Source organism: Chanodichthys erythropterus, chromosome 11 (assembly GCF_024489055.1).
Source record: "Chanodichthys erythropterus isolate Z2021 chromosome 11, ASM2448905v1, whole genome shotgun sequence".
Taxonomy (NCBI): domain Eukaryota; kingdom Metazoa; phylum Chordata; class Actinopteri; order Cypriniformes; family Xenocyprididae; genus Chanodichthys; species Chanodichthys erythropterus.
In genome coordinates this window covers 32,722,959-32,867,137 of record NC_090231.1, presented here as the reverse complement: position 1 = coordinate 32,867,137, position 144,179 = coordinate 32,722,959, and positions in this window count along the sequence as shown.

Here is a 144,179-nt window from a genome sequence, read left to right as displayed (position 1 = left end):
TCTCCATCTCTTTCTCTTTTTCAGTCTCATTCTCTCTCACTCTGTGCTTCTGCTGTTTGTTACATGCTGAGTTGGCAGTGTGTGTTGGCACTGCCCTTGGACCCCTTCTGCATAGGCTGCCATTTATTTTGCCAGCTTCACTTTTCAATTTCAAACTGCACTGCGTGTGTGTGCAGTGTAAGCTGTTGCAAGTTTTCCAGAGTAACACATTTTGAAACACATTCACACCAACACACTCACAATGGTCCATATAAACACACAAATGCCCACTCACCTCCTTGGCAGGCATTCAGACAATGAATCACTATAATTATCATTCTATGAATACCTGGAACTCCCAGAATTGGCGCAAACACTCTATTACAAATTAAATAATATTACTGGGGATCTGTGCTACGCACTACAGAGCAAAGGCTATATAGTTATTTAATCAAGTGGAAAATACTTTATAAAAGTGTATAATTTCACAATTACAAAATCATTCCAATAACGTACAGTAGGGAAATTATTAAGAGAAAAGTTGAAATACTAAAGTAGAGAATTTTGAGAATTTTTTTCACACATTTATGAGACAATATTTACTCATGTTTTAAATTGAGCATACTTTATTCTGGGTTGATAATTAATTTTAGGTAGTCAAGTTTTGAGATTCCACAATATATATTTCTAAACTCTGGGTTAACATTCTTATTTGCATATTTATCAAGTTAATTAATAACACCAATTGGACAAATACATATGGAAGCCCGTTTCCGCCAAAAAAAAAAAAAAAAAAAAAAAACCCCTCCATAAAAAAAAGCCACTAAAAAAAAAGAGATGAATTGCGACTTTTTATCTCAGAATTCTGACTTTTTAACTCGCAATTGCGAGTTTATATCTCACAATTGCGAGTCAGAATTCTGAGATATAAAGTCGCAATTGCGAGTTATAAAGTCAGAATTCTGAGTTATAAATTCGCAATTGCGAGTTATAAAGTCAGAATTATGAGATATAAAGTCGCAATTGCGAGTTATAAAGTCAGAATTATGAGTTATAAAGTCGCAATTGCGAGTCATAAAGTCAGAATTCTGAGGTATAAAGTCGCAATTCATCATTTTTTTTTTTTTTTTAGTGGCTTTTATTTTGTTTGTTTTTTTGTTTATTTTGTGGCGAAACGGGCTTCCATAAATACAGCATGCGACTATCAAATAATAAATATTTATTTATATTTATATTTCTCTACTGGAAATCATAAACTGTAGTCAATATCATTAAAATACTGCTCTCGAGAGCACCTCTTACTGTATTTAGATTCAAAGATCTGATATTTTCATGGATGACAATTTGTTTACAAAGATCCTCCAAGGAAGCAGGAAACATGATTTTTCAGGTGTGACACATTGAAGGAATAAAGGGAGAAAATTGTGATTTATACTAAAACTATTTAGAAAAAAATATTTAAAAATCTTAACAGGAAAACTGCAACTTTACCATTATGTATTTTTTATTTGTTTTATTTAATTTATTTTTAGCTTTGGCAGCAGAGCAATGGCCTACAGATGCCTTTGCTGTTGTTCATCCAAACCATTCATCTTGCCTCCTATAAGAAGAATGAGAAACATCACTTCCTCACATGGCCTCATGTTCTCTAGTGAATACCATGACTTCATCAGTTTTGACATGACTGGTCAACAGTTCACAGGCTCTGTGCCATGATGGCAGTGATAAGAACAGATGCCATGGATGTCTATACAAACATTTTGTAATGGCTTTACAAGACATGCCAAATTATTTGCATTTGTGTTCAAACTGCACAGTCACAACCATATGGACAAGCATATGATTCATTTATTTGATTTGTAAGATAAAAAAGCTAAAGAGAATTTTGGTTAATTAGTAGTTTTTTTTTTCAGAATTTTGAAAATTTTGGGATACATACACAAACATGTGCAGGCTTGTTTTTCTTGTTTGCATTACAAAGAAAGAGAACTATTTTTGTATACATGCATTTGGTTTCCTCTCTTCTGGAGCAAAGCATACCATTGCAGAAGTTTACCATATTAGACAGTGTTGCTTAAGTGTCTTTGGCTACCTTTGAGCGATTGCTATTTACTATATAAGAGCTATTGCAGAGACTCCCAGAATATAAGGTATATATATATATATATATATATATATATATATATATATATATATATATATATATGTGTGTGTGTGTGTGTGTGTGTGTGTGTGTGTGTGTATATATGTATATAAACATCCCAATGACCAAAAACAGAGCTTCCAACATTTGCGGTCTGTCATTAGAGGAAATGCTTTTAATTCCTAACATTTCACTTTTATGACATCATGGTGTTCTCCTTAACTCTGAATTATGAACAGTCTGGAAAGAATTGTACCCATTTATTAAAAGGAGGCCTGCTTTTCACAGCATCTGTCAGGCCTTGTGTTGAGTCTGCAGCTTTTTTTTTTCCTGTGACAGAGGTGCAGCATGTAAATATTATGACGGCTGGCTGTCAGGCTATGCCATGGGTGTGTTGGCAGAGCATGGTGTGAATTATGCTGGGAGTGTGTGACGAGGTCAGCCTGATAATGGGGGGTTTACATTCCAGCTGTCTTTGCTGCATCATCCTCCATGTGTCAACCATAAACTTTCTTGGTGCTCAAGACGTGAACAATTAAAGGAATACAGCAGGGTCAGTGCAAGTTACATTTAATCAACAGCATTTGTGACAACACTTACGAAAAAGAAGTATACTTCAAGTTAATTTTATTAAGTATAAGTAATGTTCAAGTACATTTTTAAGTATACTTTATGTGGTAAGTATACTAATGTCAAAGTACTCGTATACTTGTAAGTGTACTATTTCAATACTGCTTGGGACTAAATTGGCCCACTTTTAGTATATAAAAAGTATACGTTTAAGTGTACTATAAGTGTAACAGGAGGAAACTTTGAGTACACAACTAGTTCACAACTGCGTTTCTCATTTGTACTGAATCTGTACTACAAGTGACTTATAAGTATACTAGTTTATTATTTTAATATTTGTAGCACATTTTTCAGTATATGTTCATGGTTTAACAATATCATGCTTACAGTTTACTATTTATATATTATTTTTGCACTTTATGAACACTAATGTCACATGTACAGTATGTCTGTTTTTGCACCATGTTCTGTTTGTCACATGTTCTCCTTTTGTTCTTAGTTTACCGCCACTTACTTGTATGCTTGGTTACTTATTTGATTAGTGTCCTTGTTTCAGGTGTGTCTTGTTTAATATCTCATTAGTTCCCTCGTTAGTTCTTGTATAAGTACTCCTTGGTTTGTTCACTCTTTGTCCTGTCACTGTTTTGTTGTGGATGTGTATTACCTGCCATTTGATTATTAAACCTTTGGAGTTCTTTTGAAAACCTGCTTCTCCTGCTTCCTTCCATCTGTGGTCACATGTGACAACTACTATTCCTATTAAGGTATTATTTTTTTTTTTTATAATACTTGAAATATACCTTTAACTGTTCTTTAACTCTTTCCATTTTCTAAACACTTTATTGTAGCTTCATACATCCTTTTTTTTTTTTTAAATCAACACTTGAATGTGGGTGTTCCATTAAAAAACAACAACAACGTTTTAAACAAAAAGCAAAGAATAGCATTTTTGTCAAAGACTACATCCGGATGGGATTCGGAATAGTGATCAAAATACAGATGGAGTAGATTGAGTCCATCAACACCCCCCAAGCTTCACAGTTGTTTCCTCTTCATGGCTTCAACATTTAATTCAGTAACGTTAGGTAGTTTCAATTTCTGTATAATGTTGATGATCGTGTATAACAGTGAAAACATGGTTAGCCAGGAAATTCACTCTGTGGCGGGGAAAGAAAGAGTAAAGTAGATTTGAAGTATCTTCCTATGTGGACTAGCCTACACAGAAATTCAGATCCTCAGAATTATAAACCTCTATTTTCTTTATATATAAATGTTTTCAAACAATGTAAGTTTATAAGACAGTATGTAAAACTATGTGAAAAAGTAATTAATAGGCTACTCAATCAAGAAATTAAACACAACTATAAGCCAAGTATACTTAAAAATATTTAATTATAATTTTAAGTATATCTTGATCATAAGACTGAGTATACTTACACTTTTCTGTGAGGTCAATTATACTTAAATGCAATTTTAAGTATATTTCTGAGAAGTACATAAAAGTATACTTTCTTATATTTTTGTTTAAAAGAAGTATACTAATAGCACACTTGAATAAACTTCCTTTTTGTAAGGGAATGTTGATTACCACAATAACAACAACAATAATAATATTAATTTCAGCTTGTTATTTCATTTCTTTACAAAAGGGGAAAAAGGTTACAGCAAGGCACTTACTGTCATGAATGAGGCTCCTTCGGCTCGTCCTCCGGACCGCCGGAGGGAGCCATCACCGGAATATTGAACTTCATTGATTCGGACTACATTTCCCATGGGCCCTCATTCCTGGGACTGATTGCACACACACCTGAACTCAATCACTCTCACCCTATATAACACTCTCACATGCACACATACCTCGCGAAGTCTTGATTTGCCGAGGTGATCATTTCTAAGCGTTTTTCCCTGAGTACTGCCTTTTGTTATCGACTGGACTGTTTATCTCTGTTGAACCTTGCCGCCTGCCTTGAACACTGCCTGTTATCTGGACTCTGATTGTAAGCCGCCTGTCTCGATCCCTGCCTGTTCCTCGACTCTGTCTGCTTGCCGCCTGTCTCGACCATTGCCTGTCCCTGTTTATGCTCTTGCCCAAAGTCCCACCTGTTTGTATACCTTTGTTAATAAAAGCTGCAAATGGATCCCCATTCTGTCGACCCATCATTACAGAAGACTTCGCCAACTAACGATCCAGCAGCTCTCATGCAGATTTCTTCTGAACTGAGTGCCCAAGCAAACCAACTAGCGGTGCATCAACACCAGCTCAACCGGCTGACATCTCTCACGGAGGAACTGGTGAGAACGCTTCAAGGCCTCAGATTCACTCCCACCGAAGCAGCCGCACCACACGCTGCAGGCCCCGTGAGTTCCAACGAGCCAGTTACTCCCACAGTTAATCCTCGTCTAGCTCTTCCTGAGAAATTCGATGGCACGGCCGCTAAATGCAAGGGCTTCCTCCTTCAGTGTTCGCTGTTCATTAACCAGCAACCCTCCCTGTATCCCACGGATTCTAGCCGCATCTCGCTGGTCTGTTCTCTATTAACTGGCAAAGCGCTGGATTGGGCCACTGCGGTGTGGAAAGATGACCACTCTACTTTCCCATCCTTTCAGGATTTCTTACGCAACTTCAAAGAGGTGTTCGAACATCCATCTGGAGGGAAAAGTGCCGGAGACCAGCTTCTCTCACTCAGTCAAGGTAAACAAACCGCTGCTGAATATGCTTTGCACTTTCGCACCCTGGCTGCACAAACAAACTGGGTCGAGGATACTTTGAAGCTGTTGTTCCGCAGAGGTTTAACACTGGAGTTGCAAGCTGAGCTCGCTTGTCGAGACGAGGGCAGTTCGCTAAATAAATTCATTGAACTGGCCATCCATGTAGACAATCTGCTGAGAACTCGACGTCCTGTTCATACCTCCACTTCAACCAGTTCAACTCCAGAACCCACGCAGCTTGGGTATACACCCCTACTCCCCGAAGAAAGAGAGAGAAGGAGGCATCTACATCTGTGTGTCTACTGCGGTCAAGCGGGTCACGTCAAGATCAACTGCCCAGTTCGACCTCAAACCTCCAGTGCTAAAGCGGTGAGTTCATTCCAATCTCACAACTGCTTCAAAATTCCCATTCAACTTACCATCAATGATCGATGTCATTCCACTCATGCCCTTCTGGATTCTGGTGCTGCTGGAAACTTTGTCAGATTCCTTTATAAAGGACTATAATATTCCACTAACCGAATGTAAATCCATGTTGACAGTGGAGGCGCTAGATGGGAAGCCCATCGGCGGAGGCAGAGTGGCCCATATCACCACGGAGCTCACGCTGCAGATAGGAATTCTACACTCTGAAAAAATCCGATTCTACGTCATCGGATCACCCAACCATTCCGTTATCCTGGAATTACCCTGGCTACGAATACACAACCCTCACATCTCCTGGAAAGAAGGTCAGATTGTACAGTGGGACGCGCAATGTCACAAGAACTGCCTGAAAACTGTCACTCCTCTCCCGGTTCACAGTACCACACTTCAAGTAACCAGTTCCGAGAACCCTGACATACCGGCTGAATACAGCGACCTGGTAGTGGCTTTTAGCAAGGCCAAATCTACGGAACTGCCTCCTCATCGTCCGGGCGATTGTGCCATCGACCTGCTCCAGGCACCACTCCACCCAAAGGCCGCATTTTCCCGTTGTCACAACCTGAATCAGCGGCCATGAAGAAATACATTGAGGAGGAGCTCGCCAAAGGGTTCATCCGTCCTTCTACCTCACCAGCCGCCTCAGGATTCTTCTTCGTCAAGAAAAAGGACTGTGGTCTAAGGCCCTGCATAGACTATCGAGGTTTGAACGATATAACAGTGAAATTCCTGTACCCATTGCCACTGGTACCTCCTGCCCTAGAACAGCTCAGACAAGCTGCCTACTTCACCAAGCTGGATCTGTGTTGTGCTTACAATTTGACTCGAATCAGGGAAGGAGATGAATGGAAAACTGCCTTCTCCACGGCCACTGGCCACTACGAAACCCTTGTCATGCCGTTCAGCCTGTCCAACAGTCCCTCTGTCTTCCAGTCCTTAATAAATGACGTCTTCCGGGACATGCTCAACCGGTGGGTTATCGTCTACATAGACAATTCTCATTTACTCCAACTCTTATGAAGAACATGTTCAGCACGTCCGGTCGGTACTCCAATGACTAATTCACCATCACCTCTATGCCAAAGCGGAAAAATGTGAATTCCATCGAACCTCTACAACCTTCCTGGGCTATGTGATCAGTCGAGAGGGCGTGGCCATGGATGACAGCAAGGTGAAGGCGGTACTAGAGTGGCCTCAACCTCAAACCTTGAAAGAGCTTCAAAGATTCCTGGGATTCGCCAACTTCTACAGGCGATTAATTCGAAATTTCAGTGGTGTGGCAGCCCCGCTGACGTCAATGACTAAACGGCAATCCTCTCGCCTCGTATGGTCCTCCGAAGCTATACAGGCATTCCAAGAATTAAAAGAACGTTTCACTTCAGCACCCATACTACATCATCCTGACCCTGAACTTCCATTCACGGTGGAAGTTGACGCTTCCAGTACGGGCATAGGGGCGGTACTATCACAACGCCAAGGTGATCCTGGTAAAATGTATCCCTGTGCATTCTATTCACGAAAACTGTCAGCGGCTGAGCGGAACTACGACGTGGGCAACAGGGAATTACTTGCCAAGAAGGCGGCACTTGAAGAATGGCGTCACTGGCTCGAGGGAGCGAAACACCCATTCACCATTCTAACCGACCATTAAAAACCTGGAATATCTACGGTCAGCTAAACGTTTGAATCCTCGGCAAGCTAGGTGGGCTTTATACTCCTCACGCTTCCAATTCACCGTGACTTACAGGCCAGGCTCAAAGAATATCAAAGCAGATGCTCTATCCCAACAGCACGAGGGGGTGGAACAGACAGAGCATGCTGACCGTATAATTCCCGACTCATTATTGCTCACTCCCGTTCAATGGGATGTAATCACTGAAATTACTCAGGCCAATGAACTCAACGCACCTCCACCAACATGTCCCCAGGATCGTCTCTATGTTCCAGCACCATTCCGAGACAGACTTCTGCATCAGGTTTACGATTTCCCCAGCTCTGGTCATCCAGGTGTCACAGCCACTATCCATTTGTTGCAAAATCGGTTCTGGTGGGACTCCATGCTTCCCGACACTGTTCAATTCATTAATAACTGTTCAAACTGTCAAACCTCCAAAGCGTCCCATCAGGCACCTGCGGGTCTGTTACAACCACTACCAATTCCACAGCGCCCTTGGTCCCACATTGCGGTCGACTTTGTCACCGACCTTCCCGAGTCACAAGGACACATCCTTTACCATCCTTACGGTGGTTGACCGCTTCTCCAAAGCATGCAGACTCATTCCTCTAACCAAAATTCCCACAGCATTTGAAACAGCAGAACTCCTGTGTAACTGGGTATTTCGACTGTATGGCCTACCTGAAGATATTGTGTCCGACAGGGGTCCCCAGTTCACGTCTCTGGTTTGGACGGCTTTCTTCAAAACCCTCAATGTAAACGTCAGCTTAACTTCAGGATATCACCCAGAATCCAACGGCCAAACAGAACGCTTGAACCAAGAGTTAATCAGGTTTCTTCGCACAAACTGCCAACACAACCAAGCAGACTGGAGTCTGTTCCTATTCTGGGCAGAATACCCCGTTCCAGTGTATCATGGGTTTCCAAACTCCGCTGTTCCCCTGGTCGGGTGAACCATCTGATCTGCCATCGGTTACAGATTGGTTGCAGAGAAGTGAGGAATCCTGGAACCAAGCTCACCATCATCTTCAGCGAGCTGTACGAAGGCAGGAGACGCAGGCCAACCGACACCGACGTCCCAATACACAGTACGCCGTGGGACAGTGGGTCTGGCTATCTACCAGAGACCTTCGACTTCGACTTCCATGCCGTAAACTCAGTCCCAGGTTTGCAGGGCCCTTTCAAATTGTCAAACAGATCACACCAGTTTCATTTCGTTTAAGACTACCTACTAATTATCGTATTTCTCCCACATTTCATGTTTCGTTGCTGAAACCCTCCGGGGGTCCGAGAGGGGAGCCAGAGGAAGCCGAGGCCCGCAACCCCCCACCCTTGATAATCGAAGGCGAGGAGGCTTACCAAGTACGTGAGCTGCTGGACTCCAGACTCCGGGGTGGCAGGTTACAATACCTAGTCGACTGGGAGGGGTACGGCCCGGAGGAGCGTTCCTGGGTCAGAGCGGATGATATCCTGGACCCCTCACTCACTGAAGAGTTCCATCGGACGCACCCGGAGAAACCGGCCCCTCGACCACGGGGTCGACCCCGGCGTCTACTTCCTCGCGTCGGGAGCCGCTCACAGGGGGGGGGCTCTGTCATGAATGAGGCTCCTTCGGCTCGTCCTCCGGACCGCCGGAGGGAGCCATCACCGGAATATTGAACTTCATTGATTCGGACTACATTTCCCATGGGCCCTCATTCCTGGGACTGATTGCACACACACCTGAACTCAATCACTCTCACCCTATATAACACTCTCACATGCACACATACCTCGCAAAGTCTTGATTTGCCGAGGTGATCATTTCTAAGCGTTTTTCCCTGAGTACTGCCTTTTGTTACCGACTGGACTGTTTATCTCTGTTGAACCTTGCCGCCTGCCTTGAACACTGCCTGTTATCTGGACTCTGATTGTAAGCCGCCTGTCTCGATCCTTGCCCGTTCCTCGACTCTGTCTGCTTGCCGCCTGTCTCGACCATTGCCTGTCCCTGTTTATGCTCTTGCCCAAAGTCCCACCTGTTTGTATACCTTTGTTAATAAAAGCTGCAAATGGATCCCCATTCTGTCGACCCATCATTACACTTACAATGGAAGTGAGTAAAGCCAAGTTTAAGAGCATTTAAAAGCAGAAGTGTGCTTGCAATTGTATAAAAGCACTTGTGTATTATTTGATTTTTACAGTTAAAAATACATTTTACAGTTGTTTTAGGATTTGTGCCGTTATGTTGTTATGGTGGTAAAATTGTAAAGGTGCTAACACTTTAACTGCACACTATGAAGCATTAGTTAAGCATTAAATAGTCAATTCATCACTTATAAAGCATTAATAGACATTAAAAAGCAGTTTATAAATACAACTATAAATGCTTTGTTCTTGATTTATAAGCATATCTATAATGTGTTTAATAATTGTATTTTCATACTTTATTAATGATCAATTACATTATTTACAAACCAGTTATTTAGGAGTTTTAGTGGTTCATAAGATCATTTATGAAGTGTAAGTAAATGATTAATAAACTATTTAAACATACATACATCTTATTATTTAGGCATATTGTCACAGAGACAAACTCCGTGATTCCCTCCTCTGGCCATCAGAGGGCTCATTCACCTGAATATTGACTCTTACACATACACACTACATTTCCCATTAGCCCCGTACCTGACACTGATTACTTTGCTCAGCTGCAGCTCATTCACTAGCCTATATAAACTGTCTCTTCACCATTCCTCCTTGTGAGGTCTTTTATTACTACGGTTTGCATTTCTGAGCGTTTATTCCTGTTTCGCCTGCCTGCCTGTTGTGACCCAGTTTGTTCCCCATCTGCTGCCTGTCTTTTGGACTATTTGCTTTGTTTCTGATCTGTGATTGTTCTTCACCTGCCCTGATCTACTGCCTGTTTGCCCACGATTCTAATTAAAGCTGTTCTCTAATGTTTTAAAGTTAGTACTGAGGCAGTTTTGACACTGTGAAATACTTTATTATATTATTATTGTTATATATATATATATGTTGTATTTTGGCACTCCTGTAATCCAGTGTTGGCACTAGTAACTTTTTATTCAGCAGTGTTTACCCTTTACAGAAATTTATTTTTATATCAGATTGCAAAGGCTTAGTTTCATTTTAGCACAGTTATATTTTCTGGAGGTGTACAGGAATTTTTATTTTCTGTGATATTGCAGAGGATACCTGTCGTAAAGTTTTATTTATTTATTTTGCTTGAAATAAATATTTCTGTGTTCTGTATCCTTTATAAAAGCTTTACGAGGCATAAAAAGTCCTCACTTTAGATGAGTTCACAAAAATAGATAACTGACTACTAAATATTTTATGACTACCTGAATTAATCATGAATTACAGTAGGAATATGTGTTAATAAAGCGTTTATTAACACATCGAGTAACTATTACTATATGTCTAAATAATAAGATGCATAAATGTGCATTTAAATCGTTTATGAATCATTTACTTACACTTTCTAAATGATCTTAGGAACCACTGAAAACTCCTAAATAACTGGTTTGTAAATAATGTAATACATAATTTAGAAATGATAAATTGATCATTGATAAAATATGAAAATACAATTATTAAACATGTTATAGATATGCTTATAAATTCAGAACAAAGCATTTATAGCTGTATTTATTAACTGCTTACTAATGTCTATTAATACTTTATAAGTGATGAACTGACTATTCAACTAATGCTTCGCAGGGTGCAGTTATTGTAAACCAAAAAGGTTTGTGATTTCAGTGTTTCCTATTCAATTCCTTTGTAACCCAAATTAAAAAAAAAATAAAGAAAGAAAATAAAGAAAACTGGAATCAACATTATGCCACATGTTGTTGATTCAGTTTAACTTGTACTGAACCTGGAATTGCAATACATGGCAAACTCATAATTTAGGGGTACACTATGTAACTTTTTTGGGTTTAAAATGTGTTCTTGTCTTACCTTGATTCGCTACGTTAAGCCTTTTTTTAGTGATTATATTTTAGACCTAGTGGGATGGTTTTAGTAGGAGATTGTGTACATACATCAATCGCCCATGTACCTGTCTCTTAAAGGTGCCCTAGAACAATCTTTCACAAGATGTTCGTCATGCATGCTGCATGCATGCTTCGGATCATGTGAGTATAGTATTTATTTGGATGTTTACATTTGATTCTGAATGAGTTGGATAGTGCTCCGTGGCTAACGGGCTAATGCTACACTGTTGGAGAGATTTATAAAGAATGAAGATGTGTTTATGAATTATACAGACTGCATGTCTGTATAATCCCTTTTCTAATGCCTTGAACATGGGCTGGCATATGCAGATATTGGGGGTGTGCATATTAATAATCCCTACAGTTCCATAACAGTCGGTGTTATGTTGAGATTCGCCTGTTCTTCTGAGGTCTTTTAAACAAATGAGATTTACATAAGAAGGAGGAAACAATGGAGTTTGAAACTCAGTGTATGTCTTTTCCATGTACTGAACTCTTGTTATTCAACTATGCCAAGGTAAATTCAATTTTTGATTCTAGGGCACCTTTAATATCCGTAATTAGAAAAACGTTGCTCTGGCTTCTTTGCACGTAGGGTCTGGGAGTGTTATAGGTTAAGTGTCAAAGCTAAATCTCAAACCTCTTAAAATCGGCCGAACAGAGGAGAGTCTGCTGGCAAAAAGAGAACGTGACCGTTCTCGTAATAAAATGAGAATCAAGATTTGCTTGGCTTTTCAGAGCTGGCGAGAACTGAGGTATTGGAAATGTTGTGGAAGTGATGCAGAGATGGTGTTTTATTGAACAGATATGCCATATGTAGCTCTCTAAGTTCATTGTAAAACATTATCTATTGTAAAGGGGCCTTTTAATTATGGTTGTTGTAGCGCTGTGCTTGAATTTATTTTCAAGGAAGTACCGTATCTATTAATGGGTATAGCTACAGTAACATCTTCAGCTGATAGTCAGCTTGAGATCCTTTCCATCTAAACTGTAGTGAATGTTTTATGAGCAGTAGCATAGCCATATTTATCTGCACAGTCACGCAGAGCCGAAGCACAACTAAAACCACCAGAGGGCCAAAAGTTACAGAGTGTACCTTTTAAGTAGTATAAATATTATAAAAGAAATTGTATTATATCCACAATGACAAAACAATAGCCCCTTTTAGTAGTAAACACTCGCTGTGTGAAACGGGCAATTGTGGTCTATAGCCCCTTTCACACAAACTGGGTCCCAATTCAGAGGCTGCATCCTTCGAAGGTTTTAACAATGCTCAGTCCAAACTTTGCGGACTTTGAAGGCGTGGCCTTTGAAGTCCGCAAAGGTCGAACTGAGCGTTTTAAATGGGATGGTCTAGCCTATGGAGGATTGCTCTCGTCTTGTCGCCTAGCAACTGTGATAGCTGCAGTTGACAAGGAATGAAGAGTAAGGATGCTTTCAGAGGAGCTACGAGCGAGGATGCACAGGTGTACCTTATGTGGAAATCTTTCTTGTGGAAAACCTGATGCACATATGAATTCTCCTCCCCCTTTCACATCTGTCAAAATAATTTTAAAGGGCACCTATTGTGCAAAATCCACTTTTACATTAAATGTAAATGTGTTTTGGCAGTGTGTGTACACAACCACCTTACAATGATAAAAATCCACTACTCCTTTTTTTCAATCCCCATTAAACCAAAGCAGTCTCATTAGACATGCCATTTTGATTAATGATGTCGGCTGCTGACTGACAGTCCTGCAGTACCATAGTTTCTGCCCTCAGTGAGTTGTACCCTGTCTGCCATTTTTTTTTTCTGCGTTCGAGCAGCTTTACCGACAACAGTGTCTCATAAACAATCCCAGTCTCCAGAGCGATACTGGTTACAGCAGCAATGACTTTATTACAGTTCATCTGAAAAAAAAGAATTAGGTCTGTGTATATATATATATATATATATATATATATAAACTAGTGTTTTTGTATAATTCGATCGCTATGCATGTTGATGATAATGCAAGGGAGAGAGAGTTCATGGATAAGACTTTAATGTGCTCTTCTTGTACTGTATTTTTTTCAGCTCTTAAGGCCCCGGTACTCTTTTTTTTGTTCTTCGTTTAGGGATAAAACGAAGTTCGAAATGCATGAACATCTGACACCCCCCATACTGCTGAGAGGGATGGTTAGATGAATATGTTAATATGTGCTGTGAACTTTCTTCTCAGTAACAAAATAAACACAACAAAAATGAGAAAACAGCAAGCATTTATTATAGAAAGCATAAGAAAAGCATCTGATCATAACAACATGGGAATGTTAGCACGAGCTCTGCAAAGTAGCACTCCAGTCACGTCACGTCTTCATATAGCACTTTATTCAATAGATTGCTTAAAATCAAGCAGCTTTACAGTATCAAACATGAACAACAGTGTCAGAGCCTAATTTTTTTACAAGCATTTTGTACTATAAAGCGGCTATACAGTGTGTTCATGTTTTCACCAGCGGAGATCTTACCTCAATGAACTCAAACACACAAAATGAGTCAAAGACGTGTCACACCCGAGTGAAGGCGGAGCCTCAGCACACACCTCCTATTATGTTATTGTCACTGACCAATGGTAGTACGAAGGTGTTTTGCAGCTGGAGTGAACTTTTCCTGAAAGTTCGCTTTGGCAAGCCGTTTCGAACTTCCAAAAAGAACACAAAACGAACTTCGTTTTGGCCTGATTTTGTTTGAAATGACATCACATCAGTTCGTTCTTCAAATTTCGTTTGAAGTATACCGGGGACTTTACGGTGATTTTCTGGAATTAAAATGCACGCTTTATCTTTTGTGTGATGTACAATAAACTTCATAAAACTCATCAGTAAAGTTTTGCCCATCATTCGGACAGGGTCCGCTATAACAGGTTTGTACTAATAGTGGATAAAAGCAAGATGACGGCATAATTTATAACCGCAATTAAACTAAACTACCTGTTCTGTCTCCAAGCAGCATATATTCTCAGGCTCTGTATGCATCATTGTCTGACTCTGGTTTGAACTGAACACCATTACTGACAGTTTCTGACATTTTCAGTGCTTGAGAGGGTCCTGTTTATTTGTTGCACAAGCTCTTGAAGCTCCGCCCTCTTCTTGAAAGTAGGACACAAGGAGACGCAAGTAAATTCAGAGGCTGCATCCTTTGAAGGGTGCGGACTTCAAAAGCTACGCCTTCGAAGGCCACAAATGGTGGAACGAGCATTGTTAAATGGGATGGTCTAGCCTACGGAGTATTTTACTTGTCGCCTAGCAACTGTGACAGCTGCCGTTGATGAGTGGCAGTAGTGTTTGTAATGGCCTTTTTTTGAAAGTTATATTAAACTGTCTGAAAATAAAACAGGGTTAACAATCTAAATATGTTCACCATGGTCCATTTCTGTATAGTAAAGAGTATAAACTATATATAATTGCATCTTAGTAAGATTAAAGTTTTTTTTTTTTTTTTTTTCACATTTTTATCATTCCATGTTTGGGTAAGTTGAAACCCAATGCTTACATTTAAAAATTTATTTTTCAAACAAATCCTGTTGTCACCGGCATGCAATGAATTCTGGGGTATGCAAGGCTGCAAAGGATCTATCTGTTGTATTCTTCATTGCATGGGAAACAAAGGACACAGCTGGAGGCCGCATTTGAAGGCTTTATTGTGCTGCTGTAACACAATTGGCCTTTGAAGGATGCAGCCTCTGAATTGGGACGCAGAGTGAGAAACACCCTGCATTCAAAGGAAACTTTGAATTAAGACAGCCTTTGTCTTGCTGCTGTGACGCAATTGGCCTTCAAATGCGGCCTTCGAATACAGCCTTTGAAGGATGCAGCCTCTGAATTGGGACACAGTCTTTAATGATAAATTACCAGTAAATTACTGTTAAGAGATCATGTGTGAACAACACCTTTTCAAAAATAATGGTAAATCAGTTCTAGCAATTTCCCGGTATGGGAATTACTTATATGATGCTGTGTGTGAACAAAGGATGAAGATTACCAGTATGAGCACGAGGTCTAAAGGCACTTATGTAAGAAGTCTGCTTGAAGGGTTCCCTTTTCACAAGATGTAATATAAGTCTCTGGCATCCCCATAATGTGTCTGTGAAGTTTCAGCTCAAAATACCCCATAGATAATTCATTATAGCTTGTCAAATTTGCCCCTATTTGAGTGTGAGCAAAAACATGCTGTTTTTGTGTGTCTTTTTAAATGCAAATGAGCTGCTGCTCCCGGCCCCCTTTCTAGAAGAGGGCAGAGCTTTAATAGTTTGTGCTTTGGATACTCAACAACAACAAAACTGGAGAATCTCATGCAGGGAAATAAAGTCAGAACTGTGGGATATTGTTACATGTCCACTGTTGTTTTCCTTAGTTTGACCAAGTTTTCCCCATTCTGTTGAATTAGTCATTTCATTCACCTGTGCCCCGTTAATTATCTTAAGTTCCCTTTGTTTGTCACATGTATATATACCCTGTGTTTTCCTTCATTCCTTGTCTGTTCTCGTTTATGCGTTGATGTATGCTGTGTAAAGTGTGTTCCTTCCTGTTTTCTGTTATTAAATACTACTCCACATCTATTCTTTCGTCCTTGTGCATCACGTAACAGAAGAACAGACTGAAACAGTTTTTGTGGCGTTTTCTTTTCTTTTTGTTTTTTTCCCCCTAATCTGTCACTATGGACCCTGCAGTAGCCCTACTATGCCTGGAGCAGAGGGACCGCTCTCTGGAATCACACAGCAGGGATTTTTTGGAGTTGGCTTGCCTTACACACTTTCCAAACCACTTGGTCTGCGTGTTTTCCTTCTCCAGCCTAAGCGAGCAGTCCCGGGGATGCCTCCCAGGGAGCGGTCCTCTGAAGGTTTTCGCTGCATTCGTGGAGTGGGTGCTAGTGAGTAACAGCTCATTTTTCACCGCCGGCCCCGTGGAGGATGACTTCGCCACCAGCCCCACTCAACTGCTAGAGGCCAGTCAGCCACCACCGACGAACGATGCAACAGATGTTTCACGTGCCCACCGCAGACCGAGGAGGCCAGCCTGCAGCGATGGATGAGCCAGGACCGAGGACAAGGTCGGACGATACCATCACCCCGGAGCCCGCCTCACAGCAAGGTTCTGACCAGGTGTGTGAGCCGGTAACATAGTGCGGCGCTGAGGGAGTGCTTGGGGAGCTTGAGGGCTGGGAGGAAAGCTCTGCCCATAACACCACTGCTGTGGTTGAGAAGACTGCTATCCCTGGCAAATATTCTGAGGAACTGAGATATTTTTTAGGGTGACTTAACTGACTTTTTTGGAGAGGTGATTCCACATTCCTCTGATTCTCCTGTGTTCCCTGAGTCTCCTGAGAGCTATTTTTCTCCAGTTTCTCCTGACTCTCCAGTGTTCTCTATGTCTCCTATGTCTTCTTAATTCCCTGCATGCCCACCCAGCCTCCCTCTCCCACCTCCTCTTTCACCCAGTTCTTCAGCCATTTCCTCATCCCCACCATCGCTACTGACCTTCAGCTGCTCTACATCTTCCACATGCCAGGTAGAGATGTCTAGCATCTTCAAGCCACCAGCTTCATCTCACTCAGAGGATCCCCTGTCTCCACTTCCAGCCTCTGTGCCCCCTGCTCTACCACAGCCCATCGACGCTTCGGTTCCACCCTGGCTCCTCCCTCCCTCGGCTCCACTGGACACCATCAGCCATACGGCTTCTCCGGGATCCCTCGTCTCTCCGGCTCTGCCTTGGTCAGTCGCCGACCTGCCTGCACCCACGGCTCCATCTGGCTTCGCATTCCCTCCAGCTCCACCTCCATCCTCGGTCCCACCGGCTCAGCCTCTGTCCGCCTCCTCCTCGGATGATCGTCACCATGGCTCCTCCTCGGTCTCCAGGACCATCGGCTGCGCGTGGGCTCGTCAGCTGTTCAGTTCCATCTGGATTTCCGTCTCCAGGGTGTGGTCTGCCACCAAGATGACTCCGCCATGGCTCCTCCCACCTGTGACTCAACCCTTGGGCCTCGTCCTGGCTGGCTTCTGGGGTAACATCTGGCTCATCCTGCTCCTGGCTTTCCCCTGGCTTCTCCCACCCTCCACTCCCCCATGGACTAATTCTTTGGACTCTTTTTGTGTTGCCGTCCCTCTTCTCCTCGCCCTCCTCCAGAGCCCCCGCCCCCCTCCTCAGTTGGACTCTATACGGCGTGAGGACCCGCCTTCCCGGGAGGGGGTGATCTGTTACATGTCCACTGTTGTTTTCCTTAGTTTTACCTAGTTTTCCCCATTCTGTTTAATTAGCCATTTCATTCACCTGTGCCCCTTAATTATCTTAAGTTCCCATTGTTTGTCAAGTGTATATATATCCTGCCTATTTTCTGTTATTAAATACTACTCTGCGTATCCTCCTCTGCCTTGTGCCTTTATACACTCACGTCACACAACAGATATAAACTTGCAATTCTGAGGAAAAAAAAGACAGAATAACGAGTATATCTCACAATTCTGTTTTTCCTTCTAAGAACTGTGAGATACAAACTTGGATTTGTGAGATAAAAAATTAAGAATTCTGAGATATAAACTCAAATTTAACTTTTTTGGTAACACTTTATAATAATGTTCAGTTAACTTATAACTTAAAAATTATTGATGAAATAATCATTTACAAAACATAACTCTACATTCATAAATGATTAATAAGTGATATACTAACATTTTATGAATGTTTTATTAATTCACTTATAAGGCATTTAGAAATTATAAGTTAATGAATGAATAATTTACAAAACATGACTATACGTTCATAAATGATTAATAAGTGCTATGCTAACGATTTACAAATGTGTTGTAAGTTATCTTAAAAAAATGTGTAAATCACGAAATCAATCATACAGAACAGTAGTAGATGGTTGATAAGATATTAGTTGATACATTATTTAACAACTATAAATCATTGAAGTATTTGTCAATTTGTTAATCATGAACAAATTATGAACAAACCATTAGTAAATGATCAGTATTTGATTTATTGATGAAGTTGTAAGCTGGTCTGTGTTCAAAAGCATAAACATGCAGGTATGCTAAAGCACTATTTTTAAGAAGAGTAATTGAAGTGTTTTGAAGTGGATAAACATTTATAAATTACTTACAGTCAGGGGCTTCCAGTGGGTTATGTTAAATCCTTTTAAGATCTAGCTTAGTGATAAAGTGAACCTCTGAACCAGTTTCACCTTCCACTGAAGCTCACATTAGGTACACAGCAGTTAAAGACTCCATGTGCGTCAAAGAAGACAGCTGTCTATACCATCACCAGTCAGCACTTACACTGCAGTACACACTACAAAGTGTTCAACACCTGTTATAGATGATGTGTAAATGCATGAATAAATCATTTTTTCAGCTTTCTGCATCCCCTAATCTAAAGTGAAAACTATTGATCACTTGTAAATATCATTCTTGTAAGTATCATATCATTTGAAGATCTTCCTGTTACATGATCCATCTAATTCATCACTAATTAATCATTTATAAATGTATAGTCATGTTTTGTAAATGATTAATTCATCATCAACTAATAATTTATAAATGACTTAGAAATGAACAACATTATAAAGTGTTACCCTTTTTTATACTTTTATTTCGTGGCTTCCACAGACTGCTACTGCAAAACTTTAATTGTCTGCCACCAGGTAGGCTCTGCCCTCAAAAACGTCATTGCTGTTTGCAAACACAAAATGTGTGCATTTAAGACTTGCTGCTGCTGCATATATAACATGCATGAAATAACCCCATTGCAAACCTATACAGGTGGAGCTGGGGAAGGTTTCTGAAAGCATGCTTCAGACTGCTAACAGCAAACACTACCAGTATTTGAATGTTGAGGCGCAGCTCATTGGCCGCTGATGCAGCATCAAACAATCAGCTGTGCTATGTAGATAATGATGCGATCACTATCAAATTGAGTTAAGGACCTATCAGCCTGCACCATCTAGAGTTTCATGACAGAACTAGATATTTCTGTCATGACAGCTCTTTGAGAGATTGGCATGGTAATGGATATGGCAGTGATAATGTATTTGGCCTTGGTGGAATAGATCTGCTACACTGCTGCTGCTTGATGCTGCCAATACATTCACAGACATGTTGTTGTGAGCATGTAAGACATGCCGCTGCTGCACATACATGAAATAACCCCCCAACAAAGCAAGAGACACGAGAAAAGTGCAGAGACCTCCCCCAATATCTTTTTTTCAGGTAATTTACAGGCTGTACAGCATATGCCTAATAAAGCTGCACAGTTTCGCAACTTTTTCCAGCCACTCTAGTTTTGGAGTTTGGAGCACAGTTGTGCAAGAGCTGAAAAGTCTATTGCTATACATCTGTAAAGCAACAAGCTGCTGCATATTCAGATGTACATATATCTGCACATATGAATGAATATAGGCAGAATGAGATATGACAAAGCACCCCCCTCCAAACAAGCAGATCTACTGCCAAGACATGATTATGTAGGGGTTCCACAAGGGACTGTTCTAGCTCCATTTTTATTTACTTTATATACATCTGATTTTCAGTTTAATTCAGCTAGTTGTCATCTTCGGAAATTTTCTGATGTCACTGCAGTTGTTGGGTGTATAACTGATAATAATGAAGATGAATACAGAGAATTGATTATGAATTATTTTGATTGGTGCTAGGTGAATTGTCTTGAGCTCAATGCAAGTAAAACCAAAGAAATTATAGATTTCCGAAAGAACAGTGTCACAGACACGCCAGGCTCTACCATCACCCAACCATAGCGCACGTCATCACCCAAGTTCTAATCATTCGCACCTGCATCCCATCAGCACAGTCATCAGCTGCAGCACAAAAGGCACACACACTCACACAGTCACTGTCCGGTCTCGTTTGCACATAGTCTTACCTGTATGCTTACCTCAAGGACTCCTTCCAAGATATTTACCTGTCTCCAGCGTGTTCCCAAGTCTCCTTCATTGTTCCTCTTCTCTTGTGAGTTCCTCTGTGTCTGCTCAGCTCCATTACTTCATCTGCCCATGTTATCTGCAAGAGAAAAGACAAGTATCAACCCAGTATCCTTATCTGCCACCTGTCACATCTACCATCACTCACCTGCACTCCGTTTAAGCTCCTGGTTGTTCAATAAACAATATTACCTGCATTTCAGTGTCTCTGTCCCTTTCTGTACTGTAACAAACACACAGTTTGTACTTCCTGTAAATATTGAAAACATCAAATCTTACAAATATCTGTGAGTCTATTTAAATAAGTTGGATTGGTGTGACCACATTAATTTCTTGTATTAAAAGGGCCAGAGTCATATTCACTTGTTGAGACGATTGAGATCTTTTTGGATGTATCGAATTCTGTTAAGGATTTTTTATGATACTGTAGTAGTATCTGTAACTTTTTAGCTGTGGTTTGCTAGGGTGGGGGGATTTCTGTGAAGGACAAAAACAGACTTGACATACTGATTAGGAAGTCAAGCTCAGTTATATGGTGCTCTTTGCCCTCAGTGGATGAAATTGTGCAAACAAGGATGGTATGGAAATTGTCTTCATCATGAAGTGTATATCTCACCCCCTCCATGATGCAGTGCAGGCTATGTGCAGTTCATTTAGTAACAGATTTATCAATCCATGTTGCTCTAAGGAGCGTTATAGGAGGTATTTTCTCCCAACTGCTGTGAGATTGTTTAATCAATTGTGATCATGACTTGTGTTTGCTGGTAGGGTTTTGGGGGCCAGTTTTTCAGTTTTTATTTTTATATTTTATTTTACATAATTTATCTATTGTTTTTATTGTAGTATGTTGTGCTGCTGTGACAAGTGAATTTCACCTCTGGGGATTAATAAAGTAATCGATCAATCAATTATTTAAAAAAAAAAAAAAAAAACAAAGAGCCATGAGACCTCATGTTTTAATATTCATGTGTGCCTGGGCTACCATGCCGAATAGCTTAACCCTTAGGTGCTGTTTGGGGTCTCTTTGTACAGTTGTCAACACTTTCTAGATATACAAATAAAAAAATAAATTTGAATGATATCTGTTTTTATGTAAGTGTGAAAAAAATCACATTCATGCTGTTTGGGGTCCTCAGTGGCTCAGATGAGACTCTTATGTTCGTTCGTACTTCCAATAACAGAACATTTGTAATGTTTTTTTGGCCTTTGTATATCTCCAGCTGCAACAGCGAGGAAACAGAAATTATGGAGTGCTGTGGCTCACACAGGGCGGTATCTATTCTACCAGTCATGGGCGTAAGAGTAGGGGGAAATCATCTCAGGTTATGCATGTAACCATGGCTCCCTGAGAAGGGAACGAGACACTGCGTCGGAGTCTTCGGTGCTGTTGGAACGCCTCTGCATGATTATGTCATGAAGCACGTGTAAAATCAGTCCAATGGTGTGACGGAACATCATAGTGGGTGACATCATCAACCAGAAAACTATAAAGCATACCCAGACCAAACAGTGTTATCTTCTAATAGGCTGAAACAAGACGATCACAGGCATGCAGGAATGACTCGACGCAGCATCTCGTTCCCTTCTCAGGGAACCATGGTTACATGTGTAACCTGAGATGTTCCCTTTCGAGGGAACTCGCACTGCGTCTGAGTCTTCGACGCTGTGGGAATGTTTATACCCACGCCGCCACACTGGTCCCATGAGTGGAGCCCAGATCTAGGTTGTAAAACCTCACAAAGGTATGCAGGGAAGACCACCCCGCAGCATCACATACATCCTGGAGAGAAACTCCTGATAATAATTTGAAGCAGCCATACTCCTAGTCGAAAGGGCTCAGACCACCAAATTTGAAGGATGGCCGTCCAACTCGTACGCAAGAGAAACAGCCTTGACTATCCATTTGCTTATCCTCTGCTTAGAAGCTGGGCACCCTTTCTTGGGTGGCCCAAAACAGACAAAGAGTTGATCAGACTTTCACCACAGGGCAGCTCTGTGGACATAGGTATCTAGGGCCCGAACAGGGCAAAGCAGATTTAGTTTTTCCTTTTCCAGAGTACTGAAAGGAGGAGGAAAGAAGGCCTGCACTGTAATAGTTCTAGCCACATTAGTGGGAAATGGGAACTTTTAGCGGAAGTTCTACCCAGAAGACTCTAATGCACATCATTACTCATTATCTAGGCCAGGGGTTCTCAACCTTTTGCAAGCTGGGCCCCCTCAAAGCTGGTTCATTGCATTTGGGGCCCCAGTGCATGCGAGCATTTCACAAAAACTAAAGGAAAGCTTTAACTGTAGCCTATATTCTGACTAGTTTATTTGTTTATAAATATACAGGGTGCGATTTGTGAAAAAACCAGAGGGGAGGATGTTTTGAATTTTTTTAATTTTTTTTATTTGTTAAAAACCACAGTGCTATATACTATTTTTTGGCAGCTGTTACGGAAACATTTTTTTTTTTTAAATCTTCTGATTTAACCTTGAGATTTGAAGTATTACATATTTGTACCACTAAAATTACATTAATAATTCTTAATTTCTGATAGAAATGCAAAATCAATCGGTAGTTATTAATAGAAGAGACACAAACCTTTACATTCAATAGCGTTTGGCCCCATTTATTTTTGCATTAGAAAAATTTAGATTTCCCTGGTGTACATATGTGCATTTTAAGACGTTTCAAGGCCAACAAATTGGATAACAATAGCTTTAAAACTATGTCAACATATATCGATGCATGCACAGTTTTGAGGCAGCTTTAATCGCATGTTTGGCAATTTCATGACTTCACTTACAACAGAACAACGACCATCATTGCTCGTAGTTTCTTTTGCGCTTTATTTAAGCTATAATAAAGTAATTATGCAGCGCACGCCAGCGCATTTGCGCATGCAATTCTTGAGTGCGCTCCACGACCACAGTATAACGGCTGATTGGTCAGTAGTGTTCATTTTTCTGAGTTTTACAGACATAGCCTGACAAAATCTCATCTAACCGCAATTCACTGTTGTTCAACTGAAGCTCCCTCCCTCGTTTGACTTGAGCCTGGCACTGAGACAAAGTCGGAATGCGTGTCTGAAAAATGTCCAGTTTGTTGTGGTGGTAAAGAGACAGTTCTATATAAACAAAGTGTTTTACTTGGCGATGTTTGAAAAAAAGATTTTTATTTTTGGTATTTTATATGCTCTGTTGGTGGTTTGTGGAGTAGCATTACCCCACCGGGGATAAAATATTTCACCAGAGGGAGGGATACATAGACCAGAAGGGGGGAAATTCCCCCCATCCCCTCCTACAAATCGCAACCTGTGTGTATATATATATATACGCATGTTACGTATGTAACCATAGTTCCCTGAGAACCAGAGATTGAGACTCTGCGTTGATTACGCAATAGGGAACGCCACACGTGACCCGGTGTCTGAAAGCAAAACTATCCAACAACTCCAATCCCTATTGGCTGGCGACAGCCTGTGATGTAATACGGCACGACCCGGAAGTATAAAGGAGCGCCTGGAGAAACAGAAGACATCTATCCTCTTGAGGGACTGTTCTGCAGGCAGGCAGCCCAAAGCATGGCAAAGAAACGCAAAGTCTCATTCCCTGGTTCTCAGGGAACTATGGTTACATACAAAACCTGAGATGTTTCCTTTCGAAAGGGGACTCGCTCTGCGTTGATTACGCAATAGGGAATGATGTACCCACGCTGCCATGCTTGAGGAGAGTGCATGCCAAATAATATGGCTGACAAACGTCAAGCAGTTTCGAATGAAATGCTTAGCAAACTCACCCTCGGGTCATACCAGGCTGTCCGTGACAGCATTCTCTATGGCCTACAGCCCAAGCTGAGCCTACAGAAGGCCTCCCAGAGAGAGAAGGCCTACTAAGTCCGCTCGAGGCATCTGAGACCAACTTTTCCACAGACAAAGTGGTTTCTTTAAGGGAATGAGGCCAGGGAACCGAAGGGAACCCCGTCCAGTCACTAGAGGGGAACGAAGTCTCCCCCAATGCCACCAGGGAGGCTGACCTGGTCTGTCATAGGACAAACTTAGTCTTGGCCAACCCTATCTGAGTACAGAATCTCCATAACACATTCTTCGTTATGGGAACATAATCATGGAGGCCGAAGAGAGGCCTACAGCATGATAGTAGTAATGCGTGAAACAGAAGTACACTCAGAAAGTGGCCTTGAGGGGCCACTCTGAATATCTGTCTTGCCCTTTGGGGCAGACAGGGACTTCGACAGCAGCAAAACGAAGCTGCGAAAATGCCCGCATGACAATCCACCTAACACAATCCAACGAGCAGTGCACTCAGTAAAAGCAACTTTTACTCTTAAAGCAAGAGTACAACATACGTCAACACGCATCAAGGAAGGCCTAAACAGGCCTCTGACCTCGACCGACACGTGGTGCCAGCTCGTGGCAGTGTTCTCAGGCACCAAAACGATAAATAACCGACTCAAAGGAGGTTAAGTTACCATCTGGGCCCCTGGCCAACTGGAAGCATGTATAAAGTTTTATCAGAGAAATATACACCAACATATACCAATATGTTCAAAAGGCGGCCCCTCTGAGCCTAGCAACCTCTTAGACATAAGTCCAGTCTAGGAGCATATAATAGATCCACCCTACAAGCTAGGTGGCTATTACCTCAGCTAGAATACAGATCAGACTCAAGGAGACGGATGTAGTTTAACCTAACCTCAGTAAGGTTTCACCACAGCATACACCCTGAGGGGCCAGCCACTCAAAGTACTCTGTAAAAACACCATAAACTCTCACAGCGAGAGGAGTACATAGCTGCACTCAAAATGCTACACCAGAGGCCAAAAGGAGGCATACCTTAGAAAATACATGGCATCAGCAAGTGGCTGCCATAACCAGACCACCCAAAGGCCATGTATTTTATATAGAAACCTCCTCAGAAGAAATACATAAAATGCTGCCACCCAACGTGAACAGGCCTGATTAGGGCCTATCCGTCAGGGTGGGGCGTGGCCGTTAGGTGGTATGGTTCCCAAAGCATCCTGCCAACAAGTCAACTAAAAACAAAAATAAAAATCTCAAAATATATTGTATAAAATACAATCTCAGCAACAAGTGGCGTTCAGCCTATTGAGAGTAAAAACACAAACTGTGCCAACATGTGAACTAAAAAGGAGGCCTGAAGGGACCTACCGATTCAATCACACATGGCTTCAGCCCATATTGTATTGGATTTACAAGCATCCTGCTGTCACGAGTATGTTCTGTTTACCCCTGTTCTGTCTTGTCTGCATTAGTCCTCATTAGTCATTATGGTTTCTAATTAAGTCTCGTCAGCTGTTCCTGTTTAGTAGTCATTATCTGTGTATTTAAGTTCCTGCCTGTTCTGTGTCCTTTGTCAGTCATGGTTTATTGTAAGATGTTACTGGTATAACCCGTGATGTTCTCCTTTTGGATTAAAGACTGTGTTTTCTGCTATTACCTTCGTCGTGAGTTTTCTAAGATACCAGAAGTGTAACAGAATGACTGACCCTCAAATTGAGTAACGAAGATGGACTTACCAGCGCTGCGTTTTTTCCTCCTCTCGGAGAGCAGGCCGTATTTGGAATACCTGGTCTTGACCCTCCGAAACGACGGCCTTTTTCCCTAAGCCAGTGAGCCCGAGGCGTCTACCGAGGTCGTTTCAAATCCGGAGAACATTAAAGCCCCGGAGTCGATGCAAGCAGGTCAGTCCATCGCAGAGCCAGAAGCAGATATAGACCTGATCGATCTGTGGTCCGCGGATCCAAGTCCCCACCCCCGAATCCTCATCGTCTTTGCCGGTCCTGTCCGGTTATCTGGATGCTCCGGTCACATCCGGAGATCTTCTGTCCATTTTCCCGGCTTGATTTCCTGATCCCGTCTCCATCACTGGTCATGGCCAATCCCCAGGACCCTTTGGTACCACGGGTGTTGTCAAGCTCCTCGGCTCTGTCCCCGCTGCTCACTCCGTGCGGCTCATCCTCTTTGACTTGGGCATCACCTCCACCAGCTTGGCTTGAGACCGAGTCCCCACCTCCACTTTGGGTTTCCAGGCCCATGTCTCCATCTCGACCCGTCAGTGCCAGGCTTCCAGGCCTGCGAAATCACCTAGGTCCGTCAGCCACTACGTTCCGCCGGTGCCTCCACTCACCATGGTTTCGTCACCGCTGATTGGTTCCAGGGTTTTGTCCGCCCCTGCAGTCAGGATCTCACCCTGGCTCCTCCCACGTCAACTTCACCATGGTGCCCGTGGTCTACCCTTTAAGACATGATTACTATATTTGCTAGGATACTCACTAGGACGGGCATGTTGACATAATTTTTTGTATGAATGTGGCCGCCGAAGCGCAAGACTTGAAAGAGACATTACAGCAGACGGCACTCGCAGCTAACAGTTTACAAAGAGTAACTGTTTTGTCCACGCTTCCTGATTATCATTGTTGTAACGTTTTGTGCATCCATCGACTGAAACATACATTATCTGAACTCTGTCTGTTTTTCACGTTGCTATTTTAAACAAACCATATTAACCAATAGATGCGTTGTCATTCGAGATGGACCGCAGTGCAAGTGCGTACCGAACCGTAAGTGGAGAACCGTATGGTTCGATTTTTTACCGAGAACCGTTGCACCCCTAATACATATATATCCGAGTCCTGATCGGGAGGTAAAGTCCGATTCTGATCAAGTCTGAAACCACGTGATCAGGCCCGATCACGAGTAATGTCACGAGTATGTTCTTTTCACCCCTGTTCTGTCTTGTCTGCATTAGTCCTCATTACTCATTATGGTTTCTAATTAAGTCATCAGCTGTTCCCGTTTAGTAGTCATTATCTGTGTATTTAAGTTCCTGCATGTTCTGTGGCCTTTGTCAGTCATGGTTTATTGTAAGATGTTACTGGTGTAACCCGTGATGCTCTCCTTTTGGATTAAAGACTGTGTTTTCTGCTATTACCTTCGTCGTGAGTTTTCTAAGGTACCAGAACTGTAACACCTGCCAGCATGTCAGCTAAAAAGGAGACCTTATGGGGCCTCCAAGTTCAGCAACAAGTGAACGCCCGTTTATCCATATAAGCACACACTGTGCCAACATGTAAACAAAAGGAGGCCTTATTAGGGCCTACCCCAGTAAACACATGGCATCAGCCAGTCCAGGACCATACCAACCAACCGGCCATGCATTCAGTGGAAAACCTTTCACGCATAGTACTGAGAGAAGGAATGCATATTACGCCACATACTCCAAGAGAGGCCTGCTTAAGGCCTACTCAACAGAGGTGGGGCATGGCCGATGGAGGTATATGTTCTCGGATTTCCAGGCATCCTGCCAACAAGTCAACAAAAAAGGAGGCCCAGCGGAGCCTACAATCTCAGCGACAAGTGGCGTTCAGCCTGTGAACTAAACAAGTGGCGTTCAACATGTGAACTAGAAAGGAGGCCTGTTGGGGCCTACCATTCCAGTGACACGTGGCTTCAGCTCGTGAAATTAATGGAACCAAGCTACAGGGAACCAGCTCTAACCCAAGAATAACTGTGGGAAGCTAACTGCAACCTGAGCTAGGCTACACATTCCAACAGGCAATGTACCCTAAATCATATGTGACTAAAGGGACCCAAATAATGACAACATGGTCTAAGGGAGGCCTATATGGCCTACTACCTCAAACAGACATGTAGCAAAAGCCTGTGAGCAAACTATGATCAACTAACAGCACTTGTTAGAAATACAATTGCTAACTAGAAGGAGGCTAATTATTTTACCATAAGAGCCTACAATCAAAGTTATATGCAATATAGCTGTTAACAAGATCACAAAAGGGAGAAGAACCAGCATTTCTCAAAAACTACCCTGAGTATGCAATCCAACAGGTGATGCACTCAGTAACACCAATAAACCTACTAATGGGGAGTATTAGGTCACCAATGTCTCCAATAGCGGCTACATGGAAAAGCCTGCTATTATGAGATGTAGTGATTTTTACTTTGTCCATTCAAGCACACAAAGTAAAATAGGGATTGGTACTCAAGTCACCACTGACATTGTGATTTTAGGATCATAGTCTCTTAGGGTGTGGTTATGAGTACATCAGATGACCACTTTCCCCTCTTTCCTTAGTTCAGGGCACCAGTCAAGGTCTTTTACCTTGGCAGTATGAGAACACTCTCAACAGGGGCTTTTCATTCATCTAGAATTAATGTAAAGTGGTCAGCTGATTTATTTGAAAGATTGGTGATATTGCTAACTTGTAGAACCTCTTCTGTATTATCAGCACAAGGAAGACACAAGTGTAATAAAATAAATGTTATTAACAAAAAGATAAACAAGAATAACTAACACAACTACTAAATGAATACTATGAATGATAAAGGAATAAAGTGCATAAGCTACATAGAATACAAGTGATTATGTTGGGTGTGGCTATGGAAGAGTTACGCTATCTTATGGAAAAATAAACTGTTTCTCTGAAAATAATAAGGTGGAAAACCTTATTATGCACCAAACAAATAAACAAAAGATTATTTGTTATTAACTAACATCAGCCATATTACATCTAATGGAAATTAGGAAATTATATACTGATAATATACAACAATGCCAAGGTCTCTGGAAAGAGGTTTGGTTAAGTGATATTTACGTTACACTTGGTCGAGTCCGGTGACGGTGATGTTTTCCACTGGTTGTGCTGGGTGACAGTGCAGTGGGGAGAGGAGCCAGAATCTGTTTCAACAGTCTTGAACACGAAGCTCTGTGGGATGCTGATCTCCTGGAGCACCAAAGGGTCCTAAAATCTGGAACATGCAGATGAGGCCCTGGTGTAGGTGCAGAAGGTCCTTAACAATCTGGAACACGCAGACGAAGGTACCTTGAAGTGAAGGTTTGTTCTCCTGAGTTTAACCTTGTTGCAGATGTCGTTACTGTCTCGCTGGATGGAAACTCTGTTGATGTCTCTTTTCTCACAAGCTAGAGGCTCAGAACGTGGTCATCTCTGTTGCTGCCTCACAAGCTGTAGGCTCAGATCACGGGATCTGTTTGTTGTCTCTTCTGGATGGACCGGAGGCTCAGAACGGTATATCTGTTATGTCTTCTCCCTTCGCAGGGCAGACTCAGAACGATGTATCTGTTATGTCTCAGCTTCGCAAGCCGGGACTCTATCTGTTAATGTCTTACTCCTTACAGAGTTGCGACCCAGAACCGTGTATCTGTTGTGTCTCACCCGATGGGAGACTCAGAACAAGGAGTGTCTGTTGAAAGGGTACCTTTATCCATTTCCGATGAGGAGGAGATTGCAATTTGGTGCTTCTCCATTCGAGTGCTGTGATTGGCTGCTGGCATCAGAGGGGACACACACAGTGTGGCCCACCCTTCTCTCCCCTGTGGAACTCATTTGCATAAAGCACGAAGTTGGAAGTCTTTACAGTGTCTTTAAAGTTTACCAATGCATTTCTCACTTTCCAAACCACCACCAGAATACCATTAGCAATATTCTAAACAAATAGAGACTAAACATGATGGAAAAAGATTGAACTGTCATTCATTTGTACATTAACAGTTGAATTTGCGTCAGAGGTTGCACTACAAATAGCTGTCACTGAGAATACTTATTTCTGTGAATAAGTATGAAATGGATGTGTAGTTTGCATCAGTTCTAAGGTTTTCAAACATAGTTTTGAATGGATTCGGATGGATCTTTGTGATCTCTCTTTGTTTCACCCATTGCTGCTAAGGTCCCAAGGAATTTTTATGGCAGTCTCTGGCCAACCTTAGGAAGTAGTGTCTAGATGGGTGAAGGACAGTAACTGCCTGTGGACCAATGAGAAGTCTTGTCCTTCCCAGGCTTGGTACAAGAGGTCTTCTTCTTACCCTCTAAGAGAGGTCTGGATGTTGTCCTTCCATCTTTATCTGATGGCGTAGGACAGTTTGTTTGTGTTAGGCCACCAAGATCCAATCAAAATGTAGCAAACCTTTGTCCGCTGTTACGGACAGAGAGGGGCCCAGCCATAAACTGGGCCCTAGAATGTGCTGTTCACTACAGAGAACAGGCGCTAACCTGTGGCAGCATAAGTAAGCTCACATACAATGTAGGGCAAAAGTCTAGAACTTCAAAGCAAATGCAACGCTTTGATGTATATGCTATTTTCAAAGAGGAAAATAATTCTCTCCATACAGATTCTCAAATCTGTTCTGAGCCATAGAAGACGGATGCTAAACACTAGCAATGTCAACTCAAACTTGATTGAAGTGGCTCAGAGGAAAAAAAAACATTTTCCATAGCATAAAAGTTCTAGAAAGTGGGGCCTAGCACACACAGCATGACTTATCTATGCAAAGATAAGGGCCTACCACCTGAGATAACAGCATCAGGATGTCTAAAAACAGTCTACAACCTAGCTGTTAAATTCACCAATTGCACCTTCAAAACAAGGGGATAATGGGCATACAGCCTAACAACTCCCTCGGGAGGAGGCCAGAACTAGGAACTATGACAACATGACAAGGGATAGTATACATAGGGTTATATGTAAATAACACACCTAACCTAGCTCTAGCCTGGCAGCTAAGCTACGGGCCTTCTTACAGGGCCACAAGCCTAGTGAAGCCTGGGCTTCACCTCCAAATCCCATGGATAAGAGAAAGAAAGTGAAGCTCACAAGCAAACGATGTCAGGCAGCCGATTAAGGCCGACCTAAACATTCATATTAACTGAAGTGATAAGTGCTCAAGCTACTCTAGAAAACAGCAGATGAGAAGCTACTCTAAACAACAGGTGGCTAAGAGGCGGCCATTTTGTGGCCTGCACAATATATACTAGCCAGCCTATCAACTTCAGTTTGCCCCAAAAAAATCCCTTACTTTTTCCTGACTACATGCTCAGAAAACTATACAGGAAAATAAGGTCTTATTTTAAACACATAAAATATAGACCCTTTTGCGGCCCAAAGACTCTTAATGCTCCTTTTAAAGTGAAAGGATGGAATCTAAGGTTCCCATTCAGTCAGTCACGTTCAACGTTATGTCGATACTGACTTAATGGGGTCTCGCTAGGTAGCCCAATCACCTCCAAGGATACAAAACAAGCCAATGGGAATTGGCCTGTGAGATTTACATGCCGGGCCCCTCCCCCGGCATCCGGGTATAAATAGGGCCGGCATACTCACCTTCATTCATACTTTTGCTTCGGAGCCGATCGGTTCGGATCTTTCCATCTCCTCTAAGAGTGAATTTCTTGAAAGAGCAAACAGCAATTTTAATTGCTACAGGACCCTTCCTGAAAAACAGCAATTTTAATTGCTACTGACTGTTTGTTCCGGTGGCCTGCTGAAAGTCTCTCCAGCTGTGGGAAAAGGCACGCTCAGCAGAAGTGGGGGTGACAGCGCGCTGCCCACAGGACGGTGCTACTCCCATCCCTGGGTGCTTCAGCTGGTGAGGTTTTCTGAAAGAACAAGCACGGGCGATCAGCGTCTTTTTCAAGATGTCTTTTCGTCCGTGTGTTTCTGGATGCGGTCGTTTCCTGACCTCCTCTTACGGCCACGACCACTGTCTCACGTGTCTGGGTAGACCGCACGCTGAGTCAGCACTCGTGGATGGTACATGTCCTCACTGCGAGGGCATGTCCATGTTGGTGTTGAGATTGCGTCTCTCCTTCTTTAACACAGAAGTGAGAGGCCCCTCTGTCACTACCCCAGCGCCGGCGGCTGTAGCGGCCGCTGGCCCGGTTAGTGCTCTGGGAGATCTGAGGATCACAGTGGGAGCCACTTCGTTGGGTCCGTCCCCACGAACCTCCCACTCCTCCACAACACCATGTGCCTTCGAGCTGCCGCCTGCTGTCGCGGGGCCCTCTTCGGGGGTGCCCCACGTCACTTTCGGCGCTCCGGAAGAGGATTGGATGTCGATCGCTGCATCGGGGAGTGGGTTGAACGGTTCAGAGTCCGACGATGACCCTCCGGGGTGGCTGCTCAGTCAGAGGCGGACTCTGAGCTAACAGCCATGCTTGCCCGGGCCGCCGCGGGCATCGGGCTCGAGTGGAACCCTCCACCGTGTCCCGAGTGCTCGCGGCTGGATGATTGGTTTCTGGGTTCGGGGCGCAACTCCCAGCCGCGTCCCGCCCCAGTGCTTTTCTTCCCGGAGATGCATGAGGAGCTCCAGAAGACCTGGTTGGCACCTCACACTGCCAGACTACGGTCTTCTGCCTCTCCCACTCTCACTACCCTCGATGGTGGAGCCGCCAGGGGGTACGTGGACATTCCACAGGTGGAACGTGCGATTGCGGTGCACTTGTGCCCGCAGTCCGCGGCCACCTTGCGGAATCGTCCGCGTCTCCCGTCCAAAGCGGGTAAGACCACAGCCGCTCTCGCGGCCAAGGCTTACTCCGCTGCTGGGCAGGCGGCTTCTGCCCTGCACGCCATGGCGGGTGAAAGCTCTGAAGGACCTGCACGAGGGTAGTGCTGAACCAGGGTTGCTGCAAGAGCTGCGCGCCGCGACCGACCTCGCCCTCCGGGCACGAACGTTACGGCACGCGCCCTGGGTCAAATGATGTCCACCCTGGTGGTCCAGGAACGGCATCTTTGGTTGGACCTGGCTGAGATGAGGGAGGTCGACAAAGCGCGCTTTCTTGACGCCCCCATCTCCCAGGCCGGCCTCTTCGGCGACACTGTCGAGGACTTCGCTCAGCAGTTCTCGGCAGTGCAAAAGCAGACGGAGGCCATCAAGCACATCTTGCCCAGGTGTGATGAGGCCACCAATCCGCCTCGGGCTGTGCCTTCGTCTACTCCTCGCCGAGGGCGTCCTCCTGCGGCTCCGGCTCCTGTGAGGTCGGAGTCTTCCCATCCTCCTCGAGCCACCCACAGGAAGGCCACGCCCCCCGCCCAGGCTGCCAAACCGCCTTCCAAGAGGAAGAAGAAGGCGAAGAAACGGCCCTGAGACGGGAGACCCGGAGGTTTTGGAGATTGCCTCGGAGACGGTGACTGCACCGCTCCCTGTGTTGTGTTTTCTTTCTGTTCCGCCGCTGGCCGCAAGGTACCCACATTTTCAATAAAAGAGCAATTTCCAAAACCTCTGGGTCATATAAGAAGGTCTGCGCTGCGGGTGAGCGAGCCTTCGCTCCCTCTCTCTCAGCCATTCCTTCCTTCGCCACGCCACCCTGCCCACTCGGAGCCATGTGAGTGGACCCCACTCACAGCCTCGACTTCGGGACGCACTGCCTCCTGAGTTGGGCCACAGTGCTCCATGCTGCCCCCCGTGGGTACTTCTGTTGTCCGAATGGTTCCACTCGTACAGAGCTTGGGGGCGTGGCTACGCCTTCCCAACCCGTCCCGTTGGACAATCAGACTCGGCTATGCGATTCAGTTCGCCGCACATTCAGCCCGTGGTCGGACATTGCTTTTCTACGGGCCGGGGTGCCCCTAGTGCAAGTGTCCAGGCATGTTGTTGTCACAACAGATGCCTCTGCCACCGGCTGGGGTGCCATATGCAGTGGCCAGTCGGCGTCGGGGTCCTGGACGGGACCCCATCGCCATTGGCATATCAACTGCCTCGAGTTGTTGGCAGTACTCCTTGCGCTGCGCCGGTTTCGACCGCTGCTGCAGGGCAAGCATGTACTGGTCCGGACGGACAACACATCGGCGGTAGTGTACATCAACCACCAGAGTGGTCTACGCGATCGTCGCATGTTGCAACTCGCCCGCCATCTCCTTCTGTGGATTCAGCGCCGACTCAGGTCGCTGCGCGCCTCCTACATCCCGGGCGAGCTCAATCGTGTGGCCGACGCGCTCTCACGACAGCTCACGCTCCCGGGGGAATGGAGACTCCACCCCCAGGCGGTCCAGCTGATATGGAGCCGGTTCGGGGAAGCCCAGGTGGACCTGTTCGCTTCTCTGGAATCCGCCCATTGCCAGTTGTTTTATTCGCTGACCGAGGGAACCCTCGGCACAGATGCACTGGCACACAGCTGGCCCCGGGGGCCTACGCAAATATGCGTTTCACCCAGTGAGCCTCCTTGCACAGACATTGTGCAAGGTCAGGGAGGACGAGGAGCAGGTCTTGCTAGTTGCGCCATACTGGCCCAACCGGACCTGGTTCCCGGAACTCATGCTCCTCGCGACAGCCCATCCCTGGCGCATCCCCCTGAGGAAGGACCTCCTCTCTCAGGGGCAGGGCACCATATGGCACCCGCGGCCCGATCTGTGGAACCTCCACGTGTGGTTCCTGGACGGGACGCGGCAGACTTGAGTGGCCTACTGTCCGCGGTAGTCGACACCATCACTTCGGCCAGAGCCCCCTCTACGAGGCGTGTCTATGCCATGAAGTGGAGTCTGTTCGTTGAGTGGTGTTCCTCCCGCCGGGAGGACCCCCGGAAATGCCCGGTCGGTGTTGTGCTTTCCTTCCTTCAAGAAGGTTTGGAACGGAGGCTGTCCCCTTCCACCCTGAAGGTCTATGTGGCCGCCATCGCAGCACATCACGATGTGCTCGAGGGCAAGCCACTAGGAAAGCACGACCTGATCATCAGGTTCCTCAGAGGCGCCAGGAGGTTAAATCCCCCTAGGCCTTGCCTCATTCCCTCCTGGGACCTCTCCGTTGCCCTGAGGGGCTTACGGGGAGCTCCCTTCGAGCCCCTAGAGTCAGTCGAGCTGAAACATCTGTCTCTCAAGATAGTGCTCCTGACCGCACTCGCCTCCTTCAAGAGGGTTGGGGACCTGCAAGCATTTTCAGTCAGCGATTCGTGCCTGGAATTCGGGCCGGACTACTCTCAGGTTATCCTGAGACCCCGGCCTGGATATGTGCCCAAGGTTCCCACCACTCCCTTCAGGGACCAGGTGATGAACCTGCAAGCACTGCCCCCGGAGGAGGCAGACCCAGCCCTTGCGTTGCTGTGTCCCGTTCGTGCTCTGCGCGTTTACGTGGACCGCACACAGAGCTTCAGAAGCTCTGAGCAGCTCTTTGTCTGTTTTGGAGGTCAGCAGAAGGGAAAGGCTGTCTCCAAACAGAGGTTGGCCCACTGGATAGTGGATGCCGTCGCCTTGGCGTACCAGTCCCAAGGCGAGCCATGCCCCCTCGGGTTGCGAGCTCACTCCACTCGGGGTTTTGCTTCTTCCTGGGCGTTGCCGCACGCCGCCTCTGTTGCAGACATTTGCAGAGCTGCAGGCTGGGCAACACCGAACATTCGCGAGGTATTCCGAGTGGAACCGGTGTCCACCTGTGTGCTTTCTACTCGTAGTTAGCCATGGGTGTTCGCTTGCTGTGCCATTTCCCTCGGGAGAGGGAATGCGAGCACTTTTTCCACTCCTCAGTTCAGTTCCTCGTAACGGCGAACCCTGTGGAGTTCCTCCTGCATCTTGCGATGGCCAGACGTGGCGGAGGCGTCCGGCGCTAGGTCCAGTACTCGTGTGTATGCCCAGTTGGTCTGCCCTTGTACTGAGCTAGATGCCCATATGCCGTGATTCCCCTCGGGTAATCCCATATGTGTTTGTCCACGGTAAGGTTTCCCTGACGGTAAACCCGTGTCTTTCCCTGGGCGGCTTCGTTTTGCCCCGTCTCTGATTGCTAGTCGTTCCTCCCGAAAGGTAGGACCTACATCAGAGATCTTCCATATGCGTTACTGTTCTCAGACCAGTTCATATGTGTCTTCCACACGTTACCTCCCTTCGGGCAGGGTGTGGTCTCCATAGCTTTCCCCTCCTCGGGGAGCACTTTCCTGGCGTTTTTGTCGGTCGCGGCGCGCAGCTCTTGCAGCAACCCTGGTTCAGCACTACCCTCGTGCAGGTCCTTCAGAGCTTTCACCCGCCATGGCGTGCAGGGCAGAAGCCGCCTGCCCAGCAGCGGAGTAAGCCTTGGCCGCGAGAGCGGCTGTGGTCTTACCCGCTTTGGACGGGAGACGCGGACGATTCCGCAAGGTGGCCGCGGACTGCGGGCACAAGTGCACCGCAATCGCACGTTCCACCTGTGGAATGTCCACGTACCCCCTGGCGGCTCCACCATCGAGGGTAGTGAGAGTGGGAGAGGCAGAAGACCGTAGTCTGGCAGTGTGAGGTGCCAACCAGGTCTTCTGGAGCTCCTCATGCATCTCCGGGAAGAAAAGAACTGGGGCGGGACGCGGCTGGGAGTTGCTATTGTAACCCCCGTTCCCAGAAGGAGGGAACGGAGACGTTACGTTCCCCTGCCATAGCTGGAGCCACCGCTGAACGGCCAGATACCTATCTCGGCTCCTCAGCAAAAATATGAATGAAGGTGAGTATGCCGGCCCTATTTATACCCGGATGCCGGGGGAGGGGCCCGGCATGTAAATCTCACAGGCCAATTCCCATTGGCTTGTTTTGTATCCTTGGAGGTGATTGGGCTCCCTAGCGAGACCCCATTACGTCAGTATCGACATAACGTCTCCATTCCCTCCTTCTGGGAACGGGGGTTACAATAGTAACCTAGACGTTCTTTTAAGCCTAAAAGATCCTCTTACTATCAAACAGAAACAGCGGGCTGACATAAATAAACACTATTGGCCCAGCCATCAGTCTGACCATAAGAAGCATCTGAGCATGATATATGTTTATATATATATATATATATATATATATATATATACTAGTGTTGTCACGGTAACAAAATTCCAGTAGTCGGTACCGATACCATGAAAATTTTACAGTTCTCGGTACCAATTTCGGTACGACAGCAAAATCTATTGGAACTATTTTACTATTTTATATAGCCTATTTTAAAAACATTAAATATGATTTGGAGTGTTTGTGTGTGTGTATATATAGGCTACCTCAATGAAATAAATTTTGAAATATAAATAAATAAATGCTCAAACATCCATTGTGTACTGTTGAAAAAAAAAACAGCATATGCTGGTATGGTAGGTTTTGAAGCTGTATGCTTGTCAAATGCTGGTCCTAAACTGGTCCTGCTGGTCCAAGCTAGTCCTAAGCTGGTCCTGGACCAGCATAAACCAGCTCAAACCACCATACCGGCTTAAAAACCTACTTTACCAGCATATGCTTGTTTTTTCGACAGAGGTAGGCTACAGACGTGCGTGTTTATTTTAGCTATTCCGTCAGAGAAACACACTACAGCCTGTAAAACTATGAAATAAATATCGGTAAATAATGGTAACCTAAATAATAAGAAAGTTAAATATTATTTCAAAAAGCATTCGTTTTTATTTCAACACAAAGATATATATATATAAATATATACCAAAGTATAGCTAAAGTCCCGTTTATTACTTTGATATAGACTGCTTTGCGCTTTGAGAGGGATGTGGGACACGAGCAGGAAAGAGACCATTTCTCTTTAATAATATCTTCGTTATCTCCTGATGTTACAAACAACTAACACTTGTTGTAAAATGTCTGAAGAGCGAGTTTTATCCTCCGCAGAGGCAAGACATTCAGGCTATGTTTGATTTAGTGCTGCCAGCGAAAGTGAAAGTAAAAATCACTGGTGTGTGTGAAACGCGATATATACAAATAAACTTGACGCGCCTTATAAAGTCTTATAACAAGCGCAAACTCTGTTAAATAGAAATTAATGTGCAAGCAAAAAGGTTTCTGTCCTACAGTGTTTTTTCTACTTTACCACAGTAAAGAATGCGAATAGCCTATATTAGGCCTAAATGCGAACGAAAGAAACGTTTATAATCCCCTGCGTGAGTGAAGATTTAGTAAAAGAAACAATGTTCAGTGGAATAACTAATGGAATATTGTTAACAGAATACGAAGCTTAATAAATGTATGGACTCGCGTCTCTCTCTCATTCGGCATTAACCAAAATGTTTCCATGGCTACGATGTCACATTTAATTGCTAACCTATTATTTCTTCTGTAAACACAGCTTTGTGCTTCACTCGTGTCATATTTACATATGTAAATACTGGCACAGCCCTATCAGTGGGTACCGAATATACCCGGATTCTCAGTACTACCGGTACTACAGAAATGCTGGTATCGTCACATTTTCAAAATTTCAGTACTGACTTGGTACCGAAGTACCGGTACTTTTGACAACACTAATATATACACATGCATATATATATATATATATATATATATATATATATATATATATATATATATATATATATATATATATAACATTTGATTAGAAACTGAATGCGAATTTTGTCATTGGTTTGGAACACACCAGCTTATTCAAAACATTAAGGCTAACATATTCATACTAAAAGCTAAAAAAAACTTAAATTTTGATTTCAGGGGGACTTTAACAGACTGCTAATCTCAACAAATAAAAATACAATAAGGTTCATTAGTTAACATTAATTAATTACATTAGTTAACATGAACTAATAATGAACTGCACTTATACAGCATTTTATTAATCTTTGTTGATGTTAATTTCAACATTTACTAATACATTATTAAAAACTTGTTAACGTTAGTTAATGCACTGTGAACTAGCATGAACAAACAATGAAAAACTGTATTTTCATTAAAGGTGCCCTAGAATCAAAAATTGAATTTATCTTGGCATAGTTGAATAACAAGAGATCAGTACATGGAAAAGAAATACATTGAGTTTCAAACTCCATTGCTTCCTCCTTCTTATGTAAATCTCATTTGTTTAAAAGACCTCTGAAAAACAGGCGAATCTCAACATAACACCGACTGTTGTGTAACAGTCAGGATCATTAATATGTACGCCCCCAATATTTGCATATGCCAGCTCATGTTCAAGGCATTACACAAGGGCTGTCTGGATCTGCACAGCTGAATCATCAGACTAGGTAAGTAAGCAAGGACAATAGCGAAAAATGGCAGATGGAGCAATAATAACTGACATGATCCATGATATCATGATATTTTTAGTGATATTTGTGAACTGTCTTTCTAAATGTTTCGTTAGCATTTTGCTAATGTTCTGTTAAATGTGGTTAAAGTTACCATCGTTTCTTACTGTATTCACAGAGACAAGAGAGCCGTTTCTATTTTCATTTTTAAACACTTGCAGTCTGTATAATGCACAAACACAACTTCATTCTCATTTGATTTAAAGGAGCCGCGTGCTGAATCGGTGCATAGTTAATGATGCCCCAAAATAGGCGGTTAAAAAAATTAATTTAAAAAAATCTATGGGGTATTTTGAGCTGAAACTTCACAGACACATTCAGGGGACACCTTAGACTTATATTACATCTTGTAAAAACTGGTTATAGGGCACCTTTAACTAACATTAACAAAGATTAGTAAATACATTAACAAATGTATTGCTTATGGTTAGTTCATATTAGTTAATACATTAACAAATGTTTAACTAAACTAATGAACCTTATTGTAAAGGTTTTTACAAATAAGGTTCATTAGTTAACATTAGTTAACTACATTAACTTATAATGAACTGCATTTCTACAGCATTCATTAATCTTTGTTAATGTTAACCTCCCACTATTTAAGTTCAGTTCTGTTTGTGTCTCATTGTCGGTTATTGTCTGTTATGTGTGTGTAAAGCTCTTGTTTAGATTTCCCTTTCTTCTTCATCATCGTGTTCATGACTGATCATCTACACAGCGTTTGACAGTTGCTTGTGTGAGCACAGCACATTTGTATGTTTTGCTGGAGAAGTTGTTCTGGTAATTTTACAGTAATTTACCAGGATTGTTGTGCGAAAGGTGCTATTGTGAAAAATATGCAATTAAAAAGTGGAATTTTAACCATAAAAATTATATAAGATGCAGACATAAGGCTTCAGATTGGACCACAAGCTATAGATATTAATGGGAGTAGTTCAGCGTCCAAGATCAGCACTGTCCAGTCACAGGCTGGGGAGGTGGGGTTGGGGGGGTTGTTCTTCATTGAGAATCTGAGCATGAGCAGCAGACATGAAGGTTGTCAACAAATACTCACAAATTTTCAGCATTCCTAGGCCCGGAGTGCTAATACTAAAATCAAGGTCTCAGAGTTTTTTTCTTTATAGATCAGGTGATAATGTATACTGACATTTGGAGGCTCAGCCCAGGACATTAATACGACTAGGAGTGTGGGTATGTGGTGTCATCCATCTGATTCTGAGACACTTCAGCACTAAGGGAAAAGAGGAAGTGAGAGGTGGGGGAGGGGAGGAGAGGGAGGGTGCGAAAGAGGGATGGATGTGAGTTATATTTTTAGTGTTTCATTCATAAAATGCTGTGGTTATTTTTAGATTTTCATTCAGATTATAAATTGAGAAAGCAGCCGTGTCTGCCTGTGTGGAGCAAGCAGGGTGTCATTCTGGAACTAACAAGGCAAAAAATTGAATGTACAGCATTCAATGTTTCCTCCATTTTTTCTACTTTCCTGTTAGCTTGCAAATGAATGCACCACTATAGCAGCTCATTAGCAGAAAATATCATGAGTCATATAACAGTTTTTAATCAGGCGATTTATTTGTATTTTAATGATTTTCAAAACCTCAATTTAGTGACATAATTATTCACATATTCATTGCTCACATGATAATAGAAAAATCTTGGCACATACAATAGATATGTAAATTCTCAAAATATTTTACATCATACAGAACTAGTTCAACTACCAGCAAGACACATTTCAGTGACATTGAATAGTATTTAAAAAACAAAAAGTTGATCATGACATTTAAACCTGAAATGTGTAATATCTGTGCAACTAGCATAACCAAACAGAAGAAAGAAAAAAAAAAAGAAAAAAAAAAGTTTTTGAACAGGTTTCCTAAATAGCCTACTCTCCCATCTGCTATTGGTTGTTAAACATATAGAGCCAGCCCAATCTTATGTCACTGTTTTACACTGTAAAACAATGACAGAGTCTCGCAGGTGAGTGGCACATTTTTATTTCCATTTTTAGGATGTTTGGAAACAAATATAATAAATCATTTTTGATTGACATTCATCGATCAAAAATGAATTTTGTGTCAATTCAAAATATTCCTTCAATAACATTGCAGGTATGAGAAACTTTGCAGCTTCTTCTCAGAGACTGATTTAATATGATGTCATAATCACAGGGATCATCCCAGGCTAATGCTGTTACATTGGAATAAATGTCAGGGGAAAGATTGCATTAGAAGTTCATTTTGACTCTTTAATATCCTGATACAGATGATATAGTGTCCACACTCACATGTGAACTTCTCTTGCACAGTGTCTCAAAGTGGAAGGTTTGAAATTCATCTGTGCACCCACTCAGCTTGTGATTGAACTTGTTTTGGTAAACACGTAGCTGGTCTCGCTCCAGGCCTTGCACAAAATAACGCTATTAACATTTGTGAGAAAGATATATGCCTCATAAATGCCTATTTTTAGAAGTAATGTAGCAGTGCTATAAATGTATGTAATGCTCTTATTTGATTTACTTCATGAAGACCTGATTGTAATCCTACTCAGCTCTTGTGTGGGTGGTCTGTTCCACCTTGCCTCTCAGTTTAACTGACCAGTGAATCATCTCAGCCTTTAATCATATTTCAAGCATGGATTAACTTTTATCACTGCGATTAGGTTAGGAATTTCCTGTGATTCTAAATTTGTCTAATGGTAGCTGTGTTACACACTTCCATTAATCCGTGCATTAAACACTCAGAAAATGTGTGTGGTGAAAATCATGACTGAATGGATGGGTGAGAAGATTATCCATTACAAAACAGCACAGAAATAGGATGTTAGGACACACAGATGGGATGTCAGCACGAACACCAGCTACACCTTTGTTTACCTTTGGAAACAATGCAAGTTATGTTCAGTAAACTGAAATTTTCCACACTGATTGGATCATAAAACATAACGCTTAAATGTCTGGTACAAGAATTTTTCCTCCACACCTGTTTTGACACCTTCTCTTCCCTCTTTTTGTGCACTCATACTCATATCACTATCGAACACAGGCTATGTGCCAAACTGGGCCACGTTTTTAAAATAATGAGATTTATGAAAAGCTGACCCTCAGGCCATGGGTTGTGCTAAGAGCACAGTGAGTGAGTTATATAATGAGAAGAGATTTTTGGAAAGGTATTCTTGCCTTCATATTCTGTGTATTGCTCCTGGAGTTCCTGAAATACTTCATACACTTTAGGGAGGAGTGGTGGTCTGAAAGAGATGCTTGTTTCCATCTCATTGTGTCTAATGTGAGAACACACTTAATGGTGTGTCTATTTCTGTCGTTTAGGGGCTGTGCTTGACGTCAACACATCACGCCTAGCTTTGGAATCATGTCGAGGCTTGTTCTCATTATAATGAGTACGATGCATCTTAATTAACAAGCCCAAATCAAACCTGTTCAGTGGGTCAGAGAGGCAAATTTCCTGCACTGTGTTTGGCTAAACGCTGACAGCAATGAAATGTATATAAGTGTTGCAAGTACAAGTGAAAATGTGATGTGCAATAATAATTTAGCATATTTTTTCTTTATCTCCTTATTCATATATATATATATATATTTATATATATATATTTGAATGTAATAATTATCATGTTTAAAAATAAATATCACATTAAGAATAACTGTGAAACAAATTCAATACAAATTGGTGCTGTACAATGTAACAAACTTGAGTAAAAATAATCACTTAGAATCATTTATATAAATGAAACCAATAGGTAGACTGAAATAACACTATCAATAATAAAGTATTAACAATCTAAACCAGTGGTTCCCAACCTTTTTGACTCAAGGCCCCCCATAGTCCAGCATCCAACATAATATTTGAAGGTCCTCCTTAAGATATTTCTTCTGTAATTATGACAGTGTTTCTTGTTTTCAAACTTAGGAACTGGTAAACTGGTGGTGATGTATATTAGTTGTATATTAATTAGTATGTTAAATTAATCATGATTTATTTTGTAATTCTGGAATAATAATAAATAATAAAAATAAAAATCAAATTTTATATTTTAACTATTTTAACCCAGCCCCCTGGTTTGACTGGTTTCATTTTTTCAGACCACAAAGGCTGTTGTGTGGATGGATCATTCACCTACACTGTCTCCAACACAGGTTGGAATAATGTCATGTCTGCTAAAGCAAAAATCAAACAGGACCGTTGATCTTCACATAGGTTCAGTGCTACCTGAACATTGAATGTGTAAACAGTGTAAACTTTCTGGTGACTCAGTTGTGACACCTAGTGGTAGAAATACACAAACAGGGATGCTCCGGGGGTGGCCTTACAGTATGCTATTATAAATGGCAAATTAATGGAAACAAATTAATGTCAGTTCTGTGAAATCGACATAGAGAAACATAGAGAGGTCAGGAGGAACTTATAGTCTGAGTAAGATGCATGCATCACTTTGTAAAGATTCACACTTTTTGTCTTACCAGAGTTCACATAGGGCAACTTTTCCCCATTTTTCTTTACAATATTAAACCAATATACTTATTAAAGCTATATATATATATATATATATATATATATATATATATATATATATATATATATATATATATATATATATATATATATATATATAAAGTTTCAGTCTATAAAAGTAATACAAATATGTACTTGCCTTAAGAAATATATTAATGTTTGTGAGAGACGGTAAAAGGAAGTCTATGCTAGAATACTTTATATCATTTAATAGACAGTGTTGTTAGCTTGTTTATGGAATTCACACTTAATTTTTATTTATTATTTTTTGTTTCATTATTTTCAAGCCTGCCACTATTTTTTTTCTGAACCTTGAACCGATAAAGGCATATTACCAGAAGTGCAGGCTTTTTCTCAGTGCATGTGAAAAGGCTAATGTTGTCATCTTTTGTGACCCTCCTCGTTAATTACGGTCTACGCCACCTCCTGATTTAAAACGGAGACACCCTCGATTAGATTACTTCCTTGTTAAGAAATGGGTGTTGTGTCTTTTTCAACCAGAAACAAGTTTTCATTCAGCCACTGCAATGTTTTGACCTCTCTGGTCTTCATCAGTCAAAGTAAATATTTTTCTATAAGTTTGCTGCATGTGCCGCAACTGTACCAAACATGGGTTTGATGTGTACACTTTTTTTTTCTCCATCATTTCTCCATATTACAACATGTGTGCCACACCGCATGGACTTTGTTTATATTTTGCACTGTTTCCTGCTCCTTATTAGTTGGCATTGTTATTAATTTGATTTCATCATTATGTTCAGGTGTGTGTCTCTCGTTATCTGATCGTTTCATCTTGTGTTTTTTGGTTTTTGGCTTGTTTTTTTTTTTGTTTTTTTTAAATGTTTTGATGACGCCAGCCCCACTCACAACCCAGTGCACAGCCAAGACCACCCAGACTGCAAGGATTGGCAGCAAGAGCCCACCACCGGCAACCTGAGAGACTCCACCGCAACGTCTAAGCCAGGGCCAACAGAAGCCTCCATCGCCATGGAGTCTGAGCAACACGTGTCTGACCAAGTGTGCAAGCCAGCTGCAACATCCATCGTCGAGGGAGTACTCGTGAAATTCGAGGGCATAGAAGTAAACCCTGCCCACCCTCCCGCCACTGAGAGTAAGATTTTGGTCTCTGGACAAAAGAACTATTTTAATTTTGGAGAAGTTCATTTTTTTGAGCTCTTTATCATCATCTGATTCCGTTGGTTATGTCCGGTTATGTAACTCTCTTGTCCCGCCCAACCTCCCTCTCCCACCACCTCTATATGAAGCCATTGAGACATGGGGAGCTCCTCCGTGCGCTCCACTCCACCTCAATCCGTCACCCTGGCTCCTATGCCTACGCTCGTCCCACCCTCAATGTCAGCAGCGACCATTGGCATTGGGCCTCGCCGGGCTCTCTCTTTACGTCTGCTCCACCTAGGTTGGACATTGCACCACCTTTGCCACAGATTTGCAGGCCGTTCAGTGCTCTCCGGTCATCCACCCCTTCGGCTGCGGATAGCTCCGCCCTCCCTCAGGCTCCACTTCCGCCCTCGGTTGCTTCAGCTCAACCTCTGCCATCCGGATCCCTGCTTCCACCTTGGGGGGGTCATTGCTGCAGCTCCGTCGCGGTCGCCATGGTCATCGGTATCATTTCACTCCATTGGCTCTCAGGCAACACGGTGGGCTCCACCTCCTATGTCGCCATCACCTCCTGTCATCGCCATGATGTTATCTGCCTGTCTTCCTCTATGGCTCCTCCCTCCAGTGACGCCGCCATAAAGCACAGCCCTGATTGTGCACTGGAGTACCATATTCCTGCCCCTGTTGAAGGTCACCCATTGGATCAATCTATCTTTAACACCATCCTGGACTTTTCTGTTCCGCCTCCTTCCAGTCAGCTGCCCTCCTCCAAAACCTCCTCCAGTTTCCTCTACTAGCGTGCCTACCCATTGCCATCCCTTTGCTATCTCCTGGCTCCTTGTCTGTGGTATCACCTCGGCCACCTCTAAAACCTCCCTGACTTCTTCTGTTATGGCGTTAGGACAGGCCTTCCAGGAGGAGGTGTTCTGTCATACTGCATGGCACAGAGTGATAACAAACCGAATATTTAATTGCTACAATAGTAAGTGGAAAATGCTGGTAAAAAACATACATTTACACACAAACTGATCACCAACCACAACTTTCAGACACCATCTTTATTTCTTAGCTCAAAGGACAAAGAATGGAAAAGGATTGTGGAATATCAAAGGCAGCAAGGGATACATCTATGCTGCCTTCAAAAACTGATCAGATGAAGATATCTAAAGACAGGAAGTGAAGCTAACTTTGGATTCGAAAGTACCTTGATGCAGGCAGCATTTGTAAGCTTTCTGATGCAGCCATATACGGCATGTATCCTGTGAATGAAATTGTCCATATCTGAAGATTTAGACTTAAATGAAAGCATCATTTTTGGTAAAACTAGAGCCATAACCTTGGGAAACTATGTGACATCTGTTTCCCAAGTCATAGAGCATGCTGAGTCACATTCACAAAGGATTCTACTTCATCATTCAACTGAAGAAATACGCTTCTGATGTTAATCACAATGTCGAGAACAGCGCAAAAACCCAAACCAATATCACAGGATTTAAATGGTATCTGATTACTTTGAATGAGCATGAGACCTGAACTTCTCCCAGACAATTATTAACTGGTAGTGTGCTGCTGACTGAATCAGGAGTATCATTGCAGATAAAGGTTAGAGGGATTAGCTCTGTTAATAAGCAGTTCTCTCTGGGCAGCAGAGATGTAGCAGATGACATTCTAAGAATTTCATGACAGTAGAAGCTGCTATCGTGAAATATAGGTAATTCTTATATATATGATATATATAAAATATGGTGCCCTAAGTCCTATGTTAAAGTTAAAAGAGCCTGTCATTTTTCAAAGGCATTGCAGCGTTCAATATGGTGGCTGCATGATTGGATGTTTAACCTTAAGACCTGTTCACACTCATACAAATGTTCAGCATTAAAAATGTGCATACGATTTGTCTGTTCAGACCAGTGGATCAAAAAATGCCATTAATTAATCACTGAATTAAAAGGCAAATTCACTCTCTGACAGTAGGTGGCATTTATGGAAAAGCAGAAATACCTTGCATGTACACAAAGTAATGCACAACTTTCTGTTTCTGACACTCGCTTGTCTTTGAGAAGGAAGTCAAATATTGTTTACATGTTTTTTTTTTTTTTGTAATGGCTATGGTCTTTCTTCACATTGCGATGGAACAGAGATTAAACACCTCTCAGGTATAGATGCATTGACAGCTGTTAATTCAAATTCAAATTAAAACATTCAATTTGGTGTGGACAGACCTTGGCAGTTAAAAACCAATTGCCTGTGTGTTTTACTCTATCAAGAGCATGCATATTAGCTTGATTTGAGTCCAAAAAGCACAATTGATGATTCCACTGTTGTCATATTTTATTCTCAATGTGAAATATGTTACTGGAACATAATCTTGATCAACTTGTTTCAGTATTTCAGACTTTCCCCATTCATATGCATGTGTACCATGATTTGAAATTGCAGCCTGGGAGCATTATAAATATGGCTGCCAAGTGAAAAGAACAGCATTTATTTGAAATCAAAGTCTTTGTAACATTATAAATACAAAGTTCTGGCATGAAACACTAGATGGTGCAGGCTGATAGGTCCTTAACTCAATTTGTAGAGATCACATCGTTATTTATATAGCACAGCTGATTTGATGTTGTGGCACCAGCAGCCAATGAGCTTGCTGCTCAAACATTCAAATACTTGGCATTGTTTGCTGTCAGCAGTCTGCAGCTGCCATCTGGTGTCAGGGATTGATGGATGTGAGACACTTGAGCAATTTTTGGACCTCATTCTGTGGCGGTGTGGTTCTGCATATACTGTTGAACCATCAGTTTCATCATCTTAAGACTACAGAGCCAACACCATTACAAGTTCCCTCATCTCTGTCTGTCATGATTTCACCATAAAGTCAGTTCTAGTCAAAGAACCACTAGTTTCTCTAACTATTATTGCTGTCACGCCAGAACCCTCAGCGGTCATGGATGCCACTCCTGAATATCCTAACATTCCCCAGTCCAGGAAAGCAAAATTCCCAGCCTTTCACTGGGCACTGAATGTTGTATCCAAGGGTGTGGGCCTAATATCAAAATTAGCTAATCTTCTTCTCATATACATCAGGTTGGTTTCAAGGAAGCCCTCCACTCATTGGTTCCTCTGTCCAGAGTTCATTCCAGTGACTAAAATCTCTGAGTTTGTTCCAGTGAGAGAAATTCTCCAGTCCATTCCAGTGTGTGAAATTCCAGAGCCTGCCCTTCCTGCCTGCCCAGGTGGAATCGAATAGGTTGTCCTTTCTGTTTATGTAGCTGCTGTTATGTGTGTTTGGGCTACACACATTGGCTCTAGCCCCTGACCACTGTCCAGTGATGTCTCCCACCCCTGACTAAAATCCAGTGATGGCTCCAGCCCCAGAGTTCAGTAACAAGTCTGCTCCAGCCCCAGAGTTCAGTATCGAACCCACACTAGACCCCCCTGAGTCTGCACTGGAGCTCGCTCTAACCTCTGTGCCTGTATCAGAGTCAACTCCAGTCAACGAGTCTGCTCCAAAGCCTGCTCCTTCCAGTGAGTTAACTCCAGAAATAAGTCCAGCCTATGAGTCTGTCCAAGATTTAACTCCTGACCACGAGTCCACTCCTGAGTCTCCTCTAACCTATGAGTCAGCTCAAGAGCCTGCTCATGCTGCAGAGTCCATATATGAGTCCGCTTCCGAGTTCATTAACGAGTTTGCTCCAGAGTTCATTCACAAGTCTGGTCCAGAGTTCATTCACTAGTCCGCTCATAGGTTCAGTCAAGAGTTCTCTCTAGAGCTCAGTCCAGAGTCTGCTTCAGAATCAGCTTGTTTCCCCAAACACAGCCAGGTGCCCGATCATTTCCCCGAACTCAGCCAGAGGTGCACTCCCTTCTCCGAACTCAACCAAAAGCCTGCTTACCGCCCCAAACTCAGATGGGAGCTCACTCAATTCCCCAAACTCTCTCAAAAGAGTACCCGCTCTCATCCCAGAGCTAAACCAGAACTTAGCCCACTCACTTCCCAGAGCACAACCGGGTATCTGTCTCCATCCACAAAGCAAGCCAAGAGACTGCAGCCTTATGTTTGCTGGCACTAGTGATTGGGTGTTGGGTGGCACTGTAGTGATTTTGGATTAGCCTAACATGAGGGCTCCACAAATGTAGTTATTTATGGTCTTAAATATTAATCTTAATATTTTGTATTAATATTAATATTGAGTCAGATGATTCCTTCCAATATTTCGGGGCACCAGTCAGGAATCTCACCTTGACAATAAAGAACAATCATGAAAGATTGTTGACTGAATTAGAATTTTATAAATTGGAGGAAATTTATCATCTGACCAATATGAAGGATTTAGTGAGATTCGAGCAAGCTTGTAGAGCCTCTGATTATCAATACAAGAATGACACAGTTTGCAATAAAATGAATTTATTTACAAAAAGATATACTAGAGTAAAATATTACACTCACTAAATACTATGAAGGAAAATGACTAAACTACTAAGGAAAAATGACTAAACTACTAAGAAGATTGGAATCAAAACAGAAACTACAAACTACAACACAAATGGATGTTAACAAAACTGAATGCCAAGTAGATGAGCAACGGATTGGATGAAGCAATGAATGGGTAATTAGCAGTCTATGAGTGAGTCAATTGTGTTTTTTCTGGATGCTGTTATGAAACAGTAAATAAACATTTACTATGAATACAGATACAATGTCTAATGTATCTATATGTGTACTCTTACCCTAGATAAACAGTCTCTACACAAATAGCAATCTCATTTAGCAACAACCTAATGCCAAGGCCTTTGGGAAAAGGTTTTGGTTAGCTTATATTTACGTTTTACTTGGTCAGGTGATCAGTCCGGGAATGGGAAACGCTGTCCACTGGTATCCTTCCGTGTGCAGTGAGAGACTGGATTGCTTTCCAACAGTTGCAGAGCTGCACTGAGTGCTGGAGGTCTTTGTGTAATCCAGAGAACTGTAGGTCAGATGGTGTTCGGTCCGTAGGATCTTCTGTAGGTTGGAGGTACATGAGTTATGCAGGTCATGAGCCAAAGTCCTCTGCAGAAGCAGCTGGGCTTGCTTGAAGGTCCGTGTGGTGAAAGGTTTACTCGCAAGAGTATCACCTTGGTCGTGCTGTTGTTCTTCCTTCGTCAGTTCAGAAACTCAGAACAAGGGTTTGTTCACTTGGGAAAGCTTTTATTCTTTCCTGTTGGGGAGGGGGATTACTAATCCCCACCTTTCCTGCTGTGGTGATGTGATTGGGTCATAGCATTAAGTGTCTGCCCATCACATCACCTTCCCATCCTTTGGAACTTGTTGTATTGTCCCAAAATACACAGTTAAATAAGACAGTGTCTTTAAGATCTTGAAAATGCTTTATTTCTTTCTCAACGTCCTTGTGACAGTGTTCTGAACTCATAGAGTCCAAACTTGATGTGAATTGGTTGAGGTATTACACTTCTCTCTCAGTGGGTGCAGTTGCATTGGCTTTTATTCCAGGTTAAAAGCCACAGTGGTTTCCACTGTGTGTGCACAGTTTCCTGCATGAGTAAAAGGATATATAGGACAAACAGCCTTACAGTATTCCTGTCCATTTTCCATTTTTGGTGATTTCAAGCCAATATGTTTAGAAAATGTCTTTATTTTTGAGCATTTCTTTGTTCTTGCTGTGCTCTAGCCAAAACGTGTTTGGCAGGCCTAATCCATGGTCATTCACACCTTGGACTCAGGCATGGAGGGATGAGGTGAACAAAGGCAACTCATGATGAGATTAGCCTTTGATCAATGGGCCATTGATGTCATCTTTCCTGTTCTCCACCTTTGGCAGTCCTGATTACAATAGTCATTTAGTATTAATGTCTTTTGTATTAATCAAAGTGGGACAAAGGGATGTCTCTGGTGCCATTACTACAGCACACACCTTTGGGACTCACCCCATGGATTTTTTTTTTTTTTTATGGGTGTGTGTGGGGGGGGTTACACACGGTAACACTTTATAATAACGTTCAGTTATAAGTCATTTATGAATGATTAGTTAATGATTAACAAATCATGAATATACATATAAATGATTGATAAGTGATATACTAATATTTTATGAATGTTTTATAAATTCAGTAATAAGTCATTTATAAATTATTTGTTAATTATGAAAAAAATCATTTACAAAACATGGCTATACGTTCATAAAGGATTAATAAGTGATATGTTAACATTTTATGATTTTTTTTTATTAGTTCAGTTATGAGACACTTATAAGTTATTAGTTAATGATGAACAAATCATTTACAAAACATTACTATATACGTTCATAAATGATTAGCAAGTGTTATGCTAACAATTTACAAATATGTTGTAAGTTATCTTAAATAAATAAATCAAACAGATCATTAGTAGATGGTTTATAAGTTATTAGTCAAGACATTGTTTATCACTTTTAATAACTGAAGTATTTATGACAAAATTGTTTTAGTATCATTATCTCAATAAACAATTGTTAATCATGAAGAAATTAAGAACAAACCATTAGTAAATGCTCAGTATATGATTTATTGATGAAGTTGTAAGCTGGTCTGTGTTCAAAAGCACAAACATGCAGGTATGCTAAAACACTATTTTTAAGAAGAGTAATGTATTTGTTTTGAAGTGGATAAACATTTATAAATGCCTTACAGTCACTCATCAGCACAGACTTGTGTTCTGTGTGGAGTGTGTGGGATCTAGTGATGAAGTGAACCTCTGAACCAGTTTTACCTTCCACTGAAGCTCACATCAGGTGCACAGAGTTAAACACTCTATGTGTGTCAGAGAAGACAGCTGTCTATACCCTCACCAGTCAGCACTTACACTGCACTACACACTAAAAAGTGTTCAACACCTGTTATAGATGATGTGTAAACGCATTAATAAATCATTTACAAAGCTTTCTGCATACCCTATTCTAAAGTGTAAACTATTCTTCACTTGCAAATGAAGAAGAAGAAGAAGAAGTTTTATTTATATAACGCCTTTCCATAGCTCAAGGTCGCTTCACATAGAGCTATACCATACATTAGCACATCCACAAACACAATACAAACACATAAGGGAACAAATACCCACATTATCCAAAATGCATATTGAAAAGATATGTTATAACTGAGTTTTGAAGGCAGACAGAGATGATACATTACGGAGTGCAAATGTGTTACATATCATTTGTAGACCTTTGTTTCCTGTTACAAATTATTTGTATATGTATACAAGTCATTTATAACACTTTCTGCATACCCTATTCTAAAGTGTAAACTATTCATCACTTATAAATGTGTTATATATCATTTGCAGATCTTCTTTATAAATTATGTACAAACTGCAATTTGTAAATTTACCATTTATTTGCCATATGCAAAGTATATCTTTTGGTTATGGGACATAAAAACTGCCCCTACTGTAATGAACAGAGTTAATAACTTCTCGATTTAAGGTTATTTTAAGCAAATGAGAAGCGTGTGAAGTGCAGAAGCTCAAGCGGTTGCCGTGGTAGTATACAGAACAGACAAAACGCTGCGTGTGCTACATTACCAGCGAAATGACAGCAAATTATAATTTTGTGTGAGTAACAGAATGAAATTAAAATTTCACTCTGTGCACCTGATTAATAAACGTAGTCCATTATTTCGTGCATTATCAGTTTATGGTGCGTTTTCATGTTATGGTGAGGAGCTGTTCCATGAAAAACAAGATAAAAATGAAATGATTAAGTGCTGGTTAAACGGTGGCAGAGTGTTGATTTATTTATTTATTTATTTTTAAATAATGTAAATTTTAGGCTTGGGTAAAGTGATGGAGTGGGATGGATCATGTAACAGGAACATCTGCAAATGATGTGTAACACATTTATAAGTGATGAGTAGTTACACTTTAGAATAGGGTAACATTATGCAGAAAGTGTTATAAATGACTTGTATACATATACAAATAATTTGTAACAGGAAAGAAAGGTCTATAAATGATATGTAAAATATTTATAAGTGATGAATAGCCTAGTTTACACTTTAGAATAGGGTATGCAGAAAGTGTTATAAATGACTTGTATACATATACAAATAATTTGTAACAGTTAAGAAAGGTCTATAAATGATATGTAAAATATTTATAAGTGATGAATAGTTTACACTTTAGAATAGGGTATGCAGAAAGTGTTATAAATGACTTGTATACATATACAAATAATTTGTAACAGGAAAAAAAAGGTCTACAAATGATACATAAGACATTTACAAGTGAAGAATAGTTTACACTTTAGAATAGGGTATGCAGAAAGCTTTGTAAATTATTTATTCATGCGTTTACACATCATCTATAACAGGTGTTGAACACTTTTTAGTGTGTAGTGCAGTGTAAGTGCTGACTGGTGAGGGTATAGACAGCTGCACTGTAAAATGTAATTAGTTGAGTTTACTTAGAAAGCTTAATTAAACTGTTGGGTTTACATAAAAAACTTAAGGAAACCGATTGCCTTAAATTTAGCAAGTAAGTTAACTCATCATTTTGAATTGATAAAACTAGCAACACACAGTACAGAGTACTTAGAAATCTTGAGGATTCACTGTAAAATGTAATTAATTGAGTTTACTTAGAAAGGTTAATTAAACTGTTGGGTTTACATAAAAAAAACTTGAGGAAACCGAGGATTGGTAATTCAATTTTACAAATTGAGTACTTAGTTCAGTCATGTTAAAAATCGTATTCACATTATGTGGAAACTGCCTTAAATTACTCAAGCATTTTTTACTTTTTAATAAAGTTTGATGTCACCAACATGGTGGAAAGTGTTTGCTTTAGTTGGGCTCTTGACCTTGACTTTTAACATTAGTGTTTCTCTGGCTGTCGTAACAGCTGTTGTGGTGAAAAAAGCCAAGAGAAATGCTGGGATTGATCTATTGTATCTTTCCTGAGGATATCATTGAATACCCACAGATTTAATCCTGAGGTTTATACTTGATCAAAAGTGTGGTTTGTCATTAAAAACAAATACGTTTTTTTTTTTTTTTGTTTTTTTTTATAATCAATGAAACTATAGCAAGAGACGGAGCACTGTTGAAATCATATTTTTAATATGTTAGTCAAAAAACATTTTGGACTATATAGACACACAGAGACATCAAGAATCAGTCTATACATCTCAACAACGGTGACATGCTTCATGCTGCAATGCATGCTGGGAGCCATGGATGAGTTTTATACTATGATGGCTCGCAGCATGCATTGCATGTCACCATTGTTGAGATTTATACGCTGATTACACTGATGTCTCTGTGTGTCTAAAAGTAGTCCAAAATGTTTTTTGCCAAATATAATATTAAAAATATATGATCTCAACCGTGCTCAGTCTCTTGATCTGGTTTCAGCAATAAAATATTTAATTGTTTATAGTAACAAAGCACACTTTTGATCAAGTATAAACCTCAGGATTATACAGGAAAGATACAATAGATCAATCCCAGCATTTCTCTTGGCTTTTTTCACCACAACAGCTGTGTCTTACAAACACTGAGTTACGACAGCCAGAGAAACACTAATGTTAAAAGTCAAGGTCAAGAGCCCAACTAAAGCAAACACTTTCCACCATGATGGTGACATCAAACTTTATTATTTTCAACAGTATCTCCAGTTTAATAAATACAAATAAATGTATGGTCCATTGTTGCAACTTTGAGTTAAAAATGCATGAGAAATTTAAGGCAGTTTCCACATAATGTGAATAAGATTTTTAACATGACTGAACTAAGTACTCAATTTGTAAAATTGAATTACCAATCCTCGGTTTTCTCAAGTTTTTTATGTAAACCCAACAGTTTTATTAAGCTTTCTAAGTAAACTCAACTAATTACATTTTACAGTGAATCCTAAAGATTTCTAAGTACTCTGTACTGTATGGTTGCTAGTTTTATCAATTCAAAATGATGAGTTAACTTACTTGCTAAATTTAAGGCAATCGGTTTCCTTAAGTTTTTTATGTAAACCCAACCGTTTAATTAAGCTTTCTAAGTAAACTCAAATAATTACATTTTACAGTGTGTCTTCTCTGACACACATAGTGTTTAACTCTGTGCACCTGATGTGAGCTTAAGTGGAAGGTAAAACCGGTTCAGAGGTTGACTTTATCACTAGATCCCACACACAGAACACAAGTCTGTGCTGATGAGTGAAAGGATTTAATATAATGCACTGGAATCACCTGACTGTAAGGCATTTATAAATGTTTATCCACTTCAAAACAAATAAATTACTCTTCTTAATAGTGCTTTAGCATACCTGCATGTTTGTGCTTTTGAACACAGACCAGCTTACAACTTCATCAATAAATCATATACTGATCATTTATTAATGATAATTTACTAATACTCATTAACTAATCACTGATCATTAATTAATAAATTATAAATTACTTATAACTGAATTAATAAAACATTCATAAAATGTTAACCACTTATCAATCATTTATGATCATATAATCATGTTTTGTAAATGATTAGTTCATCATTAACTAATAATTTACAAGTGAGTTATAACTGAACATTATTATAAAGTGTTACCCATTTGCATTGTATCGGTCAATTATATTAAGTCCCTGCCCACTCAGCCTCCCGCAGATGTGAACCAGTCGGCCACATGGGAAAGATCATCATATAGTGTTTTTGTAATAATTGCAGCAGTTGCATAGTGAATTGCAGTGCCACTGTATCATAAAGCTAAGATTTGAGCGTAATTAGTTAGAGACTTACATTCATTCCACAAAGCCCATTTCTTAACGCTGATGCGGAGCATTTTCTAAATGAAGATGAGTCATACTCTGATTCATAGGCTCAGGGGACCATCGTAGTCCAAAGGTAAAGTTGAAATAAATTAATTATTTCTCTCTCTCTCTCTCACTCTGTTTCCCCCCTCACTGTCTCATTAAAAGCAGAGTTGCCACAAATAATAAAATATTCACCATACTTAACTTTTCTTTATGATAATTAAATTTTCATTTTCACTGCGTTGTTTGTATGTTTAACCAGTGTGTGTGAAACGTCAGCCTTGAATGCAAATTCCAGCATCTGCAGAGCTCAAGTTGTTTTCCTCATATAAATCAATATGAGATCCTTGATCATGCACCACTGATAGAGAGAGAGATGTTTGTGTGGCCAAATAGCATTTATCAAAGTGCGGCACTTGTTTGATTCTTCTGGTTATTAATTTCAGTTTTCTATTGCAATATTTAAACATTTTAAACATGCAGCTTCCATGACCTAAAATGATCCTGTCTTACTGACATTTCCTAACCATGCTTGTCAGTGCCGCCTGCAGCTGTATGGCTCTGTACGCACTGTGCGTACCATGAGCACTTCAACTGACCTGAGAAACATTTCAATAGTTATTATGTCCTGTATTTCAGTCAACTGTTTTTCATTGCTTTTAGCAGTCTTCAGATTTAAAAACGTTTAAAATGTGTCTAGAGAGACATTAGGCGTTGCTCTCACTGATAGTTCGAAAATTCTGCATAAAGGAATTGCGAAGTGTGCATAGTGATATAGTGCATATATTAGTCAAAATGCTCCTCTCTCCAGTTATCTTTCTAGCTAACTATGGAATTTATGGTCATTGAATGACTTTTCTGAGGTAAATGTGATGTTACGTGACAATGTTCTCAGTGGCGGCTCGTGGGTTTTAAAATAGAGGAGTCACACTAAATTCTAGTGATCTGGGGATCCCCTGTCGATTATTATTATTAGCCTCTTATTAGCTTAACTGCTTTAAATTGGCTTTTTGCTCATTTAAAGAAAATTACATATTCAGCAAGATAATACAAATATAATTTCACTCATCTATAACTTGAAGCAAACATCCATCCCTCCTTATGTCTCCCCTGTGATGTATCTTTTCTCAACTCTCCTAAGCGCGGAATGTAAAACACTCGATGGTGATTAGCTAATTTTTTTACAAACTGAGGCACAAGACAAGCTTGGCTTCTTCCCCTCCCCTTCACTATTCCTTACATTTGTAATGACATTGGCAGATTCGACACGTTCGTAAAAGAACAGAGGTGCTTTCGATTTCAGTAACATGTAAAGTGGTACAATGGTGAAATTACAAACAAAAAATACACATTCTAAGACATGAAATATAAAGAATAACTGGAAATTTTTTTTAGCATTACATCATCCTTTCCTGATCCATCCTTTCCTCCCATTTTCTCCTCAAAATTTTGGGTAGGCTGTGCCTCCCTTGCCTCCCCTTACGAGAGCCACCACTGATTGTTCTATTGTTTTTGTGTGTTTTTTTTTTTTTTAAATCAGCATCAGATGAAATCCTGCAGCACCCCATGATGCTTGTAATGGGAATGTGATATCAAACATGATATATATGTCTGTAGGTTGTATTAGCATACCAATATCAGATGACTATGCATGGTTGCTGTACATCACCTGCAACCACACTAAGACAATGAGACATTCATCAAAACTTTTCATAGCTCTGACTAATCCTCATCAACGTAATATACCTGCTGCTAATACATTACAGTATGCATAGGGTTTCAGTCCACCATCTGTCCGCACCGCAACTGTGCCATAGAAACAAGCTATAAAAATGTCTGTGTTTTTAGCAAAAGCTCTTATTATGCAGGAGCACTTCAGTGTTTTCAAAAATTGTGATCTTGCGATTAGTCAGCTAATCACACTTCTCTGACATGATAGAAATGTCCTAGTACACACTCAAACGGGTCATGCCCATGGAGGGTTTGTGGAGGGAGTTTTCCACATACTCTCACTGTAATTGAATCTGGTTGTTTTCACAGTAATTTTACTGCATTCTCAACAATTCCCTACTGTATAATCTGAGTACAGTATGTTACTGTAGATTTGGTTGTTTTCACAGCATTATTACTGTATTCTTTTTGTGATTATTTTTTTATTGCAGAATAGAACATGGTCAACATGTGTGACACAACTTAACTATATACCTATATACAAAACCAGGGTTTACATATGTAAAAAATAAAATGAATAACAGTAATAAATAATAATAGATGGATAAAAATAGATAAAATGAGGAGAAGGTGGGGGTGGGGGGTGGGGTGTTGAGTAGATCTAAAGATTCCAACTGCTCCTTCTTCATGGACTTATAGAATGAACAGTACAGCTGCTCTAATGAGATATTATATATTATATGAGATATTATATAGATTTTCCTAATATTTTCTGCCAATGCCAATGCAAGTATTTTTGGTTTGGCTTTATTAATTCTCGCTGTTGTGCATTCAAACAATGCAATATTTTTGAGTTCTCTAAGCCACATTTTAAATGTTGGGAATGTAGATGATCTTTTTGGCTGCAGTTAGAGCAGTGTGAAGGATCCTTCACTGGTTAACATTCAGATTGAGCTCACCATCATCATTCAACAGACAAAGACTGGGATGTTTAAAGATAACCACGTCACACAGCTCTGTCAAGACTTGAAAAACCTTATCCCAAAATTTACCAATATGTTGACACTCATAAAACATGTTTGTAATGGGCCAGTTCCTTTTCCCATATAGTAGTGATAGGGAGTGTGCCACAGCACTGCTTGAGTAATCTGTTATAACTGAATGAAACTGCCCCTCATGCCTGAGAAAAATAATAATCTTCATAAGGTATAGGAGAGGGGAGTATGAAGAAAACTGTAACTCAGGTATTTCTTTTTCTTCCTCAAGTTGCTTCTTGTGGCATCAAATTACATCTGGAGGGAAGGCAGAAGAGATGTATGATTAAAGGAGGTTCAGACTACTCACATCCTTTACTAGGCCTCTACCCTCACGAGTTTGTCTTAGTTAGAACTGGTTCAATGCCTGGGCTGTGGAACATTCAGCACCCTGCTGACCTCCCCTGCTTCTCCTCTACTGTGGCTTCTTTGTTCTCTTTTATGTGGCTGCTGATTGGGCCCAACAGCCTACAGCTGAGGCTCCCTGTCAGAGGACACCTGTGTTGGAGGAGCTATCCCTGGTCCTGAACATCACTGGGTGGCTCTGATGGTGCTTTCTATGGTGCTGAAGGTGACATGCTTCCTTCTGGCCATCATACTGACTAAAATCAGCTTGAAATGCTATCTCATGGAACAAAGGTGAATCTGTAATTTCTGTGCAATTTAAAGGTAGGCCTACACTGTGTTATTTCATCAGTCAATCGTGAAAGTTTGGTGGTTGAAAGCTGCTGGCAATGTTAAATCCAGGAGAGAATACAATTCTAGAGAAAAAGTCAATTTTCATGAGTGCACAGGACAAAGTTTGAGTGCGCACACTCCATGGGCATGGCCACATTAGCGGATAATGGTGATTTGTGAACGACTGATATCTCTCTATTTTCAAACAGATTACACAAACAGAGACTATTTGTTTTTGATTTGACTTATTTAAAACCTAACATTTCAGCATTTCTTTGGACATATGTCTCATGTTTGTGTAATGAGTATTCTCTAAGTTACAGTTCATTTTTTGAGGAGTATCAGAATGGACTTCATTCAGATAGAGATGGCAGATTGGCATGTTAGTTTTCTTTATTTTGCAAAATGCACAACATTTTGTTTTTACTGTGAGTGTACACAAATAAAAGAAGACATTCCACCGTTTTTAATAATTTATAACTCTAATTTGATTGTCCAAAATTTTTTGTTTTTTTGAGTTTTTTTTCGCACAGGTAAGAAAAAAGCAAAAAAAAAAAAACAAGGTGGTATTGCCGGCACAACCGCCGATCCCTTAGTGTTAAATGTAGACAGGGACAGACCAGAAGAAAAACGGGCTTGTAAAACTCCAGCACTAAAGACAGGGCAGTTAACTGGGTCCACATTGTGCACCATAATGTGAATACTCTCCACTTTAAAATATATAGTTTCCACATGGAAGGAGGTCTATAATTGAGGATGGTCTCTACCACCTCGGTGGAGAGACCTGCATTTAGGAACTGATCTCCCTCAAAGGCCAGACTCACAGTTTCCACATTTCTGGCCATCTCTGTACTCTTTCAAGAACTCCCGGGAGCAAAGTGATCAGGGGAAAAGCATACAGGCATAGCCTTAGAAGAGCTGGATGCATGAATGAGAACCATAATGAACAGTGAGTTGTCTCTCGAGAAAAAAACATCCACCTGTTCGAACTTCCTCCAAATTAACCCTACCACCTCGTGGTGGAGTCTCCATTCCCCTGGACCACAGACCCTGCCTCAACAGTATGTCTGCTCACAAATTTAAGTGCCCAGGGATAAACAGTGCCCTGAGAGATAGCAGTTTGCCCTGGGACCACAACAGGATCTGATGCACCAGTTTGCATACCGGGCACAACCTCAGACCCCCCCTTAATGGTTGATATACGAGACCACCGATGTTGTCGATCTCACCAGAACATAGTGGCCTCTATGATCTGGAAGGAAATGCCTTAGGGCTAGCATTACTGTTAACATCTCCAGGCAATTTATGTGCAATGAGAGATGATGTTCCTTCCAAAGGCCATGGGCTATGTGGCCTTCCATGACCCCCAGCCCATGGGGGATGCATCTGTCGAGAAAATCTTCTGATGATAGGATGCTCCTTAACACTCGGAGGTCTGAAAACGCGCCGGCGCGTTTTGCAGGGTTTTTTTCACATTGCAGCAAAACAGACTTAAAATACTCCGTCATTTTTTGTCATAGAGACATAAGTAATATATCAATTGAAACTATAGAATATCTTCTTTTACTTGTATACACTCAGAGTAAAAACACAATGTTGTGCTTTTTGTAAAATAAAGAAAACCTACATGATGCGTGATTTCTCCTCTCCCTCTGAACGAAGTCCAATCTTATAGTTCTCAGAAAATGAACTGTAACTTAGTGAATACTAATCACAGAAAAATTAAACTTATGTCTAAAAAAACGTTAAGATGTCAGGTTTTAAATCATGTAAGTCAAATCGAAAACAAACCTTCTGTGTTTATGTAATCTGTATGAAAAGAGAGCCATGTCAGAAGTCCGTGATTCAGCTCATTATCCGCTAATGCGGCCAGGCCCACGGAGCCAGCGCTATTCAGACGCAAATTCAGAGGCAATACATGCATTCATCGTCTCAATCGTGTATTTATTGTCTTGAAAAGTGTTTATCTGGATGTAAAAGTCATGGTTAGGGAGCTCTAGAAGACATGCAGTTAGTTCCTGTTTTCTTTTCATCTATAGATGAATTTCAGAATAGTTTTTGTTTCTTTAGCGCCCTCCGGCTGCAGTATGAATTGGAAACTCCATTCATGGAATAGCCTCTTCTTCTTTTAGATGAATTTGTGGACTAAAAATGCACAGAGCGCCCTCCGACTTCAAGGATGAATTGAAAACACCAGCGCTCATAGTAATGACAATGAATATTAAATAAATATAACTCCTCTGTATAGAAAATTGACATAAGCATATGAGAATCCAATATTTCTCCAAATGTGCATGCTTTTAAACTAAAAGCCTATATTCAGACTCTTTGCATCACAGAAATACATTATATTTTAAAGTATAATATAAAACCATTACTTTATTCTGTATGTTTCATATATCATAATGAGCTTGAGACATCACAGAAGGTTTTTTTCACAGCATACCTGACTGACGGCATGTCAAAACTTCTCCAGGGCCCAAATCAGCCTCAGACTCCAGAGGGTTAAACTAGACTTTGGGACAGGAACCAAGGTTTCTTCCACATGATCAAGGAATGAAGGTATCTGCATGTAACCTTGATAGTGCAAAATAGGTTGCCCTCTTTGCTCGGACCTGTTTCCTCAGACCTTATTTGAGACACGATTAAAGGGATTGTCAACATCTTGAACCTGTATCTCCTCAGAGACCTGTTTAAGTGGCGAAGATCTAAAGTGGGACACAACCCCCCATCCTTCTTCAGAACTATGAAATACCAGCTGTAGAACCCAGAAATTCTCTCTGCTGGAGGAATACATTCTATGGCCGCCTTAACTAGAAGATTTTACTTCCTGTTCCATTACCTATGCCTGCACTGACTCCACTACTGTGGCTAGAACCCCATTGAATTGCCCTAACTGGATTATGTATCCTTTTTGAACAGTATGCAGGACCCACTGAGATAAATTTGGAATTGCTTTCCAAGCTACCAGAAAATCTACTAAGGGAATCACCAGGCTGACCTTGGGCATGCTAAAAATGTAAAACTCTGGTCTCCTGAAGTGAATTTACGGCAGGAAGAATCCGAGCTGATATTTCTACAGGCTTCTTTATGGAGGAAGAACTATCAGAAAATCTACTAATGAAAATCTGCATTACCGCAACGTTTCTGGGTGGGCAATGAAGTTTGAGTTTGTTGAAAACTGACGTGCCCTGAAGCACCGTGGATGGCAGCAACAAATCCATTTCCTGAGGGTTCTGCGGAGGAGCGGGAGTAATTCATTCACTCACAGGAGGGAGTGCCCTCAGAGGCCTGCGCATCAAGTCAAGACTTCTTTCCCATAGCCTTTTTAGCAAGAAGAACATTCTTCAGATCCGTGTTCTCCTGTTTACACTTCAGCTGAGAGTGCTGCTTCGGCCTACAGGCTCATTGAGGGAAGACTGGAGATGCAACACTCTCTTTTTGCTGCTGCCTGTATGAGGAACTTGACGTACAAAGGCTGTCCTTTAGCAACGGCCCCTTGGGACAGCTGGCAGTGGGGAATGAGTCTCTGGAATGCTGCCCACTGTTTCTTTGGTCTTCGAAACCTGTCGACATCACTGCTCACAGCATCACCGCAGAGGCCAGGGGGTGACAACGAATATATATATATATATATATATATATATATATATATATATATATATATATATATATATATATATATATATATATATATATAATATACTGCTGAATACGGGTTAGACAACACCAAATAAGTCAAAGACAGAAAAGCTGATGCTGTTGTGTTGCCGGGTTCCCTTCCCTTTTTTCCGGCTGACGCCGGCACATGTCATGAGGTGACACAGCACCAATCAAGATTAGTTGTACACGTGTTTCACACACAGTCACGCTGAAGCCGTTCCCCAAAGCGTCAGCTGGGACGCAATGAGAGTTCCCTCGAATGGGAACCTTTATTTTTAAGAGTGTAAGGGACACGCTGCCTCCAGTCTCTGCTATTTCAGAGGAACATGCTGCTCTTTTCCAAAATGTCCTATTCTTTTCTGTCTTACTTTTCCAGTATCAGAGTCTTACTTTTTCAAGTACCAGTATGGAAAAAAATGACATTCAAATATTTCATGTCAGTTTGTGGTTGGGGGATATCAGCATATGGTTTTGTTTTGGAGGGTTATCGCTGCTCTCCCTGCTCTTAGGCTGCATGAGCAGGGAGTTCTTGTCCAGAACAGAACCATCCTGCCAATCCAAACTGTATGCTAATTGTCAATCAACTTTGACTATAGTGGTCCTGCCAGAATTTTTTTCAAGATTCTTTGATAAATAGAAAGTTAAAAAGAACAATGTTTATTTGAAATAGAAATCTTTTGTAACAATGTAAAAACTAGTGTCTTCGGACAAGATGGCCGCTACGCCTGTGTCTTTGGACAAGATGGCCACTACGCCAGAGTCTCCAGCCTTCACGGGTGCCTCGTCAGAGTCTTCAGCTGTCATGGATGCCACATCTGTGTTCCCGGTCATCATGAGTGCTGCATATGAAGACAGTAAGGCTTTTCCTAGGCGTTTGAGACTGGCTTCAAATTTGCAGGACACACCGCTGATGTTGGTGTGAGCAGCTGGTATCTCTACTGTGGTATCAAGGTTAGGAGTCGCAGAGGTGGTCCCACTGACAACCGCATTCCCTGTGATGGCAATGGCCATCTGGTGTGTTTGGGCCATGCACTGCACTTCAATTGAAGAGTCCACTCCAGAGCATGATCCAGCCCACGAATTTACTCCTGAGCCTGCTTCAACCTATGAGTCCAATCCAGAGGCCACCTCAGTCCATGAGTCTACTCCAGAGTTTGCCCCAGTCCCAGAATCCAGCCTTGTGACCTATGAGTTCCCTATCTGCCCTCATATGACCACGGAGGTCATCCCTGAGTTTCCTGCCGGCTTTGATGCGACCGCAGAGGTCGTACATGAACTGCCTGTCCATCTCAACATGATCAGAGAGGTTGTACATGAACTCCCCATCAACCCTGAGATGACCACAGAGACTAACCTGGGAAACACTGTTGTACCAAGTCATGGCCGTGGAGGGTGCTTTGGAGCCCCCTGTCTGTTTTGACATGGTCCCTGAGGCTAATGTTAACCTCTCTGTGCTCTATGTTTCAGTTTCACCTGATCAGCCATGGTCTCCAGTTCCACCTGCTCCACCTTGGTGGTCCTCCGCAACATCTTGGTGGACTTCAGCCCCGTCTGCTCCACCATGGAGGTCTTGAAGCCTGTCTGCTCTGCTGTGGTGGTCATCTACTCTGCTGTGGAGGTCTTCAAGCTCATCTGAGCTGCTGTGGTGGTCATCTGCTCTGCCATGGAGGTCTTCAAGCTTGTCTGCGTTGCTGTGGTGGTTGTCTGCTCAGCTTGGCCGCCTGCCCAGCCTGCTCCACCCTGGCTGCCTGCTTTGCCTCAGTCTTCATGCCTTCTTCCACTTCATGGACCTGGCCCTCCATCCCGCCCCCTCTTTCATTCACTCTTGGCTAGGTCTTGCATGTCTGTATTTGTTGCACTTCTGAGCCTTTGTACTTTATTTTCTCCCAGGTCTTGGTTTCTTTGGTTTCGTTGTATTATCCCTGGATTTTCCCGTTTTCCCTGGACTTTATCTTTGTTTGGATTGCTCACCTGTGTTTTGACTTTTGCCTGGCTTTTGGCAACGATTCTGGATTACCCTCTGATTCATAAATACTGCATTTGAATCCTCAACCATCAAGTCTCGGAGCAGTCATTACCAGCACACTCCAATTGTTAATTTCTTCAGTGCATTGGCACAGGGAGACAATGGGGCTGTAGTCGTTAGGCTATAGGACAAATTGGAATGGGTATCATCTACATAGCTGTGATAGGCAATTTGGTTCTTTCTCATTATTTGGCTCAGTTGCAGCATATACAGATTGAACAAGAGTGGTGCAAGAATTGAACCTTGGCAGTCCACACGTCATGGATGTCCACTCAGACTTATGATCATTTATACTCACATAATAACCATTCCTTCTAAGTATGACCTGAACCATTTACAGACCATCCCAGAAATCCAGACCCAGTTTTCCAGCCTGTCAAGAAGTATGCTGTGATCGACAGTCTCAAATTCAGCAAATGTACCAGCACTGATGTTTTGCCTTTATCAGTATTTAAGCGAATATCTTTTATTATCTTAATGAGCACTTTCTCTATACTATGATGCGGTCGGAAACCAGATTGAAAGTATCCTTTTTAAAATTAAGTATTTATTCAGCTGATTGAAAACAACTTTTTCAATGATCTTGCCTATGAAAGGAAGATTTGAGATTGGTCTGTATAATTTCTCAATATGATGTTATCTAGATTGCTCTTTTCAGGACGGGCTTGACCACTGCAGTTTTCAAGGAGTCCCAGAAAGAAGTGAGGCATTTACCACTTCTAGGAGATCTGCTTCTAAACAGCTAAACACACTTTTTTCAAAAAAGATGTGGCAAGTGTGTCATGACAACAAGTTGATGTTTTAAGGTGCTGTACAGTTTCTTCCAATATTTTACCTTAAATTGTTTCGAAATCAGACATAGTAACTACTTTCTGAGGTTGTGGTCTGATCAAAATTCAGCAGCCAGACTGTTAACAGAAACTAAGAAAAATTATCATATATCTCCTGTCCTTGCCTTATTGCATTGGCTTGAGATAAAATTTTGGGTTGACTTTGTGTACAATGCACTGCACAAAATCAATTTATTTTTATCTTTCCCTCTTTTCTCTGTAAATCAAAAGGTGATCAAACTTTCTCTGTAGTTGCCCCTAACCTATTTTGGATCTTTGGATCAACTACGACTGTGTACAATAATTGTTCTCCTTAAATAAAGTTTGACTTGACTTTTTAAATTTTTGACTTTTGTTTGTCTTTTTTCCTGACAGTGTAGCTGTTGTGATGTGAAGAAGTTAGTAACTAAAAAGCTGACAAATCAAATTACAGAATCCCAGTCAAAGAGTTACATCTGAATTACCCATATAATAATGCAATATGTAATATTTTTGCAGTAAAATACAACTGTTTTGATATACTTATAGACAGAAAACTAATTGTTGTTATATAGCTGAACACATTTAGTATTTTTTCTCCATCATACAATACGTTTTAAAATTAGTTTCATGCCATTCATCAACACAAGCCATCCAGCATTTAATATATTCTAAACTCGATCTAGCTTACTGTAGTGTGTCTCAAACAAGTGTAACATTATAACATAATTTTCAACACACTCAAATGTATCTAATATGATAAACAGAGCTGCGTTACCTCATACTCATGACCAGAATAGCGGAAGCCGGTGACTGTGTCATAATAAAAGTTCCGCTGCTCGCTCCAGCGGCCTCGTTCAGCTCCCACAACACTCAGAGCTGCTCTGCTTCATACTACAGTAATATTAATAATTACATCCATGAACAGGATTTGTTCCAGAGTCCAATCACTATTCTTTTGCACTGTCCATTGAGGTGGAGACCACATGTCCCAAGATTCTGCTCTCAAACTTGGCGTCATCAAGCTACGCCTTTGTTTTGAATAGGCCTCTAGCGACCTCTAGCAGACAGAATTATTACATACTGCACCTTTAAGGCCTGTTATTTTAAACTGAGGGATGTCATAATAGCAGTAATAGATTGTTTGCACATGACATCATTGCTGCATGATGATACTGAAATTAATGTATGATGATACTGAAATGAATATGGATACCTGCTTACCTTTTTTGTTTTTGACTCGGTTAAATATTCACATTCTTCATTGTATCTGTCACAGACACGCCAGGCTCTACCATCACCCAACCACAGCGCACGTCATCATCCGAGTTCTAATCATGCGCACCTGCATCCCATCAGCACAGTCATCAACAGTAGCACAAAAGGCACACGCACTCACAAAGTCACTGTCCGGTCTTGTTTGCACATGGTCTTACCTGTATGCTTACCTCAAGGACTCCTTCCAAGATACTTACCTGTATCCAGCGTGTTCCCAAGTCTCCTTCATTGTTCCTTGTCTCGTGTGCGTTCCTCTGTATCTTCTACAGTCCGTCATCTGCCTGCATTATCTGCAAGAGAAAAGACAAGTATCACTCCAGTTTCTTTATCTGCCACCTGTCACATCTGCCATAACTCACCTGCACTCCGTTTATGCTCCTGGTTGTTCAGTAAACTAATCTACCTGCATTCCAGTGTCTCTGTCCCCTTCTGTACTGTAACAGTATCGTTTGCAGGGAAGAGAAGATATCTTTTATCCCGTTGCATGATCATTTGGTGTTTTCACTTCAGTTTTAGAATTCCATTCACAATGTTGATCTGGTGATACTGTGAGAACAGTGTCACGCGCTGCCGCTTCAGCCTTTCATATGGTAGAAAATGTCCAAATAAAAAGGTGTTCAACAAGCTGACATCCATTTCTTTGTTGGAAGGGTGTGAATGTAATTGTAGTTTTAATGTTGTCTTAGTAAATATTTTCTTTCCCATATGACCACAGAGGAGAATCGAAGGGGCATTCAGCAGACAGACACCCTTTTTTACAGTCTATGACAGACACAGACAAACCAACACACCGACAGACTTTTGTTTTTGTATTTATTTCAACAAATGACAACCAAAATCAAACCAAAAAAAGCTTGTGTACAGTTTTGAAGTGGCTGTGTGCAAGTTATGCTCATTGACAAGATGAGTGAGAGGCATACTCACAAATGTTAGGCCTAATTATTAAACCAAACAAAATACAACACTTTCAAAAACACTCAGCTATTTGATTATTTTATTGAGTGATAGGCAGTGGGTTCAATCAGTGACATTATTAGATTTGCTACAGCATCTCGGTGTGATGTGAGCTCTTGCAATTCTCGATTCAGCATAAATGATCTACAATGGCAACATTTTTCACAATCATGACAGAAAATCAAAAAAACTGCCCTTAATGTAACTAGCAGAAAGGCAGCTTGATATACACAAACCAGACTACAACTCGTGATCTCTATATCTCCTCGTTGTCAGACAAGTCTTTAATTTCAGTAGAAAAATTGCTCCTCTTCATAGGTTCACATCCAAAATATGTTGTAATTTTCTGTTTATACCTTTCTAAACCAGCACAGAATGGACTTTTCTCCATCTCTTCCATTCTAATTTTCACAGCTTGCCCTCCATATTAATTTAATGCGTCAACAAAACCATGTGATTGCAAAAACCTATTCAAATGAATTTAGATTAATTGATTCCACTCAAGACCTATAAGTTATAATGAATAATAAAATATACATCACATTTATGGAATTATTAAATAATATCATGAATTATAACAATTAAAAACACCAGCAACAACATGCCAAGAGCAAAATAAAAGGTGTTCCTACAGAAATGACAGCTGTAAAGCAACAAAGGGAATGAATGGAATCACACAGGGAAACCTCAATATATTTTATCAACAATCTGGCAATCCTCTTAGCGAACATGGGCACATCTGTGAAGTAATCCAATAGCGATTTCCACAGCTACAAGAGGACAGAGGCGGAACGGTGGGCTCAGTGCCCTTTATGACCCATCAGCAGACTGATTACAGTGCGTGACTGAGACTGTGTGAGCCCGCTGTGATAACCTCCACCTGATGTGCCCCACTTATCCTCTGTAGACACCAGACATACACTGCTGGGTAATTTTCTAAAACACACTATAAACTACTGAATCATCTCAGTATGGAAGCACCACTGTTTAAGCTAGGCATCACATGCAAACTGTTGTGAAAAATGTCATCAAGGACTATGAGCGTGCCAAAATAAATGAATGCTTTTAAGTGTTAACGGACATGCTGTTAGCAAAGGCTGTGATAAGGTGAAAGCTGAATGTATATTGAGCTGTCAGGACTCGGGAGATGTTCAGTGTCACAAGACTAAATGTTATCAGGCATACATTATCCATTCATTCACTCACAGATTTAACGTGATAATCAGCAGTTATAGAGGATTACAGTGAATGGAGCTTTCATTGCACTGCAGGGCTATTGAAAATCATAAAAAATGATAGGGATGGTTATATAAATGTTATATAAATATAAATTCAGCTTTGTTTTTGTCCACCCAATGAAAGTTAGTGAGGTCCAATGTTGTTTTTCAAAGTATCTTCAGAAGAAAGAAAGTAATACAGGTTTGGAGTGACATGAGGTTGATATGATGACAGAATTTTCATTCTTGGGTTCAAACTATTTGTGGCAACAAAGTATTTTTTGAACTCTATTTTTTATGATTATCAAATTGTAGGTTGATTTTAAAGATGTTTACATGGCTAGATAATTTCACCTTTATGAGTCTATATTTAAATAAACTATACTGGCATCTATTACAAAGCTCCAGTCCTCAACTGAATTCTCTCTATGAGTTCTGTGCCCTGATTTTGTTCCCTTATTTGAGACTAATTCTAATCTGAATCTTAATTACTGTGTGAATTATTAATTAACTGTGGCCTGGGTGCTGACAGCAAGACTAATATAAGTCAAAAGTCAGTTTCTAAATGTGCTGAAATAATTTCCTGTGGAAAGTAAAACGAGGAGCTGTGTAATCCATAAAAATCCATTCAATGTTACCGTTGAAAGCTTACTGTATACGTAATACTTGCTATTTCTGGTTCCATTTCCAAACATCATTAATGGAGTAACAGCTGAACAGTCATGGGAGGATGAATCATACACCCCCTTTATAATATACATGTGTGATATACCTATCAGTCACAACCAATGTAACCTCCTCAATTTCTCTTACTATTTCATTTCCATTTTTCTGCACACTTTCACAGTCATTATTCCATCACATACAATTTCTTGCTCATCATTACCATTCCATTTTTTTACATACTTACAGTATGTCTGCTCTCTGTTCAACACACCTCCAAGTCTCTCCTACTGTGACACCTCATATAGTTTGCCCTGATGAGAATCCTGCTTTTGTAGATCAGTTTAGATGGTGAACTGAACTGTTAGATGTTTATAGTTGATGTGCTATAAATGTTTTCTGACCTTGATGCTGCTAAAATAGTCAGTTTGTATAACCATCTTAGTCTTGGAAAGTACATAACAGCTTAAAATTAGATTTTTTTAGCTCAGTAATGTAGTTCTTGAGTGGCATAGTGGGTAGCACTGTCACCTCACAGCAAGAAGGTTCCTAGTTCGAGTTCAGGCCGAGTTAGGAGGACTTTCTGCGTGAAGTTTGCATGTTCTTCCTGTGCTCCCAATGCGTGGATTTCCATCGAGTGCTCCGGTTTTGGATACGCTAAATTGCCCATAAGTGTGACTGCACGTGTATGAGTCCCAAGCCTGGAAAAATCATCGACAAGAAAATTCATGGACAGTCTCTTGCTTATGGCGAGACATGGCCCATAGAATTACCAAGAGTCTTAAACGACTGAAATGGTTAATGAATGATGATGAATGTAGTTTTTAGGTATGTTTCATGTGAGTGTAAACATCTCATTAATCTCATTGTTTAAAACAGATAATAAACAAATTCTTAAAGATAATGAAGAAAATTAATACTGTAGGGTTTTCTAAAATAATATACCAAAAATGTGCCATCCTTCATTCCATCATTCCAACCCAGCCAAAGAAAATGCTTTTGACATTTTGAGAAAAGAATTGAGCTAAATTGTTCAATTATTATTTATTCTTGCTTCAAATCTAAGTCCTTGTGCCACTTACGTGTAGATGTATGTGCAGATGGCAAAGCATCAGAAAATGCACAGTATGGACTCATCCTGACTCATTTCTTCACATCACAACAAACAACCCGAGACAAACTGTGCAGGAAGTAAATAAAGCATCAGTGACAGATTTTGTTTAGCTTTTTTATGTTAGGCCTCAAAGCCCTGCTGCTCAGCAAATCAAATGCAGTAGAGTGCCAAGAGCTGCAAGGAGGCTAGGTGACTCTTCTCGGGAGGACATTGGATAAGGAGAGGACTATGGAGCTGAGGAAGGGCTTGCTATAGAAAGCGAATAGCTAATTGATCATCCGGTTGGTAATGGTTTTCATTCCAAAAAGTGAGATGCTAAACCAGAAATGTAACAGTTTTTGCCATCTATCTTTGTGAGCAAGATGTTTATGACACAGCGAGAGTGTTTAAATGCTTCACAAGCTTGGTTTGCCCTGTGTAGTCATTGTCAAATGTTTCTTTGCCAAACAAAGAGGATGGTCCATTTATTTTGTATAAGAAGTCAGTACTTGAGACTCCTCACATTGCAATGAAAATCCATAGTTACTGAGATCCAACAGCAACTATCTGACTGTCTGTTGAACAGATGAACAGAAATATGAAAATATTTGCCACCCACACACTGGCCTGCAAATATTTGATACATTGTCACATAGTTGCAGATAAAATAATAGGATGTTGGGAAATTGAATAACAAAAAAAAAAAAATTAAAAAATCACTTCAGCATGTGCTATGACGAACAACACTTTAAGAGACATATTATAAGAAAAATATGTGGCCCCGGACATGACATGCAAGAAAAAAAATAATAAATTGTGCGCACAATTTACTATTTTGTTCCCTCGATTTATAAATCATGCGCACAATTTAGCCTACTATTTTTTCCTGCATGTCATGTCCAGGGCTCCGTAGAAAAGAAATATTGTGGAAAATTCTTTTGCTGGATCAAAGGGAGAATAAGTGTGTGTTGTTTATTGGCACCCTCAACACCCAAGTATTGATCAAATATTTATGAGGATTTTTATTATTATTATTGTAACCATGCAACTTACTTCATTAAAATCAATTACTGCATTAAAATCAAACATTAAAACGCTTTGGAATGTCTGCATCTAGAGAAAAAAATTGCCTTGTAGCATTTATTTTCTGAGCACAATCAAAAATAATTATATTATTTAATAATTACTTAAAACAATTATTTATGTCTGATGTGAAGTTATATGAACCTTTTTCTTAACCCTGGGGATTAATTTAAATATTGTCTTTACCAAGAAAACCTGGGTTCCCGGCAGTTGAATGGGGAATTTGGTGTTTCTTTTCTTTAAATTAAAACAGTTGTAAATTAGCTTTTCCCTGTACCAATAAATCACTAAGCAATCACAATAAAATTTAAGTAGTTAAAAACCATATTTATATTTTCCCAAAAATGTGTAACTGTGTTAAATGAATTAACTATCCTAAAAGAATAATGAAATACCAGATTACGAATTTGAATTTGAAGAAAGGAATAACAATGATTTGCTTTGTTTTACACTAATAAAATGGCTTTGTGTTTTATGAAAACAACCAAAAGATGAAGCTAAATAAGCAAAGAAAATGTATAGAGAATAGAAAAATATCACAGATAAAGAAGCCATTTTACCCAAAGTTATGCAAATTATTTGTTTACCAGCAAATAAAAGATTTTTAAAAACAATAAAACAATACCGAAATCACAACAAAGAAATCTTTAAATATCTTTTACAAGGGAAAACCCCATAGACTGTATTAAAAAAAAAAAAAAAAATGGACCCTGGACCCTTCCTTCCATTGTAATGTTCGACGATGCGCATTGATATGTTACGCAAAAAGGTCAGTTTGGAGCCTGGGCATGCGCAGAAGGAATCGTCAATGGAGCCCGGAGGCGGAGCCGCAGTATCAAACTTCCGCCCAGACGTCTGCATCATCAAGATCAGATCACCTATTTGTTTTATTATCTATTATTATATTTTTTCTTTTCCTCATTACTTTTTTCATTTGGCTTAAACAACGGCTTAATTACATCTGGCAAAGAGGGATTTACATTTATTTGAATGTTATTAATGTACATTGTTCATTTTCAAATAAATTACTACATTGGGATAGGTCAAAACAACATATCGTAATTGATGTATTTTAAATATATAAATTATACACAATTTAAAATTCTATTTGTAAAATTCTGTTTCTAGAGCAATAATATGTTTGAAACAGCAAATTCTGTAGATAAACTCAATAATATGCCACTAGAAACAACTCTAAAATGTCAAAAACAGTCCTGCCATTTTAAATCAAGTTAAACTAACGTTACAGGAGATCGATTGCTGTAGACTGTGCTCTATAATTAATTAGAGTAGACTATCATTAGTTTTGTCCTGTTAATTATTATTTTATACCCATAAAAATAATTAGTAACTGCCAGATAACTATCACTTGCTTTTTCTCTCATGGCTAACATTAGGCATGTTATCTTATTATATAAAGCCCACATTTAACTTTACCGAAATAAGCTCGGTGATCCGTCAGATCCTGTAGGTTGGTTAGTACAGTTTACTGCTGAACAACTCATTTTGTCGGTGTGAAATAACACAGAAATTGAAAATTAATAGTTAGTTATATATCTTCAATCTTCCCTCGAAGCACTGACAGTCCTCAGAGAAGCTGTCAATCAACTGTCAACAACACGCCCTGTTTCTATAGCATCAAATTGCTAGCTAAAATTAAGCTTATCACAAAAATGCACAGTTTAACATATATCAGTGTGATAACAGCTACCTTAAATAACCAAAACCATCTCTCAGAAAATTTCACTGGAAGTGTAATTTATTTTTTATTTTGACTCAAGTGCCATTCGTTTGCATGGAGAGGGCAGTGTTTATGTATGAGCCTGCAGCTTCACTTTTCAGGATGTATGAGGCACACCAGAGATCCCCAGAAATTCACAACTTATAAGGTCTCTGTCCAGTATGCAAATTTTGTATTAATCAGTAACACAGTCACAAATGTACGTGTACTTTAACGTTGGGGCCCAGTCCGTTGGTGCACATGAAAAGTCCAGTCAAACTGAGTCCAACAATGAAATGCAAGATGAGTTCAGTCCCAAACGATTTCAGTATGAGTCCACCACGAACTTCCTCACAGTAGTCACTGTTCGCGAAAGTGAATGTCTCTAGCCGTTAAGACATCAGCTCACATGGAGTAACTCAAACGATCGCGAACAGTATAACAGTGAAAATAAAAATACTTTAAGCAACAAAGCAAAATAAAATTAGGTTGGTTCGCTTTGCACTTTGGGCCTTATATTATAAAGAATATAACTGGTCTCCAAAATGACGACACATTTTTCACGCAAACAGTTCACATGCAGCCGCTTCTCGCCACATGCCATGCTCCTCCCCTCCTCCTTCTCATGCCATGATGCAACAACAACAAAAAAAACTCAACAGTCATTGGCCAGCAACAAAACACTTGCATTAAACATGAGAACAAAAAGATATAATTATATATTTTGAAATTAAAAACAAAATAATTTTTTAATTTGTGTTATTTTCAAAATAAATCATTCTAGACATTTTAGGGGTTTGGGCCGTTTGGGCTCCATTGAAGTCCACTATATGGAGAAAAATCCTGGAATGTTTTCATCAAAAACCTTAATTTCTTTTCGACTGAAGAAAGAAAGACATGAACATCTTGGATGATGTGGGGGTGAGTAAATTATCAGAAAATTTTCATTTGAAAGTCAACTAATCCTTTAAGAAGACTACTGTTTCTCCTGCATTGCTGATGTTTGTGCCTTCTAAAAGACTATCCTTTTTATTTGATGTCTTGGGCCCCTGTTCTGTCAGAGGGACTGATAATACCACAAGCTCAGCCATAGTAAAAATGCAGTCCAATGCCCTGCTCTTTCAAGCCACTCTCCAGGCTGAACGCTTTATCCAGTGTCTGTTTTAAAAGGCAGCAGAGAGAAAGAGAGTGGCAGAAAGTTGTGCTTGCAGAAAGGAGCGGCATGACTCTTCCTTTGTTGTTGTTTTTTCAACCCAATTTTTCTGCATGGGCAAGATTACAAGTACAACTTCCGTGCGTCATCACCTCAGGTTCATGCCCCTCTGAGCTTTTTCTTGGATGAGATGACGGGCTTCAGAGACGAGAGGCTGCACATGTTTCTTTCCCCTCATCTCTTCTCTTCTTCCTTTTAACACTCCAGTTTGACTGACACCTGCTGACTGGATAGAGAAAAAGCTTCCCTCTTTAGTCACTCTAGAAGGCTTTAGAGGAGTGATGGCTCTGAATGTTGTTGCTGAATGTCAGAGATACTCAAACCACATCTGTTCAAAATGAACAGTGCATATATAATTAACCTTTGGATTCTGTCATTCAGTAATAGGTTTGAATCAGCATGTGTGCTGTATGGTCCACAGGCAGTGCAGCATACACATGGAGCTGTTGGTGATGCTAAGTCTGATCTGTATGGAGAAGTGCTAATTTATGCTCTCAGGATATGTGACAGGCCTAATTGGCATTTTGATCTGACACTTGCCTTGGATGTTTTAACACTTCACTTTGCACTCCACCTCATTCATTCATTAGACAAACACCAACAGCATGGGAGTGCCGAGTGAGGGCAACGGGGAAGGGAATGAGCAAATGAGCTCTGCTTGTGATCTTTGACCTTGGCTCATGACTTCATGCTAAGATCAGTGAGCAGAAAGGCCTTAGTCACACAAGATTCTGCAGGAAGTGAGCCCACATTACTGCTCTTAAAGGGTTAGTTCACCCAAAAATGAAAATTATGTCATTAATGACTCACCCTCATGTCGTTCCAAACCCGTAAGACCTCCGTTCATCTTCAGAACACAGTTTAAGATATTTTAGATTTAGTCCGAGAGCTTCTCCATTGAAAATGTTTGTACGGTATACTGTCCATGTCCAGAAAGGTAATAAAAACGGCATCAAAGTAGTCCATGTGACATCAGTGGGTTAGTTAGAATATGTTGAAGCATCGAAAATAAATTTTGGTCCAAAAATAACAAAAACTACGACTTTATTGAGCATTGTCTTCTCTTCTGGAATCCTTTCCATTGAATTGATTCCATTGAATTGATTCCATTGAATCCTTTCATCTGTCGGCATTGGTAATGCACTTTTACGTCGCCGTGGTTGTTTTTGGCGATTAGGACATCCGCGACATGCACACTTATGCACCATTTTAAAAAATACAGCAATACCAAAATACAAACAATGTAGAATAGCTTTATTACAGCGTGCGTCTCCCTCAGACTGTAAACAAAGCTGTGGTGCACTAGATAACACGTCAGCAGCGTCTTACATCAGCAGCGTCACTGCGGAGTCGTGAACCATACTCCGGAGCAGAAGGGGGCCGTAATGCGCCAAAAAGCTGGATGCCAACCGCCGTAAAACAGGAAAGAAGAAGAAGAAGCGGAGTCGTGAACGCGAATTGAAAAGTCATAGTTTTTGTTATTTTTGGATCAAAATGTATTTTTGATGCTTCAAAAATTTATTTTGCATTTCACATGTCAGAGTTGCTTTGGTGTTGTTAGTAATTGTTTGACTATACAAGATGTATTTATAGAATTGGAAAGGCTGTTTATACTTCATGCCAAATCTAATCATGCAGGCATTGTGTGAGGTATTTATTTTAGTAGTATTCTGTTTCCCAGCCACTTCATTATTAATCTGAATAGTTTAATATGCAGTTTAATATGCAGAGACAACTATAAGTAATCCATCAGTAGGTTGACTTGCCAAAAGTGTGTAAACACTGGTGACATTTGACCCTCCATCTTCCCCAAAAGCTTGAGCTTGGGGTTAGACTAGCTAAAAAAAACAGTGTATATTGGAATTGAATAGTTAGTCTCCAATCCTTTCATCCATTTAAACCCTGCTCCTTTCTTACAATCAACTGCAAACTCATTCAAATCTGCCTCTGTTACCGGTCTCAAAAGGGGACGTATGACATGTAGTAACTATAGGAAATGATGAGATACACAGTTTAGAGTCTGCAGCGTTCTGGCGTTTTCTTAAATCACAAATAAAGTGTACTTATAACACAAAGTATATTTATAACACAAATAAAATAAACTTATAACAAAAATAAAGTATACTTATAACATAAATTAAGTACACTTTAATATCACTAATCAAGCATTTAATTAGTCCCTACACAGGCATATACTTAAAGTGTACTAAGTATACTTGAAGTTGTTCCAAATTAGCACACAATAGTACACTAAATATACCTAAAGTTGTGTTTTTATACAACTTAATTACAATTAAAATATACTTAGTACAAAATTAGTTGTTTCAAAATAGCACACTTTACGTTAATTAATCATTAACACACTTAAAATATACTGATATTTAGTCTGGCTGCAAGTATACTTGGCATATTTTTTTTTCACTAGGGAAGTCCATATAGGTACTGGTTGCCACCAAGGAACTGCATTAACTACCTGGTAAGTCACTGGACTTCTCTGAATCATGTAAGGCTGGACTGCATTTAAATGGCTTTGTCTGTGATTTATTTGACCTAATATGTCATAAGTCAGTATTTCTTTTGGCTTTGCTTGTCTGATCTTCTTAAAGTCTCTTCCTCTCCATCAATGCTCTCACATTGTTCATTTTGCCTTACAGGTAATCCTAGACTTAACGGAGGCAACTGGTCCGAACCTGACAATATCCTCTTCTTCCAGAACCTGCTCTTTGCCTTCTGGTCTGTCTTCCTGTGTGGTAACTGGTTCCAACAATGGTGTTGCAGAAGGGTAAAACTCTCGCAATTGGTCTTAATGGAGATTGAAATCTCTTTTCAATCTGGGACTTTTGTGGTAGTTCTGGGACTTTTTAAGGATAGTACCATTGTTCCTCTTCCGAGCTTTCTTCCTCCTGATCCACACTTGGCTCTGTGTCTTTCTTCTTATTCATTCGTCTTTTCTTTACAGGTACTTTTGAACTGGTGGTAATTGAACCCATGGGTGCTCTCTCAGGAACATTCGGACGCTGTTTGATACAGTTGCAACAAGAAAGGTAAGTCAAAATCAGGGAATGTTAGGATTGGTGGATTGGTAAGCATCTCTATGAATTTTGACACAATGGCCTGATGTTCAGATGTCCATTGAATAGGGGTTCTGGATGGCATTTGTGCTTTGGTCCCCTTCCTCAACTTCTGTTTACCTTGGCTGGTCTTTGCTACTTTCAGAGCAGTCTCTTCCTTGGGGTTCTGAAAGAGCTCATACAGCAGCTTCGCTAACCTTGGGAAATCCTGGATGAAGGATCTGTAGTAACTTAGAAACCCTAATAGAGTTCTAACTTCCCCTACTGTTTTTGGAGCTTTCTTTTTCAATTGCAATACAGCCTCGAGATCCTTCAGGTCAATCTCAGTGCCTTCTCCTGACACCATCCAACCAAGGTATCTGATCTGAGCCTTTTGAAATGTTCACATTTCCTTGGTCAGAGTTTGATGCCATATTCATACATTTGGCAGAGCACTTGCCTAAGGTCTTCGACATGCTCGTGAAAGGTTTTTGAGTAGCAAAGCACATCATCCAGGTATGGAGAACAACATTTCTCTTTGATTCCCTCTAGAACACTCTCAATACACCTCTGGAAGGCTGATGGAGAGTTAGTTAATCCAAAAGGGATATGCTTCCACTCATAGAGTCCCCATGGGGTGCTAAATGCTGACATGTGCCTTGACTCCACGTCCAAAATCCTGATACGCATTACTTTGGTCACGAATGGAGAACCATGTAAAACCTCCTAAACTGGAATTGGAATTGTAGCATTTCTTTCAGATTTATCCAAATTTTAGATTTGTGATGCATCCTATATCTCCATCATCATGAACAAAGACATCAGATTCGTCATATAGCATTTGAAGAATTATCTCCTGCTGTTGTTTTGGAAGGTGTTCTAAATCTACAGGTGGGTGCCACCTAACTGTTTTGTCGACAGGTAACTGACTTCTGTTATCCACTTGGGTCAACTGATTTACATGAACCATACTTTCCTTCTGGTTGTTTTCTTCTCCAGCACCACCACATGGAGTGAGGGGTAGGACTTCAAATACCAGAGTGATGGTACCCATCACTGTCCTTTTGGGGAGGTAAATGTCATGTTGAGTGGAATTCAGGACAGAAATCTTCACAACTTTAGAGGCACAATTTGGCACATCTACCACAGTAGAAATAGTTTTAGGCCATCTTGGGCTGGACATTCTGGGAGTGGTTAAAATGGCATGACTCCTCCTTCAGGCCAACCTCTAATTCTGCACTTGACTTCGCAAAGTTCACCTCTTTTAATCGTGAGTCCTTTCTTCCCTACTTTTACCACACAACTGTCCAACATTTCCACTGAATCTGTTAATTGAACAACAACATTGACAATATCGTTAGCTATACTCTGTCTTACGTTCATAGCTTTACTCAGCAGAATGTTGGCTGTTTGGCTGGTCACTGCTTCCTCTGATCAATTCTTCAATGACATTAAAACCGAGAAGTGGGTTGTCATTACAACAGTCTCTTACCAGCATTGGCTCATGAATGGCAAAGGTTCGATGTCCATTACTTTTGAGTTCAAGGAGTACTTCAATCCATCTAACAAATGGAATTACAGAACCATTGGCAGCACTGATGTGAAGCTAGTTGTCAGAAAGTAAGTCTTCGATAGGCTTGATGGACACATACAGAAGGAACCTTTCTACCCATGACTTTTCTACAATGCTATCTTGAGCCCTTGTGTTCAACAGCATTTCAGTAAGAACCCTATTAAACCAACACGACAGCATATTTTCTGCCAATCAGTTGTGCTGCTCATTGTTTTAATGACTGACATTTTGTCCAACTTTGTCCCGCACCAGTGACCATCTTCCATTTCCCAACTTTGTTCCCTTCTTGAGGCAGCTAACTGCTCTATGTCCAGCCTGGCCATAGCAGAAACAATGGCAGCAGTCCTGATTTCCTTGCTGGATGCAGTCGTCACATCTGCACTTGCTTTCAGGTTTGTCTGGAAATCTAACATTTATTAAGATTTTAATGGCACAGTTTGGTTTTCAACTGTGGCAGTAGGTCTCATCATCTTTTCAAGGTTTTTAGTGAGAGCAGAAACCTGAGCTGTCAGTTCCATTAAAGCAGTGCAATTTGATCAAATTTTGTTGATTTAGAGACCTTCTCTAAGATAAAGTCATCAGTCACTGTTAAGTCAGAGATGTAAGGCTTAATGTCCAATCCGATATTACAGTTTTTCTCGTTTAGCCCGATACAGTGTATAAAGAAACACTCCTTGCGCCAGTATTTTGCCATAGTTAAACTGTAATCCACCAAGTTGTGATGCTGAGAGAACTTTTTGTTTAAACACCATTAGTCTATAGACAAACTGCTGTAGAGTTTCTTTATCTTGCTGCTTAGCATTATTAAGCTCCTGAAACAATTCAGTGCTACTTCATTCTCTCATATGTGACTTCAATAACCGTTTCAGTTTTGCAGCAGTGAGATCATCTTTGTTGGTCAACATGTCTTTAAAGTTACCTGGTTTGATCATTCATAACACTGCACATATGATTTCAGATTCAGAGAATTTTTCTTTCAAACCCTCATCAATTTGTTTGCATACACTGCTGTAACTCATGTCTGAATCAGAATCTGAAATTACACCACCATCTGTTTTGAATTCTCTGTGAGGCAATAAAGCAGAAACATCAGTCAGTCTCACCAACCCAGATACCTGTTCTGTCATTGATGACCCACTGTTATGACCCAAAACTTCTTTGATTTGTTTAGGGACATTAAGAGAATGTAACATTTACAAAAGTCTATAACCAAATTTGGATCTAACCTAATAGTGAAAATTAAAGTGGGCAGGTGGTGAAGAGAAGAACACCACAAGTTCAAACAGAAAAAAGACATTTATTCATTTTAACCCCTAACCAATATAACAAGAAATAGACTTTAAATGTGTCCGAAAACATATATTTACAATTAACAATAAACAAAAAGAAAAACAAGAAAACTTTGAGATAATACAAACTCACCAAATGAAATAATGAAGAGAGCACGAGTGTTACCAAATCAAACAACAAAATAAAACCAAATTTAAAAGAAAAAAGGATTTAAATTTAACCTAGAATATTCAAAATAAAAATCAAAGCAACATCTTCAGCGTGCCACTCGCACGTCCTAACTTAACTGCTCTAACTAAACAAACAAAACTATATGTCACGTGACACCGTTATCCTGCTCTCATCTCAAACTTAACAAACAGGTGAGCAAAGAGCACGGACACACTTCATGCTCAAATCAAATAACAAAACTAAATGCAAGGGGTCGAACAAAGAATAAGGCAAATAAACAGTATGTAGTTGTAGACAAAGGGCTACAAACATTTCAAAGAGGCGTACACACACAAAAACTGCCCAGCTCAGCCCTCTCGAAAATGGATGCGACATCACCTTTTATACTTCGGGTGGGGAGACATCAATGGAGACAGCAGACTAACCCATGATGACTAACAGAAAGGGAAACCAATCAAAATCTAGTGGAAAACACAAACAATGAATATACAAACATAACTTATCGTAACACCCACCATCTTTGTCACATCTTTGTTGTTGTTTGCAGTGTCCATGTGATTTCCTTTCCTTGCTGGATTTTAGTTCATCAATCTTGTCTCTGATGGTAAGCAAACAAGACATACCTTCATCTTCTAGATTTCTCAGCTGATCGCTTTTCATGTAGTCCATGATAAATTCAAAGAGTTCGGGATCATTGCTACCAGTAACATCTGAAACCTACATGTCTCTTTCATCTTCCAGTGACAAAGTGAGGCTATACAGCTGTTCTTCACTAAGCAGATATAGCTGTTTTTGGATATCCCACAGCAACGCACAAAGAGGAGCTGAGGATGCCATCCTGACTGGAACCCAGAAGACTTGCACTCACAAGGTGGATGAAACTCAAAGCATTCCATGTAGCTCAACCCAGAGGGTCACACTCGTCTCCCACGTCAAGATCCTGATCCCGGACGAGCCCCCCCAAAATGTTACCGGCGTCAAACAGGGAAGTAGGAAATGTAGTAACTGTAGAAATTATGAGATACACAGATTAGAGTCTGCAGCGGTCTGGTGCTTTTATTTAATGGCTTTGCCCTTTGACCAGCACGTACATTCCTCATCACTCTAGTGCAACATTCCACCTATAGGCATCTTACAGAACACACTTAAATCCATGTAATATTAGAGTATATTAGTAAAGACTCTTAAATACTTAAAGCTGAAGAAAGAGAGAAAAAAAAAATATTTTAGGTTACCTATTATTACTCAAAACGTTTATCTTTCAAAGTCACATTTCCAGTCTGTCACAACTCCATCCAATTAACAACCAATGGACAGAACCAAGACACCACACTACTTTTTATTTTTTTAAATCCGTTTCACTTAAATGTTTGTCAGAATACAGAAGAAAAGATCTGTTGCTACTTCTGTTTTATTGTGACTTGAAAAAAAATGGTTAACCAAAAAATGAAAATTGCAATCAACATCTAAGCCTCTATGATTGTCTTTCTCCCAAAGAACCCAAAAATATGACCAATCTACTGATTGAAAAAATTCTGTTATTGAAAAATTGTGTTGTGAGAAACAATAAAATAATTAATGAACTATCCTAACAAATTCTATTACCTTCTTGTTTTAGGCAGGGCAGTATCGGGTTCATCTTCCCATGTAGTGTCAAAGTGAATATAGTTGTCAGGGTTCTGTCACTTCAGTCTTGTTTATTTCTTGGTTTTGTGACAGAGCTCTGACACTCCCGTTCTTGTCGTGTTTTTGTGTGAGCGTACGGTCTCGAGTGTTCTCGGGGCTGTGCGCTCTCTTGTCTGCGTGCCTTGTTTCATGTTCGGATCCCGGCACTCGTGTATAGTTTGGTTTCGGTTTCGTGTTGGGATTCGGACACGCGCTCCCAGTCCTGTCTTTATTGTGAGCGCACGGTTTGTGTGTACTTTCATTTGCCGTGCGCTCTTGTCTCATGTTTTGTGTAGCACGCGGTTATTTCCACCTGCCGCGTGCTTTCATGTTTTTGTCTTGTGTTGTGTGAACACGTGGCTTATGAGTTTTCATAGTCACGTGTTCATGTCTCGTCTTGTGTAAGCACATGGCTTGTGATTTGTCTTCATTGGCCATGTGCTTGTGTCTTTGTTTTGTTTGATGTGAGCACATGGCTTGTCATGTGTTTCTTTGTGCCATGTGCTCTCATATCTATTGTCTTGACCCCGCCCACCTTGTTACCTCATTATTGGTTGATTTGCCCCACCTGTCCTCCCTCATTACCTGCCTTCTTTGCTCTCCTATTTATTCTCCTTGTGTTTGCAGTCCTGTGCTGGTTCGTTGTCGTTTATGTCGTATTTTCCCTTGTGTGTCAAGTCAAGTCAAGTCCCAGTCTAGTCAAGTTTTATTCTTGTCTGTTTTCCCCCACGGGGTTGTTTCTGTTGTGTTTTTGTTTTTATTTTTATTATTAATAAAAAGCCCTTCCTTCCCTGCATTATTGAGTCCTCGTCCTTCCATACCTGACAATAGTTGGTATTTGGTACAGGCAAATTTGTGTGGTTTCTTCAGTAAGTCTAGTACTACATGGATCAGTAAATCATTATTTATTGATTTAAAAAAAAAAAAAAAAGGAACATGTTCAGTAAGGACAGCATTCATGCTTAATTTTTAGATTCCCTGGCATGTTCTGACAGCAACATTTAAATGATTTGAAAGTCTGGAAATGTGGCTGCAAAGCTTCCAGTCATTGTACAAGACGTTTCATTTGCACCATTCTCTTATGAGGAACCGTCTGCACTCTATTGTGTCTCTCGTCATAATTAAGTTGTGCTGAAGTGTGCGAGCAAATCACACAGCTGCAATAAATCTGTACCTGATACTCATATGCCATGTATGCAACAGCATCCCTCTCCCCATCTCTCCCTCCTTCACGCCCTGCTGATGACTCATCGGCCAGCCTTATTAAGGACCTGGAGAGACTATGAGCACTTGTGCTCAGTTCTGGACTACACCATGTTAATTATTTTACTGCACATGCCTACATTATGAAAAAGAGGGGGAAAGAGTGAACAAATCCAGTAATTAATTTAATATAAGAAGATATAATATTTTCCATTTTAATCTGAAATGTTTCAAAAGATATATGTGCACATATAGTGCCTGTGTTTGAGGCATTGAAGTGGGAGAATCATTCTTCTGTTCTTCTAACTGCTTAAAAAATTGTGCTTCCAACGTGTACCATGATCCTCTGTCTTCGTTAATATATCCCAAACAAATCATGCTTAAAAATCAAAGTCTGAACTATTGTCATATGTCATGCTTGAATTACATCATGTTTGTTGTTTAACTCACATCATGTATTGCCATGCAGAAAAGTGACCCACAGTTCAGTCTGCTGTGTACTGCCTGTTCTTGTAATCCCAGAATGCCTGACTTAAAAGGGTAAAATAATAAAATATGAAAGAAAAACAGACTTGAATTTTTTTTTTTGAAATACCTGTCATTGTTTATTTATTCAACCTTTCATTCCAAACATTCTTTCACATGGAAAACAAAGATTTTTATTTTTTATTTTATTTATTTATTTTGTGGGGTGGATGAGCGATGCAATGTTTTTCCTATGCAACAAAAAAACAAATAGAAACAAAACATAAAAAGCCAACACTTAATTACGACATGCAGGAACATTGGTGTTTTGTTGTAAATGGCATCAAACCTGGCATGGCACATTTTTAAAATTTGTATTTTTAAAAATAAGTATTGACTTTTATGGTGCTTTTATAGTGTAATATTTTGCATTTGACTTACCACGATGAACTGTATTGAAAAATAACTGAAAAGATTTCTCAATTTCTGTTGCACTTCATAGAAAAAAAAAAAAAAAAGTGGGATAATAATGTCAGAATCTTCTGTTTTAAAGCTTGATGGCATTCAAAATGTAGCTAAAACCCACATTCAAGAACCAATACAGAGGGAACAGACTATTAGCCTACTTAAAATGCACATAATGGCTTTATTAATAATTCCTTGCTATTGCACAAAATGTACACAAATAAATATAAGTAATTAAAAATACAAAAACTACTAAAAAATCTAAACATTAAAATCAACAATGGTTGTATCCCCCAGTTAGAAATTTTGTCCGACCTTTGTCCGATCTGAGACAGCGCCGACACCACGTGACTGCAGCGAATGGCATCAAAGTACAGCAAGTGCGATTCAAGAGCAGTCGGCTGAGTCAGCCAGTGCAGCTTCTCAAGATCGGCTGCACAAGCTTTGATAACAGCATAGCTGTTTCACGATTGGCCAGATTCACTGCATGACATCATGTGTGTTTCATGTTTATTCTAAAAATTCTGATGCTGAAATCTGTATTTTAATAACAAGCTCTTTTCATGTAGTTGAAATGTTATATTGTGTCATGTTTTTCAAAATAAACAAAATTTCTATAGGTAGATGTGGATCAGTTGAGTGTCAGCTGATGTGAACTTGACTGACGCGACCTGCCAGAACTAACGCTACGCTTGATTTTTAACCTGCGTATTATGCTGTTTGCCAAAAATCTGAAATGGTTTGTGATAGAAAGAAAAAGGCATTTCAATCAGTACTAAAGTTTCCTGAAGAGTCCATGATATTTATCAAAATTTGTGTCTGTCCTCATCAGATGTCATTATCAAAAAAATGAGGAGGAAAGAAAAAACACAGAAAGACAGTGTGAAGGATATCACCAACACAGCCATTTCTCTGTAGCAGGAGCTTACGGTTAACTAAGCCAGGCGAAAAAAATGAGGCTCACTGAATATACCACAGTGTTTTATGGCTGTCTGCGTGACCTCCAGTTTGTCACTAAACGTGCAAGGTACTGGAGGGGCTCCCTCTGTCTATTCATCCTTCCATCCCTTCTGTTCTCCCTCTCATCATCCCTTCCAGTCTAATCTCTCAGATTTGGCAGGAGCTTAATGAGGCAGTGGGTGAGTCAGCCACTCTGCTGCTGGAGGTGAGAATTACATTGAGAGAGATAGAAAGAATGAGAGGAATAGGCCGGGAGGTAGAGGAAGATGAGGAGGGATGAGAAAATAGGGGGGACAGAAATATTAATGAGAAATATTAAAAAAGAAAAATGTCAATGGCCAGATAGATAGACTGATATAAGGTTCAGGAAGAAAATGCATCCTACAGTTCTGTAGTATTGCAATACTACACACACAAACTAAATAGCGTGCCACGAGGAGGAGCACAAGACAAGACAAGGACAGAGAAAAGACTATATAAAGAAAATGTATAAAGAAATAGCTGAAATTATTTAAAATATACTGTACTGTAGGTATAACACACTAGGAACACACTAGGAACTGAATATATAACTACGGGGATATACAATATGATACTGGAAATTAAACATTTTTGCTATTTGATTTTGTTGTTGCTATTATTGTATTCTAGGTCATAAAAGAAATGACCTGCCTAACTCAACCCAAGTTGCTGAGTCTTTAGTATGAACGAAATGAATGAAAACTCTTTTTTGTCAACACTTGCCCCATTAATACTAACACTTACTATTCTATATATATATTTAAAAAAACAACAAAAAAAACACCTTACTATGTGTACTGTGCTAGACTAACTGGGCACTTGCATATTGTTGCCCTATTTGTTTGATTGTATGGGGTCAGAAATGTTGAATTATTCCAAATAAATAGATTGACATTCACAAATAAATGTGAAGAGTTTCCCAAAAATTAATCAAATTCACAAGTGAATGGATTAAGATCCACAAATAAATGTAAAGAGATTCACAAAAATTTAACTTTTAATTTAACTTGAAATTTAAAATTTAATTTCAACTAAATAAAATGAAATGAAATAAAATAAAAATTTATAAAAAAATATATATATTTACAAATGTCTTTTATGACACAAACACAACTCTGCCTGGCATTCATTTGTGAATCACTTCTGTGCATTTGTATATCCCTGCACGCATCTGTGAATTTTGAAACACTTATAGCATCAAGAAAAAATAAATTGGTTCACTCCGAGCAGAATCAGTATTTTAATGTTTCTGTTCATGCTTGCCTTCTGTGACATCATTCCGAGAACAGTTTGATTAGACAAAATACCAGTTAATAACTTTTCAGTTAAATGTAGCAGTTTTCTCCTGCAAGTATCACTGTACATTGAAATGCATTCTCATTTCCATGAAGTTTTCGGCCTCCCCACAGGATCGCCCTTTGTATCGGATCAACTCATCCGTCTTCAGCAAGGCAGTTCTTCAGTCAGTGATTACACACTACAATTTTGCACTCTAGTGGTCTCATGCGGTTGAAATGAGACCGCCCTTCTGAGAGCTTTATGCAGAAAGTAGTGAGGATTTCACAAAATCTCACCGCCTGTCAGTCAGATGCAACCGCTCATTCTCTGTCCTCACCAGCTGCCTGTCCTCCAGCACCAGAACCCATGCAAATGGATTCCAATCGTATCACCCCTCAGGAACGAGGTCGTCATCTCACTACAGGAATATGCTTATATTATGGAGTTCCTGGACACTTCATCCTTATGTGTCTTTCACATCCCCCACGTCCTGCTGTGAGTACCATTCAGTTTGAGCCTACAATCTCTAACTTAACTCCCCTAGAAGTGCAATTGCTCACCCCATGTTTTATCGTTTCAGTATGTGCTCTCCTCGACTCAGGCTCCTCGGGCAACTTCATCTCGCCTGCCCTAATGAAACGACTTGGATTACCCCTTCAACAACATGAAGAATTGAAAGTAGAAACCAACAGGGAAACCGCTACGACGTGGGCGTGTCCGGTTCAAATCACGGCCTATCACACTGCAAATTGGATGTTTTCACAGAGTTTTCCTTTCTGGTACTGGAGGGACCCACTGTCGATATTATCCTGGGATGCCCCTGGCTTTCACAGCATCACAGAGAGCCTCCTCTATTCCACCTTTGCGCTTACTACTCCCGGAATCTTACCCCAGCGGAGCGGAATTATGACATCAGTAACAGGGAGTTACTTTCCATCAAGCTTGCATTAGAAGAGGCACTGGCGGGAGGGCACCCAACACCCCTTTACCGTGATTACAGACCATAAGAACCTGGAATATCTTCACAATGCCAAACGACTGAATCCTTGACAGGCTTGCTAGGCCCTCTTCTTCACGCGCTTTCAGTTTACCATCACCTATCAACCTGGAGAGAAGAACGTTAAGGCAGATTCACTCTCATGTATCCATGCTCCAGAAGAACCATCCACATCTGAACCCATACTCCCTCCAGCCATTCTCATCAGTGCCATACAGTGGGACCTTGATGACCAAATCCGCATTGCCACTACAGCCGAACCTGCTCTGCTGCAAGGCCCAGAAGGTAAGATCTATGTGCCAACTACTTGGAGGAAAAACCTTCTGGGCTCCCTTCATGCTTCCCTGGGCTCTGGACATCCAGGCAGCCAGCGAACTCTCTCGCTCCTTCAAGCACGGTACTGGTGGCCTACCATGGCCCGGGATGTCTCCCATTATTTTTGTGGATGCTCAGTCTGTGCCATCTCAAAAACTCCCCGTCAACTACCATCAGGAAAACTTGTACCACTGCCCATTCCCCGTCATCCCTGGTTCTACATCAGAGTTGACTTATCTGTTACCGATCTGCCCAATTCAGATGGATACACCTGCATTCTAGTAGCAGTGGATAGATTTTCCAAAGCATGCAAGTTGATTCCCCTTCGAGAATTACCCACTGCTCTAGAAACAGCTGAAGCCCTCTTCCACCAGCTGTTTCGCACCTTTGGATTACCTGAAGAGATCGTCTCCAATCGTGGGCCCCAATTCACTTCCTGGGTATGGACAGTGTGATGACTGAGACAAATCAGACACAATTATTTGTTAGTTCACCAATAGTTTTAAGCTCACTCTGGGATTTGACTGTCCCCATCACCCCGAGAAGTTATCAGTTAAAAGTTTATTGCACCGAGGAATGTGCTGCCGCATGGAGAGCAGAGAAGAGACACACAAAACGTGCATCTCTCCTGCATTATCCAAACATAACACAGACTCTCTTGCATTAATGTACAGACAGACTGTTTTATAAATAAACATTAACAATCCCAGGAGATTAAATATTATCCATTATTACCATTGCTGTATTACAATCATTGTATTCACGTATGTATGTGGTTTTATGATACATTTAAAGTAACTTCAATTATGCCATGTTTAGTGTCTGTGGGTTCCCAGCGGGAAGATTTGAATGCTCGTGTGTGCGGTATGTCCATACCTGCGCAACACATAAGTATTACAAGAATCGTTAATAATTCTTCTTCAAAGCTCAGCCAGTTTAATCTTGCTCAGTCATAAAAGCCCCAACAAGGGGGAGTGTTGTCACCCAGAAACACAACACCTTCAGTGGCTGCATCAATTTTAAGAGGTTGAACTTTGACCAGAGGTTAAAAACCAGCAAACAGTGCCACTCCCTCTCTTCTTCCTTGCTTCTGGACAACCGAACAGGTCTCCTTGCGGCAGGCCTCTCTAAGCCCGGCCCACAAGGCTGGTAGGCCCCCGGCCTACAACACCCAGCCATGTGCTCATCACCCAACAGACTGGCAACAACTTCAAATGATAACCTCAAGATTTATCCTCAACCTGAAGATCCGACGCTCCTCAGCCTAAGGGCACATTGCAAGTATCGTACCTTTTAATGCTAAACAGCAATTTAGTATTAATTTGTAAGACTTACCTTTGCTATTGCTAAAAGAAACTGATGAGTCCTTTCCAGAGTGTCTTCGACTTTCCTATAGCTCTAGTAACAGTACCTCTTCCGGTTCAACTCTATCATTACTCATTCTGGCCTACATATGTGTGTGACACTTTGTTATGTTATGTTATGTTATGTTATGTTATGTTATGTTATGTTATGTTATGTTATGTTATGTGTTTGTTAGTTAGTTAATAAAGATTGTGCACAATACATGTTTGGTTCTGACTCCATCTGCTAATGAATTGCCTCTTAAGTGATATAGACCCGAACGTATGCTCTAAGTAGCACGGTGCGATAAGAATGTTATTTTTCCATAACCTGGAAATGAACATTTCTTAGAATTATTAAACAATCAACACTAAGTGTTCCCTGGACAACAGGTTATTTGATGGTAATATTAAGATTAATGTAGCTATATCCAGTAAATCTGATTAACCGATTTACATATTCATAATTAATCATAATTAATAAATCATATTGAGTTATGAATAATTATTAATATTTCCCCTTTGAGTTAATTCGCTTCATAGCCTTCTTCAAACTCCTTAATGTCTCTGTTAATCTTTACTCAGGATATCACGCCCAAACCAACGGTCAGACTGAGCAGAAGATACAGGAGATTGGGAGATATCTCCGGGCCTACTGTCACGATAACCATTATGGGACTCAGCTCACATCCACCTTCAGCATGCTGTGCGGAGGCATAAAATGTTCGCAGATGCCCATCAATCGCCTACCCCTGTATACAGGGGCGTAGTTTGCGGGTTTGTAGTAGTTTGTAGTTTGCCAATATTCAAATCCATCAGTTACAACCCCCCCAATATTTCAACATGAAAATCACAGTACATCAAATGAACATATGTAGAATTAATTTATTTTGCAACAATAAATTTGTTTCTAATCAAATATGAATTTGTCATAATAATTTAGACAAAAAAAAAACCCCCCCCCCCCCCCCCCTCCATTGAACCGATTGGTACCGCCCAACCAATGCGCATCGCACTTTCACCAAAACAACGTGAGTGGAGCTCTACTGTTTCAATGAGAGAGTACGGGTAGCGGCAAAAATGAAGAGAACCGCTGCTCAGCCAACTATATTAAACTGCTGGTCAAAGAGGGACGTTAAAATGAATAAGCATGTACTGAGAAGGAGGTATGAAAATATTGTAATAGCTAAGTACACTCTACATATATTTTAGCTAGCTAATCCATTGCAATTTAGCCATAACTATCAGTGTAACTGTAACGTTAACCAGTTAACCAGTCTGTTTTGTTAGTTCATTTTTCAGAAGTGTCTGCAATTATCAATGACAAAATTATTCACATCAGTGTTTGTTTTCTTCCTAAATTAATCTGACTTTTGAACGAATTGGCTGAATGAACGATTTAAGTGACTCACATAATAAAAAAAGCGAATCGCTGCCGCCTACTGGCGGTTTCAATATTTAACATAATTTCTTTCTTTTTAGAATCACTCAGTTATGTTAGAATTTGATGAATGATTATACATAAATTTCATAAAGTTAAGGTGATTAGATAGATAGATAGATAGATAGATAGATAGATAGATAGATAGATAGATAGATAGATAGATAGATAGATAGATAGATAGATAGATAGATAGATAGATAGATAGATTATCCAATAACGCTACACATAAAACAGATTATTATTTTTAATTAAAAAAATAATAACAGGCAGCATACCAATGTTCAACCCCCCCCAATGTTGAAACCAAATCTACGCCCTTGCCTGTATACCATCCTGGAGATAAGGTCTGGCTATCAACCCAGGATCTACGCCTCCGCCAGCCGTGCTGGAAGCTGAGTCCCCGCTATATAGGTCCATTCACCATCGAGAGACAGATAAATGAAGTCAGTCATTTCACCAGAGCCACCCTGACTATCCCACACTCAGAGGCCGTGGCCGACCCCGTCGCCGTAGAAGGGCGTCAGGAGCTGCCCCTGAAGGAGGGGGTACTGTCAGGGAGTCAACTCAGTCATGCACTCAGTCACCACCATCATCAATCACCACATTCACCTGATCACAATCACCTGACAACTGATTCCCTCCACCTGTCAGAAATCAGCTCCAGCCCCATATGTACTGCACTCCACCCGTTCACTCACTGTCTGGTCTCAATTATACATTGTTGTGTTCCTGGATCGTCTTACCTGTGCTACTCACCTGTGGTTTCTGTGCTGTCCTGGCTCTTCTTAGTCCCTGCTCTCCGTTGCTTCTTGACTCGTTGTTTGCTGGATCACCTGGAAAGGAAACAAAGACTACATCAGTATCAGATAAACTGTACCAAGTCTTTCCTATACCAAACCCACTTTCCTGGACTGCTTCCTCTGCTGTGTTGATCTATCGTCTGCTTTCAATAAACCTGCTATATATATATATATATATATATATATATATATATATATATATATATATATATATATATATATTAGTGCTGTCAATCGGTTAAAAAACTTAACTAATAGCACATTTTTCTGTAATTAATTGTGATTAATCGCAATTAAAAACATTGGAGTTACTCTCCAAATTATTGTAAAAAACGACCTAAATTATGTTTTATTACTAAAGTTCAGAAGGAGCTGGTTCAGATAATTAACCTAATTAGCACAAGTGGAGAGCATTCAGTTAATCAACTCAACCAATGACAAGAGGTATAAATACAGCAGACTTACCTCTGTTCATTGACGTTGACACAACCGGTGGGAGTACTCATTGTTCGGGCCAAAATTCAGAGCTCGGAGCCCTCCCCCCAGACAGCTTGCCAAATAAGCATAACTTTTACTTTATTTAATTATATGTAAATGTTAACTCGTGAGTTCATAAATAACAAGACAGTATATTTTAAATATTTGTTTAAAGGTGGGATATGTAGATTTTCAAAAATGCTGTTGGACATTGTTGATATTTGAAATCAACCCAAACAAACCCACCACTCTCTTCATTGCTCCACCTCCAAAACTCACCCTCCAATCCTAACCAACCTGCTCCGAGTTGGTCTTGAACCCCAGCCCGATCGCTGCTGGCAGGAAGGCTTAGCACTAACATTCTCGAGTGGTCGTCAGTGCGCAGTAGTTTACTTGCACACCTCTCATTACCTGGCCTCTGTTACACATGCAATACCAGTGGATGTCTGTTTATCACAGCTGACGTGCAATAAAATGCTTCTCAAAAAATAAAGTGCAGTTGACAAACAACCGACAAGGAAGCACAAAAAATGAATGCACAGTACACAAGAGTAAATACAAATTGCGGGATGTGGTTGGCATGTATCAGGCCTGGCTGGCTACTGAGTTGTTTTTAGGCTGAGGGGGGTTCAGGCTTCGAGGAATATAATGAAGACAAATGTGGGCTGTGATGCTGGACGTTACACTGTCCCTCATAAGCTGGAGCTCGCTCATCATTCGGTCTATGACGACGACTACTCGCTGCTCCTCAGCAGCCGCAGACATTGGAGGGTAGTCAGACAAAGGCTGTGGGGGAGGGGGCAGTCCCTCGTCTTACTCCTCTTCTTCTAAGTCTAACGAGTAATCTGGTAAGGGAAGGGGTGTCATTGGCCATTGCTCCAAAGTCTGATCCCACTGCACTGCTCTTTGCACTGTAGCTGAGGCTTTTGACTCATGCGATTTCCCTCCTAGAATCATAAGGTGAAACTCTACTGCAGGCTTTCTCAACCCTGGTCCTCGAGGGCCACTGTCCTGTAGAGTTTAGCTCCAACCCTAATCAAACACACTTGAACAAGCTAATTAAGCTGTTCAGGATAACTAGAAAGCTACAGGTAGGTGAGTTTGATCAAGGTTGGAGCTAAACTCTGCAGGACAGTGGCCCTCGAGGACCAGGGTTGAGAACCCCTGCTCTACTGCATGCTCAGTGCATGCTTGACTCAGCTCCCTCCTCTGTGTAGGGCATCAGGGTGAGTGGCCATCCTAAGCCTGTGTCAATGAAGCTTTCCTCTGAGCTTGGGGAATAATTATCCTGTGCTCAGGGGTGGGGCTATTCCACTTCATGTGAGGCTGTGAGTTACACTCTTCCCCTCTAGGTATGTGTTGTGCCCAACTAATGTATGTATCTTGTATCTTGTATCTTGCCTTGTATCTTGGGTTGCACTACATCAACATCATAATCTTTCAGATAGGATGGTCGTCTCACCTGATGTTTGGGCCGAGTGGATGAGGCCCACAATGCTTTGCCATTTTGTTGCATACTCCCAGCACAGCTGCAACTCCGGCTCAAAGGACCACAAAATGTAGCGAAGGCTACCCTGAAGATAATAAGGAGTGGTTTCGGATAAGCATAGCAGTATACAAGGTGTCGGTCAGAACATGACAAAAAGGGAAGTGATGAACTTGAACTGGTTTAATATGGCAAGTATGTAAATTTACATCAGAGGGGGGAGCCAACCATTGACATGCACCTTAAACAATGCTTGAATGTGCAACAACGTCCAGGTACAATGAAGGAGGCAACAGCGAGTCAATTGGGCCTCCTGAGGTCGAATCCAGGGGTGTTAACAAGTTCCAAGGAAATAGTAGTTAGTATGAGCACTTGTCAAGCAAGCAATCATGGAGATGCGGGAGCACGTGTGGTCGAATATATGGAGTAATGTCCTTGCTTGAATGAATTTTGCCGAATCTTGATCAGATGGGAGTGTAACATGAATTGTGCTGATATTTGGCGTTGTTTGCTCTCATTAGACACACAGAAGCACAATATACACTCAATATGAGGCTGGTAACCAATGTTATTTGTCTTTTCCAGCACCCGTTTATGTGATAAACTGATATGTGCAGTGGCTGATGCTCTATGCTTAATTGTTTTGCTTGTGAGCTCATGTGCGCGTCATACTTTCATAATAAAGGTCCCCGCATAATGTTTAGAGCTACAGCGCTTCTAATCCTCTCAATCGCCTTTTGCACACTTGGCATGAAATAACTTTTGTCATTCATCATTGGCTCAAATAGGAAGTATAAGACCTATAAAATTGGTACAGTAAAAGATGTTTTAAATTTGGATTTTGTTAGACCATTAGACTGTGTATCAAGCCAAGCCAAAGTATAAGCCTATATTTTATGAGCCTTTGAAAATGCTAGAGAAACAGAGCTTTACATCTCTGTTATGGGAACAACACTATACTGGATACTGACGTGTTATGGAAGCTTCACGTTTTTCAAAATAGAACAGAAAAGCATCAATAAGTAGCTGACTAACAAATAACTGGATGCAACCTCATGATAAACGTGAGTTTGAGTAACAGGTGAAATTACTGTCACACAACAGCCAATAGCGTTTCCCAGTTCTTCAGACAAACAGTTTTAATGATATATATATATAACCATCTATAGAGCATTATAAATAGTATTGGTAACACTTTAAAATAAGGTTCATTAGTTAATGTGTTAACTAACATGAACTAACCATGAGCAATACATTTGTTACTGTATTTACTAATTTTCGTTGACATTAGAACTGAAAATACAGTTGTTTATTGTTCATGTTAGTTCACAGTGCATTAACTAATGTTAGATGTAAGATTTTAATAATGTATTAGTAAATGTTGAAATTAACATTAACAAAGATTAATAAATGTTGTATAAGTGCAGTTCATTATTAGTTCATGTTAACTAATTTAGCTAACTAATGAACCTTATTGTAAAGTGTTACCATAGTATTTAAACATTAAATATATGTATTACGATTCCCTTTGTTAGAAGAGAAGAGGTGGGTTCTTTTTAAACGTGTGACAGGTTGTTGCATTCCAAACAGATCATATCTTGCATTTGATGACACGCACAAGCGATCATTTATTTGTGAATCTTAATCTGTTTATTTGGAATAATGCAACAATTCTAACCCTATAGATTGCTTCTATTGTTCTCCTCATTTGTAAATCACTTTGGATAAAAGCATCTATGATTCAGTGTAAATGTAATATATTTGATCAAAACTACTGGAGTAGATCAAAATGACTTGGCCTGATTGCAACGCTTGACTAAAGTAATTGTACGTAACGTAATCCAGCCTAATAATGCTATTGAATTGTTTCAGCTGTGAAATTATTCCTATATTCACAAAGAGGGACATTGCCTCAGCACTTCCAGTTAAGATGTTATAAGTCTATATATGGTAAATACTTAAAAAATCTAGAGGCAGAAGTGTGACAACAAGCATAAAAATTTGTAAAAATCTTAGTGTGAATATCTAGCACAAATATCTCTTATTTACACATTTGTCTCTGTGAGAGGAAGAGAAATACTGTGTGTGGGTGAGAGAAAGAGAGAGAATATGTGTGTGTGCTCTCATTACATTTTGTTATGGCATGTTGAGCATCGTGAGAACAAGATGAGGTATGTGGTCCAAACCCTGACACGCGCGCCACTGTAAACATTAGTGTGAGGTATTGATGTTGAGCTGAGTGAAAGTGGGAGGCGTGGGCCTGCATTGGTCCATGCTGTCCTTTACTGTTCCTCTTCCTAACTATCACCGACTAAGGAATGCTCAATATGCATAGCACCAAAGTCACTAGCGATGACACCTTTTTCCATGACTGTCTTTGGGCAATGATCTGGCAGCTCAGTGGAACGCAAACACTTTGATTCATGCACTAACTTCCCACAGTTTTTTTTTTTTTTTTAAAGTAATAAAATCCAATGTGTGGCTATTTTTAGTTAAAGAAGGGAATGTGGATAATGTGAGTTGAGCTGCTTTAAGTTAAATCATCAACCTGACATAATGGTTATTTTGCAGACAGAAGAATGCTCTCAGCAGGGGCAGGAGCCTTTTGTCACTGTTTGGAAGGAATGGTGAAGGTCTCCACAAGCTGTCTGGCTTGTTTCTGAAGAGATATGCCAAATAAGTAACTTGGCTTATGGGCAGACTCACCTGCTTTGAAGGTGGAGAACTGAACACATTGAAATGATGTGCAATGAACCAGTGTAGCCTCATAAGGGAAACAATGTTATAGCTTTTTTAAGCACCACCAAAAGGTCACTTTGGTGACATTGATAACACCCCTCTGCAATCGTGACTTTGAATAATTAAAGCAATATATTTCACTATAATTACAATCAGTGTTGGGGGTAAACATTACAAGTAAGGCATGAATAAAGTAACACATTAATTTTAAATTTACATCAAAACTTTTTTTTCAAATAACACAAGCTGCTTTGTTTTCCCATTTATTGACAGTGAATAAGGTGAGAAATTGTGAGTGAGGTGCAGAAGCATTGTGTGCGCTGTGTAAACATGATGGTTATTGTAGTTCTAGACTAAATATGAGCATGCATTAATGCACTTGCACAAAAACAGTATTCCTCAAAATGAATAAAAACAGAGAAATTCAAAAACAATATTACACAAACCTAAAATACATTTTAATCAATACAAATATATTTTATGTTTTTAATCTCACTTTATTAACCAATTATTATTATAGTTATTAACCAATGTCTTTGCTACTGTGCGGACCTTTGATGATCTAATTCAACCATACTGCAAAAATAACTTTAGTTAAAGCAGCTGTCCATATTTTTGCCTCTTTGTCGCCATCTCTGTTTGAAACCTGAAATTGCAGTTGTTTGCGAAATTATTATCTGTACATGCGTTGTATGATATTAGCATGATATTTTTAGTGATATTTGTAAATTGTCTTTCTAAATGTTTCATTAGCATGTTGCTAATGTACTGTTAAATGTGGTTAAAGTTACCATCATTTCTTACTTTATTCATGGAGACGAGCCGTCGCTATTTTCATTTTTAAACATGTGCAGTCTGTATAATGCAACACAACTTCATTCTTTATAAATCTCTCCAACAGTGTAGAATTAGCCGTTAGCCACAGAGCATAGCCTCAAACTCATACAGAATCAAACGTAAACATCAAAATAAATACTTTACTCACATAATTCGAAGCATGCATACAGCATGCATGACGAACATCTTGTAAAGATCCATTTGAGGGTTATATTAGCTGTGTGAACTTTGTAAATGCACTGTAATATAGCTCGTGTGGCAGGGAGCACACCATTTAAAGGGGCGGCGCTGCCAAAATCAGTGTATAGTTAATGATGCCCCTAAATAGGCAGTTAAAAAAATTAATTAAAAAAAAAATCTATGGGGTATTTTGAGCTGAAACTTCACAGACACATTCAGGAGACACCTTAGACTTATATTACATCTTGTGAAAAAGCATTCTTGGGCACCTTTAACATTTTCCAATGCTGTAAAAATGTGTATAATAAATATTAAATTTCAACATTTCTGTCAACGAATATTTGTGTCAGCCTGCGACACACGTTTCAGCGCGGTGCGAGGGTATGCATCGACGTCACTTTCCTGCCGAAAGTGCAGTCCTTCAGCTGGCAAAAAGAGTGGCAAAAGAGCCTGCTGCGTTACTGGATTTAATAGGGGAAACTGAGAAAACGCGAGTAAAACAAACAAATTACACTAAAGGTTGGACTCGAAAGTGTTTCTTAAAAATTGTCAAATAAACCTAATCCATGGATATTGACATGCAGCCAGGAGTCGTGTTTCCTGATCATGTGCCTGATTTGACGCCGGGGAAATACATAAAGCAAATCTGCCTGTGAATATTTTATATAACTACAATATAGGTAGGTTTAAATCCGCGTAATCACTTATATCAATGTGATATATATATATATATATATATATATATATATATATATATATATATATATATATATATCGTCATATTGTCCAGCCCTAAAACATATAGTTTTATAGTATAGTTTTTGTCAGTGTTTATTTTAAAACACACAATTATGCAGAATATAAGTTGGAAAATATTTAATTGATGATTTGTCAACATAATATATAACAATACAATATATATATGGAATGATTTTACCTCAAAGTCCAACAATTTGGCACAAAATGATAAATGCAAATCCATGTTTCTCTGCCTGGAGTCCAGCTGTTTCTGTGAATTGCACCGATCCATTTGCTTCTTTTTTCTGTAGCTTTCAGCAGCTTTTATCAAGTCACACATGTGTCCTCCATCTCCCATTGCACTCTAACTTCTTCTAGGTCAGTTTGCTTTGTTGAAACTTCACATGCGTTTGAAACATTCACAACTCCATTATTGGAGCTCCATAGTTGAGGTCTTCCTCTGTGCCAGTCTCCTGCTTTTTACATTGTTCATGTTGATCGTCTTGGCAGCATTGTAAGTTAGAGGGAAAACGGACCAGATGCTGTGTATGGCATGACAAATCAAACAGTCCTTGGTGTCCATGTTCTCCGCCATGGCAGCAGACAGAGCACAGGCAGTATTCCCGGAGCATTTCCTCAAATGGGTGGTGTTGTATCCTGTCCAGCTTTGCCCTCTGGTGGCAATTCACGAGTTCACACTTACAAATAATCAGCTCCGAGCTCTGTATTTGGCCCGAACCCAGAGTACTTCCCAAAAAATTGCAAACCAATGCAGGACAGCAGCCGGGAACATTACTGATGACCCCCAAAAATTGTAATGTGCAGACTGATTGTGCTGTTTGGAGGGTTAGTTAAAGGACTGGGAGATTTCTTACAACACTGAATGAAGACATTACTGCTGCAGCATTGAAGACGAGTTTAGGCAGAGCTGGGCTCCTGCGGGAGCTGAGGCATCATCACTGCTGCAGCAGTGGAGAAAATTAACCAGAGAAACTGAGCTCTTGCGGGAGCCGAGGCGACATCACTGCTGCGGCAGTGGAGAAATTGGCCAAAAGAACACAGCTTCTGCGGGAACAAAGGGAAAATCACTGCTGCGGCAGTGGAGAGAATAGCCAGAAAATCTGAGCTTCTGCGGGAGCAAAGGGAACATCACTGCTGCGGAAGTGGAGAGAATAGCCAGAAGAACTGAACTTCTGTGGGAGCAGAGGCAACATCACTGCTGCAGCAATGAAATAGAATATTCCTTTTTATTGAAATGATGGTATTTGAGTCTGATATGGTGGGCTTGCGGTTATGAATGAGAGAACAAGTTGGAGTTGAAAACTTAGCTGATAAGTGTTCATTGGACTTCTTTAATGTGGAAGCGATTTGATCGGGTGTAGTTCTTAAAAAGCTTCTGATGACCAGTGACCAAGTGTTTGGAGCTAATACTGGGAAAGGCCTTTTTGGGTAGCTGTGGTTGCTGCTCCTAAGTGGAACAAATGACTGGAAAAGTGGTTTGCAGGGGTGCAGGACTGAATCAAGATGGATTTAAGGTGATTTTGGAACCAAACATGTGACAGGGTGGCTGGAATCATCAGCGAAGAGTGGGTTGGATGGAAATTTGGCCTAAGCATTTCTAAAGTGTAAATAGGCTGAAAGAGTTTGATACGGCTGAATTGGTGCAGGGAGATTAAAATATAGATAAGATGGCTTTTCTCATTTGTCTGTCTTTGTTTAATGAAGTTAGAGATGATGTCGTCGTCTAACTCTGATAAGTCTGTAACTGAACATCTGAGAAAGCCAAAAAAGCCAGTATAAACATTGCGTCAAGAGTGCAGGCTGTATTGATGGAGTAGTCCCCTCGTCGGAGAGCGGAGATGCATTTGGTGAGGATGTCTAGAGTTATGGGTTTCCTGGCATCTTGGCAGGTGGGCTGGGTTTTTTGGATGCCTTTGATAAAAAGGGATGTTTGTGAATGGGCTATTTCAGAGGAGGGTGAGCCAAAAATACGTTTGTGGAAAAATTGGATTCTGTGTAGGTAACCCTTCATAGAGCCAGCTTGGAGGTTATTAATGCTGTTTACATGAGATATTAATAAAGTAATGTTGAGAAGAGAAAAATCTGGAAAATGCAGGCTGAAAGAATGGCTGGGATTGAAGCCACTTGCCAAGGCAGCCTCACGCTGGGGCTGGTCCCTAAAACCTGGGGAGAAACAAGGAGAGTAGAAAAAGAGGAAGCTGGGGAGGAGAATAAGGCGTCTGGGCATGCACTACTAGCAGAGGCAGCCTCACGTTCTATTCGGCCCTTGGAGCCTGGAGAGGAACAAGGAGGGTAAAAAAAGAGGGAAGCTTGTTATCACTTGCGTCACCGGCCTCACGCCGTTCCCTCACGGCTCTCGCCTGCCCTGCTCGTCACACCGGCCTTGCAGGATTATGCGCATCATGAAGTTTACATAGCTGAGCAAAGGTACAGTTCCTTTTTTTTTAGAACAGTTTTGACTGTCTATGCAGTGATGCCTGGAAGTTAGCTGTATTCAAGTTAAAGCCCAGAAATTCAATGGACGTGGCTGGACCCATGGTTTTATCCAAGGCGATTGGAAACATGAGCTCAGTGAAAACTGTGCTAAGAGATTGATTATTAAACTTTGTATATATTCTTATTTTCTCAGAAGAAGACTATATATATATATTACTATGTTATATGTTACAATGTTCAAAGTAGTGAGACCGCAGCTTATTTAAATGCATTAGTAAAATAACGATTGCATGTAAGAATTTTCCTACCAGTCTGTGCTGCTTCTCTTTACCAATAATGAAGCTGTGGGTTGAAGTTGGCGTAACTGTGAAAATTCAGTCAGAGACAGAAAACGAGAAGGATTTAAACCGTGCTCGTGCTGGGTTGAGCTGACGGGGTGGAGAGAGAGCTGGCTGGGACTGAATCTGCGCTGTGGCGCGGCTCTGGCTTGCTGAAGACCTGCTGTGACGGCCTGACATTGGAGGAAGGGCCGTTCCTTTGCGGAAAGAGGCGGTATTGCCCGAGACCCGAGCTTGGTGCTCGACTGCTTTGTTGTCCATTTCTCTATGGCAGGAATGACTGAATGCCTGGGGTAGGGATATACACAGAAGGAGATTGTGGATGTTTAGGCCACAGTGACGAGGGTAGGCCTCTGCATCTTGGCATGCAGGGACCCATTTGTTTGGGCTGATTAGGTAGATATGTTAATTGCTGATTGTTGACAGCTGGCTGAAATGACGAGATGATTAGTCAGATTTTTTTTAATGTTGCTCCTCTCGAATTTTGTTAATAAAACATCATTTAACAGAATCATGGTCAAAGTTATTATTACAAATCCCATTGTGCTGACTGTGCACCACAAAGTTTTAGGGGATTTTTCTCTAACACTGCCTGTCACTGAACTGCTCTCTCCTCTGATCCTTCCTTGGTCACCTTGATCCTTAAATGCGAGTGTGCAAGGCTGCAAGCAGTTTTTGAGATTTGAAGTTTGTTTGCATTACTGTTGCACACAATAGGAATAGGAAAACTCAATGATCACCATTTGCTTGCATTAACTCCGCCCACTCTGCTTTGGATGACTGGGGTTGCTCGTGTTTTTTTTCCACCTTATTTCTCGGCTTATACTTTGCAAGTTACGAAACACACGCACAGTGCTGACTGACTCTCAACACGGCCGGGTGATCTCCGAATCAGATCGGCTCGGGTATACACACAATTTTAAACAGACCCGGGAACCGAAGTAATAGATTATGACCCGACCCGGACCCGTCTGATCATTTAAAATATAGACCCGAACCGGTACGGGTCCCGGGTCAGGTCCCGGGTCCTCGGGTCTCGGGTCCTCTTTGTAGACCTTTACTTCAGACTCCTTATCAGTACCTGCTGGTTGGGCACAAACTGGTGTGCTGGTTTCTCTGAGGGGAGAGGAAGAGTTAGTGAGACATCACCATTAATAGAATTAAATTTTTCGACCAGCTTCGTGTCATGGTCGTCCAGGATCACCTCCATTTCACCTAAAGAAGAAACTCCAGCGCGGCCTTTGACCCATGGTGTCAGGAAAGGCCTACCCATCAGAATTTCAAAAGGAGACATTTTAATAGTGGAGGATGGTGTCATTCATATTTTAGCTAAAACAGCTGGCAATGCAGTCATCCGATTTTTTTCCCGTCTCTAAACACGCTTTAGTTAATCGATTTTTGATCATTCTATTAAATCTTTCGACTACTGCAGACGACTAAGGATTGGAATATTAAAATGCCAATCAACAGATACAAAGTTCTGGCAGGAAACTCTAATGGGCAGGCTAATAGTGTCATGATCACCGTCTGTTCCTGTCAGTTCCCGGACTACATCTCCCATCATCCTCTCTGCCACTCACCTGCACACACTTAACACTAATCACTAATCACCACACCCAGCTGCAGCTCATTACCAGGACTATAAAAGACTCTTACACACATCACCTCACTGCTAGGTCTTGTTTTCCCTGTGTTGCATTACCAAGCGTTATATCCTGTCTGCCTGTCCTGTGTTACCGTTCCTGCCTGTTTCCTGTTTGTTGACCCGTTGCTGCCTGTCCTGACCATCGCCTGCACCCTGACTACGATTCTGCCTGTTCCTTGTTGTTCCCGTTTGCTCCCGTTTGACCCTGCCTGTATGACAACGCTCACTGTAAATAAAGCTTTGCATTTGGATCCCTACCTGAGTCCCGCCTTCGTTACAGAAGACCTAGCCACATCCAGATCCAGCAGCTTCGGTGAGCATTTTTCCTGTCTCAGCATGGATCCAGCAACGCAACTGGTCAGCCTCCGCCAAGGTACCCATACCCTCGAGGTGCACATTCAGAACTTTTTGGATATTGCTTATCTATCTGATCTGCCGGACTGTGCCCTCATTGACTTCTTTGGTTACGGATTAAATGAACCATTAAAAACCTATTTACTTACCCATGGTCCCCGAGGATCGTTCATGGAATTCCTGGACTTTGCCCTGCTCGCAGTTGGTTCGACTTTCACTGTGGGTGTCGCGGAGGATTCCGACACCACGGTGAATCCTGTAATGGCTGCCATGCCCAGGAACACGCACAAAATGGCGGCCGCAACAACAAGTCACGCCTTCGTTGATCGCCCAGAGCCACGTCACGTCTCCACTGATGGCCCAGAGCCACGTCACGTCTCCGCTGATCGCCCAGAGCCACGTCACGTCTCCGCTGATCGGCCAGAGCCACGTCACGTCTCCGCTGATCGGCCAGAGCCACGTCACGTCTCCGCTGATTGCCCAGAGCCACGTCACGTCTCCGCTGATCGCCCAGAGCCACGTCACGTCTCCGCTGATCGCCCAGAGACACGTCACGTCTCCGCTGATCGCCCAGAGACACGTCACGTCTCTAGATCAGTCAGGGAGCGGAGAGGGTTGCGTTCTAGTGTGGCTGATCCACCGCTGACTACAGCACGAGCAGCTGGAATTCCGAAACCCACGCCGGCCGCTTTGCACTCAAGCCTGCCGGTGGCAACGCACTCAAGCCTGCCAGTGGCAACGCACTCAAGCCTGCCGTTTGCAACGCACTCAAGCCTGCCGGTTGCAACGCACTCAAGCCTGCCGGTTGCAACGCACTCAAGCCTGCCGGTTGCCACGCACTCAAGCCTGCCGGTTGCCACGCACTCAAATTCGCCGGTTGCCACGCTCTCAAGTTCAACTCTTGCAACGCTCTCAAGTTTGCCGGTTGCTATGAACTCAAGCGCCCTGGACGCGATGGACAAGATGGCTGCCTTGCCAGTGCCCACGGGCAAGATGGCCGCCCCTGCGGTGCTCAAGGATGCAGGGGTTGTTCCAGCCATTGAGTCCGCTCCAGAACCCGCTCCAGCCAGTGAGTCCGCTCCAGCCAGTGAGTCCGCTCCAGCACAGCCTGCTCTCCTGGTCTGTCCTGTCTTGGCCCAGAGGGCTGTGCTCACTTTTTATGTCTTGGCTGTCCTGCGTGCGTTGAGGAACTCGAGCTCTATTGACGTAGGAGCAGTCTACGAGCCCGCTGCAGTCCCGGAGCAGCCCGAGCCCGCTGCCGTCCCGGAGCTGTCTGCTCTCCCTGATACGGCCATGGAGGCCGTCACCGAACTGCCCGCTCTCCTTGATACGGCCACAGAGCAGCCTTGGTCAGCCCTGCCGCCGCCACCCAGGCCGCCTGCCCTGCCGCTACCGCCACCGCCGCCCAAGCGTTCTGCCCTGCTGGTGCCATCCAGGCCTTCTGTCCACGAACCTATTATGGACCCTGTTGAAATCCCCAAGAACTTTTTTGGGGGGGGGCAGTATACCCAGGGGTGGGGAGCTTGTGGGTGGGGACCCAGCCCGGCCACTGCCGTCATTGGCCTTTGAACAATTAGGGCCGTTTACAGACCCTGACCTGCCGTGGTTACCCAAACCACCTGACCTGCCGTGGTTACCCAGACCACCTGACCTGCTGGGGCTGCTCGAGCCATCTGACCCGCCTGACCTGCCGTGGTTGCTCAAGTCACCTGACCTGCCGAGGTTACCCAAGCCACCTGATCCCCCGTGGCCTGCTGACACTCCGGACTCGCCGTGGCTGCCCGAGGCTCCTGACCCGCCGTGGCTGCCCGAGGCTCCTGACCCGCCGTGGCTGCCCGAGGCTCCTGACCCGCCTTGGGGACCCCGTTCCTGTCTGCATGCAGGTCTCCAATGCATCCACCCTCCCTCCCTAGCTGTTCCTTTTACGCCGCGAGGACGCGCCTTCCGGGAGGAGGGCGTTATGTCATGATCACCGTCTGTTCCTGTCAGTTCCCGGACTACATCTCCCATCATCCTCTCTGCCACTCACCTGCACACACTTAACACTAATCACTAATCACCACACCCAGCTGCAGCTCATTACCAGGACTATAAAAGACTCTTACACACATCACCGCACTGCTAGGTCTTGTTTTCCCTGTGTTGCATTACCAAGCGTTATATCCTGTCTGCCTGTCCTGTGTTACCGTTCCTGCCTGTTTCCTGTTTGTTGACCCGTTGCTGCCTGTCCTGACCATCGCCTGCACCCTGACTACGATTCTGCCTGTTCCTTGTTGTTCCCGTTTGCTCCCGTTTGACCCTGCCTGTATGACAACGCTCACTGTAAATAAAGCTTTGCATTTGGATCCCTACCTGAGTCCCGCCTTCGTTACAAATAGGTCCTTTAACACAACCTGCTAATTATCGCATCATTATCTATAGGTCACAGATGATTGGTTCCTGCTGTATTAGTAGCCAATGAGCTTGCGTGCTTAATCTTTAAATACATGAGTTGGCATAGCTTAGCAGCGCAGTGTGCTTCAGAAACCCTCCACCTTCCCCAGCTCCACCTGTATAGATCTGCTATGGTTATTCATGTATGCTATATTGTACAGCAGCAGCATGTCTTACTTGCTCTGCAGAAGCAGCACCAATAATCAACAGCAGCGTAGCAGATCTATTCCGCCAAGACCAAATATATCTACATTGTCATATCCATTACCATGCCAAACACTCTGAGAGTTATGACAGAACTAAAATTTTAGCCAATAATTGTGTTGCCTTTGATGCAAAAGGTGTTCCATTATCACTTTCAATTACACTTGGTATCCCAAATCTGGGTATAATTTCTTTGCACAAAACCACCACAAAGCTTCTGGCCACTTTGTGAATCTGTTAACAATCACAAGCAAATATTTACAATTTTGAACAGGTGGCATATGTTTAAAATCTATTTGCAAATGTTGAAATGGAGCCTCTGTAAATGGTAAAGCTGAATGACTTACAGGTCGATGGATGTTAATTTTTGCACAGATTAAGCACAAATCTAACACCAATTTGGTTGTCTTGTGTACATCTGCAATGCAATACAAAGCATTAATTGACTGGGCTGTCTTTGCAGCACTTGTATGTGAGAGACCGTGAGAGACCTCTTACTTCCTCTGAATCTTCTGCTGCATGTCCCCTCACCTCATTTGCCGTCTTAAAATTTCTTTGTTTCCATGTTTTGGCAAAGTCATGGACTGCGCTGTATGCGTACTTAGAATCAGTATAAATTGTGACAGTTTTATCTTTTGAAAGTACACAAGCTCTTGTTAGTGCCACTAGTTCCGCTGCCTGTGCTGATGTGTATGGTAATGATTCTACTTCTACCACTTTGTCAGGGAGTCTAACAATTTCATAGCCACATAAATATACACCATCTGATGGTTTAGAACATGAACCGTCAACATATAGGCTATCCTCCTCTTCTAGGGCTGTATCTAGCAGATCAGTCCTACAAGCAGTTTCGGTTTCGTTTTAAGATTATGTAAAATTGCATTTACCTGGTGTGAGTTGTGTAACGTCAATGGATGTGAGAGGACTGTTTTTTCAGCATCTTGTACCATCAAGGCAGCAGTAGCCACTGCTCGAAGGCATGTAGACAGACCTTGTGCAATGCTGTCTAATGTTTTGGATAGATACGCCACAGGGTGATAACTAGGGATGTCCCGATCACGTTTTTTTGCCCTCGAGTCCGAGTCCAAGTCATTTGATTTTGAGTATCTGCCGATACCGAGTCCCGATCTGATACTTAATAGCCTACGTAAAAAAGAATAAAGAAGAGCGAAAAACAGATCCAGGAACAGTGCTTTTCAGGTTTTTCAGGTATCTAACAGTTTTCAAATAGTAATCAAATATAAAATATCACTGCATATTATCTTTACTGTATAAAATAAATAAAGATTCATCATTATTGAAGTTACAAAAACTATTCAGTCAAGAGCAGTGAGTAATTTCTTTGTTATTTGTATACAGGCAGCAGGAATAGTTGTTTTCCCTTTAAGACATGCACGATCCAGTACATATACTGTTCCACATGCGCTGTCTTTCTCGACTAATATACGCTCACTTAAGGGATAACCGACTATGTTTGCTAGGATACTCGCTAGGACGGGCATGTTGACATAATTTTTGTATGAATGTGGCCGCCGAAGCGCAAGACTTGAAAGAGAATGAGTTAGTTTAAAAACAGACAGCAACGTGTGCTGTTCAGGTCTCACCTGCGCTCGCGCGCTATCAACACCCGGGTGATGACGGCGTAAATGACTGGACATTACAGCAGACGGCACTCGCAGTTAACAGTTTACAAAGAGTGACTGTTTTGTCCACGCTTTCTGATTATCGTTGTTGTAACGTTTTGTGCATCCATCGACTGAAACATACATTATCTGAACTCTGTCTGTTTTCCACGTTGTTATTTTAAACAAACCATATTAACCAATAGATGCGTCATCATTCGAAATGGACTGCATTGCAAGTGCGGTCCGTAAGTGGAGAACCGTGTGGTTCGATTTTTTTTACCGAGAACCGTTGCACCCCTAATACATATATATCCGAGTCCTGATCGGGAGGTAATGTCCGATTCCGATCGAGTCTGAAACCACATGATCGGGCCCGATTTCCGATCACGTGATCGGATCTGGACATCCCTAGTGATAACTTGTACCATGTTCCTGGGCCAGTATCCCTGCCGCAATGCCCCCGCTCTCATGCACGTGAAGGTGGAAGTCCTTTTTGTAATCAGGAAGGCCCAACGCGGCGGTCGACATGATTGAGTGTTTCAACACGTTGAAGGCAGCATCCATTTTAACAGTCCACTTGAATGCTTGTTGTGGTGAGGCTTTAGTGTCAATGGCTTGACGCAAAGTCTTGTCATGCAAAGCCTGAAATAGTTTATCGGTCCCAGAAAACTCTGCATTTGTTGATGGCAGCTAGTTTAGTAAATCTCTTTACCAACTCCACTCTGTCTGGAGAGATCATTTTTTGTCCTTCTGAGATAATGTGTCCCAGATAAGAGACTTGTGTCTCTTAATAATGGTTGCACTTCTTCAGATATCGGTATGCTGAAAAAAGCAGAGCATATATCAAGGACAGTATAGAATTTTTGTGTAGGTTATATTGAATTTATTATAGTTACCACATCTGGTACCACTGGTGAAAGCGGTATGAGCAGGTCATTGATCTTCCTCAAATCTTGTGTCAGTTGCCAACTTTGTCCATCTGCTTTGAGAATTGGATTAATAGGTGTGTTATATGGCGAATGTGTCTTAATAATAATGCCCTGTTTCAACAAATTTTCAATCACAGGTTCAATGCCCTTCTCTTTCTCTGAAGAGAGAGGGTATTGTTTACATAGACTAGTGTTTTTGTTTTCAGTACACACAGTGTATGCTTTATCATTGATGAAACCTGCTTCGTCCTTGTGCTTAGCCCACAGTTTTGGATTTACTAATTTCAGTGACGCTATCTCTTCTCCTACACTCTCAGCTTCACTCAGCATGTAATCAGCAGGATGAGGGTGTGGCTCAGTGGACACCATCAACACCGAAGGGAAGAAAAGAGAAACATAATTTTCCATAAACAGTTTCCACTCCCAATTTATGCTTTATATCTCTTACAAGCAAATTCAGAGGTGACTCTGGAATAATATTAAATTTGTGCATAAAAAGTTGACCATCAGGCAAATCTTGTGACCACAGGCAAAGGGTGTGTAACTGAGCAGGAGATTGGAACCCCATCAATACCCACGGAGTGCATACTTTTTGCAGAAACTGGACCCTCATACATTAAACCAGAAATTGATGAGCAGCTGGCACCAGTATCAATAAGAAAGCAACATGTTTTCCCATCTACGCTCAATTCCAAATTTGTCAAATCAATTTAGTTATTTTTATATTTTAGAGTGAGTATAGAAGTACTTGGGGTTCCTTCACTCCGTAGGCCTCCCTATTGGAATTCTCATTTTTGTCTGTCTCTCCCTGTTTGCGTATTTGAATCATATTTTCATTTCCTGCACTCTGGTACGACCTCTATGGTCACATCCAGGCAGACAAGGAACTCATTGACGACCTCTGTGGTCGTTTCAGGGCAGACAAGGAACTCATGGATGACCTCTGTGGTCGTATCCAGGAAGACAGGAAGTGCATAGCCTACGAGGCTGGGTTCTGGGACCACGGCAAACTCTGGAGTGGACTCATGGACTGAGGTGGACTCTGGATTGGACTCATAGGTTGAAGAAGGCTCAGGAGTGAACTCATGGGCTGGAGTGGATTCAAGGACTGGAGCGGGCTCTGGAGCGGATTCATGGAATGGAGTGGGCTCAGGCGTCGATTCGTGGACTGGAGCAGGTTTTGGAGCGAACTCTTCAACTGTAGCACAGCGCACAGCCCAAATACTCCCAATGGCTGTGGCTATAATGGCCAACTCTGGCTCAGGCATAGCTCAGGCATTCCTTGTCTGCCTGGATGGGGGATATTGGCTGAGGGCTCTGGCGTGGCAGCCCTCTGGGCTGAGGGCTCTGGAATGGTGTGAATAGTCTGTGGCTGGGCAGGCAGGACGTGAACAGTCTGTGGCATAGAATACACTGACCTGACTGGCATGGGGTGAACCGGACACGCTGGTGATCAAGATGGGCCAATCTCTGTGGTGGTGTCCACAAGCAGGCTTTAATTACAGGAAAGCGTAGTTATACAGGCAGAGGGTCAAACACCAGCAAACAGATACAAGAGGGTAAGGCAAAAGAGTAATCCAAAACACAGGCAGAGGTCAAGACAGGCAGCAAACAATCATCATACAAGGAATCAGTCCAGGGTCAAAAACACAGGCTAGGCTAGGCAGACACTGGAGACAGTGGAAGCAGGTAAGTAGATGATTGGAGTCCTTGAGGTAAGTACAGATGGAGCATAGGTACGAATGAGACCGGACAGTGAGTGTGTGTGAGTGTTGGCTTCTTATAGTGCTGGTAATTGCTGTGATGATGAGGTGCAGGTGGCGGTGATTGGTATTCGGGTGATTGAGTGCGTGGGTATTGGAAGGAGGTGGATCCTGACGTGTTTGTGACAAACAGGTGTGAGTGCATGATTGGTTCCTAGGTGAGGAATTGTGGGAAATGGATTCCATATAATGAAAATAGAGCACGGACCCAGGGCACATGTAACACTCGTAGTCTGCCCGTTTACTGGCATCTGCGGCCCCCCCTGCCACACAATGTATATCCATCTCCTCTACATTCTGGCAGGGTGGGATATAATTTTGGTGGAATGAGAGGTTGTTTCAATTCCTCTACTGTAGGAGCCTCATATTGACAAATATTTGAAGGGGTTGCTGGGGCATGAGGCTGGCATGTCCCTTTTTTCCCTTTTTTAATTTTGGCCTCTCTGGACCTTTATCACAATATGTTTTAATTTTTTTTTTCCATTTACTGTACAACTCTTTCATGTACTTATAATTCCACTCTGGGTCTCCCCAGCCCCCATTAATCATTGAATTTGCACTTTCCATATCCCCTGGTTTAAAAGAGCCTTCTTCGGGGAAAGGATCCAATTGTATTTTTCCCTGAGTCCACCCCTTTAAATTTGATAAATATGGTTCAGTCCAATATCCACAATTATTTCTAAACATCCAATTTCAGGGTGTCTCATCTTGTATTGGTCTTGATATCTTTTGACCCATCCTTCACCTAATCACAATTTTGATTTTTCTCTTTATTATTCTTTAACCCTCTGGGGTCTGAGGATTTTTGGGGCCCTGGAGAAGTTTTAACATGCCCTGACATTTGTGCTTTTTTTCAGTTGTTCATAAACAAATTAATGGAAAAGGTGTCATTACACTGTATTCAGCATGAACTAGGCTACCATAATATGTGAGGAACATGTATGTACATTAGGTGTCGCAATATACTGGTATTGATGATAATCGTGATATTCAAACCATGAAATATCGACATTGTGTTAATTTAGGGTGTGAAAATATACCAGTATTAGGAATAACCACAATATTTAAAATGAATAGGACACTTATGATATCATGACATGTAAATACTCCAGCGCCAGTACCTGGTTGACCTCTCAGGTGGCAGTATTGCACCTTAACACTGACGCCTGTCAAACAAGAAGAAGATGCAGCGCACGCAGCTGTTCCAAGAAGAACCATGTCGTCCAAGCGGGAGAGTAAGAGGCTCTGTCCACACCAAAAAAAGTAAGCTCGACAGTATGGGAGTTTTTCGACTTCAAAGAAAACACTCGGTAGAATTTGCCTGGCTACAGTCAGTGCAAAGGGTGGCAACACCACCACCCACCTCCGTGTCTATCACTCTGCGGTTTACGCCATTTTACAGAGAGTAAGTTGCAATTATTTTACTAGTTATAGAATGGGAAGTGTTATATTAACCTGTTAACAGCGATTTTCTCTGTTCATGTATTTAAATAAAGGGTGATCGTTTTAATAAGTAGCCTACCGCGTTTTCTTTACTCGCCTTGCTCAGCGTGATGTAGCTATGCATGAAGTTATATGCCCTCAAAATTTAAAATACACGAACATTTTTACAGTTTTTGTCATTAACTTATATCATATGATATGATGTACAATATCACACAAGCAAGAGTGCCGTGCAACAGACAGAAATGTTTTAGTTATACTGACTGAAACCGCGCTTTGAACGAATCAGTTTAATTGATTAAATGACCCATTCAATAAAGTCACTTGGTCACTTGCTTCCTTCCTGAATGAATTAGCCATTTGAACAAACCGGTTGAATGAATGAATGAATGAATAAACTAATTAAGACAGTGACTTGCTGCCACCTACTGGCAGTTTAGTTTCATATTTAAAGTACATTTTAATTAAAAAGTTAAAATTAGAAAAAAAAAAAAAAGTTAAATTTATGTAGACAAATTGTAAATGCCCTAATTTACATGTTTGTATTTTTGAAGGAATAACGCTTATGCATGGTTATTGAAAAAACAAAAAACTTAAGTCTCTGAAATAAGGCCACAAATTAAATACAAAATATGTGTTCACAAGACTTATGGGTATTGGAGGTTGTAGACTGTTTTTGCTTCAAAATTATGTAAAATTATCCTGACTGCTCATTCATATAAAACAATATATTGATACTTTTATCAGGAAACAAAGTATGAATGGATGTGCAAATCTTCATGAATAATGCTGTGCTTCACACCTGAGAAGACAAATATCCTCATAATGACCCGCATAATGAGCCCTTTCAGTCAGGTAAACCAGGTATACTGGTAGCTTTGGCACTGTGTGTAGGTGCCAAGTCCTGTTGGAAAATGAAATCTGCATCTCCATAAAGTTGGTCAGCAGCAGGAAGCATTAAGTGCTCTAAAACTTCCTGGTATATGGCTGCGTTGGCATTGGACCTCAGAAAACACAGTGGACCAACACCAGCAGATGACATTGCACCCCAAACCATCACTGACAGTGGAAACTTTACACTGGACCTCAAGCAACGTGGATTGTGTGCCTCTCCTCTCTTCCTCCAGACTCTGGAACCCTGATTTCCAAAGGAAATGCAAAATTTACTTTTATCAGAGAACATAACTTTGGACCACTCAGCAGCAGTCCAGTCCTTTTTGTATTTAGATGCTTCTGACACTGTCTGTTGTTCAAGAGTGGCTTGACACAAGGAATGCAACAGATGAAACCCATGTCTTGCATACATCTGTGCGTAGTGGTTCTTGAAGAACTGACTCCAGCTGCAGTCCACTCTTTGTGAATCTTCCCCACATTTTTGAATGGGTTTTGTTTCACAATCCTCTCCAGAGTGCTGTTATCCCTATTGCTTGTACACTTTTTTTCTACCACATCTTTTCCTTCCCTTCGCCTCTCTATTGATGTGCTTGGACACAGAGCTCTGTGAACAGCCAGCCTCTTTTGCAATGACCTTTTGTGTCTTGCCCTCCTTGTGCAAGGTGTCAATGGTCGACCTTGGGACAACTGTCAAGTCAGCAGTCTTCCCCATGACTGTGTATCCTACAGAACTAGACCGAGAGACCATTTAAAGGCCTTTGCAGGTGTTTTGAGTTAATTAGCTGATTAGAGTGTGGCACCAGGTGTCTTCAATATTGAACCTTTTCAAAATATTCTAATTTTCTGAGATACTGAATTTGGGATTTTCCCTAGTTGTCAGTTATAATCATCAAAATTAAAAGATATAAACATTTGAAATATATCAGTCTGTGTGTAATGAATGAATATAATATACAAGTTTCGCTTTTTGAGTGGAAGTAGTGAAATAAATCAACTTTTTGATGATATTCTAATTATATGACCAGCATCTGTACATACATGTATTGCCTCAGAATTTGCATCTGAATAGCGCTCGCTCTGTGGGCGTGGCCGAATTAGTGGATAATGAGCTGACTCACAGATGTCTGTCATGTCTCTTTTTCATTCAGATTACATAAACAGAGAATATTTGTTTTTGAAACCTGACATTTCAACGTTTCTTTAGACATAAGTTTTTTTTTTTGTTTTTTTTTAAGTTACAGTTCATTTTCTTAGAACTATCAGATTGGTCTTCGTTCAGAGGGAGACGACTGATCATGCATCATGTTAGCTTTCTTTATTTTGCAAAAAGCACAATATTTTGCTTTTACTCTGAGTGTACACAAATAAAAGAAGATATTTCGCAGATTAAACAGAGTATAACTCTTAATTGTATGTGCATAATTGACTGAGTATTTTAAGTCTCTTTCATACTGATAAGAAAAAATTGAGATAAATTGATAAATTGATAAGATCGATTGTCCTGATGGAATGGAGGCAATATTTTCTTTTAGCATGCAAGAGATTCGGGGATCGAATCCAACCATGTATGATTTTTTTTTTCTCTCATTAAAACCAAAGATGTTCGTCAGTGATTGTATATCAAAAGCAGGGACACGTTTATGTGCATTTTGTTTTGTGATTCAACGTGACGAATAGAGAGTTTCTGCAACAGTTAACCGATAGATTGAAGCGCTCGTCCATGTGAACACTGCGAGAACACCAAGAGAACACTGTTGCGCCTCTGATAACAGTGACAACCAGCAGCACTCAACATGATTTCAAAAACAACACATCACAGTGCCAGATTGCCTATTATTAACACAAATTGATAATCAACTAGAGGTGTTTCTTTTGTATTAGATATCCGCGAGATGCCGCAAGATATTTCAGAAAGTGGTGGGGACAATATCGACCCTTTCAAATAGTGGTGGGGACGTATCCCACCCGTCCCACCTGCAAATTACGCCTATGGATAACCAAAATATTTGTCAGGTAGCTGTGCATTTAACCAGTACCCTTACAGACAAATCTTCCTAGACTAACTCTTAGAGCCCCATCCAAGGATAACACTACCTATTATGAGATGAGATCAATCAACCCTACCAACACAGGAAATCATTAAAAACAACTTACCTGTAATGAAGGATGACCTCTCATTCCTGTGTTTCTTGGGAAGGTAAGGTTGTCTAGGTAGGTACATGATGTGCACAATGGAAAAATCCCAAGACACAAAGAAAGTCAAAAAGTGAAGCGCAAGAAATAAGAAATTATTTAATAGAAATATTGCAAAAATAATTGTTTTTTTGTCATTTAACGATTTGAAGCATGTTATACATGCACTTATTTTTATCAGGATTGGATTATTGTAATTCATTGTACTTGGGGATTCCAGGTGTTCTATTGAATTGTCTTCAACTATTACAAAATGCAGCAATTATATTGCTGACTGGGACCAAGAAACAGGTTGTTTCTCCAGTGATAGCTTTGTTGCACTGGCTGCCGGTTAATTTTGAGTTCATTTCAAGGTTTTATTGTATGTTTTTAAAGCCTTCCACGGTCTAGCTCCTGAATATATTTCGGACATGATCCAAGTTTATACCACGACTCGCAGAGGTGGAAGTAACGAATTACAACTACTCACGTTACTGTAATTAAGAAGCTTTTTCGGGTTTTTGTATTTTTTGAGTACATTTTTAAATCTGTAATTTTACTTATACTTAAGTACAAATTAAGCTAAGTAGTCTACTTCGCTACTTGTAAAATCACATTCCGTTACTGAGTACGGCAACAATTTGAATATTCAAACCTTTGACCAACATGTGTATAGCCAATAAAGGTTTCCGATCTTAAACTGACCAATGAAAACCATGATATTTTACAAGCGGCGTGTCCTCATTCTCTCATCTCCCCGACAGCGAGTTTTACACACACCGGCCTCCTCCTGCTGTCACTCACGTTTCATTTACAGAGCCTGAATTTCAGCACGAGATTGCAGGTATTGCGCATAATTTTAATCATACCCGCAGGTTTCTATTGCGTATTTTAATTACAAATGTCGAGAGCGCGTTATTGTAACGCGCAGAAAACGACGCAAGCTCTCAAATATACAAGTGAACTGCCTCTCCTCTCACTCAGATATTGAGTGCGCGCTGTCAGTCTGTGTAGTGTGCAATCGTGAATCTCCCCGTGCTCTTAAATTAAACGTCAAAAGTTAACAATCAGAATAGACCTCCATTCCTGGCGAATGAAAGTGCTACAGGAAATCTTATTGGTCAACTTGTGTTGTTTTTAAATGTGCTATACAAATAAACAAACAAGTGCACTCCCTTTATAAACACTGCAAAACTGTCAAACACTTCAGTTCAGCTAAACTCTACACTTTATTGAAAACACCTGTTATAATCTAACCTGAATACACTGCACCATGCATCTCTCACTTAATATACTTAGTTGGTCATAATAAGAGAATTCGGCAGACAGAACTTAATCAGTGAACAAGCTCTGAACCATTTGATCTTGTTTGAGTGGATTCTGTGCTAATGTAAAATCCTCTGATGGGCAATTTTATTCATGTGCTCAAGAGACATGTCTGTAATCTGCTATGGTCAACATTGCAAAATGTGTCATAAATACAAACCTTCAACGCTCTACAGAGCGTAAACCCAAATATGCACGGGAACATTTAAAAAGCAGCGCTATCAGCCTGTACTGAAAATAGCATCAGTTATATGAGCCTGCTCGTTTCGTCTGGAAACAATCAAATGAAAATTACATTTGTGTGGCCTGTGGAATATTAATGTCATATGTCAGTTGCATGTCTGTTTAAGAAATGAACTGCTCTACATGTTATTTTCAGAGATGGTTGTCTCAACAAATGTGCAAATCAAATGTTTTAAAGATGCAATATGTAATATTTTTGCAGTAAAATATCCAAAAACCACTAGGACAGTGTTATATATTTTGTTCACTTGAGTACTTACAATAGCCCAAATGTTTGCAACTATTTGTAAATCGTGAGAAAATTGCAATTTTAACCAAGGCTCCGGGACGTGTGAGGAGTCACCTATCAATTGCGTCAGTAAACTATAAAGCATACCCAGAACAAAGAACGCTAGCTTCTGGAATATGTCTGAAGCAAGACGCTCACAGGTATGCTGGGGGTACGGCAACGTGACGTAGCATCTCGTTCCCTTACTCAGGGAACAGGGGTTACATCTGTAACCCAAGATGTTCCCTTTCATGGGAACTATTGACGCTACGTTGAATGACATGATGGGAACGCTATCCCAACTACGCCGTATCACCAAGTACCTGTCTGTTATCTTGTAGACAGAACTGAGGACCCCGGAGAGGAGCCTACGTCCAGGTTGTAAAACCAATAAATGTATGCTGGGATGACCATCCAGCAGAACCACATATGTCATTAATGGATACTCCTGACATTAAGGCCTTTGAGGCCGCCATACCCCTAGTCAAGTGAACACGGACATCTAATGGAGATGGCTGTCCGGCCCCCTCATAAGCAAATGAGATAGCCTCGGCCACCCACTTGCTCATTCTCTGCTTAGATGCTGGACCTCCTTTCTAATGAGACCCATAAAACACACAAACAATTGATCTGTTTTGCCCCACAGGGCAGCTCTGTGGACATATGCATCTAAAGCCCTCACTGGGCAGAGCAGATTGAGTTTCTCCTGATCCAAAGTTGTAAATGGAGGAAGATGGAAGGCCTTAAGTACGATGGAACCTGGGACGTTGGTGGGGACCTTAGGCATATAGCCTGGTCTAGTGTGCAGGAACGCTTTGACCATTCCAGGTGTGAATTCCAAACACAAAGAAGCAGCTGAAATTGCTTGAAGATCTCCTATTCTTTTAAGAGATGAAATAGCCAGTAGAAATATGATCTTTAAGGGTGAGGAATTTCTCTGAAACTTCCTCTAGTGGTTAGAAGGGAGCCTCGGCTAACCCTTCTAATACCACGGCCAAGTCCCAGGCTGGAGTCCTTGTACGTACTGAAGGCCTCAGCCTCAGAGTACCATGGAGGAAGCATATAAAAAAGGGGGTCTCGACCTACCGAGGAATCCCCCAGAGGAGTATGGCCAAAATGGCCGCATACACTTCCTCGTGGAGGGAGCTCTGGAGTGGAGTATGGTCTCCACAACCTCAGTTGGGAGAGCAGCATCTATTAACCTGGCCAGGGCTCTCAGAGGCCAGGCCCACAGTCTCCATAGTTCTGGTCGTGGATGAATTATCATGCCGCCCGCTTGAGACAGGAGGTCCTGCCTGAGAGGACGCTCCATCAGGGAGCCATCTAGAAGTGACACTAGGTCTGAGAACCATATTTTGGTTGGCCAGTACAGGGCTACCAATATTAAACTGACCCCTTCCTGGCATACTTTCTCCAGAACTCCCGGGAGCAGAGCGAACGAGGAAATGCATACAGACGCAGCCTCTGCCACGTCTGTACCATGGCATCCAGACCCAGTGGTGCTGAATGAGATAGGGAGAACCACAGTGGACACTGGGTTGATTACCCTGAAGGAAATAGGTCGATTTCAGCTCGACCAAAGTTTTCCAAAGTGAGCTCCACACCTCAGTGTGGAGACTCCATTCCCCGGGCCTCAGCCCCTGCCTCAACAGGGCGTCTGTTCCCACATTTTAATGCCCTCAGGTCTGGGAGGAAGTATTTTACTTCAAGAAATACAGCCATCATCTCCAGCCGATTTATGTGCCAGGAGAGCTGATGGTCCTCCCATAGACCCTGAGCCGAGCGACCACTCATGATTGCCCCCCCACGCTGTGAGGGAAGCATCCGTCGTAAGCATTACGCGACGACGAGGAGTTCCCAGCACGGGTCCCTGGGACAGGAACAAGGCTTTTTCCACATGACCAGAGCACGAAGGCATCGCCCCGTGACTTTGATCATGCGAAAAGGATTACCCCTCAGGGAAAACCCCTTGGTCCTGAGCCACCACTGTAAGGGTCTCATGTGCAGAAGGCCAATAGTAATCACGTTGGACGCAGCTGCCATCCGACCCAACAGTCTCTGAAACTGTTTTACAGTGAGTGACTGGCCTGACTTCACCCCATTCACGGCTCCGAGAATGGAATTCACACAAGCAGGAGACAGCTGCACCTGCATCGTGGTAGAATCCCAGATTACTCCTAGATAGTTTGCAATCTGACTCGGAATCAGCACACTCTTTTTGGCATTGAGCCTCAGCCCAAGCATTTTCATGTGTGACAGAACAACATCTCGATGTTGAACTTCCAACTGTTCTGTTTGAGCTAATATCAACCAATCGTCGATATAGTTCAGCACACGGATGCCCTGGAGTCTCAATGGAGCCAGCGCTGCATCCACGCATTTCATGAACGTGCGGGGTGATAATGATAGGCTGAAAGGAAGAATCCTGTATTGGTAAGCTTTGTCCCCGAAAGCAAACCTGAGGAACTTCCTGTGAGAAGGATGGATGGATACATGAAAGTAAGCATCTTTCAGGTCTATCACAACAAACCAGTCCTCGGACCTGATCTGTGGGATAACCCTCCATCCTTCTTTGGAACAATGAAGTATAGGTTGTTTAACCCTGACAGCTTGCTGGGAGGAGAACCCCTTCTATATCTCATTTTTGCAAGAGCGTCATAACCTCCTGTTCCATTACCAGAGACTGCTCGGGGTCACCACTATGGGAAGGACCCCATTAAACTGGGGCAGGCGAGACCCGAATTTGTAACCCTTTTCTATTGTGAGCAGCACCCATTTTGAAATATATTTGGGAGAAGTTTCCATCTCTCGAGACTGGCCTCTGGTGTTTTTTTGAGCACTTGACTCGGCGCCCTGAAGCGGCGAACCAGCAAGGAACAGCCGAATCAAGTGATGACCGGCCCTCCTTGGAGGATCGGTGGAGACTGCTGCGCCCTGAAGCACACTGGGTGGCAGGGTTAGCAGAACGGCCCCCTGAGGGTGCCAAAGAGGGATGGGTACCAAGTATTTTAATACCCAACCCTCTCTGGAGGGGGCTGCCCTCCAATGTCCCGCGCCACTGGCATCAGGACCTCTTCGAAGCCTTCTTAGTGATAATTACAGTCCACAGATCTGTGTTACCCCACAAAGACTTTGGCTGTGTCGCCTGTCCCTGTCCCCAAGCTTTCTGCGGGGGACCAAGGGTGGTGACACTTTCTTTTAAATTCCTCATAATTTAATATATTCAATATTTCATTTTAATCCTCAAATTAAATGCAGCCAGTTCTTATATAAATATATATTTTTGAACAGACTGAATATATTTAGAATACAAAAAAGAATTATAGCTCGTAATAATTCGCAAGGTATTTTAGGGAAAGAGAGAAAGGGAAACTCCCGTCTGCTCAGATCCCTTAAAGGGGGGGTTACATGCGATTTCACTTTTTTAACTTTAGTTAGTGTGTTTTAATGCATCTAGGACGTATACAAAGAGCAACTCGTTTTTGCTAGCCAGTTAGCTAAATTCTAGTGCAACAAACACCAACAAACTTCTATGTTCATAGACAAACAGTTGTTCATGCTATAAATTAAACACTACCTTTACAAAAATGCGACTACTCAGGCATGTATTCGGCTACAGTAAAGCTTTAATCAGGATAAAACTGTATATTGAAAGCTAACAAACAGCAGTGACAGCTTATCTAAACACTTTGACACAAATACTAAATGAAATACTATTCATAAACATCCTTCAAAAGCCGCGATTGCAGAGGTTTTTACTTTTTCCTCTTCATCTGGGTCTGATTCGGCTCAATTTGATACAGCAATGTAGGCGCTATTATTTACTTTCCACCTAAGCGCGTAACTACGAATGGTAAGGGGCGTGGCGTTTCCGGACGCTTCAGCGAATCACGACAGACTGGGCCAGTAACCAAACTGCTGACCAATCTGAGCACATTGCGTATGTCGGAGGGAGTGGCTTCATAGAAGTGGGAAGTCAAACGAGCCGTTCATATGACAGTGGAAACAGAGGTGTAGAATTAAGATAAAATATATGAAAAATACAGCATTTAAAAAAAAACGAAGCATTAAGATATGTTAAACTGTGCCCCCAAAACACAATCAAGCCTAGAAAAAAAACATGTATGTAACCCCCCCCTTTAATATATAAATATACATATATATATATATACATACACACACACGCATGCATAATTACGGACGTGATACATGCGCAGCCTCGGCAAACGCAAGACCCGAGCCATATATTCTTTAATGAAAACCCAATCCACACACTGTCTCAGCAAGCGCGAGATCTGAGCTATATTCTTTAATGAAAACTCAATCCACGCGCTGCCTCGGCAAGCGCGAGATCCGAGCTTTGCATTAGACTTTTATTCCCTTGAGAATAAAGCCAACAGGAGTGGAGCTACAAAACTCCCGCTAGTGCATACTTTTCTTCGGGACATTTTTATGAATGAACACTGTCACTGTCAGTTGTGAGCTGACGTGCATGCTCGACTCCCAGCAAATGACACATAAATCGTGTGTATCCCCATTTGCTTTGTAGTGTAGCACAGGGGAAAAATCAAACTGCTGTTCACGATTGATTTGTTATAAACGTGTGATTTTGAAACACGATATTTGTGTGACTGTGAGGTGGCGATCCTCAGATCAATATCAAAATATCCACCTCCTCAGAGCTGGAAATGTGAATATCGGTGCCTCAACCTGGGGGAAGAAACCGCAGAGCATGCTTTCACCTGGGAGAAGGCACTGAACCTGGCAGGTGAAGGCAAAGAAAGGGCGGCGTTCATCTCTAACCCCTCTGTCAGATCCATTTGTGAACCCCACGAATGGAGCCTCCGCCCTGCCTCAGCAGAAGCGGGACCCGATCTGCGGGGAACACTGGAGCACAGTGTCCTGAGAATGAGTTTTTTTTTTTTTTTACAGTGCACACAGACACTGCCTGGGCATACTCACTCCCACTTCACTGCTGTTTCACGCCATAATACATGTCTTTTTATATATAAATATATGGATTGGTGTGAGATACTCTTGTCCTCAGACAAAGAGATTGTGACTTGTTTATATGTGATAAGACAAACAACACCAAATAAGACACACAAGATACAGAGGGCGCTTGCTGAAGACAACAGAAGCTAGCGTACTTTGTTCTGGGTATGCTTTATAGTTTCCTCATTGGTTGGATACAGAGGTGCTTCACGAACACAAAATGCAGAGGGTTCCCATCACGTCATTCGACGTAGCGTCGATAGTTCCCATGAAAGGGAACTAATGTTGTTATATAGCTCAACACGTTTAGTCTTATTGTTTAAATCTAATTTTCTTGATTTTTTTTTTTGATTTTTTGCGAGTACCATGATTTTACATGCCTCGGAGAAAAACACTATTTTGTCAAGTAGCTAACATAGCATAATCAGATGCAGCTTTATTTTTAGTAACAGTAATATATAACAGTAATATTTTCTCCATCATACAATACGTTTTAAAATGAACTGCATACCATTTATCAACGCAAGCTTTTTTCCAACCTCTGTAACACCAGCACTATATTGCTTATCATTGCCGTTGTGTAATATTTTAAAATGGTGCAGTAGATGTGGAACATTACCGTCACTGTGATTCATGTTCATAACAGCACACTGCACACTGAGCATCAGAGTTACTCTGCGCTCAGTTCTCTGTGCCTGGTCATATGCATTTCATTTGTGCTTTATTGTGCCCCCATCCCCTTTACATGGTTCTCTCAAGTAAGCCGTATCTCTTCACTAAGGTGTCGAACGACGATTCTCGTGTCGTTGTCATTTTGCAAAGGTTTACATAAACTATACTAGCTTTCACAGGCTTCAATAGCTAGCTTAGGTTTAATTAGCTAGTAAAGCATTATCAAGTAAAAGTGTTCTTATCCCTCTGAAAGGGTATTATACGACAACGTTTATCAAACTTCATCTTTGTTCTACATATTTTGAGTATTTCTTGTACTTATCTGACATGCTGATCTGGTTTTCATTTTGGGGGTTCTCTCAGCAGATTCTGACGCCTTCTCATCAAGTGCAATAGTTTAGAATCCTCCTAACGACAGACACAGAGAACTTGGTTTTTCAACTATTCTCTAAGACATTCTTTTTTAGACTGGTGCTGCTTTGAACGCAGCCGAACGTGGGTTTTCAGGTTTTCTAACTCCCAGCAGGCATGGTCAAGTAATAATCAAGATATATTTCTACTAGCGAGCTGCTGGTAGTGGTTTCATTCTGTTTACCTACAATATCGGTTGTCTTCAGTCTCCACAAATGCTTCTCTTCTTTCATATGGCCTATCGTGGTCTTTCATGGCTTTCATATATCACGGAAAATCATAGCCTTAACTGTATTTTTTGCTTTTTTTGTGGCTCTTCACATAAAGTAGTCTTCATGGCCTTCGCATAACAAGGCTGCGCATAATATGGCCTAATATGGCCCTTCACATTATGCAGCCTATTGTGGCCCTTCATATAATGCTGCCTATCACAGCCTTTGCATAATGCTGCCTATCACGGTCTTTCACATAACATGGCCTACCGGGCCCTTCGCATAACATGGCCTACTGGGGCCCTTTGCATAACGCAGCCTACCAGGGCCCTTTGCATTACACGGCCTTTCTGTGCCCTTCACATAACGCAGCCTATCAGTGCCCTTTGTATAACGCAGCCTACCAGGCCCCTTTGCATAATGCAGCCTACCAGGGCCCTTTGCATAGCGCGGCCTACCAGGGCCCTTTGCACAGCGCAGCCTACCAAGGCTGTCTGCATAATGCGGGCTATCAGTTCCCTCAGCATAACACATGACTACAGACTAAATGACTACAGACCTGTGGCTCTAACGTCTGTGGCCATGAAGTTATTTGAAAGACTGGTTCTGGCTTTTCTGAAGGACATCACTGGACCCTTACTGGACCCCCTGCAGTTTGCTTACCGAGCAAACAGGTCTGTGGATGATGCAGTCAATATGGGACTGCATTATGTTCTCCAGCATCTGGACAGACCAAGGACTTATGTGAGGATCCTGTTTGTGGACTTCAGCTCTGCTTTTAACACCATCGTCCCATCACTCCTCCAACCTAAACTAACTCAGCTCTCCGTGCCCACTTCTGTCTGTCAGTGGATCACCAGCTTCCTGACAGACAGGCAGCAGCTAGTGAGGCTGAGAAAATTCTCATCCAGCACCCTCACCATCAACACCGGCGCCCCTCAGGGCTGTGTCCTCTCCCCACTGCTCTTCTCCCTCTACACCAACGACTGCACCTCTAAAGACCCCTCTGTCATGATAACACCCTTCACATAACGCGGCCTATCAGGGGCATCCGCATAATGCACCCTATCGGGACCCTGTGCATTACAAGGTTGCTCGGTGCCCCTTACAGTACATGGCCTGTCATGGCCATCAGGTAAGACTAACATCTATCGTTTTAAGTAACCTAGCCTATCATGACCCTTCACATAATTGGTGGAATGGACAGGGCTTAAACATGAAGACAGCTGCTGTTCCTGTTTTTTATGGAAAGAGTGCTTCGGCTCTCTTTCCTTTTCAGCCATGACTAGTGGTTAGAGCTGGGGAAGCATACCAGCATACCTAGTCCAGATGGAGAGGGATGCTACAGAGGCCACATCCTACCCATAGGGAGGAGCACCTGAAAATACACATATGGACTGTCCCGCAGGACAGTACAGCATATGGACGAATCTCTGCAGTTGGTCCTAACTGGAAAGGGAAGGAACTACTACAGATACAGAGATGGGGCAGAGCAAGACCTGCCAAGGGAAAGACACAGGTTTACAGAGAGGGAGAATACACATATGGGATTGCCTGCAGGAAATCACAACATATGGAGCATCTACCCGAGTACTAAGGCAGACCGATCAGGCATGCATCTCAAGTACGGGGCCTGGCATTGGATGCCTCCGCCTCATCCAACTTTCAAAGGATGCCTGGAGGATACTCTAATTCAGAGTTCACCAACTGGGGAACTCTCATGAAGAGCACAGAGGGCGCTCACATCCCCCCTTAGCGGGGAATGGTGCTGCAAGCGAGATACAGAGCCAGACTTCCCACACTTTACCTGTTTGTACCCAGCACACAGGGATGAACCGGCTCAACCCAGAGATTGTAGAATCTCACAAAGGTATTAGGTGTCGCCCAGCCCACAGCCCTGCAGATGTATGCCAGAGCCCAGGAGGAAGCAACACTCCTGGTGGAGTGAGCCCTCACTCCGAAGGGGCACGGCACGTCTTGGGATTGGTACGCTAAGGCAATGGCATCCATTAACCAGTGGGCCAGCCTCTGGTTGGAGACAGCCTTTTCCTTCTGATGACTTCCAAAGCAGACAAAGAGCTGCTCAGAGCTTCTGAAGCTCTACGTATTGTCCACATAAATGCACAAGGCATGAACGAGACAAAAAATTGCAAGGGCTGGGTCTGCCTCCTCTGGGGACAGTGCTTGCAAGTTCACCACCTGGTCCCAGAAGGGAGTGGTGGGAACTCAAGGCACATATCGCTGGCCGAAAATACCTGCAGGTACCCCACCTTCTTGATGGAAGTGAGGGGTCAGGAGCGCTGTCTTTAAAGACAGGATCTTGAGATTGACTGACTCCAGCGGAACCTGGTGATCAGGTCATGCTTATCCAGTGACCTAACGTCCACTGCAAAGTGAAAAAGTGATTGGCGACAACATACACTTTAAAGGTGGAGGGGGGTAGCCTCAGCTCCAACATATCTTTCAGAAAAGAAAAGCACAGAACTAATCGGGCTCTCCAGGGGTCTTCCCCCTGGGAAGAGCACCACTAAGCAAACAGACTCTACTTCAAAGCATAAGCTCGCCTAGTAGAGGGAGCTCTGGCTTGAGTGATAGTGTCTACTGCCAATTAAGTCCTCCTGATTCCATCCAGAAGCCACACGCTGAGGTTCCAGAGGTCCAGACATGGGTGCCATATGGTGCTCCATCCTTGAGAAATAAGGTTCTTCCTCAGGGGAATCCGCCAGGGAGGGGCTGTTGTGAGAAGCATCAGGTCCAAGAACCAGGTCCAGGTGGTCCAGTAAGTTGCAACCATCAAGACCTCCTCCTCGTTCTTCCTAACCTTTCACAGTATCTGTGCAAGCAGGCTCATTCAGGAAAACACGTATTTGCATAGGCCTCGGGGCCAGATGTGATTGAGGGTTGCCTCAATGAATGCGACCGTAGCAGTGTTATCTATCCACTCATTGACGTATACGTGCGAAAGTTCACTCTCTGCATCAGAACGCGTTTTCAGACCTCACACACCGGATGCTAAGATAAGGTAATTGGACATGGTGTATTAGAGGTAAAAAATTATATAAATATTGTTCGGTTGCTACATTTCTACAAACAAACACAGTATCTGAAAAGATCTCAAGTGGGCATATTATATCGTTCACAACATGACCATGCTAAAATCAGAGGTTGGCAGCACATCTGAGATTTTGACTGAACTTGCATCAGCACCAACATCTGCTATGGCAGCTGAAACAAAGGAAATAGTTACACACGCTCACACAGTTATGCTCTCTTCAGATGAAAAAGTCTCACACCCCATGAGGGCAGCCCAGTTTCATGCTAGCATAGCAGAAAGCACAGGTAATTACAAGACAGGAGCAGGCCACCATCCTTGAGGGGTCACTAAAGTGCACTCCAAACTCATAGCAGCTGCTGCTTTTTATTGTCCAACTCGGTTGTTGCTAAATGAGCAAGTGAACAAAATAAGCACGGATATGATGTATTTAATATACAGAACGGGTAATACAAAGGTTATACGGATAAATGTATACAAGTAGATACAAATACATATAGGTGAAAGTAAAGGCAGAAACGAAAGAGATGATCAAAGCATGGCAAATTGCAACAGTCACCTTTAAGAGCCAGCAAGGAAACTCAGTATTTAAAATCGTAAAAACGTTATACTTGCTTAGGTTCGTTGGAGTGCTTAGAGTTTCGGAGCGCTCGGTTTGATAGTTGTTTCTTCTTCCGGAGGTTGTTTCGGCGAAGTTTCAAATGAAGGTTTAACTGTTGTAATATGACCGGAAAATAAAGAAGAGAGTCCGTCTTGATGGCAGGAACTTGTGCAGAAAACTTGTGCATCGAAAAGACGCGTGTCATGGTATTTTATGGACAACAGGCCAGAACGACTTCTTGATAACGTCCTCCAATGATAGCGTTGCAATTTGGCAGTTTTTCCACATCCCTTTGTCCAGTCTCCCGAATTAATTTATGGTATGTTGAATCAGAGCATTTTCTTCATAGTATTATTAAACATTGAACGATGCATTTGACAGAAATGTAACGTACATGAGTGAATAGCTCGGATTCACAGCTTTACGGAGAGATCAAACTCGACAGGTGTCTCTCGTCATATAAAGAAGATACACTTTACACTCTATTACTATCGTTTAACATGAAAACTAACCTACTACAGTCAATTCTACGATTCTACACTAGTAACACATACATGCAGCGAACACTACAAGGGCAGATACATTCATATTTGCAGGTATAATATTTGTGCAAACAGTCTCTATGAAAGGGGAGCTGTGTGTTTGTGGGTGTGTGCGTGTATTTTCCTTTTATGACCGTTTGGAATTTGGGCCTGGTTCCTAGAAACCCGATCAGTGGTGTTGCACCCCCTTTGAAGTCGCAGAGGAGAGGTTAGGGGACTTATCGAAACAGTCATAAAAAGAGTCTTGTGATCCATTAGTGTCTGCCGGGCCGGAATCGATGTAAGATTTACAAACCAAAGTTCTGTGAATTGAGGCTTAAACACAGTTTATGGTGGGACCTGCTCATCCTTGAGACTGTGCAGACCCTACATAAATGATCCTTGGAATTTGAATATAAAATTTACGATTGTGTAAATGTGCCATCAGGGCAACAACAGGGTGGTATGGCTGTATATTGCTGTATGTAAATCATCCTTGGATTGCATTTTTCTAAACTTTTAAGAGGAAAATAAATATACCAGATATAGTATATAAATTGTGCTTTGTCATATTGGAATGATAAAATGTATGAAAATGATCCAATAGACTTCTTATACATCACAGTAAAAGGTGGTTACCAAGTGTCCCTTTGGCCAAGTGGCCTTTTTGGAAAGGTGCCTAGACATGCACTGAAATAAATGGTTTAAAAAATTCATTTTTGCTTGTATCGCCTTCAAATTTTAAACATATATTGATGAGACATATGGCTTTAGTTTGCTTATGTTTCCAGGCCCCTATGTATCTGCCTTTTTTCATTTTTCATTTTCATAAACAATTATTATGGGAAAACAAATATCCATTGTGTTTGAGCTTTTTTATCTCTCTATTAGTAATTGCTAGAGTCTTTCATATTAAACTGTCAAGTGTCAGTTTTCAAATGATACCTTGCTTTTGTGTATAGTCCGGAGGACTTGTTAGCAGCAACCATTTTATTGTGGGTATGTCATTTTCACTACCTGGCCAAAAGTGGGGGTGACTGCTAAGGGGTTAAGATATTTTTGTTGAAATCCGATGGCTCAGTGAGGCCTGCATAGACAGCAATGACATTTCCTCTCTCAAGATCCATTAATGTACTAAAAACATATTTAAATCAGTTAATGTGAGTACAGTGGTTCAATATTATATTATATATATATATATATATATATATATATATATATATATATATAAAGCGACGGGAATATTTTTGGTGTACCAAAAAAAAACAAAATAACAAATTATATAGTGATGGCCAATTTCAAAACACTGCTTCATGAAGCGTCAGAGTGTTATGAATCAGCTGACATGTACTCACATGAACTGTTTTAAATATGCTTTTAGTACATTAATGGATCTTGAGAGAGGAAATGCCATTGCTGGCTATGCAGGCTTCACTGAGCCATCAGATTTCAACAAAAATATCTTCATTTGTGTTCCGAAGATGAATCAAGGGTGCGGAACCATGGCCGTATCTACCATTGAGGACACCGAGGTCATGTCCTCGGTATTTTTTCCCTAAATTTCAAATTAGTCAAAGCTGAAATCCAGCAGTGATGATCAATGCCAAACACAGAACCCGGTCCGTGTCCGAATCCATATGTCATCTGTATTTTCCATGGGCGTCGGAACCATTGTATGTGGGTGGGACAAGACCCACCCACTTTTTAAGACCAATGATATTGGACCCACTCACTTTTACCGTCTCTAATCCCCCCCAGGTGTTGATACTCCACAAACCACCAACAGAGCATAAAAAATACCAAAAATAAAAATATTTTTTTAAAACATCGCCAAGTAAAACGCTGCGTTTATAAAGAAATGTCTCTTTACGACCACAACAAACAGGACAATTCAGACGCGCATTCCACCTTCGGCTCAGCGCCAGGCGCAAGTCAAACGAGCGCGGAAAATGTAGCTTCATTTGAACAACAGTGAACTGTGGTCAGATGAGATGTTGTCAGGCTATGTCAGTAAAACTCCAATCAGCTGTTAGGCTATAGCCTACTGTGCTCGAAGCGTGAACTCAAGAATTGCTCGCGTGCTGCATATTACTGCATTATAGTTTAACTAAAGCGCTAAAGAAACTACGGGCATGCACCATCATTATTCTGAGGTAAATGAAGTCATGGAATTACCAAACATGCGATTAAGCTGCCTCAAAACTGTGCATGCATGTAAGTATTTGTTGACATGGTTTTAAAGCTATTGTTATCCAATTTATTGGCCTTAAAACGTCTTAAAATGCATATATGTACATCAAGGAAATCAAAATTTTCATAAAACATAAAACCCTGCGTACGGCCCTGTGCGGAACAGCATGAGGGTGAGTAATTAATGACATTATTTTCATTGTTAGGTGAACTAACCCTTTAAGAACTGTTCATTAAACTTGAATATTTCAGTGAACAGTTCTTAAAAGAAATATTATTTTTCTTATTGTGAGGAATATTTTAGTAAACTACACAACATTTGTTCCATGGATATTAAAGGTTCTTCATGGAACTACCAATGCCCATAAACACAGATGGCAATAGAGATGCCAAAGTTCTGTATTGCACCTTTAAGTGATTTTATTGCACTCTCCCTAATCTCCTCTGTTTATCATTTGTTTCTTACAGTTAGAGTCAGTGTTTTTACTGTCAAATTTATCAAAAATAGTTGTATAACATCACACTGGATAAGCCATTTATCAAATTATACAGCTTGTTCAAGCTAAAAACTACAACACATTTCTCAGTGCTTATTTGGATCTGTCATAGTCATTCACTAAGTGTTAAATAAAAATCTTTGTTTCATATGTAGCTTGATAAATTGATATCTTTGAAAAACTGTTACATGCCAAGTTCTGGGAATGTACATGAATATCCCAAATTACTGGAAATGTGGGTGTGATGTTCTCTAGCTGATGAGAGCCAGGACCACCCATCTGCATGCGCTGTTGAAATAAGTCCAAATATGACACTAAACTGTCCCAGTTACGATTCCTCTGAGAAGAAAGCCCAGCCTTCTAGCACGCCCATGAAATATCATTACAATAGAAAGATGCTTTTTAGAGATAATATGGCCTGACTACTATTATGGTCACTTTTACAAGGCATATGATTCCTTTTTTGTATAATCCATAAAGGGGCGTGAAAAAGTAGGTAGGTGTGGCTTACTATCTGCACTGAAAATGCACCCTATTCCCACTAGATTGTGCCCTATATCAACATTTTCTAAATAAGCCTACCCAGCAAATTGCTCAAACTATTTTCAGTGTACTGTAAATAAAGAACTTACTCCTTACAGGTCTGTCATTGCTTCTCATAACTTAATACCAATACACAATAAACAGTGAAATACAACTAATATCCACAAATCTGAAATACATGCTGAGAAATTGCTTGTCACGATATGTGACCACGGGAGGAAGAAGGCAGGAGAGCAGGTTTCCAAATAACACTCAAAGGTTTAATGATAAATCAGAAGACAAGTAACACATCCAAAAACAACAGTGACAGGACAAAGAGTGAACAAAACCAAGGAATACTTATACAAGAACTAAGCAGCAGTTCAGGTCAGTTCAGTTCAGTGAGGCCTCCGTGGCCTTGGACACTATGAATTAGCAATTAAATTAGTTGAGTAAATGATTCAGTAACTAATTTATAAAGATGTTCACTTGATTAGTTCCTAAATGAATCTGAATGAATGTTTTTGAATGAATCATTTGAATTAATGATTCATTGACTTACTCATAAAAATAGTCACTTGTCGCCACCATCATTGTAACCTGCAAAAAGAGTGTGCAGGTTAATTTCCACCACTAATACACAGACTGACAAACTGAGTGATACAAACAGTGAAAAATCCCATACAAGGTATGTATAAAGTAAATGAAGGGTGACTTCCTTTATTTACATCCATCTGTAGTGGTTCAGGTAGATCTACACAGGTAGGTCTGTGTCTGAGAGAGGACTTAATTAGTTTCAGGATAAGAGCCCAAGGCTGATCTCTTTAACTATGGTAATGCCTTAAAGAACATTGATCACACCATGCGCTCCCTCTCTTTTGTGCTCCATTCTCTCCATTCAAGCTCCATTACACATAAGATTGACAGAGGCAGAGAGAAGGTAGGCTAATGAAAGGTCTCTTAGGCTGATGCTGGTTACAGAAGGACAAATGAGGATTTTATGAGATCCTCTTTAGTACACAGTGTACCTATATCACACATAACAGAAGCTGATTGCCTTGAGGGCAGCGAAACAGACATGGGACATGCTGTTTAGACAGGCACATATGGGGTTAGAATTGTTGCATTATTGCAAAAACATTTAGAGATTTACCAAAATTAATCAAATTCACAAATAAATAGATTAAGATCAGTAACACTTTATAATAACTGCACGCTATGAAGAATTAGTAAATAGTCAATACATCATTTATAAAGCATTAATAGACATTAGTATGCAGTTTAAAAATACAGCTCTAAATGCTTTGTTCTTGATTTATAAGCATATCTGTAATGTGTGTAATAATTGTATTTTCATACTTTATTAATGATCAATTTATCATTTTTTAAATTATTACATTATTTACTAACCAGTTATTTAGGAGTTTTCAGTGGTTCATAAGATCATTTAGAAAGTGTAAGTAAATTATTAATAAACTATTTAAATGTACATTTATACATATTATTTAGACATAGTAATAGTCACGCAACATGTTATTAAATTCTTTATTAACACATAATCCTACTGTAATTCATCATTTCAGGTAGTTATAAAATATTACGTTAAGATGTTATGCAGAATAAGTCATTAATATGTCCTTAATAAGTACTAATAAACAGCCAATATTCTATTAATATGCACGCTAATACGCAACTAGTTAAAAGACCCTAAAATAAAGTGTTACCAATATGACTAGTTTTCAGTTAACTATTTTTGTGAGCTCATCTAAAGTGAGGACTGTTTATGCCTCGTAAAGCATTTATAAATGAGATTTAAAGGCTCAAATATCTTCTAAACAGAAAAAGGAAACAAACACAACAAACAGTGAAACAGAACATATAAATATTTATTTCAAGTTGCAAAAAAAAAAAAAAATGAAACTGTACACATGATTTAACATGAAAAATAAACCTCTGCAATGTCATATAACTTATGTAATTTACGTACACTTTCTAAAAGATCTTATGAACCACTGGCAACTCTTAAACTAGTTTGTAAATAATATAATACTTAATTTAAAAATTATAAATTGATAATTAATAAAGTATAAAAAATATCATTAAACATTATATATATGCTCATAAATCAAGAATAAAGCTGTATTTATAAACTGCTTATTAATGTCTATAATGTAGGGATAATGCTTTATAAATTAATTCATTATTTACTAATGCTTAACTAATGATTCATAGTGTGAGTAATTATAAAGTGTTACCTTAAGATCTACAAATAAATGTAAAGAGTTTCATAAAATGAATAACATGGACTGGGGAGGACTCTGGAGTGTATTCATGAGCTGGAGCAGGCTCTGGAGTGGACTCATGTGCTGGAGTGGGCTCTGGAGTGGACTCATGGGCTGGAGAGCAGTGTGTGGCCCAAACACATAAAATGGCCATAGCCATAACGGGTAGTACCAAGGACAAAGGAATGACCTCTGGGATGGACAGCACAGGCACTGGCAGGCTTTAGAGTGCTGTGGGCAGTGGGCTAGATGGTGTTGGTCTAGGGATGCTGGCTGCACGTACCAACGTCAATGGTGTGTCCTCAAGACTAGAGCTTAGATCGGGCCCAACAAATCAAGCCCGACCCTACCCGAGCCCGAGCACGTTGTGTCCGAGCCCGGCCCGGCCCGACACGTCCACTGTAATTATGAGCCCGAGCCCGATTTAAACCCGACCATTTTTAATATGTGGGCCGTTATAACCAGGGGCGGCGCCAGATTATTTTATTTTTTTTAACGCAGGTGCTGCTGTGCTAGATCATAGGCTACAGGGGGGAGCTGCGCAGTTATATAAATTATATAAATACTATTAATAAATGAGCAAAAATTGGCCACTCAATATTAAATATTAAATTATTTTAATTATAATAAAGTTTTAATTTTATTAAATTGAACAAGCTCAACATTCAGCATTCAATCAAATATTCTTAAAGATTAATTATTATTAATAATGTTACTTCAACCTATTGTTATTTTAACATAATATGTGTGTGAGCAACAAGCAAGATGTGCATTTGTAAATTCGGTGACAGCGTGTGTTACGAGTTTCAAATGGTGTAAGTGTGTCCGTGGCGCGCCGGCGCCTCCATATCAATATTATATTGTCTGCTATATTGCTTTTTATGTATTAAATCCAGGTAATTGGATGATGAAAAATGTATTAAAATTAAGATACAATTAATACTAAACGAAATTCACTTTAAAGAAAATCTTTCTTCAAAACAAAACTTAACAAACTTGAAACTAAATGTGCTTATTTAATGGCTAAAACACGTAGGCTATAGCTAGACTCTCTTTTTGTACAAATTGCAGCACATTCATTTAATTCTGAATTTTGCATATGTAAGTTGAAAAGCATTTGTTTGTGCATAGTAAACATATCTGTAACATTTATCAAGTTCATAATTGTGCGTGCATTTATTAATTATTATCTTAATGAATAATACGACAAGGAAGAAGCATGTAAACTGCGTTGTTTGTTTATTAAAACTAGTTTAAAATGTTTCCATACCTCCGATTTTCCTCCAGACTTGCTCAAAGTTAATTCTCCTGTTTTATTTTTTTTCTTTGGTTCTTCAAGCTCCATGTTGTACTTAAGCCTCGTTTCGGCTCCGACAAGGTTTTGTTCCGTCTTCTGAGGGGTGTCAACTCACACCAGAAGCATTTCAGAAGCGAAGCGGCTGGATTCGCGAGACCACTAGATTTGCCTGGCAAACATTGTTTTCGTTAATTTTTTCATGTTTTTAATGGCTAAATGGTTATATTTTGTCCGGTTTGATTGTGTTTATTGCTATGCCATACTTTATTTTGCTGTAGCCATACAGATGAAGTTAAAACACAACAAAAAACAAGAAATTTCAAGTTCGAATCTCTTGTCGTCAGTTTCTGGCATCGTATTAATGTGAAATATGAGCGGGAGTTTACTCAGGGTGATTATTTTGACTTTATTTTGTATTTCAGCTGCGCGTCTTGGACGCGGCGTCCGTCAAAAATATCTTTAGCGAAGCGGCGCGGTGAGCCGCTTCTGGGACGCTTCTCAAACGCACCGCGGCGCGGCTGGTGTAAACACGAGCATTGACTAGAGTGGCCGCGTATCAGCTCCGGTAGCCGCGTCGCAGCCGTAACGCGCTGCACGCGTGTAGTGTAAACGAGGCTTTAAACGAGGCTTTAAGCTACTGAATAGTACAACACGCACAACAGGTGTGATGCGTCACGCGTGCGAGACTGCGAGTGGACGAGACGCTGCGCATGACACGTGACAAGGGCCGAGTCGGGCCGAGTCCGGGCTCGGGCTCGGGCAGAGAATCTAAGCTCTACTCCAGACTTGAAGCCAGTCTCAAGAGCTTAGGGAAGGCCTTAACATGTCCATGTGTAGAGCTCATGATGACCAGGAACACAGATATGGCGTCCATGATGGCTCAAGACTCTGGTGAAGCACTCGTGAAGGCTGGAGACTCTGACGTAGTGGCCATGATGGCTGGAGGTTCAGGCATAGCAGCCATCTTGTCCGAAGATACAGGCGTAGTGTCCTTTTTGTCCGAAGACACAGGCAGAGATCTTGTCTGAGAACTCTGACATGGCAGCCATGTTGTGAACATGCTCTGAGGCAGGAACTACAGGACAGGAAGGTACATATAACACAGGGCTAGCAATAATCAAAACTGGGCATGCTGGTGACTGTGATGGGCCAAGCTCCATGGCCACTGGAGCTTGATGTGTACTGCCCCTCCCCAAATAATGTTTAGGGTAAGCGTCCTCCATCTCCCCAACAGTGAAAAAGGAACCAACCAACAACAGAGCATAAAGTCGGGCAATTGTCCCCCACTTGGCATAAGTGATCTTATTGGTTCGCTTAGTCCATGACAATAAAAGTCTTTCAAAACAGGGTCCTTCCAATTTATACATTTAGCAAGAGTACAGAACTGAGTGGTGTAATTCTCAATGGTACTGGTACCTTGACACAGGAATAGGATTTCTTCTGCTGGATCCATAGCTGGCGAAGTCTTCTGTAACGTATAACTCTGAGACATGAATGGATGAGGATCCAAATGCAGTTTATTGTAGGGACAATCCAGACACGCAATCCAAGAACAGGCGAGGTAGACAGGCAGACAGGGGAACCCAAAGGACAGGCAAAGATCAAGAAAACCAAAATACAGGGAACCTGGAAAATGCTCAGAATTGCAGCTGTACACTAAAAAGATGCAGGGAATGGATGAGTGAATCAGGCTTATAATAGGCAGAGTGAACAAGGCTAATGAGCTAAACAAGGTAACAAGATAACAAGAGGGTGTGGTCGAATGAGTGTCCATTTTCTGGAGTTATTATTATTTAAAACAACCAACTGCAGTTTGATAGATATTACTTGGAATGCACAATAAAAAATTATTTGTGTGAATCAATAAAAACGGAGTTATCTGTTTTTGCAAATGAACTCTTCAATTGTTCAGGAAGGCTGGAAATGTAAAATGTCATGGGATACTTAACTGTAACCCTGTTCCCTGAAAAGACGGGAACGAGATGATGCGCTATGGGGAAAACGTCTTCGTTTGACTGGTTGTGAAAACGTGTTGCAAACACGCCAAAGAATTTGGCTTAAATAACCTTTGATGTTGACATTATCTGAATATGCACATCAGAGGCTATAAATAGACGTCTGTAGATAGAATACTGGTAAACAAATGATAAAGCTTGGGTTGCTGGATATTAGATCCCTTTATTCAAAAGCACTTATTGGAAATGATTAGTCTGGGTAAACCCAGCCTGATCTGCTGGCGATTTGATTTCACTCGGCAACTCAGTCTGTAAACCCGTGCATTAATTTCTATTGCTTCCATGTTTTTTTGCACAACCTGCAAAAATCGCTCGATGCCATTGCTGCTTCTGCAAACCGCGGATCAATGCTACAAACCAATACAAACTAACCCTGCGTCTCAATCAGCTCCCTAGTTCCCTAGGTCGTGAATCAGTATATCATGAAAGTGAATGTGGCTGATTCCCTGTTCAGTGCCCTGACTACTGAACTAGGGAGCTGATTGAGACACACGGTAACCTGTCTGGAGTTTTCGCATCGCTCTGCAAAGTACGTCACCCGGATCGTTGATCTGATTGGTTGAAGGACTATCCAATTGCGTGACTAATGCTCGTTGATCATGCCTCTTGTGCAGCAGAAAATCCATACAGACTCTCCAGACCAATGTTCAATTTTAAATTGAGCTTGGTCTGGTGATAGCCAGACTAGGAAATGATATTATCACAGACAATAATCTAGATTTCCTGTGTTTGACAGAAACTTTGCTAAAACTAGATAATTACATTACTTTAAATGAGTCTAGCCCTCAAGGTTACGATTATCGATACAATCCTCGTCAGAAAGGCATAGGGGGAGGTGTTGCTGTAATTTATAGTAATATTTACAGTATTACTCAAAAGTCTTTCAAATATAATTCCATCAAAGTGATGGTGCTTTATGTAACGTTATGTAAGTTGACATTTGTGCTGGCTACTGTATACAGGCCACCAGGACACCATACAGACTTTATCAAAGAATTTGCTGATTTTCTATCCGAGTTAGTACTAGCTGTGGATAAAGTGTTGTTGGTGATTTTAATATCCATGTAGATAATGAAAAAGACGCATTGGGATTGGCATTTACAGAAATTCTAAACTCAATTGGAGTTAGACAACATGTGTCAGGACCTGCTCATTGTCATAATCATACTTTAGATCTAATATTGTCACATGGAATCGATATTGATGCTGTTGAATTTATGCAGCAGAGTGATGACATCTCAGATCATTATCTAGTCTTGTGTATACATGTAGTCAAGGCTGCTAAACTGCCTCCCTGCCATAAATATGGTAGAACCAATAATCTTCCTGATCAGTTTCATCGCCTTAGCATACCAGACAACTTAGAAGACCTCAATGTTACAACAGAAACTATTGACTCTGTCTTTTCCAACACATTAGACTCAGTTGCTCCCTTGCGCTTAAAAAAAGATTAAGGAAATGAATCCAACGCCATGGTACAACGAGCACACTCAGGCCCTAAAGGGAGCTGCCAGAAAAATGGAGCACAGCTGGAAGAAAACAAAACTAGACGGTTTCACATCTTGTGGAGAGAGAGAATGATTGAGTACAGAAAGGGCTTTAAAAATGTTAGATCTGCCTATTTTTCAAATGTTTTAGAATTCAAATCTTTCAAATCTCTCAACTTCTGATGTTTCCAAGCAGCACAGCAGTAATGATTTTATGAACTTCTTTACTTGCAAGATTGACAATATTAGAGATAAAATTATAACCATGCAACCGTCTACTACAGTATCACGTCAAATAGTACATTGTAGGGTCCCTGAGGAAAAATTCAATTCATTCACTGCTTTAGGAGAGAAAGAATTGTCTAAACTTGTTAAATCATCAAAATCAACAACATGTATGTTAGACCCTATACCAACTAAGCTATTGAAAGAGATGCTTCCAGAGGTCATAGATCCTCTTCTTAATATCATTAATTCGTCTTTATCACTAGGATAAATACACCAAAAAGTTTTAAGCTGGCTATTATTAAACCTCTTATTAAAAAACCACAACTTGATCCTAGATAATTAGTCAATTACAGGCCGATCTCAAATCTCACTTTTCTGTCAAAAATACTAGAAAAGGCAGTATCATCAAAACTATGTTCCTTTTTAGAAAGAAATAGTATCTGTGAGGATTTCCCGTCAGAATTTAGACCGTACCATAGTACTGAGACTGCTCTCATTAGAGTTACTAATGATTTGCTCTTATCATCAGATCGTGGTTTTATCTCTCTTTTAGTGTTACTGGATCTTAGTGCTACATTTGACATTATCGATCACAACATTCTTTTAAATACACTCGAAAATTATGTTGGCATTAGTGGAATTGCATTGGCATGGTTCAAATCATACTTATCTGTATATATACATATCTTATCAGTTTGTAGTAGTAAACGAAGAGATGTCTTATCAATCGCAAGTTCAATATGGAGTATAGCAAGGCTCAGTACTAGGACCGTTGCTTTTCACTCTGTACATGCTACCCTTGGGAGATATTATTAGGAAGCATGGTGTTAGTTTTCACTTTTACGCTGATGATACTCAGCTCTATATTTCATCGCCCCCTGACGAAACTTACCAATTCACAAAATTAACGGAATGCATAGCTGATATAAAAAAATGGATGACTAGTAATTTCCTATTACTAAATTCAGAAAAAAACTGTTTCTCATTTTTGGACCAAAAACTTCTTCACGTAATAACCTAGAATACTGTCTAACACTTGATGGCTGCTCTGTTAAGTCTTCATCAGTTAGGAACCTGGGTGTGCTCTTTGATACCAATCTTTCATTTGAAGGCCATGTTTCTAGCATCTGTAAAACTGCATTCTTCCATCTTAAAAATATATCTACGACATATGCTTTCAATGACAAATGCGGAACAGTTAGTTCATGCGTTCATGACCTCAAGGCTAGATTACTGTAATGCTCTACTGGGTGGTTGTTCCACTCGCTTGATAAATAAACTACAGCTTGTACAAAATGCAGCAGCTAGAGTTCTTACTAGAACTAGGAAGTATGACCATATTAGCCCAGTTCTGTTAACACTGTATTGGCTTCCTATTAAACATTGTATAGATTTTAAAATCTTGCTAATTACTTACAAAGCACTAAATGGTTTAGCTCCCCAGTACCTGAGCGAGCTCTTAATGTGTTATAGTCCCTCACGTCTATTGTAATCTCAGAATTCAGGCCCACTGATAATACCTAGAATATCAAAATTAACTGCAGGCAGTAGATCCTTCTAATATTTGGCACCTAAACTCTGGAACAATCTTCCTAGGATTGTTCGGGAAGCAGACACACTCTGTCAGTTTAAATCTAGACTAAAAACGCATCTCTTTAACCTGGCATACACGTATCAATTTATATTTTCAAATCTGTTAAAGGATTGTTAGGCTGCATAAATTAGGTCAGCCGGAACCGGGAACAATTCTTTTAACACTATATGTACTCGTTACATCAGAAGAAGAATGGCATCTACGCTAATATTATTCTCTCTGTTTATCCCGAGGTTTACCGTAGTCAACTGGATCCGGGCCGTATCCAGGTGAGATCGAGGACCTGTGCCTTGACACGAACACAACGCAGCCCTGAAGTATCAGCAGAGATTGAGTCAACTAGATCATCCACTTTTTTTCTCCATTTTAACACCTGTTTGCTACCTGATGTCACCTGTTGGAGTTTGGGTTCCTTGCCGCTGTTGCCTTTGGCTTGCTTAGTTGGGGACATTTGATATTCAACAGTGTTTTGATCTGCCTGCATTGACACCATTTTCTTTAAGAGCTGCTGTGCAGCCAAAATGATATACCAGTTAACACTGTAAAGCTGCTTTGACACAATCTGCATTGTAAAAAGTGCTATATTAATAAAGGTGACTTGACTTAACGTCTGACAGGCGTGCTCATCAGGTCATTTTGACTGAAGAACTTCCTGAACACATCCTCAGCGTGGCAAAAAAGCACAGAATCTCGTTCCCACTTTTCCAGGGAACAGGGTTACAGTCAAGTAACCCAAGACATTCCCTTTCAAAAGCTACACGGCGAACGAGAATATCAACACCACCGCACTGGAAGTGTCTGGACCCCTCAAGGTTGTGTATTGTGCTACAGTAAAGCCTGGAGGATGCAACCCCTCTGGTAGAATGAGCCCTAACACCTAGAGGCAAAACTTGACCACATGCCTCATAGGCTAGAGCAATAGCATCCCTCACCCAATGCAACATGGTTTGCTTTGTGGCGGCCACCCCCCGGTTACAGCCCCCATAACAAATGAACAGCTCCTCTGACTTATGCCACTGACTAGTGCAGTGGACGTAGATCTGAAGAGCATGAACTCCACAGTAAGTGGAGTTTCTCCTGCTCTGGTGGAGTGAACAGTGGAGGACAGAAGGATTCAAGGATGACCAGATGAATGGTCGAAAATAAGAACTTTAAGAAGATGGGGTAAGGGTGCAAAATGGCCTTGATCAGTCCAGGGGCAAAGTCTAAGCAGGATGGCAAATCTCCAATCCTCTTTAGTGACGAGATAGCCATAAGAAAAACACCAGAGGTGGTGGGGATGGAACAGCGGTGTCATGAGGGTGTCGGAAAGGAACTACTTTATATATTTTTATATGCCCCATCCCAGGGGACTTTTTTATTTTTTTACCTTCCCTACCAGCGTGAATGTAGTTCTGCATGGCTTGATGGGGAGTGTTGATTTTTTTAAGTGATGATGAGCTCCCAGGAACGAAAGCCCATGAGTGTCTCTTCCAACTGGGGCATCATTGTATAACCACGTACCCTTGCACCCACGATAGTCGAATAAGTCTTGGCCGAGGGCACAAAGACAGGTGAAGAAGGGGAGAGACTATCACTAAGGCCCCTCCCCCTGACCACCGGACAGAAATCTGCTCTAACTTTGAGCGCTGCTTTTTCTCCTGTGGCCAATCTAGCTGTAATCTGGCCACTGCACAAGTGACCACCTCGAGTAACTCCTCATGCACTTTATCATCACAGGAGGAGTGCTTGGAGGTGGCGCAAAATAGCCATCTCCAGATGGCTATTTTGCCATTTAATTCGTGCTTGGAGTGCTTGGAGGTGGCGCAAAATAGCCATCTCCAGATGGCTATTTTGCCATTTAATTCGTCAGAACCAAATGTAGCCAAAGAACAGCCAGACAAAATATTAAAACAAGCAAACAAACTTATCAAATCATGTGAGTATTAAATTAAATTTCTCAGAATTAAAGGTGAGACTCGCGATATGCGAGACAAAAGCAAAGCTTTTTAATGGAGAGCAACTCACAGTGTTTGTACTCGCCATTCTCTCACAAATTCTCTCCTTGTTTTCAACTCTTTTCTTTTCATGATAGAGAAAGAAAGTGAGAAAGGTTTTATTCCTGCCTGACAAAACTAACTCCTAGCAAAAGGGAGAGTTTGAGAAGAGGTTTGAATAGCACACACGGCACACAATGCGGTTCTGAAGACAAAAGAGCCTGATGAGCACCCATGTCACATGTCTATTTATAGTACATGTGCATTCCGATGATGTCATCATCAGAGGTTATTTAAGCCAAAATCCACACGTGTTCACAACCGGTCAAATGAGGATGTTTTCCCCATAGCGCTAATCAGCCCTTTATTAGACAGACAGATTGAGATTTACTCTTGAAGGACCAGCACCACATCCTCTTGTGCTGCTCATATTGTGCTTTTCTTGTTTGTTTTTAGCCAAATTCTCATGCAATGTTTACTTTATTTATAAATGTGAATATTTGTGTTTACATGAAGGAAAAGAAGGTGTATAGGTGCTTGCTAAAGTGAAAAATTAGCATAGTGCTGACTTGTGAATAGGCAAAGGCTGTTAGGTTGTGTTTACTATAGGTTAGGTTAGGTTTGATTAGTCTACAGTTCTGTCTGTGTTTGGGAAGTCATATCAGTATTTGGGCATGCATGAATCTTCATGAATTTCTGCACCGGACTGAAGAGAAGGGAGAGTTAGGAAAAACAGACACAACTGATCACTAAGAGACTTACCTTCCTCTTTGAGGTCTCTGTGGAACCATTTAAATTATAAGGCCTATTTGTTTGATTTACATGCATTAATATAGTCAGATATTGTCTTTCAGTTGCCTTCTCAAACTTTCACTGCAGCAGCAATGTTTATTCCTGCTTTGTAAGTGCGTTTAATTTCATGATATTTTTCATAATGATCTCTTAATCTTCAGAAGAGAAGTAAATTGTGTGGCTCTCTCACGAGAAGTGAATCAAATCACTTTTTGCCGCACGTCACACTTTCAGGTACACGCGTTTCAGAGTTATTTGCAAACCCTGGATTAAACTCAAGTTGACAGAGAAAGTTTTTACCAAGCATTGTGAGCCTGTTGAACCTGATCTAAACCAAGTTGGATTTATATGGATTTGTCAACTCTAAACTTACTCTGGTTTGTTCAACTAGATTCATGCAACAGGCCTCTGAAGATAAGGAGTGTTGCTCCTTGTCAGTACATGGATGGGAGACTACTGTGGGGAAAATCTTCAAATAATGGCGTGGCAGCCTCAGTTTTAGGACTATAAAAACAATTCTAAAAATAAATAAATAAATAAATAAAGCTGGCTACTAAGCTGAATGAATCAGTCATGAGACCTGTTCCATAAAACAAGTTTACCAAATAAGCCAGGTTTTTTTCAGTTGGTCTGAATCATTGTCAATATATTTGGATTCATAAAGCAAATTTAATATAGCTCATGCTCAGTCATGAGCTCGTGCTCAGGCAATTTATGCTGGGAAACTAACCTGGTCCAGAGCAGGCTATTATTGTAACATGTATGTTCTGTTTATGTTTGCCTATGTTCTCTGTCATTAGTTCACAAGTTTGTTCCCATAGTTACGGATTTCATTCACCTGTTGTTTAATTAGTGTCCTCATTACTCCCCATGTATTTAAGCCCTGAATTCTCCTTAGATCTTTGTCTTGTAGAGTTTATGGAAGAGTGGTTGTGTATCACCATGATTTCTCCTGTGAACGTCTATGTGTTTGTTTTATTTTATAGTAAAGTGTTTCTTTTGGATTCTCCGTCATTGTGGCCTTTGAGAGCCATTATGTTACAGGATACAGGACCCTCAAAACAAGTAGATTTACAATGGACTCACTAGTAGCGTGTCTCCTCCTTTTCCTAGAACAAAGGCCGTTGCTGGAATATTTTTTTTTTTGGACACTTCAGCACAGAGGATTATCCAGCACTGCCTACGAGCCCCAACTCACACCCATCACTCCTCTGCTTCCAGAGATCAGCCAGTTTGCACACCACTGCTTACTACTTGGAGTGTTTGCCTGAGCCCACCACAGATAGAGAGCCAGAGTCTGCCATGATGTACGAGCCCACACCAGAGAATAGGGCAGAGCAAGTCATTGCCCTGGAGCCTGAGCCTCGCAAGATGTCTGACCAGCTGCATGAGCCAACAACATCGTCCATCATTGTGGGAGTCCTTGTGGATTTCGAGGGCATGGAGGGAATGCCTGGGTTATGCCTGGCCTCTGGGAATTATTTTGATAAATTGGAAGAGGATGTTTCCCTTTTTCTCCTGTCCCCGCTGGTTCCGTCCAGCTCAGAGTTTCATTTGTTCCCTCTGGTTCCGTCCAGCTCTAAGTCACCAAGTTCCCAACCAGCCTCCTTCTCCCACCCCCTCTTTCAAAATCTCCATCTCCGCTGTCTCCTGTCATCCCCTCGACCACCTTGGGCCTTCCATCATCCAGCTTCTACCAGGTGAGTAGATCCTCAACTTAAATTGTCGAACAATTAGGTTTTCAAGTCAGGTTTTGGACTGTAATCCAGCGCTAATTTTTCACTGCATGTCTTTAGTAAATCTTGACAGTAGTTTTTTTAAAGACAAAAGAGGGTTTGCCCTGGTGCAATCTGTTAGTAAATATGGCTTTTATATAGAGAAATAAGTATTCTCAGTAATCTCACACAAATTTAGTTCTTAATGAATGAATGCATAACAGTTCATTCTTTTTCCATCTTGTTTGGACTCTATTGGTTTAGAATATTGACAAAGGTATTTTGGTGGTGATTTGGAAAGTGAGAAATGCAAACTGTGCTTTATGCAAATGAGTTTCACAGGGAAAAGAATGGTGTGCCACACTGTGTATGCCCCCTCTGATGCCAGCAGCCAAATTGCAATCTCCTCCTCATCGGAAAAGGATAAAGGTACCCTTTGAACAGAAACTCCTTATTTTGAGTCTTGTAAGGGGAGAGACAGAAGGTGAGACAGAAACGGATCAACACCTTCTGAACCTCTGGCCCGTTACAGCGAAGGCAGCAACAGATACACCACACCTTTCTGAGCATCTGGCTCATCCAGAGAGAAAACAAGAGATTCCATGATCTGAGTCTACAGCTTATGAGGCAGCAACAGATACAACCATGTTCTGAGCCTCAAGTCTGTGAGGAAAAAGACATTAACAAACACTACATCCTGAGTTTTCCTGCCAGAGAGACAAAAGTGGATTTACCAAGTTCTGAGTGTCTGG